The 144,179-nt window shown below is 35.8% G+C and overlaps 1 protein-coding gene across 4 annotated transcripts; it reads right to left on the reverse strand.

The window, feature by feature from the left end:
* Nucleotides 1-7,008: 7,008 nt before the first annotated feature.
* Nucleotides 7,009-98,654, reverse strand: LOC309626243 (uncharacterized protein; the record flags this gene model as incomplete). 4 transcript variants are annotated; one of them, XR_014243065.1, is made up of 6 exons in its annotated part: nucleotides 7,009-13,930; nucleotides 17,038-17,123; nucleotides 18,021-18,103; nucleotides 18,994-19,068; nucleotides 48,711-48,796; nucleotides 51,795-51,906. XR_014243065.1 is itself a non-coding variant. In XM_082386766.1 (6 exons), 5 exons carry the CDS (start codon nucleotides 51,904-51,906, stop codon nucleotides 12,334-12,336), a joined length of 462 nt encoding a protein of 153 aa, XP_082242892.1. In that variant the 3' UTR covers nucleotides 7,009-11,477; nucleotides 12,319-12,333. The 4 variants fall into 4 exon arrangements, 1 of the variants encoding a protein (XP_082242892.1); XM_082386766.1 differs by lacking the exons at nucleotides 17,038-17,123; nucleotides 18,021-18,103 and having other exon boundaries at nucleotides 7,009-11,477; nucleotides 12,319-12,403; nucleotides 12,896-12,978; nucleotides 18,958-19,068; XR_014243066.1 differs by lacking the exons at nucleotides 7,009-13,930; nucleotides 17,038-17,123; nucleotides 18,021-18,103; nucleotides 18,994-19,068 and adding exons at nucleotides 46,970-47,328; nucleotides 48,101-48,178; nucleotides 67,712-78,408; nucleotides 79,502-89,496; nucleotides 91,777-98,654 and having other exon boundaries at nucleotides 48,711-59,470.
* Between the last annotated feature and the right edge of the window lie 45,525 nt (nucleotides 98,655-144,179).

The following is a 144,179-nucleotide window of genomic DNA, read 5'->3' on the forward strand; positions in this document are numbered from 1 at the left end:
TTGTTTCAAAACACATTTCCATCACTGACCCTCTTCTAATTTACTTTTTCATAGATCGATTTACTAAACAATAATAATAATGATAATAGTAACACCCAAGAACCCACTAAAATACAACAACAAAAACAACAAATATTTTAATATCTATGTCCCCGTTATAAACAGAGGTAACAGATTAAATCTTTTTGGTTAAATGGATCTCAGAGAAGCAAAATTGGGCCACTCAAAATTCTTGTTTCATAAAATTTTATCATTGAAATACTCTTGGTCATTTTAATTTTCTTTATATATGGATTTTCTCTTATTTATTAATTTAGTCAGGTACTCATTTTCAAAAGTAAAGTCAACAGCAAAGAATCCACTTCCAAACAAGAAGGTAAACTTTGACTATTACGTCTCCCTATATACTCCTTAAACAGAGTGGTAAAATAGCTGACTTGAGTTAAACAAATCCTTGTTTCATGAATAATCACATCATTGGTCATGAGTGGCCATTGTGATTTTACTAGCATATTTATCTTTAATTTGTTTAATTATTTATTACCCAAGGAAAACACAACCAACCCAAGAACAAGATCTTTGACTAAGCCTAGAATTCATCTATGCTCGTCTTACTCTAAGAGGCAGCAGTCTAAATCTATTTTTTAACAGAAATCTTTTTTTTTTTTTTTTGGTTTTGCAAAATGAATTAACCACGATCTTTGTCAGACAAAGTCTTATCATTGGTCCCTGCATAATCTTCTTTGATTTGTTCTATAATTACATGAAGCCATCTATTCTTTTTTTTTTTATTCTTTTTAAAGAATATAGTCATTATCCATAAACAAAATGACCAAACCAAGAATAAAAACTTAATCTCTTACTTACCCTGATCTATACTCTCCTTGGCCACATAGGTAACAGTCAAGATCTTCATCATTAAATAATGACTAAAACAACCAAGGTGTGGCCATTCTGGGGCACAAAGCAGATGGAAAAAAGAATAACATACACTGATCCATTGGTTCATATTTTGCACTCTTTCATTTAGTTAACCATTTGTTTAATCCTAATTTTGTTTCCTTCATTAATCAAACATCTAGTAACCCACTTCTGACTAAAAGCAGAACATTGATTATTAAATACCTCTTTCTAGCTGCTTCCTACACAAAGTGGTAACAACTTTATGTAAATGTTTTCTTATTGGGCCAACATATTTCAGAACTGAAGTAATTATATTCCTTATTTTATAACACATCCTAAAAATTGGTCCGTGTTTTGACCTCTCTTTCTTTTCTTTTCAGTGTATTTGTTTATTGATCCATTCATTTATTCACTAATAGTATAAAACCAATATCTATGAACCCTCTCAACTAGATTCTCAAACTTTCCTGAGATCATTCCCAAAAAAGTCATACACTAGTTCTCTTTTTGCCATGGACCTCAGTGGTTCAAAAAATGATTGATCATAATTTTTATTCAGATGCATTCCAGTCACATCATTGGTCCAGGTGTGGCCCTTCTGCATTTAATTTGAACAATCTTTAGATGTTACAATGAACAACCATGAAACTGCTGTCCTACTCAACAACTAGAGTACTGACTTCCTAAATGAGTAACAGCCTAGATCTTTATCAAGAGAGGGATGTTTAAATAATCAGTGGGACAAACATAAAATGGGACATTTGAGTTTTGAAATGAGTGGGAAAAGTTAAGTTTTTTTTCTTGTACTTCATTTGTGCTAAATTGCATTAATCATAAACTGGCTTATAACACATTCTCATCGTAGGTCTATGCATGGCATTTAATTTTAATTACATTTATTCTTTTTTAACGATACAACGGAAACCCATGAGCTAACCACCCAAACCAAGAACTTTATTACTTACATGGCATGATATGCTCCTCCCCCGGCGGGATTAGGCAAAGATCTTCATGATTGGAGAATAATTTAATTAGCTATAGTCCATCCATCCTGTGGAATGTAAGATGCTGACAAACGAAAAGGCCTGGATTTGGGTTTTAATTTAGTGAACATGTGGTAACCATGACAACAATTAATTGTAAACAATGATTTATGCCACATTCTTATCTCTGGTTCATGAATGGACCTCCATTTTATTAGTTAATATATTCAGTTATTCATTTTAATAACATAATAAGCACCTGTAAATGAACCACCCAATAGAAGAAGAACTCTGAGTGTTGCAGACAAGAGACTCTAGGTCTCTTACCCACAGAGCTAAGAAGTCAGAACTTCATTTTTTTTTTAAATTGGGGTATAGTTCTTTTACAATATTGTGTTAGTTTCTACCATACAGCGAAGTGAGGTAGAATTCCCTGTGCTATACAGCAGGTTCTCATGAGTTATCTATTTTATACATATTAGTGTATATATGTCAATCCCAATCTCCCAATTCATCCCACACACCCCCTTACCCTCCTTGGTGTCCATACGTTTGTAGAACTTCATTTTTTAAAAGGTGTCTGTTGTGCTGAATCAGATTCTTCACGAACCTTGGTTTATGACACAATCTTATCATTGGTCCTTATGTGGCCTTCTTTGATTATATTCCATACTTTCTTTTTTTCAATTGTTCGATCTGCAAAAATCAGGAGTCACTATTGGACAGACAATCCATCCGTATGGTGCTCTGAGTGAAAACAGATCAGCTTGCTATATGATGGACTAAAATCCCACTATCCAAGATGTAAAGTAGTGAGAGGAACAGCCATCAAATGTATTCCATACTTTTAAATCGTACACTGAATATCCTAAATAAGTTATCCCAACAAAGACAAGAACTTGACCATTACTCACATTGAACCATGAAGGTCTTGATCATTACAAAACGATTATCAGCTCATGCCCATTCTGTGAAGCACAAAGCAAATAGCACAAAAAAGGGGGGGGGAGGAGGAAATGAATATGGATTCTTTTATAACTTTAAAAATGTTAAATAAAATATGACAGAATATCTTTTGCCCCAAAAAGGCAAATAGGCAAAATTCTCTCCACTGATTCATGTTTTCTGCTTGATTGACTTGCTATTTAGGTATTAATTCATTTCATTATTTATTTCTGTTTCTCTTAATTAAATAAACTAGAACTCACCACTGATCTAGACCAAGAACATTGACTCTGACTATTCTCTGTCTAAATGACCTTCATCCCAAACAGGTAACACCTCTGATTTGTTTGTTTATTAATGAACCTCAGTGTTCTAGGATGATATTTAAAAATATATAGTTCAACAGTTGTACTGACTTGTTACATCCTAATCCTTGATGTGTAATTCATTCTCATCTCTGGTCTTTTAAAATTTTGTGTACATATGTAGGCATTTATTCATTTTTTGTAATACAGCGAACACCCATGAGCAAACTACCCACCCAAGGATGAGAACTTTGTGTACCATGTATACAGGCCTATAGGCTTCTTACCCAGAAACTCCCCAGCCATGACGTTTAACCATGAGAAGCCATTCTGGGGAGTAGAAAGCAAATGTGAAAGAGAACAAAACAGCCTAGATTTTGACTTTGCTCTAACACGCTAATGGATGCAGGGTGAGCAGGTTGAGATTAACCTTAAAACTTTGGGCCATGTTACTTGCTACAAGTGGCAAAAAAGTAACCCCTCTTTTAATTTAATTAATTCAATGATAAAGTTTACATAAAAAAGGGATACCTTTGAATCCAGTACCTGAATCAAGGACAAGAGCATCTGTGAGGTATCCGTCTCAATGCTCCACACATACATACAACCACCTGAATCTCTGAGCCTTACTTGTGCAGAATTAGCTTCATCTCAGCCCTTGTTCCAAGGCAATTTCATACCAATGAACAATACTCAATCCTACTTTATTTATTTATTTATTCATAAATTAATTCAGACACTATTCATTCTTTTTAAAGAAATGGAACGTTTAAAACCTCCAAAACCCTGAACAGAAATGCTACTGTATATATCAATGTTCTTTTTAGTCAAACTAGCAAGAGCCAGAATTTCTGCCCTAAGAGGGACATCAACTGAATGGAACTGGTTAAATCGTAATTATTTCAAGACACGCTCATTACTGGCCCACACTTTGTCCCTTTGAGCTAGTGATTGCTATTAACTTATTCATTTGTTCACTGTAATGATAAAATTGCACACGCTCAATGCAATAGCATGAATAATAGTAATACATGCACAGTTTGCTGCTCATTACCAAGCTGAAAACAGACTGTGTAACTCTGCAATGGAATTCAGTGAGCAAAATAGCTCATGCTGCCTAACAAACTTTTATCACTGGCCTTCTTTAATTTAAACAGCACTTAATCTTTTATTTAATTTTATAAACATGTTTCCGAATTAGTAATAAAACAAACAACCAGTAGACCAAAGACATCCCAGAATGAGAACATTGACAATTCATGCATCTGTCTGTATGTGCTGCATTCTGAGAGAGAAGGAACATGAATCCCAACTCCTCAAAAATAGATTAGTACTGATACTTGTTTCATCACGTCTGCGATAGTTGGTCCAGGACTGGCCATGTTTTTATTCACTTATTCCTATTTGTTAAACCTCCATGCATTAATTCACTTATACTAATATAATCATTATCCTTGACCCACAAAAGCGCAAAAACAGGATAACTGAATATTGGAAACAACTGTCTATAAGATCATTTCCAATACAGACATAGATTAGATTTCTTCTTGTGGTGGACCTCAGATGTCCTGACACGTATTATTCAACATCCTTGACTCAGACACCACCAGTCGTTAGCAAAGGTCCAAGCACGGAATCTTTTCATTTATACTTTGCCTATTGATTTTATTTATTAAGTTACGACTTACACATAAAGAAATACACATGAATCAGAAAAAACCCAAAATAAGAACCTTGATATCCCTAATGTAGATCTATAAAATCATTTCCTAGACACTAGATCTGTTACTTGAATTGACCTCAGTGTTTCATACATGGATACCTCAACATGTTTCCATGTTCATTATTGGACTATGGTTGCCCTTCTTTGATTATATTTCCTATTTCTTAATAATGCATTGACCACCATAAACCACCCAAACCAAGACAAGAACTTTGACTATTACTCACACTGGTCTCCATGTTCCTAAGACAACTGAGTTTGAGGCCACAGCAGAATGCTAAAATCAGTGCAGGAGTGACCATTCTGAGGAGTACAAAAAAGAACAAAAAGTAAAGTTTGAGACCATCTATGCATTGACTGTTTGCATTCCACCTTTCATGGACTCAGTCATTTAATATTTATTAGTTTATGGTAATTCTTTCCGGTTGGACCTCAGAGTTCCAGACACGTATTCATCATGCACGACTCATACGCCACCAGTGGTCATCATCGATCCAGTACTGCCCCTCTTTTTCTTCGTTCATTTCTATGTGTTTATTGATCAAATCACTAATGCACTAATAATAATTTTAACTCACTATGATTCACAAAAACCCAAGAAGAGTTTTTACATACATAATCTGTACACAGAATAATTCTCACATCAATATATATCTTTCACTATATCCTCAGTTTTACAAACATTCAATAAACAATACAATGCATCATATCAATCTCATATTTATTGCTAGTCTAGAGTTGACCATCTTTGATTATTTTTCACACTTTTTAATAATATTTTGAATACTCTTAAACAAACCAACCAAACCAAGACAAGAACTTTGACTATTACTCACATGGTCTTCATGTTCCTAACACAGATGTAACCAGAAAGCTCCTGACAATGGAAGGTGCTTAAATCAGCTCAAGTGCATTCATTCTGAAGAGTACAAAGCAGGACAAAGAAATCAAAAAAACTCAGACCTTATCTCCATTGATCCTTGATTTCTGCATTTCAGTTACTCATTGAGGTATTTATTAATTTTGCATAAATATACATTTTTCCTTAACAAAAAAGGACTAACCTTAAACTTGGAACTGATCCAGATCAAAAAATTGATTCTTACAAAACAGTGCCCAGATGATCCTAAACCTAAGAGGTAACATTCTTGAATCATTTATTTCTTAAGGAACAACTTTTTAATATTAACATGAAAACTTTTATGAGCAATATTTTTTGTCTCACCACATATGTTCATGTTGAAAAATGCTTCACTCTCCTCCTCTTTACTTATATTTGTTTAATGGTTCTATCATTGATTCATTAGTAATAGCAAATCTAAATCTACGAATCTAAATAAGATCATGATATTTGTATATTGCTGACATCTGTCTATAGGATCATCTCAAACAGAGGGAATAGACTATATCTCAGGTTGACCCCGAGTTCCACACACATATTACTCATCATCCGTGACTCACATGCCCCAGACATCATTAATGGTCCACATTAGACCCTCGTTTTCTTCATTTGTTTTACATTGTTATCAATTAAATAATTCATTCATGGATTTTAACAAAAATCAAATTATTTAAGAAAACAAACGAACAAGATCCTTAAATATTCCTGAAGTCTGTCTACAGAATCTTTTCCCATATACACTATATTTTTTCATTAAGTGACTTCAACATTGATTAGTCAACACGATGGTTCCTATGACATCTCTTATTATCTATTATGGATAATTTTTCATTATATTTAGTACTTTTTAATAATGCCAGGAATACTCAAACAAATAACTGAAACCAAAATAAGATCTCTGACTACTACTACTCATCTGTTCTCTTTCTTGACACAGAGGCAACATAATTTGATCACGACAGAACCTAAGATCAGCTCGGTGCATCCGTTCTGAAGAGTACCAACCCTAATGATAAAAAAATGTTGAGACATTCTCTTCTCTTCATTTATCCACAATTTCCATCCTCCATGTACATAGTCATTTAAGTGCTTATTAATTCATGGTAATTTTTATTTTTCTTTCAATACAATAAATATCAAACATGCAACTGACTCAGTGCAATAACTGACTACTACTTATCACTGTCAATATCATGCTTATTTAGTTCAAGACATAATATATTTGGTCCATTTTATTATCTATTCCAGTATATATTAATATTCATTTTGCTGACTAAATATTTTATTAATTAACAGTGCTTCACCCCTCTTCATCTTTATTCATTTATACATTTGTTAATTTATTCTGCCATTGATTCTTTTATATTTTTAAAATTCATGAGCACAAAGACCAAGAAAAAGATCACTGTATAATCCTGAAATCTATCTATAGTCACTTAAAATATGATGAATAGATAGAGTCTCTTTGTGTTGGTCCTCAGACTTCTGGACACGTAGAATTCATCTCATGAATTCATGACTCATACACTAGTCGTCATCATTAGACCATGATTGGCCAACTTTCTCTTTATGTCACCAATATTTGTTTACTAATTCACTAATAAGGAAATACATGTAAATCACCAAAAAAAGACAAGAATAAGATTCTTGAATATCTCATAACATCCACCTATAGACTCATTCATGTCAATCATCTCTTTCAATTAACTGAACTCAATGTTCCATTTATGGATTAATCAATGTAATGCTTCATATGAATCTGATATTAAGCATCAGTATGGTTGGCTTTCTTTGATTATATTCAATACTTTTTAATAATACAGTGAACAGTTGTTTTAAAAAAACCACTCAAACCAAGTCAAGAACTTTGACTATTATGCTGCTCTCCACGCTCCTAATACAAAGATGCAACCATACAGCTTGTGACTTTGGAAGAATCTTTAAATAAGCTCGAGTGGGTCCCTTCTGAGGAGCAAAAAGAGGAGCAGATGATAAAAAAATAAGACATTCTATCCATTGATCTATAGATTACACCATTCATTTACATAGCTGTTGAGGTATTTATTAAAATAGGTTAATATATTTCTTCTTAATAAATCAAATTGTCAAACTGGAAACTGACTCAACAATGACTGACTGTTACTTACAAGGTTCTGTTATCATCCTTTCATCAAAGACAAAACACACTTGGCAAAATACACACGGTACGTTTATTGTCCATTCCAAATTATAATATTATTTTTCCTCATACATTCCTGCCATTAGTTTAAAGGGTCGATTCAAACAGAGATAATGAACTAGATTTTTTTCAGGTTGGACCACGTTCCAGACACACACTCATCATATATGACTCATACACCATCAGTGGTCATCACTGATCCAATATCGCCCCTCCTTTTTTTCATTAATTTCTATAGGTTTGTCGATTAAATCATTACCTCATTAATAATCATTTTTAAATGTGATGATTCACAAAAACTCAAGAATACTTTTTGTGTCCCTAATCTATATATGGAATTAGTCTCACAACAGTATATCTCTCATTAATTATCCTCAGTTTTTCATATATACATTGATATGATGATAACTTTATCCCATATTTATCACTGAGATAGTGTTGCATTCTCTAAATCTATTTTGCACTTTTAAATGAATAACTTTAAAAAAAAACAACACTGAAACCAAGAGAGTAACTTCACTATTACTCACATTAATCTCTGTCTTCCTAGTATATACAGGCAACCGTAGAGCTCATGAGGGTGGAAGATGCTGAAAGCAGCTCGAGTGCATCTGTACTGAGAAGTACAACACGGAGCAGACAATAAAAAAAATGAGACTTAATCACCATTTCTGAATAGGTATCAATGTTTTCAATTTTATTAATAATATCTTTTGCCGCGCAACATACATTCATAATTGGACAATGCTTCACCCTATTGTTTTTTAATGTATGTATTTATATTTGTCTAATGATTCTATAGTAATTCCATAATAGTAACAAATCTAAGTTATGAAATGAATACAAGAATATGATCTTTGTATATGTCTCACATCTCTTTATAGAAACAATTTCAACAGAGGAACAGGTTAATTTTGTTCTGTGTTGGACCTCAGAGTTTCAGACACAAATTTTTTCATCGTCCGTGACTCCTATGCCATCAGACATCATCACTGGTCCATGATTTGGTCTGTTCCTCTTCATTTGTATGTTTGTACTGATTAAATTATGAATTCATTGATAAGAATAAGAATAATACATGGTTCATAAAAACTCTAAGACAAGATTCCTAACACTGGTTTACAGAATCATTTTCCACACAGACTATACCTTTTTTATCAACAGACCTCAATCCTGCACATTATTGATTAATCAATATAATGTTTCATATCCTATTTATCATTAGGAATTTTTTAATGAATCTAATACTTTTGAATAATACTGTAAATACCCATAAACAGATGACCCAATCCAAGACAACAGTGTGGACCATTACTCACCTTGGTCTCTTTCCACACAAGGAAGCAGCAGACAATCTTGATGACAACAGGAGCTGAAGTCATCTCCAGCATCTGTTCTGAAAGCAGACAAGATGATAAAAATGTTGAGACTTTCTCTCCACTGATTTAATGTTTCGACAACTCATCTGCATAGTCATTTAGGCATTTACTAATTTATGATAAGATTTAATTATTGTGCTCTTAAGAAATCAAATGTCAAAGTTGTAACTGAATCAGTAAATGACAATTATCACTATTATTCTCACTCGAAGACATATACACTTGATCATTTTATTTTCCATCCCAATTTACATCATCAGATTTCTTCATAATACTTTTTAACAATGAACAGTGTTTCCGCTCTTCATATTTATTTACTTACCTATTTATTTACTTATCCTGTCATTGATTTCTTAATAATAATACTTTTAAGTATTTCTGTACACTAAGACTAAGAACATGATCCTCATATATGCCTGGCATTTCCCTACAGAATCACTTCAAAAGAGGGGAGAATATTAGATTTCTTTTGTGTTGGGCCTCAGAACTCCAGACCCGTAGTGTTTCTCATCAAAGACTCATACCACAAGTCATCATTGTTTATTCAGATTTGGTCCTCATTACCTTCATTCAGGTCAACACTTTTTATTGATTAATACATCAATTCACTAATAATAATAAAATAAATGCTTCACGGTCACAAAAACTTAAAACAAACAAGGTCTTTGGCTCTTTCATCTGTCTACAGAATTACTTCCCACAGAAACTGTCATTAATTGACCTCAAAGTTTCCTATATAGATTCATTAATATGAATCCTATATAGATTCATTAATGCTTCATATTAACCCTACTTTTACTGTTTAGCCATGGTCGACAATCATCAATTATATTTCACATTTTTTTTTAAAGATTTTTTGATGTGGACCATTTTTAAAGTCCTTATTGAATTTGTTACAATATTGTTTCTGTTTTATGTTTTTGTTTTTTGGCCCCACGGCATGTGGGATCTCAGCTCCCTGACCAGGGATCGAACCCACACCCTGTGCAACAGAAGGTGAAGTCTTAACCACTGGACCACCAGGGAATTCCCTCACAGGTTTTAAGAATGCAGTGAAAATCTTATAAAAAACAAAACCACAAAACCAAGAAAATAATTTTGACTATTACTCACTTTGCTCTCCAAGCTCTTAACACATAGATGCAACCACAGGATTCGTGACATCGGTGGAAAACTTAAGTCAGCCCATTGCAACGATTCTAAGGAGTACAAGACAAAGTAGAAGATAGAAAAAGAGGTTAAGATATTATTTTCATTAGTCCTTGAATTCCACCTTTCATGTAGTCAGTCATTTAGGTAGGTAGTGAATTGGGATAATTTGTATTTTATTTTCTCCTAAGTAAATGAACAATATCGATCTTCACAATGACAGAGAACATGAAATTTGACTTATCAATAACTATATCATCCTTAGTCAAAGAATACCCCCCTTGTACCATATGTTTCCTAACATACATTTGTTTTTAATATATGTTGATAGTATTTCTTGCCTAACCACATATTTCTATAATTGGAGAAAGTTTCACCACCTTCATCTTTATTTATCTATTTATTATTTGATTGATCCAATTATAAAAATTAAAAGAAAATGAATGAACATAAAACAAGATCCTTGTATAATCCTGACATGTGTCTATAGGATCACCTGAAATAGGGGCAATGGGCCAGAATCCATTTGCATTGGACCTCAGAGTTCCAGACACGTATTCATCGTAAACGACTCATAACGCACCGAACAGTCATCATGGATCCAATGTTGTACCTATTTTCTTCATTCATTTCTACAGTGTTTATTGACTAATTCATTAATTCACTAATAATAATTTTAAAACCCAATTATTTGCAAAAAGCCAGAAAAGCCCTGAAATCCCTATTCTGTATATATAATAGAATTATTTTCACATCAGTATATCTCTTTGTTTATATCCTTTGTTTTTATGTTACATATTAATTCAGTATTTATCACTGGGCTACAGTTGGCCATTCTTCTTATATATGGTACTTTTCAATAATACACTAAATACCCTGAAAGGAATCACTGAAATCCATACAAGACTTTGACTATTACTCACATTGGTGTCTGTTCTCCTAACACAGAGATGCAATCACAGAGGTCACCATCACGGTACACTGCTTAAATCAGCTCAAGTGTTTCCATTCTGCAAAGTACAAAGCAGTCGATGATAAAAAACGTTTAAGTATAATCCCCATTGATTCTTGATATCCACATTTCATTTACTCATGCATTTAGGTATTTATAAATTATTCAGAGTGGAGATATTTTTATCTTAACAAAATGAACAACAGCAAACTTGAGACACACCCACAACAATATAATTGACTCTTAATTATCTGTATTGATATGATCCTTAGTCAAAGAGATGCTCTTGATCCATTTATTCCTGACTGAGTTTCAGTGTTTTCAATTTTATTAATAGTATTTCTTGTCTCGCCACATGTTTATAGTTAGACAAAGTTCACCCTTTTTTTCTTTACCTGTTATTTATATTTATTTAATGGTTCTATAATTAATCCATTAATAATAATAAATCTAAATCTATGAACCAAATACGTATACTGGGTATATCTTAACATGAAATACAAGAAATACACTAGGTATTTTGTTGGACCTCAGTATCTAGACATATATTATTCATTACCCAGACTCATCTGCTACCATTTACCATCACTGGTCCATGAAAGCCCTCTTTCTTTTCATTCTCATAAACATCTGTTTATTGATAAATTCATTGTTAAATACACATAAATAAAAAATAAACTAAAATATTGTCAATATCTATCTCTAAAATCTTTTCCAGAGACTAACTCTGTTTCAAAAACTGACCTCAAGGATACATTTATAGATTAATCAACATAACAGTTCATGTCAATCTGATACAAACATGGCATTTTTCCTTCTTTGATTACATTTCATATTTTGAATAATACGTGAATAACCTTAAACAAACCACTCAAACTAAAACATTGACTATTACTCACATGGTCTTCATACTCCTACAGCACAGGTGAAACCAGAGAGCTTGTGACCATGCAAGATGCTTCAATCAGCTCCCGTGCGTCCGTTCTGAGGAATATAAAGCAGAGGAGATGATAACAAAATGAGATGCTCTTCCTGACATCTGTCTATAGGATGCCTTCTTGAGTTGAGAATGGACTAGCTTAATTCAATATTGGACCTCAGAGTTCCAGACACGTATTCATCGTATATGACTCATATTGATGATGACCAGAAATCATCATCGATCCAATATTGGTCCTATTTTTCTACATCCGTTTCTATATCTTTATTGCTTAAATCAAAAATCCACTAATAATTTCAGCAGTACAATTCAAAAAATAAAACAAGAAGAGCCTTGGTGTACACAGAAGTATTGTTACTGTAACATATCTTCCTCGATAATACATTGTTTTCCATATATACATTAATCAATATAATGGTTCGTATATCCATACTCAGCACTGAGATGTGGCTGCCTTCTTTACTTATATTCCACATTTCTTAATAATACAGTAAATTACTTTAATAAAAAAACAGAGAATTTCAACTGTTACTCACATTAATCTCCATCCTCCTATTATACAGAGGCAACCAGAGCTCCTGTCCTTGGAAGATGCTAAATCAGCTCTACTGCCTTCATTCTGAGGAGTACACAACACAGAAGATGTTAAAAATATTGAGACCTAATAACCACTGATCCTTGTTTTCTGCATTTCGTTTACTCAGTATTTAGGTATTTATTACTTTTTCTTTCTCTCTATACTTTTTATCTTGTTAAAAGAGAAGGCTCAATCTTTAGTCTGAGGCAGAACAATTAAACTGTCTTTACTGATGCATTTCTATCTAAGCTTGGTCAAAGAGGTGACCTTCAGCCATTTATTTAACGGGCATCAGTGTTTTCAGTGTTTATTAACAGTATCTTTTGCCAAAACAAATATGTTCATATTTGGACAGTGCTTCACCCTATTTTTCCTTATGTTTATTTATATTTGTTTAATGGTTCTATCAGAGCTCCATTAATAATAACAAATCTAAGTCCGTGAAATCCATACAAAGATATGATCTATTTATATTCCTGTCATCTCTCTATAGAGACAATTTCACCAGAAGGAAGAGACTACTTATGGTCTGGGTTGGACCTCAGAGTATCAGACGTGTTTTCATCATTCAGGACTCTTCCCATCACGATCATCATTATTGGTCCATCACTGAGTCTCTTTTCTTCCATCATTTCTATATTTGTATTGATTAAATCATTAATTGGTAATAACCCCAAGAATAAGACCCGTCAATACCCCTAACCTCAATTTACAGAATCATTTCCCATTGAGGGTCTATCTCTTCCAATATTCGACCTCAATCCTATCCATTATCAATTATTCAAAAGAATATTTCTATTTATCATTGAACTATGAGTAAATTTTTGATTAATTTAATACTTTTTAATAACACCGTGAATACCCTCAAACGCATCACCTAATCCAAGACAACAACCTTGCCCATTGTTCACCTTAGTTTCCTAGTTTCCTTCCTGACACAGGGGTGGTGTGACAAGTGAGCACAGCAGAAGTTGAAATAGCAGGAACATCCATCCTGAAGAATAACAAGCAGACAAGGTGATAAAAATACTGAGATACGCTCTCCATTGATCCAAATATCACACTATTCATTTGCACAGTAATTGAGGCTTTGACTAAATTATGGTAATATTTGTTTCTTTTTCCCTTAATAAATCAAATGTCAAAGTTGTAACTGACTCAGTCAGTAACCAATACCTGTCACTTTCTATATCACCCAAAGAGGTAACACCCTTATACCACATCTTTCTCAATGGTTATCAGTCTTTTCAATAATTATTAATGTATTACTATATGATAGTAACTTTTGCCTAACCACATATTTTTATAATTGAAAAAGGCTTCACTTTCATCATTTTTTTATTTTACATATTTGTATATTGACTATTTCATTGATTCAATTATAAAAATAGAAAAAATGCACGGTAATAATAACCAAAACAAAGATCTTTGTATATTCCTAACCATTGCCTATAAGGTCACTTCAAACAGGACAATGGACTAGATTCCATTTGCATCAGACCTCAGAGTTCCAGACACGTATTCATCGTACACAACTCATATGCCACGGATAGTCATCATCAGACCAATATTGTCCATCTTTTTCTACATACATTTCTATTTCTTTATTGTGTAAATCACAAATTCACTAATAATTTTAATCAGTACAATTAAAAAAAAAACAGAACATTGATGTATAAAGAATTATTCTTACTTTAACACATTAATATAAGAATATAATCTATTTATATTCCTGAAACCTCTCAACAGAAAAAGTTTCATCAGAGGAAATATACTACTTATGTCTGCATTGGACCTCAGAGTTCCAGACATGTTTTCATCGTTTAGGACTCTTCCCGAAACGATCATCATCATTGGTCCATGGTTGAGTCTCTTTTCTTTGTTCAATTCTGTTCATTGACTAATTCAGTAATGCACTCATAATAACTAAAAAAACCCTATTATTCACAAAACCTTAGAAGAGTCATGATAACCCTATTGTGTACATAGATCATTCTCACATCAACGTATCTCTTTTTTTAAATTAGATGCTGTTTTTCACTGACGCAGTAATCAATTAATGTGTCATAAAATTCAATAGTTATCACTGAGCTACACTTGGCCTTCTGTTATTCTATATGGAACATTCAAACAATACAATGAATACACACACAAACAAAAACAAACAAACAAACAGAAATTAACAAAACTGTGACAAGAAATTTGACTACTACTCACATTGGTCTCTGTGCTTCTAACCCAGAGATGCAATCATAAGGTACATCACCACGGAATAATGCTTCATCAGCGCAAATGTGTCCATTTTGAACAATATGAAGTACAGTCGATGAGAAAAATAAAGGAAAGAAAATTTATCGTCATTGACTCTTGCATTCTATGTCTCGTTTACCCAGACCTTTAGGAATGTATAGCTTTTTCTAATGTACACATTGTTTTCTCTTGAAAGAAAGAAAAACCTCATACTTGACACTGACTCAGAAAAACAAAATCGACTTCCAATACTTCAAGTCTACCTGAATCTTAGCCACAGAGGTAACATCTTTCATCCACTGATTTCATAATGGGCACCAGTGTTGGGAATTTCTCTTACTATTTCTTTCCTCACCATTTATGTTCACAATTAGACAATAATATATCTGTTCTTCTTCATCTATTATCTATATCTTTAAAGGTACTCTCACTGATGTATTAATAATTTTAAAACTCAATCTTAGAACTTGAACTTTAAACATTCATAACGTCTGCCCATAGGATGAAATAAACAAAGAAATAGAGTATGAAATGGCTTGGGCCTCAAGGTTCCAGACCTTCTTCATTTGTCATCCATGACTCATCTGCTAATCATCACTGGTTCATTTGAGACCTAGTTTTAGTTCATTCATTTATATATTTGTATCAATTAAATCCTTATTCATTGATAATAATAAAATAAATACATGATTAACAAAAACCAAAGAACAAGACACTCGAATACCCCGACTTGTCTCTAATTAATACCAAAATAGATTATACCTTTCATTAATAAATATCAATGTTATATATTATCAATAAATCAACATAAGGTTTCATATCATATTTATCATTGGGCCATAGTTAACCTTTTGATGATATCTATTACGTTTGAGAATACAATGAAAACACTTGAACCAATTCACTAAACCAAGACAGGACCCCACCCAGGTCTCTGTCCCACAGCAACCTGAAAAGGAGAACCTTGATCACAGTGGAGGCTGAAATCACCTTGAGCTTCTATTCTGAAAAGTACCAGAGAAGGTGATGACTGAGATTGAGACTTTCACACCATGGATCGGCAGATTTGTTGATTGATGCTTTCATTGAATCAATTAGCATAACCAATGAAAACGCATGAAGAGAAAGATCACATTTCTTTTGTATTGGACCTCAGAGTTCCAGACACGTATTATTCGTCATCGATGACCCATACGCTGGCATTTATCATCATCGATCCAGAAAAGATGACCTTCTCTTCATTCTATATGGTTCACTGATTCATGCGTTAATTCACTAATGCCGATTTTGACACTCTTGGGTTTGCAAAACCCAGCGAGGCCTCGATATCACTCACCTGTGTCTAGAACCATTCTCACGTCATCATATCTCTCTCATATTTATTATCAGGTTTTTGCTTCATAACAGTTCTTTGTTTATCAGTGGGATAAAGATGCCCTCCTTGGGCTTCCCTGGTGGCGCAGTGGTTGAGAATCTGCCTGCCAATGCAGGGCACACGGGTTCGAGCCCTGGTCTGGGAAGATCCCACATGCCGCAGAGCAACTAGGCCCGTGAGCCACAACTACTGAGCCTGCGTGTCTGGAGCCTGTGCTCCGCAACAAGAGAGGCCACGATAGTGAGAGGCCCACGCACCGCGATGAAGAGTGGCCCCCGCTTGCCGCAACTAGAGAAAGCCCGTGCACAGAAACGAAGACCCAACACAGCCAAAAATAAAATATAAATAAATAAATAAATTTATAAAAAAAAAAAAAAAGATGCCCTCCTTTAATTTCCTTTCACCCATTTTGTTAGCACAGTCATTACTTTTAGAGAATCCACCCACCCCCAGACTAGGAACTAGATGATGCTCACATGGGTGTCCTGGCTCTTACAACCAAGATGCCATCCTAGGCTGGCACTCGAGGAAGAATCCTCATTTCTGGTCCAGTGCATTCACTCTGAGGAGTATAAAACAAAGCAGAAGATAAAAATGGTGGAGACAATCCACTCATCCCTGCTTCCACATTGACATCGTTATGTAAGCTATCCCTAATGTAGCAGATACGTGAAATCTTATGAAAACGAACCATTTTGATCTTGACACTGCGCTACACGATGAAGACTGTCCATCACTTCTCTTGGCCCCCTCATCCTTACCGTAAGTGGTAACAGTCAGGTACCATTCATTTTTAATTGAAATTCAGGGTGTCCGTGGTACATTAATAGTATTTCTTGGCTCAGCACATATTTCAGTAATTGGAAATTGTTTTACTCCATTCATCTTTATTTTTAATTATATATTTATTTACAGATTCTCACATTTTCCAATTACAATAATAGAATGAATATCCATGAACACAAAGACCACAAATAAGCCCCTCCTTTATTCTTGACATCTGTTTATAGGATGCCTTCTCGAGTTGAGAATGGACTCGATTAATTTAATATTGGACCTCAGAGTTCCTCAGAGTTCCAGAGTTCCAGAATATATTGGTATAGTCACCATATACCACTCATAATGATGACCGGAAATCATCATTGATCCAATATTGTTCCTATTTTCCTACATATATTTCTATTTTTTATTGATTAAATAAAAAATTCACTAATAATGTTAGCAGTACAACTCAAAAAAGAGAAACAAGAAAAGTCTTGATGTATATAGAATAATTTGTACTTAAATATATATCTCTCTTTAATACATTGTTTTCCATATGTGCATTAATCAATATAATAGTTTGTATATCAATACTCAACACTGAGATGTAGCTGCCTTCTTTACTTATATTCCACGTTTCTTAATAATACAGTAAATTACTTTAATAAAAAAACAGAGAATTTCAACTGTTACTCACATTAATCTCCATCCTCCTATTATACAGAGGCAACCAGAGCTCCTGTCCTTGGAAGATGCTAAATCATCTCTACTGCCTTCATTCTGAGGAGTACACAACACAGAAGATGATAAAAATATTGAGACCTAATCGCCACTGATCCTTGTTTTCTGCATTTCATTTACTCAGTAGTTAGGTATCATTAGTTTTTCTTTCTCTCTTATCTTAAAAGAAAAAAACTCAATCTTTAGTCTGAGGCAGAACAATTAAACTGTATTTACTGATGCATTTCTATCTAACTTTGGACCAGGAGGTGACCTTCACCCATTTATTTAATGGGCAGCAGTGTTTTCAATGTTTGTTAACAGTATCTTTTGCCAAACAAAACACATTCATATTTGGACAATGTTTCACCTTATTTTTCCTTATGTTTATTTATATTTGCTTAAAGGTTCTAACACAGATCCATTAATAATAACAAATCTAAGTCTGTGAAATCCATACATAGATATGATCTATTTATATTCTTGTCATCTCTCTATAGAAACAGTTTCACCAGAAGGAAGAGACTACTATGGTCTGGGTTGGACCTCAGAGTTTCAGACATGTTTTCATCGTTCAGGACTCTTCCCGTCACGATCATCATCATTGGTCCATCACTGAGTCTCTTTTCTTCCATCATGTCTATATTTGTATTGATTAAATCATTAATTAATTGGTAATAATAAAAATAATATATGGTTCACTAAATATTCCAAGAATAAGACTCTTCAATACCTCTAACCTCAGTTTACAGAATCGTTTCCCACTAACGGTCCATCTCTTCCAATTTTCAACCTCAATCCTATCCATTATCAATTATTCAAAAGAACATTTCTTATATTTATCATTGAACTATGAGTAAGTTTTTGATTAACTTAATACTTTTTAATAACACCGTGAGTACCCTCAAACGCACCACCAGTCCAAGACAACAACCTTGCCCATTGTTCACCTTAGTTTCCTTCCTGACACAGGGGCGGTGTGACAAGTGAGCACAGCAGAAGCTGAAATAGCAGGAACACCCATCCTGAAGAATAACAAGCAGACAAGGTGATAAAAATACTGAGATACGCTCTCCATTGATCCAAATATCACACTATTCATTTGCACAGTAATTGAGGCAGTGACTAAATTATGGTAATATTTGTTTCTTTTTCCCCTAATAAATCAAATGTCAAAGTTGTAACTGACTCAGTCAGTAACCAATACCTGTCACTTTCTATATCACCCCTAGCCAAAGAGGTGATATACCACTTCTTTCCCAATGGTTACAAGTCTTTTCAATAAATTTTTTTTTAAAGAATTATGGGGTTTTTTTGATGTGGACCATTTTTAAAGTCTTTATTGAATTTGTTCCAATATCGCTTCTGTTTTATGTTTTGTTTTTTTGGCCACGAGGCATGTGGGATCTTAGCTCCCCGACCAGGGATCGAAACCACACCCACTGCATTGGAAGATGAATTCTTAACCACTGGACCACCAGGGAAGTCCCTCAATAAATATTAATGTATTAATATACGATAGTAATTTTTGCCTAACCACATATTTTTATAATTGGAAAAGGCTTCACATTCATCATTTTTTTATTTTACACATCTGTATATTCACTATTTCATTGATTCAGTTATAAAAATAGAAAAAATGCCTGGTCATAATAACCAAAACAAACATCTTTGTATATTCCTAACCACTGCCTATAAGGTCACTGCAAACAGGAAAATGGACTAGAATCCCTTTGCATCGGACCTCAGAGCTCCAGACACGTATTCATCGCACACAACTCATACGCCACTGGTAGTCATCATCGATCCAATATTGTCCCTTTTTTTCTAAATATATTTCTATTTCTTTATTGTGTAAATCACAAATTCACTAATAATTTTATCAGTACAATTAGAAAAACAAGAAGAGCTTTTTTTTTTTTTTACGTGATGATCCATTTATTTATTTATTTATTTATGGCTGTGTTGGGTCTTCGTTTCTGTGTGAAGGCTTTCTCTAGTTGTGGCAAGTGGGGGCCACTCTTCATCGCGGTGCACGGGTCTCTCACTATCGTGGCCTCTCTTGTTGCGGAGCACAAGCTCCAGACACGCAGGCTCAGTAATTGTGGCTCACGGGCCTAGTTGCTCCGCGGCATGTGGGATCTTCCCAGACCAGGGCTCAAACCCGTGTCCCCTGCATTGGCAGGCAGACTCTCAACCACTGCGCCACCAGGGAAGCCCAAGAAGAGCTTTGATGTATATAGAATTATTCTTACTTTAATACATCTCTCATTAACACCCTCAGTTTTCCGTATATTCATTAATCAATACAATGATTCTTATACCAATTCTCAACACTGAGATGCAGCTGCCTTCTTTACTTATAGTCCACATTTCTTAATCATACATTGAATTACTTTAATAAAAAAACAAACTGAGGAAAAGAACTTCGACTATTACTCACATTAATCTCCATCCTCCTACTATTCAGAGGCAAGCACAGAGCTCATGCCCATGAAAGATGCTAAATCATCTCTATTGCCTTCATTCTGAGGAGTACAGAACACAGGAGATGATACAAATATTCAGACCTAATTGCCATTGATCCTTATTTTCCAAATTTCATTTACTCAGTATTTAGGTAGTTATTATTTTTTCTTTCAATACTTTCTATTTTGTTAAAAGAGAAAGCTCAATCTTTAGTCTGAGGCAGAACAATTAAACTGACTCTTACATATGCATTTCTATCCAAACTGGGTCAAATAGGTGACCCTCAGCCATTTATTTAATGGGCATCAGTGTTTTCAATGTTTGTTAACAGTAACTTTTGTCACAAAGTTCCAATTTGGACAGTTTCACCCTACTTTTCCTTATATGTTTATTTATACTTGCTTAATGGTTCCATCACAGATCCATTAATAACAACAAATCTAAGTCTATGAAATCAATATAAGAATATGATTTCTTTATATTCCTGACATCTCTCTATAGAAATAATTTCAAACAGGGAATAGACTACTTATGATCTGGGTTGGACCTCAGTTTCAGCCATGTTTTCATCGTTCAGGACTCTTCCCATCACGATCATCATCATTGGCCCATGATTGAGTCTCTTTTCTTTGTTCATTTCTATTTGTTTATTGACTAATTCAGTAAGTCACTCATAATAATTTTAAAACCCTATTATTCACAAATCCCAAGAAGAGTCATGATATTGCTATCTATAAATAGATCATTCTCACAGCAATGTACCTCTTTTTAAATTATATGTTGTTACTCATCTATGCATTAATCAATTAATGTTTCATAAACTTCTGTATCACTGAGCTGCATTGTCCCTCTGTTATCCTATATGGAACTTTCAAATAGTACACTGTATACACACACAGAGGAAAAAAAATCACTGAAACCAAGACAAGAAATGTGACTATTACTCACATTGGTCTCTGTGCTTCTAACACAGAGATGCAATCATTAAGGTGCATCACCATGGAATAACGCTTCATCAGCGCGAATGTGTCCATTTTGAACAATACGAAGTACAGTCAATGAGAAAAAACAACAAATTTATTGCCATTGACTCTTGCATTCTACATTTCATTTACCCAGTCATTTAGGAATTTATAACTTTTTTATAATGCAGACATTGTTTTCTCTTAACAGGAAGAACAACTTCAGACTTGAGATTGACTCAGAACAATAAAATCAACTCTGAATAGTTCAAGTCTATCTGATACTTGGCCAGAGAGGTGATACCCTTGAGCCATCCATTTCATAATGGACATCAATGTTGGCAATTTTTATTAATATTTCTTGCCTCATTATATATGTTCCTAATTAGACAATAATTTACTGTTCTTCTTCATCTATTATCTACATATCTTTAATGGTGCTCTCATTGCTGTATTACTAATTTTTAAACTCGGTCTAAGCACTTGAACTTCTTAACATCTGTGCATAGGATGAAATAAACAAAGAAAAAGAGTACGGATTGTGTTGGGCCTCAGCGTTCCAGACCCTTATTTTGCATCATCCATGGTCATGTGTTAATCATCATTGATTCATCTGGGCCCAGGTTTAGTTCATTTATTTATATATTTGTATCAATTAAATCATCACTTCACTTATAATAATAAAATAAATACTTGAATAACAAAAACCAAAGAACCAGCCATTGGATATCCCTGACTTGTCTCTAATACCAACATAGATTATACCATTCATTAATAAATATGAATGTTATATATTATCAATCAACATAAGGTCTCATATGATATTTATCATTGGGCCATAGTTAACTTTTTGATTATATTTACTACTTTCAAAGAATACAATGAAAACACTTAAACCAACTCCCCAAACCAAGACAGGAACCTTGGCTATAGCTCACCTGGGTCTCTGTCCCATAGCAACCTGAAAAGGAGAACCTTGATCAAAATGGAGGCTGAACTCACCTTGAGCTTCTATTCTGAAAAGTACCAAACAGAGAAGGTGATGACTGAGATTGAGACTTTCACACCATGGATCGGCGGATTTGTTGACTGATGCTTTCATTGGCTCAATTAGCATAACCAATGAAAACGCATGAAGAGAAAGACCACATTTCTTTTGTATTGGACCTCAGCGTTTCAGACACATATTATTCGTCACCGATGACCCATACGCTGGCATTTATCATCATCGATCCAGAAGAGATGACTTTCTCTTCATTCATTCTATATCATTTATTGGTTAATTCATTAATTCACTAATTACAACTTTAAAACAATATGATTCACGAAACACCAAGAAGTCCTTGTTATTCCTGATATGTATCTTGAGTCATTCTCAAATCAATGTATCTTTGTTATTAATTATACAACTTTTCATAAATGCTTTAATCATTGTGATTCTATTAATCACATATTTGTTACAAGGACACATTGGACTTTCTGGAATATTTTTAATTCTTTTGGTTAATACAATGAAGACCCTTAACAAAACATCCAAACCAAGGAAAGAATTTGCTTATTACTCACATAGATCTCTGGGATCCTAAAACACAGATCCTATCCTAAGGCTGTCGATCAAGGAAAGGTCCTTAAATCAGGTCCACTGTGTCGCTTCTGAGGAGAAGAGGGAAGAACAGATGATAAAGACGGTTGAGACATTCTCTCCACTGATCATTGATTGCTTTTACCTTTCATTTAATCAGTCCTTAGGCAATCATTAATTTGGTGTGAATATTCATTTCTCTTAAGAAAATGAACAAGTTTGACCCTTGACCAGATTATGAACATTATGTAAGACTTTTATTCCCTTAGAAAACAGTTAAGAGTCATATACCATTCATATATTTATATAATGGCCAATGCTTCATGCATTCATCTTTACTGATTTATATAATTATTTATAGATTCTCTCATTTATCCAATTATAATAATAGATGAAAATGCATGCACATAAGGATCAAATCAAGATCTCAGTATATTCCTGACATCTGTCTATAGAATACCTTCAAATAATGAAAATGTACTAGATTAATTTTATTGGGTCTCAGAGTTCCAGACCCACACTCATCGTATATGACTCATACGCTGCCAGTAGTCATCATTAATCCAGTACTGTATCTCTTTTTCCTCATTCCTTTCCACACCATTTATTGATCAATTCATAATTCAGTAATTATAATTTTAAAAATGGTTATTCATCGGAACCACCAAAGAGCTTAGAAATCTCTAATATATATTTAGAATCATTCTCATGTAAACATCTTTCATTAATAACTCTCATTTTTCATTTTATGAATGAATCAATATAATACTTCATATTAATCCCATATTTCACACTGGGCTATTTGGATTTCATTGATTATATTTCACAACTTACAATAATACAGTCAATAGACTTAAATAAAATATTGAAACTAAGATCAAAATTTGTCTATTACTCACATGGTCTCCACAGTCCTAACACGTGAATGCAACCAGAGCTCTCAGGACCATAGAAGAATCCTTCAACCAGCTTAAGTGCTCCCATTCTAAGGAGTACAGAGCAGAAAGGATGATAAAAAATTTCAGACCTTATCTCCATTGAGCCTTGTTATCCACATTTCATTTACTCATTTAAGCATTCATTAATTTTTCATAGTGTAGTATTTTTTTCTCTTAGCAAGAGAAAACCTTAAACTTGAGACTGACCCAGAACAATAATGTTGACTCTTACTTATCAGTGTCTGTATGATCCTTTCAGCAAAAGGGCAAGACACTTATTCATTTATTGCTTAAAGGGCATGAATGTTTTCTATTTTATTAATAATATTTCTTGCCTGACCACATATGATCCTGGTGGACAATGCTTCACCTTCTCCTTTTCATCTTTTTTTTACATTTTTTCATGGCTCAATTACTGATTTATTATTATTAATACATTTAACCCCAAAAATGGTATATGATGTTTATATTTTCCTAACATCGACCCATGGGGTCATTTATAACAGAACATTGGCTAGATTTTGCATTGTGTGGAATCAGGGTTACAGACACATGGTACTCACCATATATGACTCCTATGCCTCCAGTCATCATCAGTGGTCCAGGAGGGGCTCTTGTCTCCAGTATCATCTACATCTGTTTATTGATTAATTCACTATTATTTAAATGACTTCCCTGGTGGTCCAGGGGTTAAAACTCCATGCTGCCAATGCAGGGGGCCCGGGTTTGATCCCTGGTCAGGGAACTAGATACCACATGCTACAACTAAGAGCTCACATGCCGCAACTAAAGACCCTGCATGCCACAACTAAAGATCCTGAATGCTGCAACTAAGACCCGGCATAGCCAAATAAATAAATAAATATTTAAAAATAAATAAATAAACATAAGTCACACAAATAAATCATGAGTAAGACCCTTAAATATCCCTAACATCCATCTAAACCATCATCTCCCCTGACACTCAACTCTTTCATTAACTGAACTCAGTTTTTCATATATGGATTAATCATCATATTCCTTTATATCAATGATATTTGACTTTGGCAAGTTTGGACTTCTATTATATTTAATACTTTTTAACAATACAATAAGTGTCTTTTTAAAAATACTGCTCAATCCAAGACAAGAACACTGACTACTACTCACATTGTTCCCCTTCCTCCTAACACACAGATGCAACCACAGGGCTCCTGACCATGGAAGATGCTTAGATCAGCTCAAGGGCATCCATTCTGTGGAGTACAGGGCAGAGCAAATGATAAAAAACTGAGAACTAATCTCCACTGATCCTTGCTTCTGCACTTCATTTTTCAGTGGTTTAGACAATCATTAATTTGGAGTACATTTATTTCAATTTCTCTTAAGAAAATGAACTTAAAACTTGACGCTGACCGAGAAAATGAGCAGTGATTATTACTACAATTGTCCATATTTCTCCTAGTCAAAGATTTTTCATGTACCATTTATTTCTCTTTGGACTTCACTGTTTTCAAGTTTACTAATATTGTTTCTTCTATCACCACATATGTTTATAATTGGACAATATTTCACTGCCTTCATTTTTATTTATTTATATGCTTGTTTATTGTTTATTTGATTAACCCAATTATAAAATATAAAGAAAATGCATAAACATAAAGACCAAAAACAAGTCCCTTGTATATATCAGACAAGTGTCTCTAGAATCAACTCAAATAGGACAATGGACTAGATTCTATTTGCATCGGACATCAGACTTCCAGTCATCGTACACAACTCATACGCCACCAGTAGTCATCATCGATCCAATATTGTCCCTCTTTTTATTCACTCATTTCTACATGCTTTATTGACTAATTCAGAAAATCAATCATAATAATTTAAAACAGTTTATTCACAAAACCCAAGAAGAGTCATGATATCCTTATTCTGTAAGTAATTCATTCTCACAGCAGAGTATCTTTCTTAAAAATAATGATGCCATTTTTCAACTATGCAGTAATCAATTAATGTTTCATAAAATTCAATATATATCACTGAGCTACAGTTGGCCTTCTTTTATTCTGTATGGAACTTTCAAATAAAACAGTGAATAAATGCACAGGAAAAAAAAATCACTGAAACTGAGACAAGAAATTTGACTATTATTCACATTGGTTCCTGTGAATCTAACACAGCGATGCAATCATAAGGTGCATGACCATGGAATAATGCTTAATCAGCTCAAATGTGTCCATTTTCAGAAGTACAATGCACAGTGGCTGTTTAAAAAGAAAAGGAAAATTTATTGCGATTGATTCTTGCTTTCTAGATTTATAGTACTCAAATCATTAGGAATTTATAACTTTTTCATAATTTAGAGAATTTTTCTATGAACAAAAAGAACCTCAAACTCGAGAATGACACAGATCAATAAAACTGACACTTAATCATCACATCTGTATGATGCTTGGCCAAAGAGGTGACACCATGGACCCATTCATTTCCTAATGGGCATCAGTGTTGGCAATTTTCATTACTATTTCTTGGCTGACAATATATTTTCATAGGTACATAATAATTTACCTTTTCTTCTTAAGCTATTATTTATATATCTTTAATGGTTAATTATTTATCCATTAATAATACTAAATCAAAATCTATTAACCCAAACTAAGAGCATGACTTTATATATTTCAATCATCTGTCCATAGGACAAAATCAATGTAGAAAATAGAGTGTGTACACTTCCTGGCCCTCAGGCTTCCAGATACTTATGGTTCCTTGCCCATGCCTCATCCTCTACCCAACTTCATCTTTGGTCCCTTGGGTCCAATTTTAGTTCATTCATTGGTACATCTCTATCAATTAAATCATTATATCATTAATACTAATGAAAGAAAAACATGAATACCCAAAACCCAAGAACCAGACCAGCGAATATCCCTAACTTCTCTCCAATCATTATCACCATACATGAGATCTCCTTGGTTAATGAATTTCCAGGTTCTAGATTATCACTTCATCAGCATAAGCTCTCATGGTTATTTTTCAACAGGCCATCATCAACCCTTTGATATATGTCGATTATGCTTGAAAATACAATGAAAACACTTAAACCAATTCCCCAAACCAAGAGAGGAACACTGGCCATGACTCACCTTGGTCTCTGTCCCATAGCAACCAGAAAAGGAGAGCCTTGATCACAATGGAGGCTGAAATCACCTTGAGCTGCTATTCTGAAAAGTACCAAACAGAGAAGGTGATGACCGAGATTGAGACTTTCTCTGCTTTGATCCGCAGATTTGTTGATTGATGCTTTCATTGGCTTAATTAGCATAACCAATGAACATGCATGGAGAGAAAGACCACATTTCTTTTGCATTGGACCTCAGAGTTCGAGACACGTATTATTCATCATCGATGACTCATACGCCGGCATTTATCATCACTGATCCAGAAAATATGAATGTCTCTTCATTCTATATTGTTAATTGATTAGTTCATTGATTCACTAATTATAATCTATAACTCCATGAGTCACAAAACCCAATAAGGCCTTGATACCACTAACATGTCTCTAGAAAGATACTCACATCATTATATCTCTTTCATATTTATGATCAGTTTTTCAAATCTGCATTAATCAATATAATGCTTCATATTAATCTCTTTATTATCAATAGGATAAAAATGGCCTTCTTTAATTATACTTCAAATATTTTATTAATACAGTAAATATGTTAGACAAACCACCCAACCCAAGACTACAAACTTGATTCTGCTCACACTGTTCTCTTGGCTCCTAAAACAAAGATGCCATCCTAGGCTGGTGCTCAAGGAAGAATCTTTCTTTCAGGTCCAGTGTGTCCACTCTGAGGAGTATAAAGCAAAGCAGATGATAAAAATGGTGCAGACACTCTCCACTTTCCCTTACTTCAACATTCACACAGATATTTAGGCAATCATTAATTTAGTGTATGTATTAAGTCTGTTTAAAACGAACCACTTCAATCTTGCCACTGAGCCAGAATATGAAGGTTGTCTACAAATTATCCTGTCTACCTCATTCTTACCCTAAGTGGTAATGGTCATGTACCATTCATTACTAATTGAACTTCAGGGTTTCCATGATATATTAATAATATTTCTTGTCTCACCACATATTTTGGTAATTGGAAAGTGTTTTACTCCATTCATTGTTAGTTTTAATTATATATTTATTTATAGATTCTCATATTATCCAATTATAATAATAGAATGAAATGCATGAACACAAAGACGAAAAACAAGCCCCTCATTTATTCCTAACATTTGTCTATAGGACACCTTCTCAAGTTGAGAATGGACAAGCTTAATTTAATATTGGACCTCAGAGTTCCAGACATGTATTCATCGTATACAACTCATATTGATGATGACCAGAAATCATAATCGATCCAGTACTGTTCTTCTTTCTACATACATTTCTATTTCTTTATTGATTAAATTAAAAACTCACTAATAATTTTAGCAGTACAATTCAAAAAACCCAGGAAGACCCCTGATGTACATAGAATTATTCTCAGTTTAATACATCTCACACTAACAGTCTCAGTTTTCCATATATGCATTAATCAATATGATGGTTTGTATATACATACTCAACACCGAGATACAGCTGCCTTCTTTATTTATATTCCACATTCCAAACAATACAGTGAATTACTTTAATAAAAAAACAAACTGAAAAACGAACTTCAACTATTACTCACATTAATCTTCATCCTCCTATTATACAGAAGCAACCACAGAGCTCATGCCCATGGAAGATGCTAAATGATGCATTCATTCTGGGGAGTACAGAACATGAAAGATAATAAAAATATTGAGACCTAATCACCACTGATCCTTGTTTTCTACATTTCATTTAGTCAGTATTTAGATATTTATTATTTTTTCTTATTCTCTCTATTTTTTGTCTTGTTAAAAGAAAAAACACAACCATTTGGCTAAAGCAGAACAATTAAACTGATGCCTACTTATGCATTTCTATCTAATCTTGGTCAAATAAGTGATCCTCACCCATTTATTTAATGGGCATCAGTGTTTTCAATGTTTATTAACTGTATCTTTTGCCTCACAAAATATGTTCAATTTGGACCATGCTTCACCCTATTTTTTCCTTATATGTTAATATATATTTGCTTAATGGTTCCATCACAGATCCATTAATACTAGCAAATCTAAATCCATGAAATCAATATAAGAATATGCTCTTTAAATATTCCTGACCTCTTTCTACAAAAGTAATTTCAAAGAGGGAGAGACTATTTATGTTCTGGGTTGGACCTCAGAGTTTCAGACATGTTTTCATCGTTCAGGACTCTTCCCGAAACGATCATCATCATTGGTCCATGACTGAGTCTCTTCTCTTCGTTCATTTGCAAATTTGCATTGATTAAATCATTAATTAATTGGTAATAATCCCAAGAATAAGACCCTTCAATATCCCTAATTCTCAGTTTACAGAATCATTTCCCATTAAGGGTCCATCTCCTGCATTATTCAACCTCAATCCTGCCCACTATCAATTATTCAAAATAACATTTCTTCTCAGATTTATCATTGAACTATGAGTAATTTTTGATTAATTTAATACTTTTTAATAACACCATGACTACCCTCAAACACATCACCTAATGCAAGAACACCAACCTTGCCTGTTATTTACCTTAGTTACTTTCTGACACAGAAGCAGCAGGACAACTGAGCACAGCAGAAGCTGAAGTAGTGGGAACATCTGTCCTGAAGAGTAACAAGCAGACAAGGTGATAAAAATATTCAGATTTATCCATTTATTTATTTATTTATTTATTTATTTAGTTATTTATTTTCCATTTATCCAATATTCCGCTATTCATTTGCACAGTAATTTAGTCATTTAATAAATTATGGTAATTATTTGTTTGTTTTTTCCTTAATGAATCAAATGTCAAAGTGGTTACTGACTCAGTCAGTAACTAATACCTATCATTTTCTGTATCACTCTTAACCAAAGAGATAACATCTTTATATCACTTTTTACCTAAAAACGTCTTTTCAATATATATTAATGTATTTATATATAATAGTAATTTTTGGCTAACCACATATTTTTATTATTGAAAAGCCTTCATATTCATCATTATTTAATTTACAAATTTGTATATTGACTATTTCATTGATCCAATCATAAAAATTTTTTAAATGCATGGTCATAATAACCAAAATAAATATCTTTGTATATTCCTAACCTCTGCCTATAGGATCACTTCAAACAAGACAATGAAATAGATTCCATTTGCATTGGACCTCAGAGTTCCAGACACGTATTCATCGTACACAACTCTTACGCCACGGGTAGTCATCATTGATCCAATACTGACCCTCTTTTCTACATACATTTTTATTTCTTTATTGTATAAATCCCAAATTCACTGATAATTTTAGCATTACAATAAAAAAACCAAGAGTATTGATGTATATGGAATTATTCTTAGTTTAATATATGTCTCATATTAATGCTCAGTTTTCCATATATGCATTAATCAATATAATGGTTTGTAATAACATACTCAACACTGAAATGCAGCTACCTTCTTTACTCATATTCCACATTTCTTAACGATAGAGTGAATGTCTTTAATAAAAAAACAAACTGAAAAAAGAACTTCAACTATTACTCACATTAATCTCCATCCTCCTATTATACAGAGGCAACCACAGATCTGGTGACCATGGATGATTCTAAACCATCTCTAGTGCATTCATTCTGAGTACAAAACACAGAAGATGATGAAAATACTGAGACCAGAAGCCACAGATCTTTGTTTTTGGAATTTCATATACTCACTATTTAATTATTTATTAGTTACTGTTTTTCTATTTATTTTTTACCTTGTTAAAAGAAAAACCTCAATCTTTAGTCTGAAAAAGAATAATTTAATGACTCTTACGTAGGCATGTCTATAGAAACTTGGTCAAGGAGGTGACCCTCACCCATTTATTTAATGGGATTCAGAATTTTCAGTTTTTATTCACAATATCTTTTGCTTCAACAAAGGTGTTCATATGAGAAAAATACTTCACCCTATTTTTCCTTATACATTTATATTTGCTTAATGATTCCATCACAGATCAATTACTAATAACAACTATAACTCTATGAAATCAACAAGAATATGATCTTTTGGTATTCCTGACATCTCCCTATACAAACAATTTTAACAAAGGAAGTAGACTACTTATGCGCTGCATTGGACCTCAGAGTTTCAGACATGTTTTCATCACTCAGGACTATTCTTGGAACGATCATCATACTTGGTCCATGAATATGTCTCTGTTCTTTGTTCATTTCTATTTGTTTATTGACTGATCAAGTAATTCATTCACAAACATTTTTAGACTCTATTTTCTGCAAAACCCCAAAAGAGCATGATATCCCTACTGTGTAAATAGTTCAATTTCATATCAATGAAACTTTTTTGAATTAGATGCTGTTTTCATTTATTTATTAATCATTTAATGTTTCATCAAATTCTCTATTTCTTGTTGAGCTTGGCCATCTACTATTCTGTATGGAAATTGTGAACTTTACCCTTAATACACACAGACACACACACACACACACACACACACGCAAACACAGAAATCAACAAAACCATGAGAAAAAATATGATTAAATATTTCTTAATAGATCTTTATTGGCGTATAATTGCTTCACAATACTGTGTTAGTTTCTGTTGCACAACAAAGCAAATCAGCCATATGCATACACATGTCCCTATATCCCCTCCCTCTTGAGCCTCCCTCCCATCCTCCCTACCCCACTCCTCTAGGTCATAGCAAAGCACCGACCTGATCTCCCTGTGCTATGCTGTTGCTTCCCACCAGCCAAATATTTTACATTCAGTAGTGTATATATGTCAATGCTACTCTCACTTCGCCCTCCCACCCCATGTCCACAAGTCCATTTTCTATGTCTACCTCTTTATTCCTGCTCTGCATCTAGGTTCATCAGTACCTTTTCTTTTTTTAGGTTCCATATATATGCATTAGCATACGGTATTTGTTTTTCTTTCTGACTTACTTCACTCTGTATGACAGACTCTAGGTCCATCCACTTCACTACAAACAACTCAATTTCGTTTCTTTTTATGGCTGAGTAATATTCCATTGTTTACATGTGTCACATCTTCTTTATCCATTCATCTGTCGATGGACATTTAGGTTGCTTCCATATCCTGGCTATTATAAATAGTGCTGCAATGAACATTGTGGTATATGTCTCATTTTGAATTATGTTTTTCTCAAGGTATATGCCCAGTAGTGGGATTGCTGGGTGGTATGGTAGTTCTATTTTTAGTTTTTTAAGGAACCTCCATACTGTTTTCCATAGTGGTTGTATCAATTTACATTCCCACCAACAGTGCAGGAGGGTTCCCTTTTCACCCTACCCTTACCAGCATTTATTGTTTCCAGATTTTTTGATAATGGCCATTCTGACTGGTATGAGGTGATACCTCATTGTAGTTTTGATGTGCATTTCTCTAATAATTAGTGATGCTGAGCACCTTTTAATGTGCCTGTTGGCCATCTGTATGTCTTCCTTGGTGAAATATCTATTTAGGTCTTCGGCCCATTTTTTAACTGGATTGTTTTGTTTTGTTTTGATATTGAGCTCCATGACCTGTTGTATATTTTGGAGATTAATCCTTTGTCTGTTGTTTCATTTGCAAATATTTTCTCCCATTCTGAGGGTTGTCTTTTTGTCTTGTTTATGGTTTCCTTTGCTGTGCAAAAGCTTTTAAGTTTCATTAAGTCCCACTGTTTATTTTTGTTTTTATTTCTGTTACTCTAGGAGGCAGGTAAAAAAGATCTTGCTGTGGTTTATGTCAAAGAGTGTTTTTCCTATGTTTTCCTCTAAGAGTTTTATAGTGTCTGGTCTTACGTTTAAGTCTTTAATCCATTTGGAGTTAATTTTTGTGTATGGTGTTAGGTAGTGTTCTAATTTCATTCTTTTACATGTAGCTGTCCAGTTTTCCAGCACCACTTATTGAAGAGGCTGTCTTTTCTCCATTGTATGTTCTTGCCTCCTTTGTTGTAAATTAGGTGCCCATAGGTGCGTGGGTTTATCTCTGGGCATTCTATCCTATACCATTGATCTATATTTCTGTTTTTGTGCCAGTACCATACTGTCCTGATTACTGTAGCTTTGTGGTATAGTTTGAAGTCGGGGAGCCTCATTCCTCCAACTCCAGTTTTCTTTCTCAAGATTGCTTTGGTTATTCAGGGTCTTTTGTGTCTCCATACAAATTGTAAAATTTTTTGTTCTAATTCTGTGAAGAATGCCATTGGTAGTTTGATAAGGATTACATTGAATCTGTAGATTGCTTTGGGTAGTATAGTCATTTTCACAATATTGATTCTTCCAACCAGTTGATCGGAAGATCAATTGATCACCTCCTTAGGCACATTTATTCCTAGGTATATTATTCTTGTTCTTGCAATGGTAAATGGGAGTGTTTTCTTAATTTCTCTTTCTGACTTTTTGTTGGTGGTGTATAGGAATGCAGAGATTTCTGTGCATTAATTTTGTATCCTGCAACCTTACCAAATTCATTGATTAGTTCTAGTAGTTTTCTGGTGGCATCTTTAGTATTTTCTGTGTATAGTATCATGTCATCAGCAAGCAGTGACAGTTTTCCTTCTTCTTTTCCAATTTGTATTACTTTTATTTCTTTTTCTTCTCTGACTGCTGTAGTTAGGACTTCCAAAACTATGTTGAATAAGAGAGGTGAGAGTGGACATCCTTGTCTTGTTCCTGATCTTAGTGGAAATGCTTTCAGTTTTTCACCACTGAGTATGATGCTTGCTGTGGGTTTGTCATGTTGAGGTAGGTTCCCTCTATGCCCATTTTCTGGAGAGTTTTTATCATAAATGGGTGTTGACTTTTGTCAAAAGCTTTTTCTGCATCTATTGAGATGATCATATGGGTTTTATTCCTTATTTTGTTAATGTGGTGTATCACATTGATTGATTTGCATATATTGAAGAATCCTTGCATCCCTGGGATAAATCCCACTTGATTATGGTGTATGATCCTTTTAATATGTTGTTGGATTCTGTTTGATAGTATTTTGTTCAGGATTTTTGCATCTATGTTCATCAGTGATGTTGGTCTATACTTTTCTTTTTTTGTGATATCTTTTTCTGGTTTTGGTAACAGGGTGATGGTGGCTTCGTAGATTGAATTTGGGAGTGTTTCTGCCTCTGCAATTTTTTGGAAGAGTTTGAGAAGGATGGGTGTTAGCTCTTCTCTAAATGTTTGATAGAATTTGCCTGTGAAGCCATCTCGTCCTGGACTTTTGTTTGTTGGAAGATTTTTAATTATGGTTTCAATTTCACTACTTTTGATAGGTCTGTTTATATTTTCTAATTCTTTCTGGTTCAGTCTTGGAAAATTGTACCTTTCCAAGAATTTCCATTTCTTCATGGTTGTCCATTTTATTGGCATATAGTTGTTTGTAGTAGTCTCTTATAATCCTTTGTATTTCTGCACTGTCGGTTGTGATTTCTCCTTTTTCATTTCTAATTTTATTGATTTGCATCCTCTCCCTTTTTTTCTTGATGAGTCTGGCTAAGGGTTTATCAATTTTGATAAAGAACCAGCTTTTAGTTTTATTGATCTCTGCTATTGTTTTATTCATTTCTATTTCATTTATTCCTGCTCTGATCTTTATGATTTCTTTCCTTCTACTGACTTTGGATTTTCTTTGTTCTTCTTTCTCTAGTTGTTTTAAATGTAGAGTTAGATTGTTTATTTGAAATTTTTCTTGTTTCTTGAGGTGAGATTGTATTGCTCTAAACTTCCCTCTTAGAACTGCTTTTGCTGCGACCCATAGGTTTTGGGTCGTTGTGTTTTCATTGTCATTTGTTTCTATGTATTTTTTTATTTCTTCTTTGATTTCTTCAGTGATCTTTTGGTTATTAAGTAGCACACTGTTTAGCCTCCATGTATTTGTGTTTTTTACAGTTTTTTTCCTGTAATTGATTTCCAGTCTTATAGCTTTGTGGTCAGAAAAGATGCTTGATATGATTTCAATTTTCTTAAATTTTCCAAGGCTTCATTTGTGACCCAAGATGTGATCTATCCTGGAGAATGTTCCATGTGCACTTGAGAAGAAAGTGTATTCTGCCACTTTTGGGTGGAATGTTCTATAAATATCAATTAGATCTATCTGGTCTGGGTGTCATTTAAAGCTTGTGTTTCCTTATTTATTTTCTGTTTGGATGATCTGTCCATTGATGTAAGTGGGGTGCTAAAGTCCTCTACTGTTATTGTGTTACTGTCGATTTCTCTTTCATGGTTGTTAGCATTTGCCTTACGTATTGAGGTGCTCCTATGTTGGGTGCATAAATATTTATAATTGTTATATCTTCTTCTTGGATTGATCCTTTGATCATTATGTAGTGTCCCTCCATATGTCTTGTAAGAGTCTTTATTTTAAAGTCTATTTTATCTGATACGAGTATTGCTACTCCAGCTTTCTTTTGATTTCCATTTGTATGAAATATCTTTTTTCCATCCCTTCACTTTCTGTATGTGTATGTGTCTTTCTGTGTCTATATGTGTCACTAGGTCTAAAGTGGGTCTCTTGTAGACAGCATATATAAGGATCTTGTTTTTGTATCCATTCAGCCAGCCTGTGTCTTTTGGTTGGAGCTTTTAATCCATTTACATTCAAGGTGATTATTGATATGTATATTCTTATTACCATTTTCTTAATTAATTTGGGCTTGTTTTTGTGGGTCTTTTTCTTCCTTTGTGTTTCCCACTTAGAGAAGTTCCTTTACATTTGCTGTAAAGATGGTTTGCTCGTGCTGAATTCTCATAGCTTTTGCTTGTCTGTAAAGCTTTTGATTTCTCCATTGAATCTGAATGAGATCCTTGCGGGGTAGATTAATCTTGGTTGTACGTTTCCCCTTTCATCATTTTAAATATGTCCTGCCACTCCCTTCTGGCTTGCAGAGTTTCTGCTGAAAGATCACCTGTTAACCTTATGGGGATTCCTTTGTATGTTATTTTTTGTTTTTCCCTTGCTGCTTTTAATATTTTTTCTTTGAATTTAATATTTGTTAGTTTGATTAACATGTGTCTTGGTGTGTTTTCCCTAGGGTTTATCCTGTATGGGACTCTCTGTGCTTCCTGGACTTGGGTGACTATTTCCTTTCCCATGTTAGGGAAGTTTTCAAGTATAATCTCTTCAAATATTTTCTCAGACCATTTCTTTTTCTCTTCTTCTTCTGGGACCCCTATAATTCGAATGTTGGTACATTTAGTGTTGTCCCAGAGATCTCTGAGATTGTCTTCAATTCTTTTCATTCTTTTTTCTTTATTCTGCTCCTCGGCAGTTATTTCCACCATTTTGTCTTCCAGCTCACTTATTCGTTCTTCTGCCTCAGTTATTCTGCTATTGATTCCTTCTAGTGTATTTTTCATTTCAGTTATTGTGCTGTTCATCTCTGTTTCTTCTTTAGTTCTTCTAGATCTTTGTTGAACATTTTTTGTATTTTCTCAATCCATGCCTCCATTCTACTTCCGAGATTCTGGATCATCTTTACTGTCATTACTCTGAATTCTTTTTCAGGTACATTGCCTATTTCCTCTTCATTTATTTGGTCTTGTAGGTTTTCACCTTGCTCCTTCATCTGTGACATATTTTTTGCCGTCTCTTTTTTTTTTTTTTTATGAGTGGGATTGTTTCCTGTCTTACTGGTTGTTTGGTCTGAGGCTTCCAACACTGGAGTTTGTAGGCTATTGGGTAGAGCTGGGTCTTGGTGCTGAGATGAGGAACTCCGTGAGACCTCACTCCGATGAATATTCCTTGGGGTCTGAGGTTCTCTGTTAGTCCAGTGGTTTGGACTCAGAGCTCCCACCACAGAAGTTTCAGTCTGACACCTGGCTTGTGAACCAAGATCCTGCAAGCCTCCTGGGGCAGCAAAAATAAATAAATAAATAAATAAATAAATAACAATAACAAAGTAAAAAATAAAATTAGACTAGGAAACTAACAGATGTGTTAGAAAGAACATAAAAATAAAAATATAGATGAGGGGCTTCCCTGGTTGCTCAGTGGTTAAGAACCCACCTGCCAATGCAGGGGACACGGGTTCGAGCCCTGGTCCGGGAAGATCCCACATGCCATGGAGCAACTAAGCCCATGCACCACAACTACTAAGTCTGTGCTCTACAGCCTGCGAGCCACAACTACTAAGCCCACATGCCACAACTACTGAAGCCCACGCACCTAGAGCCCGTGCTCTGAAACAAGAGAAGCCACCACAATGAGAAGCCCATGCACCGCAACAAAGAGTAGCCCCCGCTCGCCACAACTAGAGAAAGCCTGTGCGCAGCAACGAAGACCCAACACAGCCAAAAATAAAAACAAATAAATTTATTTTAAAAATATATATATATAGATGAATCAACAACCAGAAGGTACATCAGTACCACAGTAGTAAAGGAGGAGGAGGGAAAAGAAAAAAAAGGGGCGGGGGGGGAAGGCCTTCGTTTTGGAGGGTGGGACCTAAGCAAGGGTGAGGTTTGGGCAGTGGGTGGGGCCTATGCTCAGGACCCACAGGGCTGGAAAAGGTCCTGGGGGTTGTGGGTGGTGGGGCTTAGGCTCAAGGAACAGAAGGGGCCCAAGCATGCCCCCCCACCCCTAGTCTCAGAAGGCAGGGGACCTCACCTGGGAGCCCAGCAGGCTTCTTGGGCTCGAGTGGGTGGGGCAAATGCCCTCCTCTCCTCTCCTGCTCCTCCCATCTGGGAGGATCCCTCCCTCCTGCCTCTCCTGATCTCCCCATCCTCTCTCCTGTGCCCCCAAGGACCTATGCAGCCTAGAGGGGGCTTTGGAGGGCAGGGGATCGACCTGGGAGCTCAGCAGGCTCCCCAGGCCCCAGCGGGTGGGGCAATTGCTCTCTGCTCCTTTCCTGCTCCTCCCGGAGGGCCTCTCTCACCTGCCTCTCCTGTTTTATGCTCGGCCTCCTTCTTATGTCCCCAAGGACCCACACAACCTGGAGAGGGCTTTGGAGTGTAGGGGACTGGCCTGGGAGCTCAGCAGGCTCTCCAGGCCAAGCGGGCAGGTCAATGGCCCTCCGCTCCTCTCCCGCTCCTCCTGGATGGCTCCTCCTGCCTGCCTCTCCTGATCTCCCCAGCCTCCCTCTTATGCCCCCAGGACCCACGCGGCCTGGATGGGGCGTTGGAGCTGGGGTACCGGCTTGGGAGCTCAGCAGCCTCCCCGGCCGAGTGGGCCAAGCGATTGCCCTCCGCTCCTCTCCTGCTCTTCCTGAAGAGTCCCTCCCGCCTGCCTCTCCTGATGTCCCTGGCCTCGGGGACGCTGATCCTGTCTGGACTCCACTTCTCCTCCCCCTTCAGTCCCCCTACATCCTACTGGTTCACTTTGGGGTTCCTCCCGTCTCCTTGGGCATCAGAGTCCCCACCAGCGGCCGGCAGGCACCCTAGTTGTGGGGAGACGCTAACTCTGTGTCTTCCCACACTGCCATCTTGACTCTGCCTCCCATGATTAAATATTTTTTAATGAAAAACAATCACCTGAACCAAGACAAGAAATTTGACTATTACTGACATTGGTCTTTCTACTTCTAACACAGAGATTCAGTCATGAGGCACATCACCATGGAATAAGGCTTAATTACAATTTTAACACTCTATAGATTGAAAATACAACAAACACATGAAATAGATAATGTCTCTAGAAAATTCTCATATCATTATATCTCTCTCATATTTATTATCAGGTTTCATACATGCATTAATCAATAGAAACCTTCATATCAATTACTTGTTTATCAATAGGATAAAGACAGCCATCTTTAATTATATTCCAAACACACTATTAGCATAGTAATTACTCTTAGAAAACAGAGCAAAAGAAAGCCTAAGAATTAACTGATGCTAACACTGGTCTCCTGGCTCCTAAAAAAAGATGCCACCCAAGGCAGATGCCCAAAGAAAAATCCTTAGATTAGCTTTGAATAGGACATCAAAGTTACAGACACAAATTCAACTTTCATGACCCATAAGCCACCAGGAGTAATCAGCCATACAGTGTTAACTTCTGTGACCTCAAGTATTTGGACATTGTTTATTGAATAATTCAATACATCACAAAATAATTGAAAGTGCTATTAAACACAAAACCTAAGGAGAGTCATGATATCCCTATTCTGTAAATAGTTCATTCTCACAGCAATGAATCTCTTCTGTGAATTACGATGCTGCTTTTGTATTTTTTTTTTTCAGCTACGTAGTAATCAACTAATGCTTGAAAAATGCAACATTTAAAACTGAGCTGCGTTGGCTTTATGTTATCCTATATGGATCTTTCTAAAAATAAACTGAGTGTACACTCAGAGGAAGGAAAAATACTGAAGAAAGACAAGAAATTGGATTATTGATCACATGGGTTCCTGCAGTTATATGATGCATCTCCATGGAATCGATCTATTATGGCCATTCCTTCTCTTTGCTTATTACTACATTGTTTACTGATTGAAGAAATAAATCTCTCATAAATGTTGAAAAACCTATTAATCACAAAACTTAAGGGCAGTCATGATATCCCTCTTATCAAAACAGTTCATTCGCACAGCAGTGCGTCTCTCCCATAAATCATGATGCTGGTTTTCTGTTGATTTGTTTTGTATTGTTTTGATTTGTTTGTTTTTTCCATCAGGGCAGTAATCAATTAATGTTTCATAAAATGTAACATTTATCACTGAGCTGCATTGCCCTTGCTTTTCCTGTATGTATCTCTCCAGTAATACACTCAATGCACACACAGAGGGACAAAAAAATAACGGAAACCATGACATGAAATTTATTACCCACATGGGTTCCAGCAATCATAAGGTGCATCACCATGGAATATTGATAGCTTAATCAGCTTGAATGTGTCCATTTTAATCAGTAGAAAGCACAGTCAATGAAACAAAACAGAGAAAGAAAAAGGAAACTTTATGGACATTGATGCTTTCTTTCCAAATTTAGAGTTCCCAATATTCACGAATTGATCACTCTTTCATAATGCAGAGATTTTTCTTCTTCTACAATCAAAAATACCCTCAAACTTGAGAGTGCCCCAGAACAATAAAATTGACTCTTAATTATTCACATCTAAATGATGCTTGGCCAAACAGTTGACCCCTAGGTCCACTTGTTATTAACGGTCATAACTGATGGAAATATTTAGGATTGCTTCTTGCCAAACCCCATGTGTCCACAGTAGGCAATAATGGACCTTTTCTTCTTAATCTACTATTTATATATTTTGAAGTGTTCTATCACTGATCGATTAATAGTATGAAATATAAATTGAGTAACACAAAATAGGAGCATGATTTTATATAGTCCGAACATCTGTCCAAGGGAAAAAATCAATGTAGAAAACAAAGTATGTATCCTTTCTTGGACCTCAGGATTCCAGATACTTATAGTTCCTTGGCCATGCCTCATCCTCTACCCAACGTCATCGTTGGTCCCCTTGGGTCCAATTTTAGTTCATTCATTGATACATCACTATCAATTAAATCATTACATCATTGATATTAATGAAAGAAAGACACGAAAAACCAAAACCCAAGAACAGTATACCCATGAATATCCCTAATTTCTCTCCAGTCTCTATCACCATACATGAGATCTCTTTCCTTAATGCATTTCCAGGATCTAGATGATCACTTCATCAGCATAAGCTCTCATGGCTTATTTTTCAACAGGCATCATCAACCCTTTGATATATATCAATGACTTTTGAGAATACAATGAAAACACTTAAACCAGTTCCCAAACCAAGGCAGAAACCCTGGCCATAACTCACCTGGGTCTCTGTCCCATAGCAACCTGAGAAGGAGAACCTTGATCACAATGGAGGCCAAAATCACCTTGAGCTTCTATTCTGAAAAGTACCAAACAGAGAAGGTGTCGACTGAGATTGAGACTTTCTCTCCATAGATAGGCAGATTTGTTGATTGATGCTTTCTTTGGCTCAATTAGCATAACCAATGAAAAAGCATGAAGAGAAAGACCACATTTCTTTTGTATTGGACCTCAGAGTTCCAGACACGTATTATTCATAATCAGTGACTCATACGCTGGCATTTATCATCATCAATCCAGAAAAGATGACCTTCTCTTCATTCTGTATGTTTCACTGATGCATGCGTTAATTCACTAATGCCAGTTATGACCCTCTAGGGTTCGCAAAACTCAGCGAAGCCTTAATATCGCTCACCTGTCTCTAGAACCATTCTCACATCATCATATCTCCCTCATATTTATTATCTGGTTTTTGCTTCACAAGAGTTCCTGTTTATCAATGGGATAAAGAGTCCCTCCTTTAATTTTCTTTAACCCATTTTGTTAGCATAGCCATTACTATTAGTGAAAACACCCACCCCCGGATTAGGAACTAGATGATGCCTACATGGGTCTCCCGGCTCCTATGACCAAGATGCCATCCTACGCTGGCGCTCAAAGAATAATCCTCCTGAGGTCCAGTGCGTCCAGCCTGAGGAGTATAAAGCAAAGCAGAAGATAAAAATGGTGGAGACACTCTCCACTCATCACTGCTTCCAAATTCACATCGTTATTTAGGCAATACCTAATGTAGCAGATGTGTGAAATCTGTTAAAAAGAAACCACTTCAATCTTGCTGCTGTGCCAGAATATGAGGGCTGTCTACCGATTCTCCTGGCCCCCTCCTCCTTACCCTAAGTGGTAACAGTTATGTGCCATGGCTTTCCAATTGAAACTCAGGCTTCCCTTGACATATTAATGGTAGAGCTCATCTCCACCCATATTTCCATGATTGGAAATTGTTTTCCGCCATTCATCTTTATTTTTATTCATATATTTATGAAGAGAGCCTCAGTTTTTCAATTGTACGAACAGAATGAAAAGGCATGAACACAAAGACTGCAAAGAAGCCCCTCATTCATTCCTGACCTCGGCCCCTAGGGTCACTTCCAATAGCACAACGGACTAGATTCCATTTGCATCGGACCTCAGAGTTCCAGACACATATTCATCATACACGACTCAGACGCCACCAATAGTCATCCTCGATCCAATACTGTCCCTCCTTCTCTTCGTGTATTTCTACATCGTGTACTGATTGAGGCAATAAATCTCTCATAAATATTGAAACCCCATTAATCACAAAACCTAAGGGCAGTCAGGATATCCCTCTTCTCTCCATAGTTCATTCTCACAGTAGTATTCTCTCCTATAAATCACGATGCTGGTTTTGGGTTGTTGTGGTTTGGTTTGTTCTGTTTTGCTTTGCTTTGTTTTTTTCATGGGGCAGTAATCAATTAATGTTTCATAAAATGTAACATTTATCACCAAGTTGCATTGGCCTTCTGTTTTCCTATAGGGATCTCTCCAATAATACACTGAATGCAACACAGAGGGACAAAAATATAATGGAAACCATGACATGAAATTTGATTATTACTCACATGGGTTCTGGCAATGATAAGGCACCATCACCGTGAAATACTGATAGCTTGCTCAGCTCGAATGTGTCCACTTTAATCAGTAGAAAGAACAGTCGATGATAGAAAAGAGACAGAGAGAAAACAAATTTTATGGACATTGATGCTTTCTTTGCAGATTTAATGTTCTCAGTCATGGAGAATTGATCACTCTTTCATAATGCAGAGATTCTTCTTTTTCTACACAGCAAAATACCCTCAAGCTTCACAGTGACCCAGAACAATAAAACTGACTCTTAATTATTCACATCTACATGATGCTTGGCCAAAAAGTTGACCTCCTAGGTCCATTTGTTATTAGCAGGCATCAGTGGTGGTAATCTTTAGGATTACTTATTGCTGGAACACTTGTCCAATGTAGGCAATGATTGACCTTTTCTTCTTAATATACTATTTACATATCTTGAACCATTCTATCACTTATCGATTAATAGTATGAAATCAGAATTGTGTAACCCAAACAAAGGGCATGACTTTATATATGCCGGACATCTGTCCATAGCAAGAAACCAATGTAGAAAACAGAGTATGAATCCTTCTTGGCCATCAGGCTTCCAGATACTTATGGTTCCCTACCCAGGCCTCATCTTATACCCAACTTGATCGTTGGCCCCCCTTGGTCCAATTTTATTTCATTCATTGATATATATCAATTAAATCATTACATCAGTGATACTGATGAACGAAAGACACGAATACCCAAAACCCAGGAACAAGACCCGCGAATATCCCTAACTTCTCTCCAATCACTATCACCATACATGAGATCGCTTTCCTTAATGAATTTCCAGGATCTAGATGATCACTTCTTCAGCATAAGCTCTCATGGCTTGTTTATCAACAGGCCTTCGTCAACCCTTTTATATATATCTATGACTTTTACGAATACAATAAAAACACTTAAACCAATTCCCCAAACCAAGACAGGAAACCTGGCCATAGCTCACCTGGGTGTCTGTCCCATAGCAACCTGAAAAGGAGAACCTTGATCACAATGGAGGCTGAAATCTCCTTGAGCTTCTATTCTGAAAAGTACCAAACAGAGAAGGTGATGACGAGATGGAGACTTTCTCTCCATGGATCTGCCTATCTGTTGATTGATGCTTTCATTGGCTCAATTCACATAACCAATGAAAACTAATGAGGAGAAAGACCACATTTCTTTTGTATTGGACCTCAAAGTTCCAGACACATATTATTCATCACCAATGACTCATACGCTGGCATTTATCATCATTGATCTAGAAAAGATGACTTTCTCTTCATTCAATATGTTTCACTGATTCATGCGTTACTTCCCTAATGCCAATTTTGACACTCTAGGGTTTGCAAAACCCAGAAAGGCCTCTATATCGCTCACCTGTCTCTAGAACCATTCTCACATCATCGTATCTCTCTCATATTTATTATCGGGTCTCTGCCTCACAGCAGTTCCTTGTTTATCAGTGGGATAAAGATGCCCTCCTTCAATTTTCTTTCACCCATTTTGTTAGCATAGTCATTAGTTTTAGTGAAAACACCCACCCCCAGACTAGGAACTAGATGATGCTCACACAGGCTCCTACGACCAAGATGCCATCCTAGGCTGGCACTCGAGGGCAAAGCCTCTTTTCTCGTACAGTGCATCCACTCTGAGGAGTATAAAGCAAAGCAGAAGATAAAAATGGTGGAGACACTCACCACTCATCTCGGCTTCCACATTCCCATTGTTATTTAGGCAATCCCTAATACAGCGGATATGTGAAATCTGTTGAAAAGAAACCAGTTCAATCTTGCCGGTGTGCCATATTATGAAGTTTGTCTACCCATTATCCTGGCCTGCTCCTCCTTACCCTAGTGGTATCCATCATGTGCCATGGCTTTCTAATTGAAATTCAGGCTTTCCTTAATATATTAATGGTATATCTCACCTCCACCCATATTTCCGTGATTGGTAATTGCCGTCGTTAATTTTTATATTTATTCATGTATTTATGAAGAGAGCCTCAGTTTTTCAATTGTTGAACAGAATGAAAAGGCATGCATACAAAGAACACAAAGAAGCCCCTCATCATTCCTGACCTCTGCCTCTAGGGTCACTTCCAATAGGACAACGGACTAGATTCCATGTGCACTGGAACTCCTAGGTCCGCTTGTTATTAACGGGCATCACTGGCAGCAGTCCTTAGGATTACTTCTTGCCAAAGCACATGTGTCCACAGTAGGCAATAATTGACCTTTTCTTCTTAATCTACTATTTACTTATTTTGAAGGGTTCTATCACTGATCGATTAATAGTATGAAAACTATATTGAGTAACCAAAATAAGAGCATGACATTATATATTCTGAACATCTGTCCATAGGAAGAAATCAATGTAGAAAACAGAGTATGTATCCTTCTTTGCCGTCCGGCCTCCAAATGCTTGTGGTTCCTTGCCGATGCCTCATCCTCTACCCATCTTTATTGTTGGTCCCCTTGGGTCCAATTATACTTCATTTATTTATACATCTCTATCAATTAAATCATTATATTATTGATACTAATGAAAGAAAGACACGAATACCCAAAACCCAAGAACAAGACCTGTGAATATCCCTAACTTCTCTCCAATCACTACGACCATACATGAGATCTCTTTTCTTAAGGAATTTCCAGGATCTAGATGACCATTTCATCAGCATAAGCTCTCATGGCTTGTTTTACAACGGGTCATCATCAACCCTTTGAAATATGTCAATGAGTTTTGAGAATACAATGAAAGCACTTAAATCAATTCCCCAAACCAAGACAGGAACGCTGGACAAAACTCACCTGGGTCTCTGCCCCATAGCAACCTGAAATGGAGAACCTTGATCAAAATGGAGGCTGAAATTACCTTGAGTTTCTAGTCTAAAAAGTACCGAACAGAGAAGGTGATGATGAGATGGAGACTTTCTCTCCATGGATCAGCAGATTTGTTTACTGATGCGTTCATTGGCTCAATTAGCATAACCAGTGAAAACGCATGAAGAGAAAGATCACATTTCTTTTGTATTGGACCTCAGAGTTCCAGACACATATTATTCGTCATCGATGACTCATACGCTGGCATTTATCAACATCGATCCAGAAAAGATGACTTTCTCTTCATTCTGTACGGTTCACTGATTCATGCATTAATTCACTAATGTGAATTTTGACACTCTGGGGTTCGCAAAACCCAATGAGGCCTTGTTATCGCTCACCTGTCTTGAACTATCCTCACACCATTATATCTCTCTCATATTTATTATCAGGGTTTTGCTTCACAACAGTTCCTTATTTATCAATGGGATAAAGATGCCCTTCTTTAATTTTCTTTCACCCATTTTGTTAACATACTCATTACTTTTAGTGAAAACACCCATCCCCAAACTAGGAACTAGATGATGCTCACAAGGGTCTCCTGGCTCCTATGACCAAGATGCCATCCTAGGCTGGCACTCAAGGAAGAATCTTCATTTCTGGTCCAGTGCATCCACTCTGAGGTGTATAAAGCAAAGCAGAAGATAAAAATGGTGGAGACACGCTCCACTCATCCCTGCTTCCACATTCACATCGTTATATAGGAAATCCCTAATGTAGTGGATATAGGAAAGCTGTTGAAAAGGAACCACTTCAATATTGTCTCTGTGCCAGAATATGAATGTTGTCTACCACTTCTCCTGGCCCCCACCTCATTACCGTAAGTGGTAACAGTCATGTGCCATGGCTTTCTAATTGAAATTCAGGCTTTCCTTGATATATTAATCGCATGTCTCGTCTCCACCCATATTTCTGTGATTGGAAATTGTTTTCCATCGTTCATCTTTAGTTTTATTCATATATTTATGAAGAGAGCCTCAGTTTTTCAATTGTACAAACAGAATGAAAAGGCATAAACACAAAGACTGCAAAGAAGACCCTCATTCATTCCTGACTTCAGCCTCTAGGGTCACTACCGATAGGACAATGGACTAGATTCCATTTGCATCAGACCTCAGAGTTCCAGACACGTATTCATCGTACACGACTCATACGCCACCAGTAGTCATCCTCGATCCAATACTGTCCCTCCTTCTCTTCGTGTATTTCTACATCGTGTACTGATTGAGGCAATAAATCTCTCATAGGTATTGAAAACCCTATTAATCACAAAACCTAAGGGCAGTCATGATATCCCTCTTCTCTCCATAATTTATTCTCACAGCAGTGTGTCTCACCTGTAAATCACAATGCTGATTTTGTGTTGTTGTGGTTTGATTTGTTTTGTTTTGCCTTGTTTTTTTCATTGGGGCAGTAAGCAATTAATATTTCATAAAATGTAACATTTATCACTGAGCTGACTGGCCTTCTGTTTTCCTATAGGGATCTCTCTAGTAATACGCTGAATGCATACACAGAGGGACAAAATAATAACAGAAACCATGTAATCAATTTATGTTTCATAAAATGTAACATTTATCAGCGAGCTTCATTGGCCTTGGTTTTCCTATAGAGATCTCTACAATACTACACTGAATGCACACACAGAGGGACACCATAATAACAGAAACCATGACATGAAATTTGATTATTACTCACAGGCTTCCTGCAATCATAAGGTGCATCACCATGAAATACTGATAGCTTGATCAGTTCGAATGTGTCCACTTTAATCAATAGAAAGCACAGTCGATGAAACAAAAGAGAGAGAAAGGAAACTTTATGGACTTTGATGCATTCTTTCCAGATTTAATGTTCTCAATCATGAGGAATTGGTCACTCTTTCATAATGCAGAGATTTTTCTTTTTCTACAAACAAAAATACCGTCAAACTTGAGAGCACCCCAGAACGATTAAATTGACTCTTAATTATTCACATCTACTTGAAGCTTGGCCAAACAGCTGACCTCCTAGATCCATTTGTTATTAACGGTCATTACCAGTGGAAATATTTAGGATTGCTTCTTGCCAGACCACATGTGTCCACTGTGGGAATTAACTGACTTTTTCTTCTCAATCTAATATTTACATATTTTGAACGGTTCTATCACTTATTGATTAATAATATGAAATCTAAATTGAGTAACCCAAACTAAGAGCATGATGTTATATATTCTGAACATCTGTACATAGGAAGAAATCAATGTAGAAAACACAGTATGTATCCTTCTTGGCCCTCAAATTCCAGATACTTATAGTTCCTTGCCCATGCTTTATCCTCTACCCAACTTCATCTTTGGTCCCCTTGGGTCCAATTTTACTTCATTCATTGATATATCTCTATCAAATAAATCATTACACCATTGATACTAATGAAAGAAAGACACGAATACCCCAAACCCAAGAACAAGACCTGCGAATATCCCTAACTTCTGTCCAATCACTATCATCATACATGAGATCTCTTTCCTTAATGCATTTCCAGGATCTAGATGATCACTTCATCAGCATAAGCTCTCATGGCTTATTTTTCAACGGGCCTTCGTCAACCCTTTGATATATATCGATGACTTTTGAGAATACAATGAAAACACTTAAACAAATTCCCCAAACCAAGACAGGAACCCTGGCCATGACTCACCTGGGTCTCTGTCCCATAGCAACCTGAAAAGGAGAAGCTTGATCAGAATGGAGGCTGAAATCGCCTTGAGCTTCTATTCTGAAAAGTACCGAACAGAGAAGGTAATGACCGAGATTGAGACTTTCTCTCCATGGATCAGCAGATTTGTTTACTGATGCTTTCATTGGCTCAATTAGCATAACCAGTGAAAACGCATGAAGAGATAGACCACATTTCCTGTGTATTGGACCTCAGAGTTCCAGACACATATTATTCGTCACCGATGACTCATGCACTGGCATTTATGATCATCGATCCAGAAAAGATGACTTTCTCTTCATTCTATATGTTTCACTGATTCATGCGTTACTTCATTAATGCCAATTTTGACACTCTATGGTTTGCAAAACCCAGCGAGACCTCGATATCGTTCACCTGTCTCTATAACCATTCTCACATCATTATATCTCTGTCATATTTATTATCAGGTTTTTGCTTCACAACAGTTCCTTGTTTATTAATGGGATAAAGATGTCCTCCTTTAATTTTCTTTCACCCATTTTTTTTTTAGCATACTCATTACTTTTAGAGAAACCACCCATCCCCAGACTAGGAACTAGATGATGCTCACATGGGTGTCCGGGCTCCTGTGACCAAGATGCCCTCCTAGGCTGGCATTCAAGGAAGAATCCTCATTTCTGGTCCAGTGCATCCACTCTGAGGAGTATAAAACAAAGCAGAAGATAAAAATGGTGGAGGCACTCTCCACTCATCCCTGCTTCCACATTCATATCATTATTTAGGCAATCCCTAATGTTGAGGATATGTGAAATCTGTTGAAAAGGAATCTTCAATCTTGCCGCTGTGCCAGAATATGAAGATTGTCAACCACTTCTCCTGACCCCTCCTCCTTACCCTAAGTGGTAACAGTCATGTCCCGTGGCTTTATAATTGAAATTCAGTCTTTGTTTGACATATTACTGGTATATCTTTTTTTTTTTTTAACACCTTTATCGGAGTATAATTGCTTTACAATGGTGTGTTAGTTTCTGCTTTATAACAAAGTGAATCAGTTATACATATACATATATCCCCATATCTCTTCCCTCTTGCATCTCCCTCCCTCCTACCCTCCCTATCCCACCCCTCTAGGTGGTCACAAAGCACCGAGCTGATCTCCCTGTGCTATGCGGCTGCTTCCCACTAGCTATCTATTGTCTCCACCCATATTTCCCATAATTGGAAATTGTTCTTTTTTTCGTTCACCTAATATTTTAAAATTTTTATTTGGGTATAATTCAGCATAGTTTTGGAAGCCCTAACCACTGGTTTCAGAGAAGAAAAGAATTAAAAGTGATCCAAGTTGGAAAAGAAAATGTAAAACTGTCACTATTTGCCGATGATATTATACTATACATATAAAATCATATATATGATACCAGAAAACTAGTAGAGCTCTTCAATGAATTTGGAAAAGTTGCAGGATTCACAGTTAATACACAGAAATCTCTTGCATTACTATACTCTAACAATGGAAGTTCATAAATAGGGATTATGGAAACAATCACATTTACCACTGCATCAAAAAGAATAAAATAGCTAGGAATAAACCTTCGTAAGGAAGCCAAAGACCTGTAATTAGAAAACGATAAGATGCTGATGAAAGAAATAAAAGATGACACAAACAGATGATGAGATATACCATATTCTTGGATGAAAGAATCAATATTCTGAAAATGGCTACGTATCCAAAGATATCTACAGATTCAAAGCAATCCTTATCAAATTACCAATTTTTTTTTTTACAGAATTAGAACAAAAAACTTTACAATTTGTATGGAAATACAAAAGACCATGAATAGCCAAAGCAATCTTGAGAAAGAAAAACAGATCTGGAGAAATCAGGCTCCCTGACTTCAGATTCTTCTAGAAAGCTATAGTCATCAAACAGTATGGTACTGGCACAAAAACAGAAATATAGATCAATGGTACAGGATAGAAAGTCCAGAGATAAACCCACGCATTTATGGTCACCTAATCTATGACAAAAGTGGCAAGTATACATATACAATGGAGAAAAGACAGTCTCTTCAATAAGTGGTGCTGGAAAAACTGGACAGCTACATGTTGAAGAATGAAATTAGAACACACCCTAGCCCCATACACAAAAATAAACTCAAAATGGATTAAAGACCTAAATGTAAGGCCGGATAGTGTAAAACTTTTAAAGGAAAACATAGGGAGAACCCTCTGTGACACAAATCGCAGCAAGATCTTTTTTGATCCATCTCCTAATGAACATAAAAACAGTAATAAACAAATGGGACCTAATTAAACTTAAAGGCTTTTGCACAGCAAAGGAAACCATTAACAAAACGAAAAGAAAACCCACAGAATGGGGGAAAATATTTGCAAACCAAGCAACTAACAAGGGATTAATCTCCAAAATATACAAACAGCTCATGCAGCTCTGATTCATTTTGTTGTGCAGCGGAAGCTAACACAACATTGTTAAGCAACCATGCTCCAATACATACTAATTTTAAAAATAATAAATAAATAAATAACAACAACCCAATCAAAAAATGGGCAGAAGATCTAAATAGGCATTTCTCCCAAGAAGATATACAGATCATTCACCTTTATTTTTAATTACATATATATTTATAGATTCTCCCATTTTCCTATTTTAATAATAGAATGAAAAATATGAACACAAGAGCAAAGTAAGCTCCTCATTTATTCCTGTCTATAGGATGCCTTCTCGAGTTGAGAATGGAATAGATTAATGTAATATCAGACCTCAGAATTCCAGACAAGTATTCACTGTAAATCACTCATATTGATGACCAGAAATCATCATCGATCCAATATTGGTCCTTTTTCTATGTACACATCTCTTTTTTGATTAAATAAAAAAATCACTAATTATTTTTAGCAGTACAATTCAAGAAAAAATAAGAAAAGCCTTCATATATACAGAATAATTATTACTTAAATATATATCTCTCTTTAATACATTGTTTTCTACATATGTATTAATCCATATAGTGGTTTTTATATCCATACTCAACACTGAGATGCAGTCTCCTTCTTTACTTATATTCCTCATTTCTTATTAAATACACTGAATTACTTTAATAAAACCATAGAGGAAAGAACTTCTACTATGACTCACAGTAATCTCCATCTCCTATTTCGCAGAGGCAAACCCATAGCTCATATCCATGGACGATTCTAAATCGCGTCTAGTGACTTCATTCTGAGGTGTACACAACACAGAAGATGATAAAAATATTCAGACCTAATCACCACTATCTTTGTTTTCTGCATTTCTGTTACTCAGTATTTATGTTTCTGTTACTTTTTTTCTCTAAATTTTTACCTTGTTAAAAGAAAATCTCAGTCTTTCGTCTGAAGCAGAACAATTAAACTGACCCTTACTTATGCGTGTCTTTCTATCTAACCTTGGCCAAACAGGTGACCTTCACCCATTTATTTAATGCGCATCAGTGTTTTCAATATTTATTAACAGTATCTTTTGTCTCACTTCACCCTGTTTTTCCTTATGTTCATCTATATTTGCTTAATGGTTCATTATAGATCTATTAATAATAACAAATCTGTCTATGAAACCCATACAAAAATGTGATCTATTTATATTCCTGTCATCTCTCTATAGAAACAGTTTCACCAGAAGGAAGAGACTACTTACGGTCTGGGTTGGACCTCAGAGTTTCAGACATGTTTTCATCATTCAGAACTCTTCCCATCACAATCATCATCACTGGTCCATCACTGAGTCTCTTTTCTTCCATCATTTCCATATGGAATAATAAAATAATATATGGTTCACTAAATATTCCAAGAATAACACACTTCAATACCCCTAACCTCAGTTTACAGAATCATTTCCCATTAAGGGTCCATCTCTTCCAATTTTCGACCTCAATCCTGCCCATTATCAATTATTCAAAAGAATATTTCTTATATTTATCATTGAACTATGAGTAAGTTTTTGATTAATTTAATACTTTTTAATACTTTTTACTCCTTTCTTTGTTCATTTCTATTTGTTTATTGACTAATTCAGTAAGTCACTCATAATAATTTTAAAATTATTAGTCACAAAACCCAGGAAAAGGGCTTCTCTGGTGGTGCAGTGGTTGAGAATCCGCCTGCCAATGCAGGGGACACGGGTTCGAGCCCTGGTCTGGGAAGATCCCACATGCCGCGGAGCAACTGGGCCCGTGAGCCACAACTACTGAGCCTGCGCGTCTGGAGCCTGTGCTCTGCAACAAGAAAGGCCGTGATAGTGAGAGGCCCGCGCACCGCGATGAAGAGTGGCCCCCGCTTGCCGCAACTAGAGAAAGCCCTCGCACAGAAACGAAGACCCAACACAGCCAAAAATAAATTAATTAATTTATAAAAAAAAAAAAAAAACCAAGAAGGGTCATGATATCGCTAACTGTAAATAGATCATTCTCACAGCAACGTATCTCTTTTTAAATTTTATGCTATTATACATCTATGCATTAATCAATTAGTGTTTAATGAAGGTCTATATTTATCACTGAGCTATACTGGCCTTCTGTTACTCTATATGGAAGTTTCAAGTAATACACTGAATGCACAGGGGGAAAAAAATCACTGAAACTAAGACGAGAAATTTGACTATTACTCACATTTGTCTCTGTGCTTCTAATACAGAGATGCAATCTTAAGGTGCATCACCGTGGAATAATGCTTCAACAGCACGAATGTGTCCATTTTGAACAATATGAGGCACAGTCAATGAGAAAAAAAGAAAAGAAAATTTATCTCCATTGACTCTTGCATTCTACATTTCTCTTACCCAGTCATTTAGGAATTTATAACTTTTTCATAATGTAGAAATTGTTTTCTCTTAACGGAAAGAACAACCTCATACTTAAGATTGACTCAGAACAATAAAATTGACTCCTAATTGTTCGAGTCTATCTGATACCTGGCAAAAGTGATGATACCCTTGATCCATCTATTTCATAGTGGTCATCAGGGCTGGAAATTTTTATTAATATTTCTTGTCTCATCATAGATGTTCATAATGAGAACATAATTTATCTTTTCTTTGTAATCTATTATTTATGTATCTTTAATGGTGCTCTCATTGATCGAGTAATAATTTTAAAACTTAATCAAAGAACTTGAAAATTATACGTTCCTAACATCTGTCCATAGGATCAAATAAACATGAAAAGAGAGTATGTATTGTCTTGGACCTCAGGGTTCCAGATACTTATTATTCATCAGCTGTGCCTCAACCTCTACCAATTCTCATCATTGGTTCATTTAAGCCCAATTTTAGTTCATTCATTTATATATTTGTATCAATTAAATCATTACTGCATTGATAGTAATAAAATAAATACATGATTAACAAAAGCCAAAGAACAAGACACTCAAATATCCATAACTTCTCTCTAATCATTACCAAAATAGATTACAACTCTTTCATTAATGAATATCAATGTTATACAATATCAATTTTTTAAAATAAATTTATTTATTTATTTATTTATTTGTTTGTTTATTTATTTTTGGCTGCATTGGGTCTTTGTTGCTGCACTCAGGCTTTCTCTAGTTGTGACAAGTAGGGGCTACTCTTCGTTGTAGTGTGCGGGCTTCTCATTGCGGTGGCTTCTCTCGTTGCGGAGCACAGGCTCTAGGCACACGGGCTCAGTACTTGTGGCTCATGGACTCTTGAGCGCAGCTCAGTAGTTGTGGCGCACAGGCTTAGTTGCTCTGCAGCATGTAGGATCTTCCCGGACCAGGGCTGGAACCCGTGTCCCCTGCATTGGCAGGCAGATTCTAACCACTGCACCACCAGGGAAGTACCTACAATATCAATTAATCAGTATAAAGTTTCAGGTCATATTTATCAATGGGCCATTATTAACCTGTTGATTGCATTTATTACTTTTTAGAATACAATGAAAACACTTAAGTAAATTACCCAAACCAAGAGAGGAACGTTGGTCATTACTCACCTGGGTCTCTGTCTTATACCAACCTGAAAATGATAACCTTGATCACAATAGAGACTGAAATCACTTTGAGCTTCTATTCTGAAAAGTACCAAACAGAAGGCGATAAAAAGATTGAGACTTTCTCTCCATTTGTCCACATGTTTGTTTATTGATTCTTTCATTGCTTCAATTATAATAAAGAATGAAAATGCATGAAGAGAAAAAAGACATTTCTTTTGCATTGGACCTCAGAGTTCCAGAACATATTCACTGTACACGACTCATACGCCACCAGTAGTCATCATTGATCCAATACCATACCTCTTTTTACTCATTCATTTCTATATTACTTATTGCTCAATTCATAATTCAGTAATTATAATTTTAAAAATGGTTATTCATCGGAACCACCAAAGAGCTTAGAAATCTCTAATATATATTTAGAATCATTCTTGTGTCAACATCTTTCATTAATTACTCTCATTTTTCATTTTATGAGTGAATCAATATAGTACTTCATATTAATCCCATATTTCACACTGGGCTATTTGGATTTCATTGATTATATTTCACAACTTGCAATAATACAGTCAATAGCCTTAAATAAAATATTGAAACTAAGGCCAAAATTTGTCTATTACTCACATGGTCTCCACAGTCCTAACACATGAATGCAACCAGAGCTCTCAGGACCATAGAAGAATCCTTCAACCAGCTTGAGTGCTCCCATTCTAAGAGGTACAGAGCAGAAAAGATGATAAAAAATTTCAGACCTTATCTCCATTGATCTTTGTTATCCACATTTCACTTACTCATTGAGGCATTCATTAATTTTTCATAACATAGTATTTTTTCTCTTAAGAAAAGAAAACCTTACACTTGAGACTGACCCAGAACAACAATGTTGACTCTTACTTATCAGTGTCTGTATGATCCTTTCAGCAAAAGGGCAAAACACTTATTCATTTATTGCTTAAAGGGCATGAATGTTTTCTATTTTATTAATAATATTTCTTGCCTGACCACATATGTTCCTAGTGAACAATGCTTCGCCTTCTTCTTTTTATGTGTTTTTTTACATTTTTTAATGGCTAGATTGCTGATTTATTATTAATAATATGTCTAAATCTATTAACCCAAAATAGGAATATAATGTTTGTATATTCCTAACATCAATCCATGGGGTCATTTATAACAGGACATAGGCTAGATTTTGCGTTGTGTGGAATCAGGGTTACAGACACATGGTATTCACCATATATGACTCCTATGCCTCCAGTCATGACCAATGGTCCAGGAGAGGCACTTTTCTCTGCTGTCATCTATACTTGTTTATTAATTAATTCACCATTATTTAAATAAACATAAATCAGGGACTTCCCTGGTGGCCCAGTGGTTGAGAGACCACCTGCCAATGCAGGGGACATGGGTTCAATCCCTGGTCTGGGGAGATCCCACATGCTGCAGAGCAACAAAGCCCATGTGCCACAACTACTGAGCCTGCACTCTAGAGCCCGCGAGTCACAACTACTGAGCCCGCACACCCTAGAGACCTCATGCCGCTACTACTGAGCCCATGTGCCGCAACTACTGAAGCCTGTGAGCTCTAGGGCCCGCGTGCCACAACTACTGAAGCCGCATGTCTAGAGCCCGTGCTCCACAACAAGAGAAGCCACTGCAACGAGAAGCCCACGCACTGCAATGAAAAGTAGCTCCCACTCGCCGCAACCAGAGAAAGCCCGTGCGCAGGAACAAAGACCCAACAAAGCCAAAAAAAAAAAAAAAAAACATAAATCACGCAAAAAATTATGTGTTAGAGTCTTGAATATCCCTAACATTTATCTATACAATCATTTCCCCTGACACCCAACTCTTTCATTAACTGAACTCAGTGTTTCATATATGGATTAATCATATTGTTTTGTATCAATGGTATTTGACATTAGCATGCTTGGACTTTTTTATTAATATTTAATTTTTTTAATAATATCTTTTAAAGTAACAATTAAACAAAAATACGGCTCAATCCAAGACAAGAACATTGACTACTACTCACATTGTTCTCCATCCTCCTAACACAGATGCAACCATAGGGCTTCTGTCCATGGAAGATGCTTAAATCAGCTCAAGGGCATCCATTCTGAGAAGTACAGGTCAGAGCAGATAATAAAATATTGAGAACTCATCTCCATTGATCCTTGCTTCTGCATTTCATTTTTAGTGACTTAGACAATCGTTAATTTGGAGTATGTTTATTTCATTTTCTCTTAAAAAAATGAACTTAAAACTTGTCCCTGACACAGAAAATGAGCAGTGACTTACAGTAAGTAATCTTACTGATTACAGTAAGTAATCTTAATATTGTCTGTATTATTCTTAGCCAAAGATTTAACAGTCATGCACCATTTGTTTCTCTTTGGATTTCACTGTTTTCAAATTTATTAACAGTATTTCTTGCATGACCACATATTTTTATAATTGGATAAGGATTCACCCATTCAGCTTTATTTATTTACATATTTGGTTTTTGATTATTTCATTTCTCCAATTATAACAGTAAAGTGAAAATGCATGAATGAACACAAAGAGTAAACAAGATCCTTGTATATTCCTGACTTTTATCTATAGGATCTTTACAAACAGAGTTAATGCATTAGACTTCTTTTTGCTGGACCTCAGAGTTTCAGACACATATTATTTATCATCCTTGATTCAAACCATCAGTCATCATCATTGGTCCAGGATTGGCTCAATTTCTCTTTGTTCATTTCTAAATTGTTTATTAATTCATTAATTCACACTAATCATACAGTAACTATTTTTAAGCAAACCACCCAAACCAACACGAGAACTTTGACTATGACTTACAGTGGTCTCCATGCTTCTAATGTATAGATGCAACCAAAGAGCTTGTGATCGTGGAAGATGGTTAAATCCCTCAAGAGTGTTCACTCTGACGAGTACAGAGCAGAACAGTTTATAAAAAAAAAAGTTAGGACCTTATCTACATTGGTCCTTCCTTTCCACATCACTTACTACAATTTTTTAGGTATTTATTAATTTTTCATTATATATACACATTTTTTCTATTAACAAAGAGAACAACCTCAACCTTGCAACTGATCCAGAATAATAAAACTGACTGTTAATTATCTATGTCTACATGATCCTTAGCCAAAGAAGTAACACCCTTGATCCATTTGTTTCTTAAAGGGCTTCACTGTTTTCAATATATATTAATAATATATCTTGCCTCACTACATATGTTCATGATTGAATAATGCTTCATTTTCCCCTTTATCTTTCTCTAATGGTTCTATCTATGATCCATTAATAATGATGAATCTAAATCTATGAATCTAATATAAGAACATGACCTTTGTATATTTCTGACAGTTGTCTATATGATCATTTCCAAAAGAAGGATCAAACACATTATGTTGTGTATTGGATCTCAGCATTTCAGACACTTATTTTCATCATCCACAACTCATATGTCACCAGTAGTCATCAATGTCATGTTATTCCATATTAGGGTGTCATTTTTTCCACTGGTGTTTATATTTGTATTGATTAAACTATTAATAATTATTAATTCTTTGATAATAATAAAATAAGTATATAATTCACAAAAAAAAAAACCCAAGAGCAAGATTCTACAGTCTGTCTATACAATCATTTCCCACATGGATCATACCTCTTCTGTTATTCAATCTCAGTGTTACACATTATTGATTAATCAACATATTTCATACATATTTATCATTGACAATAGTTAACTTTTTGATTTAAGAATTTTTAATAATACCATGACACCCTTAAACGAAGACCCAAACCAAGACAAGATCTTTGACCATTACCTACCTTTGTCTCTTTCCTGACAGAGGCAGTACAGTAACCTTGATCATGGTGGAAGCTGAAATCAGCTCCAGTATCTGTTCTGAAGAGTACCAAGCAGAGAAGGTAATAAAAAGATTGAGACATTCACGCCATTAATCCATACTTTCTACCATTCATATACACAGTAATTTAGGTATTTATTAATTTATAGTAATATTTATTTATTTTTCTCTTAATCAATCAAACATCAGCCTTACTCTGCTATTGATTCTTTTATAACAATATTTTTTAAATCTATGGCCACAAGTCCAAGAAAAAGATCCTTGCATATATGTGACAAATGTCTAATGGAACATGTCAAACAGGGTGAACGTACTAGATTCTTTTTATGTTGGACCTCAGAGCTCCCGACACGTAATATTCACTGTATATGACTCATATGCGCCAGTCATCATCATTGGCCCAGAATTTACCCTTATTCTTCATCTTTTGTTTAATTCAATCATTCACAAATAATAACAAAATAAATTCATGTAAATCACAAAAACCTAAGAAGTCTCTTGAAAATTCCTAAGATCTGTCTATAGAATTATTTCCCACAGAGACTAGATCTCTTTGTCTATTTGACCTCAATGTTTAATATATCAATTAATCAACATAATGCTTCATGTCAACACCAGCTTCATTATCAGGCTATGGTTGGCCTTCTGTCATTATATTTCAGTTTTTTTTTTTTCTGGCTGCGCAACATGTGGGATCTTAGTTCCCCAACCTGGGATTGAACCCTCGCCCCCTGCAGTGGAAGCATGGAGTCTTAACCACTGGACCACCAGGGAAGTCCCAGATAGTGAATGCCATTAGTCGCCTCGACAAGAAATTTAATTATTACTCACGCTGGTCCACACACGTAGATGCAAACGTAAATTTTTTGACCACAGGGATCATGGCAGAACCTTGAACAGCATTGAGTACCCACCTTGAGGAGTACAAAGCATAGCAGATGATAAAAAGATTGAAGCATTATTTCCATTGATCATTGCTGTCCATATTTCATTTTCTTAGGCATTTAAATATTTACTAATTGATGTTAATAATTCTTTGTCTCATCTCCTAAAAAAAGAGAACAACATTGAACTGACTACTGATCCAGAATAGTAACATTGACTATATATTACCCCGGCTATGTGATAGTTAGCCAAAGAGGTAATACCCTTGATCCAATTATTTCTTTTATTTTTTTAATACAACTCAAGTAAATTTATTACATAAAACAAAAATATGACAAGGCCAAGTAAAATGAAGGCTCAGTGTTTGGTATAAGTGAAAAAAATATTCATGAAAATTCAAGATAGGTCAGTTGTTACTAAAATACTTGCCAGAGAGAGGAGCTTCGAGATGGCGGAAGAGTAAGACGTGGAGATCACCTTCCTCCCCACAAATACATCAAAAATACATCTACATGTGGAACAACTGCTACAGAACACCTACTGAACGCTGGCAGAAGACCTCAGACCTCCCAAAAGGCAAGAAACTCCCCACGTACCTGGGTAGGGCAAAAGAAAAAAGAAATAACAGAGATAAAAGAATAGGGATGGGACCTGCACCACTGGGAGGGAGCCATGAAGGAGGAAAGGTGTCCACACACTAGGAGCCCCTTCGTGGGCGGAGACTGCGGGTGGCAGAAGGGGAAGCTTCGGAGCCATGGAGGAGAGCGCAGCAACAGGGGTGCGGAGGGCAAAGCGGAGAGATTCCCGCACGGAGGCTCGGTGCCGAGCAGCACTCACCAGCCCGAGAGGCTTGTCTGCTCCCCCGCCGAGGCGGGCGGGGCTGGGAGCTGAGGCTTCGGCTTCGGTGTTAGCCGGGAGGGAGTCCGGGAAAAAGTCTGCAGCTGCCGAAGAGGCAAGAGACTTTTTCTTGCCTCTTTGTTTCGCAGCGCGCAAGGAGAGGGGATTCAGAGCACCACCTAAACGAGCTCCAGAGAAGGGCACGAGCCGCGGCTATCAGTGCGGATCCCACAGCAACAGGGGCACAGAGGGAAAAATGGAGAGATTCCCGCACAGAGGCTCAGCGCCGAGCAGCGCTCACCAGCCCGAGAGGCTTCTCTGCTCAGCCGCCGGGGCGGGCGGGGCTGGGAGCTGAGGCTCGGGCCTCGGAGGTCGGATCGCAGGGAGAGGACTGGGGTTGGCGGCGTGAACATAGCCTAAAGGGGGCTAGTGCCCACAGCTAGCCGGGAGGGAGTCCGGGAAAAAGTCTGCAGCTGCCGAAGAGGCAAGAGACTTTTTCTTGCCTATCTGTTTCCTGGTGCGCGAGGAGAGGTGATTCAGAGCGCCGCCTAAACGAGCTCCAGAGACGGGCGCGAGCCGCGGCTATCAGCGTGGACCCCAGAGACGGGCATGAGACGCTAAGGCTGCTGCCGCCACCAAGAAGCCTGTGTGCGAGCCCTGGTCACTCTCCATACCGCCCCTCCCCGGAGCCTGTGCGGCCCGCCACAGCCAGGGTCCCGTGATCCGGGGACAACTTCCCCGGGAGAACGCAAGGCGCGCCTCGGGCTGCTGCAACGTCACGATGCCTCTGACGCCGCAGGCTCGCCCCGCCTCCTCTGTACCCCTCCCTCCCCGTGGCCTGAGTGAGCCAGAGCCCCCGAAGCAGCTGCTCCTTTAACCCCGTCCTGTCTGAGCGAAGAACAGATGCCCTCAGGCGACCTACATGCAGAGGCGGGTCCAAATCCAAAGCTGAACCCCGGGAGCTGTGTGAACAGAAATGGAAATCTCTCCCAGCAGCCTCAGGAGCAGCGGATTAAATCTCCACAATCAACTTGATGTACCTGCATCTGTGGAATACCTGAATAGATAACGAATCATCCCAAATTGAGGAGATGGACTTTGGAAGCAAGGATATATTTTTTGTTTCCGCTTTTTCTCTTTTCGTGAGTGTCTATGTGTATGCTTCTGTGTGTGATTTGGTCTCCACAGCTTTGCTTTTACCATTTGTCCTAGGGTTCTGTCTATCCGTTTCTTTCCTTTTTTTTTTTTTTAGTATAGTTTTTAGCACTTGTTATCATTGGTGGATTTGTTTTTTGGTTTGGTTGCTCTCTTCTTTCTTTCTTTCCTTTTTTATTACTTTAAAAAAAATTTTTTTAATAATTATTTTTATTTTAATAACTTTTTTACTTTATTTTATTTTATCTTCTTCTTCCTTTCTTTCTTTTTTTTCTCCCCTTTATTCTGAGTCATGTGTATGACAGGCTCTTGGTGCTCCAGCCAGGCGTCAGGGCTGTGCCTCTGAGATGGGAGAGCCAAGTTCAGGACATTGGTCCACAAAAGACCTTCCAGCTCCACATAATATCAAATGGTGAAAATCTCCCAGAGATCTCCATCTCAATGCCAAGACCCAGCTCCACTCAAAAGACCAGCAAGCTACAGTGCTGGACACCCCAAGCCAAACAACTAGCAAGACAGGAACACAGCCCCACACATTATCAGAGATGCTGCCTAAAATCATAATAAGGCCACAGACACCCCAAAACACACCACCAGATGTGGACGTGCCCACCAGAAAGACAAGATCCAGCCTCATCCACCAGAACACAGGCACTAGTCCCTTCCACCAGGAAGCCAACACAACCCACTGAACCAACCTTAGCCACTGGGGACAGACACCAAAAACAACGGGAACTACGAACCTGCAGCCTGCAAAAAGGAGACCCCAAACACAGTAAGTTAAGCAAAATGAGAAGACAGAGAAACACACAGCAGATGAAGGAGCAAGGTAAAAACCCACCAGACCTAACAAATGAAGAGGAAATAGGTAGTCTACCTTAAAAAGAATTCAGAATAATGATAGTAAAGATGATCCAAAATCTTGGAAATAGAATGGAGAAAATACAAGAAACATTTAACAAGGACCTAGAAGAACTAAAGAGCAAAGAAACAGTGATGAACAACACAATAAATGAAATTAAAAATTCTCTAGAAGGGATCAATAGCAGAATAACTGAGGCAGAAGAACGGATAAGTGACTTAGAAGATAAAATAGTGGAAATAACTACCACAGAGTAGAATAAAGAAAAAATAATGAAAAGAAATGAGGACAGTCTCAGAGACCTCTGGGACAACATTAAACGTACCAACATTCGGATTATAGGGGTCCCAGAAGAAGAAGAGAAAAAGAAAGGGATTGAGAAAATATTTGAAGAGATTATAGTTGAAAACTTCCCTAATAAGGGAAAGGAAATAGTTAATCAAGTCCAGGAAGCACAGAGAGTTCCATACAGGATAAATCCAAGGAGAAACACGCCAAGACACATATTCATCAAACTATCAAAAATTAAATACAAAGAAAAAATATTAAAAGCATCAAGGGAAAAACAACAAATAACACACAAGGGAATCCCCATAAGGTTAACAGCTGATCTTTCAGCAGAAACTCTGCAAGCCAGAAGGGAGTGGCAGGACATATTTAAAGTGATGAAGGGGAAAAACCTACAACCAAGATTACCCTACCCAGCAAGAATCTCATTCAGATTTGACAGAGAAATTAAAACCTTTACAGTCAAACAAAAGATAAGAGAATTCAGCACCACCAAACCAGCTTTACAACAAATGCTAAAGGAACTTCTCTAGGCAAGAAACTCAAGAGAAGGAAAACACCTACAATAACAAAACCAAAACAATTAAGAAAATGGTAATAGGAACATACATATTGATAATTACCTTAAATGTAAATGCATTAAATGCTCCAACCAAAAGACATAGACTGGCTGAATGCATACAAAAACAAGACCCATATATAGGCTGTCTACAAGAGACCCACTTCAGACCTAGGGACACATACAGACTGAAAGTGAGGGGATGGAAAAAGATATTCCATGCAAATGGAAATCAAAAGAAAGCTGGAGTAGCAATTCTCATATCAGACAAAATAGACTTTAAAACAAAGACTATTACAAGAGACAAAGAAGGACACTACATAATGATCAAGGGATCAATCCAAAAAGAAGATATAACAATTGTAAATATTTATGCACCCAACATAGGAGCACCTCAATACATAAGGCACATACTGACAGCCATAAAAGGGGAAATTGACAGTAACACAATCATAGCAGGGGACTTTAATGCCCCACTTTCACCAATGGACAGATCATCCAAAATGAAAATAAATAAGGAAACACAAGCTTTAAATGATACTTTAAACAAGATGGACTTAATTGATATTTATAGGACATTCCATCCAGAAACAACAGAATACACTTTCTTCTCAAGTGCTCACAGAACATTCTCCAGGATAGATCATATCTTGGGTCACAAATCAAGCCTCAGTAAATTTAAGAAAATTGAAATTGTATCAAGTATCTTTTCCGACCACAACACTATGAGACTAGATATCAATTACTGGGGAAAAAATCTATAAAAAATACAAACATATGGAGGCTAAACAACACAATACTCAATAACCAAGAGATCACTGAAGAAATCAAAGAGGAAATCAGAAAATACCTAGAAACAAATGACAATGAAAACACGACAACCCAAAACCTATTGGATGCAGCAAAAGCAGTTCTAAGAAGGAAGTTTATAGCAATAAAATCCTACGTTAAGAAACAAGAAACATCTCAAAGAAACAACCTAACCTTCCACCTAAAAAAATTAGAGAAAGAAAAACAAAAAAACCCCAAAGTTAGCAGAAGGAAAGAAATCATAAATATCAGAGCAGAAATAAATGAAAAAGAAATGAAGGAGACGATAGCAAAGATCAATAAAACTAAAAGCTGGTTCTTTGAGAAGATAAACAAAATTGATAAACCATTAGCCAGACTCATCAAGAAAAAAAGGGAGAAGACTCAAATCAATAGAATTAGAAATGAAAAAGGAGAAGTAACAACTGACACTGCAGAAACAAAAGGATCATGAGAGATTACTACAAGCAACTACATGCCAATAAAATGGACAACCTGAAAGAAATGGACAAATTCTTAGAAATGCACAACCTTCCGAGACTGACCCAGGAAGAAATGGAAAATATAAACAGACCAATCACAAGCACTGAAATTGAAACTGCGATTAAAAATCTTCCAACAAACAAAAGCCCAGGAACAGTTGGCTTCACAGGTGAATTCTATCAAACATTTAGAGAAGAGCTAACACCTATCCTTCTCAAACTCCTCCAAAATATAGCAGAGGGAGGAACACTCCCAAACTCATTCTATGAGGCCACCATCACCCTGATACCAAAACCAGACAAAAATGTAACAAAGAAAGAAAAATACAGGCCAATATCACTGATGAACATAGATGCAAAAATCCTCAACAAAATACTAGCAAACAGAAACCAACAGCACATTAAAAGGATCATACACCATTATCAAGTGGGGTTCATCCCAGGAATGCAAGGATTCTTCAATATATGCAAATCAATCAATGTGATACACCATACTAACAAATTGAAGAATAAAAACCATATGATCATCTCAATAGATGCAGAGAAAGCTTTCGACAAAATTCAACACCCATTTATGATAAAAACCCTCCAGAAAGTAGGCACAGAGGGAACTTACCTCAACATAATAAAGGCCATATATGATAAACCCACAGCCAACATCATCCTCAATGGTGAAAAACTGAAACCATTTCCACTAAGATCAGGAACAAGACAAGGTTGCCCACTCTCACCACTATCATTCAACATAGTTTTGGAAGTTTTAGCCACAGCATTCAGAGAAGAAATAGAAGGAATCCAAATCAGAAAAGAAGAAGTAAAACTGTCACTGTTTGCAGATGACATGATACTATACATAGAGAATCCTAAAGATGCTAAAACTACTAGAGCTAATCAATGAATTTGGTAAAGTAGCAGGATACAAAATTAATGCTCTGAAATCTCTTGCATTCCTATACACTAATGATGAAAAATCTGAAAGTGAAATTAGGAAAACACTCCCATTTACCATTGCAACAAAAAGAATAAAATACCTAGGAATAAACCTACCTAAAGAGACAAAAGACCTGTATGCAGAAAATTTTAAGACACTGATGAAAGAAATTAAAGATGGTACAAACAGATGGAGAGATATACCATGTTTTTGGGTTGGAAGAATCAACATTGTGAAAATGACTCTACTACCCAAAGCAATCTACAGATTCAATGCAATCCCTATCAAACTACCACTGGCATTTTTCACAGAACTAGAACAAAATATTTCACAATTTGTATGGAAACACAGAAGACCCCCAATAGCCAAAGCAGTCTTGAGAAAGAAAAACGGAGCTAGAGGAATCAGGCTCCCTGACTTCAGACTATACTACAAAGCTACAGTAATCAAGACAGTATGGTACTGGCACAAAAACAGAAATATAGATCAATGGAACAGGATAGAAAGCCCAGAGAAAAACCCAGGCACACATGGTCACCTTATCTTTGATAAAGGAGGCAAGAATATACAATGGAGAAAAGACAGCCTCTTCAATAAGTGGTGCTGGGAAAACTGGACAACTACATGTAAAAGTATGAAATTAGAACACTCCCTAACACCACCCACAAAAATAAACTCAAAATGGATTAAAGACCTAAATGTAAGGCCAGACACTATCAAACTCTTAGAGGAAAGCATAGGCAGAACACTCTATGACATAAATCACAGCAAGATCCTTTTTGACACATCTCCTAGAGAAATGGAAATAAAAACAAAATAAACAAATGGGATGTAATGAAACTTCAAAGCTTTGGCACAGCAAAGGAAACCATAAACAAGACGAAAAGACAACCCTCAGAAAGGGAGAAAATATTTGCAAATGAAGCAACTGACAAAGGATTAATCTCCAAAATTTACAAGCAGCTCATGCAGCTCAATATCAAAAAAAACAAACAACCCAATCCAAAAATGGGCATAAGACCTAAATAGACATTTCTCCAAAGAAGATATACAGATTGCCAACAGACACATGAAAGAATGCTCAACATCATTAATCATTAGAGAAATGTAAATCAAAACTACCATGAGATATCATCTCACACCAGTCAGAATGGCTATCATCAAAAAATCTACAAACAATAAATGCTGGAGAGGGTGTGGAGAAAAGGGAACCCTCTTGCACTGTTGGTGGGAATGTAAATTGATACAGCCATTATGGAACAGTATGGAGGTTCCTTAAAAAACTAAAAATAGAACTACCACACGACCCAGCAATCCCACTACTGGGCATATACCCTGAGAAAACCATAATTCAAAAAGAGTCATGTATCACAATGTTCATTGCAGCTCTATTTACAATAGCCAGGACATGGAAGCAACCTAAGTATCCATCAACAGATGAATGGATAAAGACGATGTGGCACATATATACAATGGAATATTACTCAGCCATAAAAAGAAACAAAATTGAGTTATTTGGGGTTTTTTTAACATCTTTATTGGAGTCTAATTGCTTTACCATGGTGTGTTAGTTTCTGCTTTATAACAAAGTGAATCAGTTATACATATATATATGTTCCCATATCTCTTCCCTCTTGCGTCTCCCTCCCTCCCACCCTCCCTATCCCACCCCTCTAGGTGGTCACAAACCACCAAGCAAATTGAGGTATTTGTAGTGTGGTGAATGGACCTAGAGTCTGTCATACAGAGTGAAGTAAGTCAGAAAGAGAAAACAAATACCATATGCTAACACATATATATGGAATCTAAAAACAAACAAAAAAATGGTCATGAAGAACCTAGGGGCAAGACGGGAATGAAGATGCAGGTCTACTAGAGAATGGACTTGAGGATACGGGGAGGGGGAAGGGTAAGCTGGTACAAAAGGAGAGTGGCATGGACATATATACAGTACCAAATGTAAAATAGATAGCTAGTGGGAAGCAGCCGCATAGCACAGGGAGATCAGCTCGGTGGTTTGTGACCACCTAGAGGGGTGGGATAGGGAGGGTGGGAGGGAGGGAGACGCAAGAGGGAAGTGATATGGGGATATATGTATATGTATAACTGATTCACTTTGTTATAAAGCAGAAACTAACACACCATTGTAAAGCAATTATACTCCAATAAAGATGTCAATTAATTAATTAATTAATTAAATTAAATACTTTCCAGAATTTAATAACTAACTTTTATATAGTGTTGATCCAATTATATCTTAATGGATACTCATATTTCCAAATTAAATTAATAGTATTTCTTGTCTCATATAACAGGACAGTACTTCACCCTTTCATCTTTATTTACGTAATTGTATAGATTTTGTTATTGATTTTTTGTCGCAATAATACCATCAAAATTCATGAACCACAAAAGTCCAAGAACAGACTTTAGTTTATTCCTAGTCTGTCTTGAGGATCACTTCCAACAGAGACCATAGAGTAGATCTCTTTCTGTACAGTACCTCAGAGCCAGATACATATCATCCATCACCCGTGATTCATACCCCACCAGCGGTCCCTTATCGGTCCAGGATTTGCCCTCTTTCTCCTCATTCATTTGCACACTCATTGATTTCTAATTTTTAATTGCCTAATAATAATAAAATAAATTTACATGAATCACAAAAACTCAAGAACAAGAGTTTCAAGTATCCCTAACATCTGTACATAGAATAATTTCCCTCAGCAAGTATATCTTTCATTAATCAATCTTAGTTTGCACCTATTCATTAAGGGACGTATGTGACATATGAAACCCATAGTGGGCCATGGCTAACTTCTTAGATTATACTTAATACATGTTTTTAACAAAACAGTGAATATTCTTAAACAAGCCACCCACACCAAGATAAGAGCTTTGACTATTACTCACATTGGTCTCTTTGCTCCTAATACAGAATTCACAGCCATGGCAAAAGGCTTACATCAGTTCAGTTCATTCATTCTGAGTATAAGCAATGCAGATAATAAAATATTGAGACATTCTTCCCATTAGTACATGGTTTTCTCATTTCATTTTCTTAATATTTAAGTACTTATTATTTTATTGTGTGATATACTTCTTTTTCTCCAGAGTAAACAAACTACTCAAACTCATGACTGACTCAAAGCAAGAAGACAGCCTAATACATATAACTATCTATATCATCCTTACCCCAAAGTGTAACCTGCTTGATCCATTTATCACTTAATGAACTCTCATGGTTCTAAGTTATATTAATAGTAATTCATACCTCACCACATATTTTCATAGTTTGATATGCTTCACCCTTTTCATCTTTATACACTGACATATCTGTTTATTCTTTCATTTATTCACTTAATAAAATCAAAATCCATAAAGCACCGAAGACTGAGAATACGATCCTTGAATATTACTGAAATCTATCCATGGGCTCATTCCCACAAATGTAAACATTTAATATTTTTTTGTAATGGACCTCAGTAGTTCGTAGATGTTTTGATCATAAAATATAGTCCAGAATCGGTCCATGGTTGGCCTTTTCTTCATATAATTTGTATATTGCTTCTATATATAGCATGAACCCACCATCAGCACTACAATACTGACTAGTACTTACGTCTCCTATGTGCTCCGTCCTCATAATGAAAATAGCTTACATCGTTATCAATTAAGGAATGTGCAGGGAAAACCTAAAACAAATTTAAAGAGCTATAAAATGAATGACATGGACTCAACCTGTTTTTAAAATCATCCCAAGTGATCAAATTAATCATCATCAAATTACGCATATACTTTGGTTCCTCATCCTTAGTACAGGCCTATCCTTGTTTGATTTTGTTCATGTATGTAACCACACACTCATTTTAAATACACATTCCTAAACATACTGGCAGCCTACAGATCTTGGTCTTTTCAGAATGCTTAAATCAGTTCAGGTGCACCCATTTTGTAGAGTACAAAGATGATGTTAAAAGAATGAGACATTTTCTCCATTGGACCATGCTCTTCCCCTTTCGTTTACTTAGACTTTTAGATATTTATTAATTAATGTATTTGTTATTTCTTTAAAAGTAAGCAACCTGGAACTCACCACTGACACACAGCAACAGCACTAACTATTATGACATATATTTGACTTTATCGATGATTCTCGAAACGTTGTTTCCTGATAGGCAGCATTAGCAGAACTTGGGAACGTGTTAGGAATGCAGATTAGCAGACCCTACACTAATTTTACTGAATCAGAAATGCTGAGAGTGGGACCAGCAATCCGTAGTTTAACAAGCCCTCCGGGTGATTCTGATTCTCACTCAAGAACACTGCTCTATTATTAACCTATCCCAGAGAGGTAAAACCCTTGATCTACTGGTTTCTTAATGCACTGCCGTGCTTCAGAATTATATGAACAAAAATTTCTATCTCACAACATTTTTTCTTAATTAACCCAGCTTTACTCTCTTTATCTATCTATCTATCATCTATCTATCTATCCGTCTATTGATTCTTTAATTTATTCCCTTAGAATAATGTAAGAAGTCCCCATGATCCATTTAAACCCCAGAATTAGATGCTTGAAAATTACTGAAATCTAGCTATACACTTATTCCCACAGATATATCAAATCTCCTTTTGAAATGAACTTCAGTGATGCAGAAACGAATTAATCACAAGACACATTCAGACTGCATTCCATTCACATCATGGATCCGTGCTTGACTTGTTTTCATTTAACTTCTGCATTCTTTAAAGATGTAAGAAAGAACCACCATGGGCCCACCAACCACTCCACATCCAGACACCGTAAATATCTTACATTTTCCTGTGGGTTGCTTCACTCAATTCACAGCTTAGATATTTTCCACAGAGGAATGTTTATAAACTGTGGTGCAAACCTAATATGGAATAATAAGTAGCTGTGAAAGTGAATGTAAAACCCTCAAACTTTTAAAAAATTGTACTGAATTCGATGACTTCATAAAACTTGCCACATTGCATATCTTCAGCATATATCCATATTTGGTCTTCTTTGAATTTATTTGTCGGTAGCTATTTATTAATAGCTCTAATTTTCATTCATCCATTCTTTAATGCGTGAAAGAATCTGACAAACTATTCGTGTCGTAAACAAAATGCAAAATGTTTAACTTCCCAGAAACCAAGAGACAAATGCCTATTGTGTATATCTGTCTAATCCCCCTTATTCAAACTGGCCAGAGCTAAGATTCTTTTTTCTCAAGAGGGACACAACAGGAGTAAAACTGATGAATCACGTTTCACCATATGAACATATTCATGAACATATTCATCACTGGCCAGGTGCTTTGTCCCCTTTGATCTTATTAAGGTATTGACTTATTTATTAATTTATAATACTAAGATCAGTATCCTTGTATACAAACTCAGTTCAATAACACTCATTAATAGTAACTGCATCCAGCCCCTCACTATCATTAAGTGTCAAGGGACTATATACTTTTTATTCCCAACTTTATTGAGGAGTAATTGACAAACATAGTTTGCATATATTTAAAATGTACAACATGAAGATTTGATTTATATATACACTGTGGAGTGATTACCAATAGAACATTGAAGCCAAGGGCTTGATCATAACTTGTCATATGACACATTTTTGTCACTGGTTCATGTTAAGCCCTCTTTAATGTAGTAAGGGGGTTCAATTATATAAACTATTTTTTCCCATTTCTTAATTTAAAAAAAAAAATGCCTGCAACCCAAAGATAACCCAGAACATAAACATCAACAATTACAAACATCTCTCTCTGGGTCTCATGATATAAAAGCCTCTACATATTTTTAATAGACTTCGGTTCCTTAGAAATAGATTGGTAATAATGTTTATCACATACTCTATAGTTATTCCAGATTTGGCCCTATTTTTCCTTCATTTATTCATACATTTGTTTAGTTATTATTGTATTGATTAACTTTTAATAAGCAATCAATATCTATGAAACTCAAAAGCCCAAAAATAAGATCCTTGGATATCCTTAACAAGTCTTTATAGGCTCATTTATATCAGAAGAATGGACTAGATTTCTTTTTGCTTTGGAGTTCGGAGTTCTAGGTAAGCATTGCTCTTCCTTGACTCACATGCCACCAGTCCTCAGTATTACTTCAGACTTCATCCTCTTTTTTTCATTAAATTATAATTTTGTTTAGAGATAAATCGTTAATTCATAATAAGAAACATATACTCATAAATTTTTCAAGTAGTTTTAATATCCCTAACATCTGTATGTAGAATCATTTTCTACAGAGAGAAAAGTCCAGATCTCTTTTGTTAATCGGCCTTGTGTTGAATGTACGGATTAGTCATCATAATTGCTTCATTTTCACGTCTAACTTTACTTATTGTTAGTCCAAGGTTAGCATGGACTAATCCCTACATCTGTCTGTAGAATTATTTCCCTCAGCAAACCATCTCTTCCATTAATTGACCTCAATGTTTTGATTTGGATTAATAAACATAATGTTTCATATTAATTGCATTTGGGGGCCATGGTTGGCATTCACTGATTATATTTCACATTTTTAAATAATACAATGAATACCCTTAAACAAACAACCCAAACTGAGGCAATAACTTTGACTATTACTCACATTGGTCACCATGCTCTAAACCATAGAACTTTTGATCATGGAAGAATCGTTAAGCCAGCTTGAGGGGGTCCATTCTGAGGAGTACAGAGCAGAGGAGATGATTTTAAAAGGCTGAGACCTAATCAACATTGGTCCTTGTATTTCACCTTTCATTTAGTGAGTTATTTAGGAAATTGGCAACTTTCGAAAATGTTTACTTAATGTCTCCTAAGTAAACAAACAATAACGATCTTGCCACTGACACAGAATATGGACATTGCCTATTAACTACTTCACACTGCCTATAAAATCTTTAGCCAGAGGTAACACCTTGTATGATTTGTTTCCTAATAAACAGAAGTATTTTCAAAATACATTAATAGTATTTCTTGTCTTGCTACATATTTTTATAATTGGACAATGCTTAATGAACTTCATCTTTATTTATGTACGTATTTATCGATTATTTCATTGATCTGACTATAAAAATAGAGAATACATGAACGTAAACCAAAAACGAGATTCTTGTATATTCATGGCATCTGTCTATAGGATCACTTCACACAGGGCAATGGACTAGTTTCCATTTGCATCGGACCTCAGAGTTCCAGACACATATTCATCATACACGACATACATGACTACACCAATAGTCATCATCGATCCAGTATTGTCCCTCCTTTTCTTCAATCGTTTGTACATTGTCCATTGATTAATTCATTAATTCACTAATAATAATTTTTAAACCCTATTATTCACAGAAACCCAAGAAGAGCCTTGATAGCCCTAAACTGTATATAGGATCATTCTCACATCAATATATCTCTCTCATTTATTATTCTGATTTTCCTATATGCATTAATCAATATAATCAACCCCATATTTATATAATTAATTCCATATTTGTCACTGGGCTATAGTTAGCCTTACGCAATTATACTTCACATCAATACTTCATAATGATACAGTGAATATTCTTTTTTTAAAAACACTAAAATCAGACAAGAATTTTGACTATTACTCACATTGGTCTGCATGCTCCTAACACACAGGTGCAACCATAGACCTGGTACCCATGGAAGATGCTTAAATCAGCTCAGGTGTGTCCATTCTGAGGCCTACAGAGCAGAGCAGATGATAAAGATAATTGAGACCTTATTTCCATTGATCCCTGCTTTCCACCGTTCATTTACTCAGTCATTTAGGTATTTATATATTTTTCATGATATAGATTTTTTTTTCTCTTAACAAAGGAAACTCTCAAACTTGAAACTGATCCAGTAAATAAAACTGACTCTTATTTATCAGCCTACATGATTCTTAGCCACAGAGGTAACATCCTTGATTCATTTATTTCTTAGGAGGCATCAGTGTCTTCTTCAATTTTTATTAGTAATATTTCTTGCCTCACCACGTATGTTCATAGTTGGACAATGCTTAACATTCTTCTTTATCTATTTACTTCTATTTTATTCTACCGTCAATCCATTAGTAATAATAAATCTAAATCTATGGACTCAAAATAAGAACACAATATTTATATATTTCTGACATCTGTCTACAGCAGGGGTCTCCAACCCCCGGACTGCGGACCGGTACTGGTCCAAGGCCTGTTAGGAACCGGCCTAACAGCAGGAAGTGAGCAGCGGGCGAGCGAGCGAAGCTTCGTCTGCCGCTCCCCATCCCTCTCATTGCCGCGTGAACCATCTCCCACCACGCCATCCGTGGAAAAATTGTCTTCCACGAAACCGGTCCCTGGTGCCAAAAATGCTGGGGACTGCTGGTCTACTGGATCATTTCCAAAAGAGAGATTCAACTAATTATGTTTTGTGTTGGACCCCGGAGTTCCAGACACATAGTATTCATTGTTTATAACTCATATGCCACCAGTTGTTATCACTGGTATATGTTTCTCTTTTTCTTCATTCATTTCTGCATCAGTATTAAATAAATCAAATTAATTCACTGATAATAATATAATGAATACATGATTCCAAAACCCAAGAGCAAGATATTTGCGTATCCCAAGCATAGTATATAGAGCCATATCCCATGTAGACTTTATCTCTTTGATCAGTGAATTTCAATGTTGATTAAATAACATAATATTTCATATGATTTTTAAATTTGGACATAGTTTATTTTTATTTTATTTATTATTTTTTAAAATAATACAGTGAAACCTTTAAACAAATAACCCAAACCAAGACAAGAACTTTGACCGTTACTCACCTTTGTCTCTTTCCTGACACGGAGGCAACATGACAATCTTAATCAGCTTGGAGGAGCCAATCTGAACAGTACCAAGCAGAGAAGAAAATAAAAAGATGGAGACATTCTCTCCATTGATTCATTGTCTCCACCATCCATATACATAGTCATTTAGGTATTTATTGATTAATGGTAATATTTATTTATTTTCCTCTTAACAAATTCAGCATCAAAGTTGTAACTAACTCAGATCAGAAACTGTACATGTCACTGTCTATACCATCCTTAGTCAAAGATGTAATACACTTGATCCATTTAATATTGATTTCAATTTATATTAGTATTATTTTCTTTATTATACATTTTAAAGATGAACAATACTTCAGCCTCTTCATTTTTACTTACACATTTGTTTATTTATCCTGCCATTTATTCTTTTAGAATAAGATTTTGTAAAATTCACAGACACAAAGATCAAGAACAATATCTTTGTATATTCCTGACATCTGTCTATAGAATCACTTTAAACAGAAGGAATGGGCTGGATTTCTTTGTGCTGGACCTCAGAGTTTCAGACACACAAGTACTCATCATATACAACTCATACGTCACTAGCTGTCATCATCGGTCCACGATTGGACTCTTTCTTCATTCTCATCTATATTTATTGATCAATTCATCAATAATAATAAAATAAATATCTGTGAATCACAAATACTCAAGGACTAGATACTTAATATCCTTAATATCTATCTATAGAATCATTTGCCTCATTGAATACTCTTCTTTCATTAATCATCTTCATTGAGGGAAATACCTATTAAGCAACATAACATCTCATGTCAATTCTATATTTATCCATAGACCATGACTAGCCTTCTTTGAATACATTTAATGCTATTTTTTATTATCACAGCGAATAAACAAACACCCAAACCAGGAGAGGAATTTGACAATTACTTACATGGACCACATGTACTTATACACAGGACAACCAGCAGAGCTCCTGATCATGGTCAATGCTTAACCAATTCAGGTGCATCCATTCTGAGGAATACAAAGCAGAGAAGATGATAAGAGGATTGAGAGACACTCCACTGACATGTACATTTCAACTTTCACATGGTCACTTACTTAGGAAAACAGTACATTGGGGTCATGTTTATTAATTTATTCTTAAACAAAACAGCATCAAGCTTGACACAGACCAAGAATAAGAACTTTGATGGTTATTTACTGTCTGTATCATTCTCAACCAAAGAGGTCAGACATTTGAGCCACTTACATTTCCTAATGAACTTCAGTATTTTCAATCAATGTTAATAGTTTTTATTGACTCACCACATATATTAAGAGTGAATATGCTTCAGCCTCTTCATCTTAACTTATTTACACTTGTACATTGATTATTTCTTTGGGCTAATTTTTATAGTATCAATAAAATCAAAGACTCATAAACACAAACCAAGAAAACTGTTCTTTTATTTTCCTAATACTTGTCAGTAATAGCATGTCAAATAGAGGTGACAAATTATACTTCTTTTTTTACTGGACCTCAGAGTTTCAGACACATAGTATTCACCATCCATGACTCGTACGATATCAGTCATCATCACTGGTCCATATATGGGCCTCTATTTCTTTATTCTCATCGGCATAGTTCATTGATTAATTCATTAAGTGACTGATATTATGTTTCACACTTTTACAATATAGTGAAGAGTTGAGAAAAAAAAAGCTCTCAAAGACATGAATTTAATTACTGTATTACTCACATTGGTCTATAGAGCACAGGGTCGTGCAAGATGCTTAAACCCTCCAGCATGCGTCCATTCTGAGGAGTACAGAGCAGAGCAGAAAAAAAAAAATTTGAGACGTTCTCTGAATTGGTCCTGGTTTTCTTCATTTTGTTTACTCAGACATGAAAGTATTTATTCTTTTCCATAATTTATACACATATATAAGCATAAATATAAATATAATATGATCCTCAGAAAAACGATCCTAACATCTTTCCATAAGATCACTTCAAACAGAGGCAACAGACTATATTTCGTTTCTGATTGGACCTCAGAGTTTCAGACACTAAGTAGTCATCGTCCATGGCTCATACTCCACCAACAGTCATCATTGGTCCACACCTGAGCCTCTGTTTCTTCATTCTCATGGACATTTTCTATGACTGGTGTTTTGGATTATATTTCACACTTTTAACAGTGCAGTGAATACCCTTAAAAAAAAACTTCTTAAACACAAGAACTTAACCTTTACTCACATTCATCTCTAGGCTCTTAACACACAGAGGAAACCACAGAAAATGCTTGAATCAGCTTGAGTGTGTCGATTCTGGGGAGTACAAGATGAGGCGGATGATTAAAAATTTAGATCTTTCAAAAGAAGATCCATCAGTCTTTGTTTACATCATTTCACTTTTTCATTTACAAAGGTATTTATTAATTTTTCTGAATATATGTACATATGAGATATATACATAGGAAACAAGATTGACATCCTCTACTGAGATAGACCCAGGCCTATAAAACTAGGTATTACTTATCAAGGTCAGTGTCTGTTTGATCCTTAGGAAAAGAGGTAACACCGTTGGTCCATTTATTTCTTAACATGCATCAGTTTCCTCAGTTTATATTAAATAGTATTTCTTGCCTCTCGCGTATATTCATAGGTGGACAAAGCAAAATCCTCATTTTTATTTATTTGTATTTTGTTTATTGGTTCTATCATTGATCGATTTATATTAATAATATATAAATCCATGAGTCCAAAATTACAAGAACAGTACCCTTGTAAACTCTTAACATCGATCCACAGGATCATCTGCGAGAGAGGAAACAGATTAGATTTTGTTTTGTGTTGGACCTCAGACTTCCAGACATGTGGCATTCATCGTATAAGACTCCTAGGTCATCAGACATCATCACTGATCTGGGGTTGGGCCACTTTTTCTTCATTCTCCTCTACAGTTGTTTATACATTAATTCATCAGTCTACTAATAAAAATTAAGTAAATATATGTGAATTACAAAAATGCAAGGAAAGGAGCCTTCAGTATTCCTATCATTTTTCTTTAGAATCATTGCCTAATTGAATATACCTCTTCCATTAATCATCATTGTTGTAAAAACAGATTAATCAACATAATGTTTCAGACACTTCCGATTTAATCGCTGGACCATAGTTGGTCTTTTTTCTTATATTTAATACATTTTGAATTATTACAGGGATACCCTGGACAAATCACCCAAACCAGGACAAGAACTTTGATTATTACTCACACTGGACTTAATGCTCCTACACAGAGATGCTCTCATGAGCTCCTGAGTTCAGGGTCCTCTTTCTGAGAAGTACAAAGCAAAACAGATATAACAAGATCAAGACATTATCTGCATTGTTCTGTGCACTCCACCTTACATTTAGTCAATCATTTAGTAATATGTTAATCTGGGATAATCCTTAACAAATTTCCTCTTTAAAAAATGAATAATATCAGACTTGCTATGGACTCAGAATAAGAACGTCTCTATTAGCATGAGCCAAAGAGGTAAGGCACTCGAACCACTTATTTTTCTTAATGGTATTCAGTATTCTCAACACATTTTAACAGTTTCTATTGCCTTACCCCATATCTTAAGAGTGTATATGCTTCATGTTCGGCATCCTCACTTTTTTATATTTGTACACTGATTCTTTAAGTGATCCATTTATAATAAAAGAATCAAAATTCACAAAAATAGTCTAAGAAAACAGTCCCTTTAGATTCCTCAAATCAGTCTATAGGATCTCAAAGAGAGGAAACAGACTGTATTTCTTTCTGATTGGACCTCAGATTCCAGAATGAAGTAGTCATCATCCATGACTCATACTCCACCAGCGGTCATCATCGATCCACATATCAGCCTCTTTTTGCTCATCTTCCTGTATGTTAGCTCATTAATTAATTTCTTATTCATTGATATTAATTTAAAAAACCCTATGATTCATATAAAAACAAAGAATAAGAACCTTGACTATTTTACATCTGTCCATAGAATCATTTATCACATTGATATCTCTCTTTCATTAATTATTCTTACAATACCATAAATTGATTAATAAATACTATTGGGAATAATCCCATATTTATCATTGGCCATGGATGGCCAATAAGTACACTTTTTTAAAAAACCTTCGAATGAAGGCATGAACGTTATTACTCACATTGGTCTCTATACACCAAAGACGTGGAGACAACCAGAGAACGTGACCATGAAAGAATTTTCCAATCAGCTCGACTGGTCCATTCTGAGGAATATAAAGCAGAGTAGATGATGTTTTAAAAATGAGACTGGGCTTCCCTGGTGGCACAGTGGTTAAGAATCCTCCTGCCAATGCAGGGGACACGGGTTCGAGCCCTAGTCTGGGAAGATCCCACATGCCACGGAGCAACTAAGCCCGTGTGCCACAACTACTGAGCCCATGTGCCACAACTACTAAAGCCCATGCACCTAGAGCCCGTGCTCCACAACAAGAGAAGCCATCGCAATGAGAAGCCTGCACACCGCAATGAAGAGTAGCCCCCACTCGCCGCAACTAGAGAAAGCCCGCGCACAGCAACGAAGACCCAACGCAGCCAAAAATAAATAAATAAAATAAATTTATAAAAATGAGACCTTGTCTGAATGGATTTTTCCTTTCCACATTATATTCGTTCAGTCCTTTAGGTAGTTATTAATTTTTCATAATTTAGATTTTTTTCTCTTAACAAAAGGAACAACCTCAAATTTGAGACTGACCTAGAAAATAAAATTGACTCTAATTATTATTATTATTATTTTTTAAATTTTATTTATTTATTTATTTATTTTTGGCTGTGTTGGGTCTTTGTTTCTATGCGTGGGCTTTCTCTAGTTGCGGCAAGTGGGGGCCACTCTTCATCGCGGTGCGCAGGCCTCTCACTGTCGTGGCCTCTCTTGTTGCGGAGCACAGGCTCCAGACGCGCAGGCTCAGTAATTGTGGCTCACGGGCCCAGTTGCTCTGCGGCATGTGGGATCTTCCCAGACCAGGGCTCGAACCCGTGTCCCCTGCTTTGGCAGGCAGATTCTCAACCACTGTGCCACCAGGGAAGCCCTGACTCTAATTATGAATCTATATGATCCTTAGCCAAAGAGGTGACACTCTTGATACATTTATTTCTAAAGAGGCATCAATATTTTCAATTTTTATTAATAGTAATTCTTGCCTCACCACATATGCTCACAGTTGAACAATGCTTCACTCTCTTTTTATCTGTTTATTTATTATTTCTTTAATGGTCCTTTATCTATTTATTGATACTTCTTTAATAGTAATATCATTCATCCATTCATTAACAATAATAAATTTAATCAATGAATCCAGGGTAAGAACATGATCTCTGTATATTTCTAATATCTGTCTACAAGATCATTTCCAACACAGGTATTTGATGAATTATGTTTTGTGTTGGACCTCAAAGTTCCAGACACATATTATTCACCATCCACAACACATACACCACCAGTTATCTTCATTGGTTCAGGTTTGGCTGTCTTTTTCCTCATTCATTTATCAAGTAAATCATTAATTTATTAATAACAATAAAATAAACACATAATTCACAAAATCCAAGAATAGGATCCTTGAATATTCCCAACATCTGTCTATAGAACTATTTCACACATGGACTGATTCTCTTTATTAACCAACCTCAATGGTGCACAATACTGATGACTCAACATAATGTTTCATATCATATTTATCATTGGGCCATAGTTAACTTTTTTTATTATATTTAATACTTTTAAAAATTCAATGAATACCTTTAAACAAATGACCCAATCTGAGATGACAAACTTGACCATTACTCACCTTTGTCTCTTTCTAATACAGAGGCAATAGGACAATCCTGATCACGGCAGAAGCTGAAATTAGCTGGGGCATCAATTCTGAATAGTACCAAGCAGAGCAGGTGATAAAAAGTTTGATATTTTCTCCATTGATCCATACTTTCCACCATTCATATACGTAGTCATTTAGGTATTTATTAATTTATGGTAATATTTATTTGTTGTTTCCTTAATAAAACAAACATCAAGCTTGCAACAGACTCAGATCAATAATTGACTATTACATATCACTATCTATATCATCCTTACTCAAAAATGCATAATACACTTGACCCGTTAATTATCCGTTCTAACTTATATTAATATTATTTCTCTTTACTATGTATTTAAGTAATGAACAGTACTTAACGCTCTTCATCTTTAGTCACTTATATACTTGTTTATTAGGCCAGTAACATTTTTATAATAATATTTTTAAAAACTCGTGAACCACAAAGAATAAAACAAGGTCCCTATATATTCCTGACATCTGTCTATAGGAACACTTCCAACAGAGGAAATGGACTAGATTTCTTTTGCTGGACCTCAGAGTTTCAGACACACAGTATTCATCGTATACGACTCATATGCCATCAGTCATCGTCAATGGTCCAAGCTTAGACTCTTTTTCTTTATTCTCATCTACATTTGTTTAGTGATCACTTTATTAATTCATTAATAATAATAAAATAAATATCTGTGAATCAAAAAACTCAAGGACAAGATCTTAAATACTAACTTCTGCCTATAGAATATTTTGCCTCATGGAATATACTTATTTCAATAATCATCCTCATTGTGGCAAATATCGATTAATCAACACAAAGTTTCATGTCAATTCCATGATAATCATTAAGCCATGTTTGGCCACCTTTGAATATATTTAATAATTTTTAGTATTACACTGAATATCCTACACAAACCACCTAAACCATGAGAGAAATCTGTTGGTCACATTGGTCTTCATGCTCTTACACACAGGGGCATCCATGGAGGTCCTGATCATGGCCAAATACGTAAATCGGTTCCGGTGTATCCACTCTGAGGCGTACAAAGCAGGAGCAATAATAACAACATTGAGATACTCATTATTGATCCACACATTCCACCTTCATCTGGTCAGTCATTTAGGAATATAATAAATTCAGGTCATATTTCTTATTTTTCTCTTAGAAAAAAGAACACTATCAAACCTGGTACTACCATAGAATAAGAACTTTGCCTGTTATTCATTGTCTACATCATTCTTAGCCAAAGAAGTATGACATTTGCACCATTTACATTTCCTAATGAACTTCAGTATTTTCAATCAATATTAATAGTTTTTATTGCCTTACCACATATATTAAGAGTGAATATGCTTCAACCTCTTCATCTTAACTTATTTATACTTATACTTATTTCTTTGGGCTATTTTTTTTAAAGTAAAATCAAAATTCATGAACACAAACCAACAAAATTGCTCTTTTATTTTCCTAATATTTGTCTATGGTGTAATACCAAGTAGAGGCAACAGATTATATTTCTTTTTTGACTGAACCTGAGTTTCAGACACGTAGTATTCATCATCCATGACTCATACGATATCAGTCATCATCATTGGTCCACACATGGGCCTCTATTTCTTCATTCTCATCTGCATAAGTTCATTGATTAACTCATTATTACTAATATTAATTCTATTCCACACTTCTAACAATACAGTGAATATTTGAGGAAAAAAAGAAGCTCTCAAAGACATGAATTTGCTTACTGCATTACTCACATTGGTCTATAGAGCACGTGACCATGAAAGATGCTTAAATCCACTAGCATGCGTCCATTCTGAGGAGTACAGAGCAGAGTAGATGATAGAAAAACATTGAGACTTTCTCTAAATTGGACCTTGTTTTCCTCATTTCATTTACTCAGTCACAAAGGTATTTATTATTTTCCATGATTTATACACATATATAAGCATAAATATGAATATAATGATATGATCCTTAGAAAAAGAGCAAGCACCCTTGGTCCATCCATTTATTAATATGCATCAGTTTCTTCAATTTATATTAATAATACTTCTTGCCTCACCACATATACTCATGGTTGATAAGGCTTCATGCTTGTTTTTATTTAGTTATACTTTGTTTATTGGTTCTATCATTGATCTATTTATATTAATAACATAGAAATTCATGGATCCAAAATTAGAAGAACAATATCCTTGTTTATAGGGATGATTTGCAAGAGAGGAAACAGACTAGATTTTGTTTTGTGTTGGACCTCAGACTTCCAGACACGTGGTATTCATCGTATATGACTCCTACGCCACCAGATGTCATCATTAGTCCAGGTTTGCGACTCTTTTTCTTACTCCCATCTACTTCTGTTTACTGATTAATTTATCAATTTACTAATGGTAATTAAATAAATATCTATGAGTCACAAAAACTCAAGGACAAGAGCCTTCAGTATCTTTATAATTTTCTTTAGAACCACTGCCTAATTGAGTACACTTCTTTCATTAATCACCCTCATTATTCTAAAGGTAGATTAATCAACAATGATTCATACATTTCCAATTTAATCACTGGACCATGGTTAGTATTTTTTCTTATAGTGAATATTATTTTTAATATTTCAGAGAATACCCTAAACAAACTACCCACAGTAAGATGAGACCACTGACTATTACTCACATTGGTTTCCATGTACAGGCAAATTCAGAGATTGTTGACCAAGACATATGTTTAAATCAGCTAAAGCGTGTCCATTCTAAAGCATAGAAAGCAGAGTAGATGATAACATGATTGAGATGTTTCCTCTACTGATCTTTGTATCTACATTTAATTTTCAGTGATTATGTTATATATGAATTGGGTAATATATAACTTTTTCCTAAGAAAACAAACCACATTGAACTTTCTACTAACCCAGAATAAATACTGGCCATTATTTATATTATCTATAACATCCTTAGCTAGAGGAAACACCCTTGAACCATTTATTTCTTAACTGACTTAGTGTTTCCATATTTATTAATATTATCTCTAGCCTTAAATTTCTTCATAATTGGACAATGCTTCACCCTCTTCATCTTATTCATTTACATCTGCACATTGATTCTTTATTGATTCATTTATTATAATAGAATCAAAATCCATAAACACAAAGATCCCTGAGCATGAGCTTTATAAAATAAATCCTAAATCTGTCTATAGGATCATTTCCAACAGAGGCAATAAACTAGATTTCTTTTTTATGTTGGACCTCAGAGTTCCAGACACATATTCATCATGCACGATGCATACACCACCAGTGGTCATCATTGGCCCAGGCCTGGCCTTTTTTTTTCCCCACTCTCGTCTACCTTTGTTTAGTAATTAATTCAACAAATTCTCTAATAGGAATAAAATGAATACCTATGAAGCACAAAAAACCTAGAACATAGGCCTTGAATAGTTTTACTTCTGTCTATAGAATCGTTTACTACACTGATATATCTCTTTCATTAATCACCCTCAAAGTTTCATATAGGAATTAATCAATATAATGCTGCATTATTAATCAATGGACCATGTCTGGTATTCTTTGTTTATATTTCATACTTTTCAAATACAGAGTGTTTACCCATAAAAACTCACATTTGTTTCTATGTGCCAAACACAGAGACAACCAGACATCTTGTGACCTTAGATGAATCCTTAAATCAGCTCCAACGCATCCATGCTGAGAAGTACAAAGCACAGAAGGTGATTTTAAAAAATTGAGACCTTATCTGCATTGACTTTGTTCTCCACATTTCAGCTATTCAGCCTCTTAGGAATTTATTAATTTTCATAATTTACAGTGCTTCACTTATTCATATTTATTTGTTTTTATTGACTGATTCTTTCATTTATCTGTTTATACTAATAAAATCAAAGTTCTTGAACACAAAAACCAAGAACACAATCCTTGTATATTACTAACATCTGTGAATATGGCAATTTCCAACAGAGGAAATAGACTAGATCTCTTATTGTGATGGACCTCAGAGGTCTTGACACATAGTATTCACCATCCATGACTCATACGCTACCAGTGGTCATCATTGGTCCAGGCTCAGCCCACTTTTTCTTCATTCACTTCTACACTTCTTTACCGATTAACTTATCGATAAAGCAACAATTGTAAAATAAATATCTATGAGTCAAAAAAAACTTGAAAATAAGACCTTCAAGAATCTCTACAAACATATGGACACCAAGGAGGGAAAGCGCGGTGTGGGGGGGGGGGGAGGGGATGAATTGGGAGATTGGCATTGACATGTATACACTAATATGTATAAAATAGATAACTAATAAGAACCTGCTGTATAAAAAATTAATTAATTAAATAAAAATTTTTTAAAAAAGAATCTCTAATATCTCTCTATAGAATCATTTGCCTCCTTGAATTTACATTTCGCTAATCACCTACGTGGTTGCAAATATTGATTCATCAATATAATGTTTCATATCAGTTCCGTATTTATAAGGGGGCCATGGTTGGCCTTTTTTATTATATTTAATTATTTTTTAATATTACAGTTAACATCCTAAACAAACCACCAAAAACAAGACAAGAACTTTGACTATTTCTTACACTTAGAGCTCAAGATCATGCAAGGTGTTTAAGTTGGCTTGGTGTGCCCACTCTAAGAAGTACAAAGCAGAGAAGATGAAAAAAACACTGAGATATTATCTTCATTAATCCTTGTATTTCACCTTTCATTACATCAGTAATTTAGGTATTCATTAATTGGGGGTAATATTTATTGATATTTCCCTCAAGAAAATATCAAACTTGCCACTGAGCCAGAATAGGAATAATAATTATTACTTGTGCTTTCTATAGAACCATTAGCCAAAGAAATAACATAAAACCATGTCCTTCTTAATTGAATCAGTGTTTTTAACATATATTAACAGATTCTCTTACTTCATGACATATTATCATAATTGGACAATGCTTCACCCTATTTACTTATTTGTATACAGTTGACCGTTGAACAACATGGGGTTTGAACTGCATGGGTCCATTTGTACATGGATTTTTTTCAATAAATATAGTACCTGTATTTTCATTTTAGGGATCTTTAAATCAACTAAGTGTGGGAAAAATTTGTGTTTGATTAGAGATTACAACATGTGGTATCAAAAGAACCAGGGTTTGAGTCCTGATTCCATCCAAACTATTTAAAATTCTTAGCCTTGGGTGAGTCATTTATCAATCCCTTTGCTTCTGAAGCAGAGATAGCCTTACAAGAACTTTCGACTGCATGGGGTTACACCACGTGTTGTTCAAGGGTCAACTGTATTTACTGATTGATTCTTTCGTTGATCCACCTATAATAACAGAATCAAATTCCATAACAAAAACTAAGAACAAGATCCTTGAATATTCCTAACATATGTCCACAGGATAATTTCTAACGGATGTATGGTATAGACTAGATTTCTTACTGGGTTGGACCTCAGAGTTCCAGACAAGTACTCATCATCCATGACTCATACCCCACCAGCATCACCATTGGTCCAGGATTGGCCCTCATTATCTTCAATCATGTCTGCATGTTTTTATTGATTAAGTCATCAATTCACTAATAATAATAAAATAAATGCCTGGAGGTCATAAAAACTTGAAACAAGATCCTTGAATATCTCTAACATTTCTCTATAGAATTACTTCCCACTGACAATATATATATATTTCATTAATTGGCCACAATGTTTTCTATATAGATTAATTAATACAATACTTTATATTGACCCCATTTTACTGTTTGAATGTGACAAAACCATGTCTTTATAGAGGGAGGTTTAAATCAACTGTGACTCAAATTAAAATTGATAATACATTGTACATTAATTAATTAATTGAATAATTAACTGTGAAAATAAATAAAATGGTCTTTCTTTTTTCTCCTTAATTGACCACAGATGTACTGAATTGGCCCACACATGATCTCCATTCATTTAATTTGTACATGTAGCCATTTATTCCCTTCCAATAACAGAGTTAACACCCATGACAAACCACCAAACCAGAAGCAATTACTTTGACTGTTACTTACGTAAGTTTCTATAGTCCTTAATTGAATCATTGCACATCCATTCTGTAGAGTACAAAGCAAATATGAAAATAGACAGATTAGATTAGGTAGATAGATAGATAAGATAGATAGGTGAGGCTAGATTCAGATTTTTCTAGCTGACTTCAAGTCAACAACTGATGAGGAATAAACCTTAGTGCTTGTTGTATATTAAAACTCTCCATGGCATATTGCTTGATTGATTGAATCAAGTATTACATGTAACGAATATAATGAACACCTCTGAAAGCAACACCAGACAAAAGAATAAGAACTATGAGTATTACACATGTCTGCTTGTGTGTCGCCTACCCAGTCAGTAAGAGCTATAACAACTTTCTAAATGAACCTTTCTTGGAGAGAATTCGGTTAATCTGAGTCTTAGATTCGAGCACATTCTCAGCAACTGTCCATGCTTGTCCCACCTTTATATATGTATGTATGTATATAGCTATACATGGAGTCATTTTATCTTCCATTTTTTAAAAGTAATTGTACCAACAAGCCAGGAAGAGAAATCCTCTCTAAATATATTGACCATTTCAAAAATTAAGAGCCTAGGTCTAGTTTTTTTATCTAGAGAGCAATTGTTAGAACTGGATTAATCACTCTCCTTGTTTCATAACACGTGGTCCTCACTGGGCCATGCGTTACCTTCTTTCAAGGAACTGATTAAAATATTAACTTATTCCTTGATACATTTATAATAATAACATTAATACTTGTGACTCCACAGAAACAGAACAATATTAATGCCCGTCCATATGCTCATTAGGCACAGAAAAAAGATCAGATAATTTTTTCTTGTTCTTTTTTTTAATTAAAAAGTAGAAGATCATTGAATTAATCATAACTGGTCATGTGACATTCTCAACATAGGTCCAAGTATAAGCCCACTCTCAATTACGTAGTTATTTAATCAATAATTAATTTAAGTAAATGTTTTGCCCTTCTCTTAATAAAACAAAAACCAACAACCCAACCCAGAAAAACAGCATGAGCTCTTACACCCATTTATCGAAATGCTCTTTACTCAAAATGGTCAGCTTTAATCAATTTATTTTACTGGAACTCAGTGCTTCAGAAATGTATTAATAATGATTTTTTATATTACATATATTACATTACATTCTCCCATATTTGGACCAGGAATAAACCATTTTGTCCTTATTCATTTATACTTTCTTGATTTATTCATGCAGTGATTTACTGAAAATACAATACTCAGAAACCCAAGCACAAGAACAAACTCTTGAATATTTTTAACTCCTTGAACAAGTTCATTTCCTGTAGAGATAACAAAGAGGAATTAATCTTTTTGTAATGGACCTCAGAGTTATAGGGTTTAATCAAAGTCCTTGACTTCAGACACCCCAGGGTACTCATCATAGATCCAGGCTAAGCAATCTTTTTCTTCATTTATACCTTTGTTCATTGATCCATTCATTGATCCACCAACAGTAATAACATCAATATCCATGAATTTAAAAAAAGCCAAGAACAAGACCCTTGAATATGACCAACATCTGTGTATAGGCTCTTTTCCCATAAACTAGATCTTTCTCAATAGATGAGATCTCTTTTTGTAGTGGCCCTCATTGAGGTATGTATGGATCAATTATCATCCTTGCTTTGTATGCTTCCTCTTCCAGCTCTCTTGTATCTTCCTAATCTAAATAATTCAACAAACACTAATGAAAAATTCACTCCAAGATCTTTTGACAAGATCTTTTGACTATTATTATTTTATTTTAGTCATTAGAATCCTTACCCACAAAGGTAACAGTCAAGATCTTCCTCAAAACAGACTGATTAAAGCAGCCATGGTCTTCATTCTGTGGAGTTAAATGCCAATGTTCAAAAGAATGAACAGTTGAGAATTAGATTGATTTAAAAGGACATTAGTTGCGTGGTACTACGTTAATCATTAAGTTGATTCAAGTGTCATTTTCATCACTGACCTGAGAACAGCACTCCTTTTTATTACTTGATTTAACTATTACTTTTAAATAATATAATGAACACTGTTGAATTTATCACTCAAAAATAAGAACTATGACTATTGCTCATATCTGTCTATAGACCCCTACCCACATAGGTAAGAGCCTAGATAATCTTTTTTTAATGGTCTCAATTTGTGTAGAAATGGTTGAATTTAAAATCTGTGATTCATGGCATAGTCTGACCGAGGTCTATGCTTGACCCTACTCATATTTTAATTCAATTGTTCATTGTTTTATTTATTCATTTATGGACTTATTCATGGAATACTCGATCATATATTCAAATATACAAACACACGCACACACAAAGTGATAAACCCATGAACAACCCAGAATAGAAATGATCTTCATGTACATGTCTATATGTTCATACCTAAACTAGGAAGAGAGGATTAGTAGTATACAAAAAGATTAGTCATTATTCTTGCTTCTTACTGAGTCATGTTTGCCTCCTTTTAGACTATTGACTGTGATTAGGACTTCATCTATTTACATGTAAGAATACATCAATATCTAGGAATTAACTAGCATTAGATAGGAAACTTGAATAATATTTATTGTTGCCATATGTCTATTTCACTACACAGAGATTTAAAAACTAGATGTTTTTATTGTTTTTAATAAAACTCAGTGAACAGAGTTGGACTAATAGTAACTCTTTTCATAAGGCACATTCCGAAGATGAGCTTTGCTCATTCTTTTTTCAATTAAATAATTATTTAATAAGCATTTATTTATGTAATTTTTCCCTTCTCTAAGTAAAAACAACCAACCAGCAAACAACCACCTACATCAAACAATAATTCTGAATCTTACATACATCTGTATACATATTCCTTCCAAAAGAGGGCAAACAGCCTTTATGTATATATTTCACTGGAATTTAGTGCTACAGAAACTTGTAACAATAATCCATGTTTCATTACATACTCTCATAACTGGTCCAGGCCCAGCTTCCTTTATATTTACCCATCTTTACATTTCTTCATTTATTCATGCATTGATTTACTTATGAAAATCAATCTATACCCAGAAGGTGTGGACGCCTGTGATCAAGACACCTGAATATTCTGAACTTCTGCTATACACTCATTTCCATAAAGGAAAAAAAAGAGAAGGCCACTTTTAAATGATGGACCTCAGAGTTACAGATGGCTTTAATCAAAAGTTTTGATTCAGACACCCTCCAATCTCATCATTGGTCCAGGCTTGGCACTCTTTTTCTTTGTTATTTATACCTTCACTTTCCCATGAGTCACAGACTCCCAAAAACAGGATCCTTGATATAACTATGATAATTGTCTCTAGACTGATTTCTGACAGAGCTTTCAGACTAGATCTAAGGGTAGCCTTGCTTCATCTCAGTACCATCACAAAAAATGACCCATCATTGGGCCATGTTGATTTAATTCACCCAATTTTAAACATGCTGTAGTGAACATCCAAAAACCACAATGGTACCCTACATCTAGAACACACACAATAAGTTCCACCTTCTAAGAGCGTCCTCTAAACAATTAATAGGCTGGATCTCTAACAATATGGAAATGCTTAAACCAACTGCAGTGCAGAAATAATATGAAATAGCAAATGGTTCTGAAAATTAATTAAATGCCTTTCATTTCTTTTTAAAATGAATCTCAGAGGTGCTGAAATGTGTTAATTCTACTCCTTGGCCCATAACACATTCTTCACTATTGGTCCATACTTGGCGTTCTTGGATTTGGTTTTTATGTATACAACCTTTTGTTCTCTTGAACCACCTCAGTGACCACACATGAACAAACCATACAAACAAAAAACAGAAACTTTGATTGTTACTTACATTGCTCCTTACCTACAGAAGTAACAGCTAAGATCTTCATCATTGGACAATGACTGAATCCAACGTGGAGTGTTCATTCAGAAGGAAAAGGCAGATTTTTAAAAGAATGAAAAGAGTAAACTTAGATTTTTAAAATAGAAGTTAGTTCTGCATTACTAGATTAACCAGAAACATTGGTTTGTGTCACATTTTCATCAATCCATCCAACAGTGGTATCCTTTTCATCTATTGACTTAATTTTTAGTGTGAAATAAAATAATGAAGACTTTTTAAATGTTTTTATGAAGATGTTTTAATCTATCACCCAATATAAGAACTATAACTATTATTAATATTTGTCTATACCCCTACCTAATCGCAAAAAGGCCACATAATTTTTTTAATGGGGAAAACTTTTGCAAAATGTGATGAATTTAAATTCTTATTTCAAAAAACAATCTGACCCCTTGGTGCCATATACTTTAACTCATGTACTTATTGATTAATTTATTCACTCATTTATTTAATAATTCTAAGCATAATTTAATTATCTAGACTTTCTTTTTTGAAAGGAAATACAAACTGATAGAGCCATCTGCTATTCAAAACTAAATACTATTACATGCAACTTTCTCTATCAGCAATGACCAAAATGGTAACCACTGGCCACTTATAGCTTGAAATGTGCCTAGTGTTACTAAGGAACTAAATTTTTATTTTTGGCTGTTTGAATTTAAATGTTAACAGCAAGATGTGTTTAGAGAGTGGGGTCTATATGATCCTTCTTAAAGATGGAGGGGCTCAGATCTTTTTTATTTAAGTGGATTTCTAGGCAATAAAACAGGATTAATCATGCTCCTTCACATATTACATATGCTCCTAACTGGCCCACAGTTTGTACTCTTCTAAATAATAGATTGAGATATGAAATTATGCTTTTACTCACTTATAATAATAGCACCAATATTGGTGAAGCCTAAGAACACTTGACAAAAATGCTGAGAGACACTAAATCTATCCATTTGATGATTAGTCACAAAAATCATCAACATGCATTTACTTTTTTAAAAATAAAAATCAATGAACACAAGAGGATTCATAATTAGCATATTCTCAAATCTCATGCTTAGACCTTTTGTATGTTTCAATAACTATCTAATCATTTGTATTTTATTTTTCATTATTGATTATATTAAACTACTACTTATTAAATGTTATATTAATATGTTTATCATGATTTGTTATATTACTATTGAATATATTTATTAAGTATTATTATTGTACAGTTATATAAATATTCTTAAAGTAAGACATACAACCAGAAACTCACCACCAGCCAAGAACAACATTGATGTTCACATATATCTATGCTCCCAAAGGAGGAGTAGCCTTGGTCTATTTTATTGAACTCAAATTTTCAGAAATGTATTAACAATAATTTTTGGTTCATAAGCTCCTTTCATAATTGGACAAGGTGTAGCCCTCCTCTTTATACTTTTATTTATTCATACATTTATTTACTTACAATAATACAATCCACATTCATAAACAACAAAAGGTCAAGAACACAATCCTTGAATATTTCTGACTTCCTCTGTAAGCACATTTCCCAAAGATGCAACGGACCTCAGAGTTACAGACTGGGTTTAATCAAAATGTTATTCAGATGCCCCACGCATACTCATCATCGATCCAGACTTGGTATTCTGTGCCTTTGTTTGATATATTGTTCTTGACTTATTCATTGATTCATTAATAATAATACAGTCAATGTCCATTAAGATATTCATTAAGATATGAATATGTCTGTGAACATTCACTTCCTACAGAGCTAGAGAAGTAGCTCTCTTTGTGCAATGCAGCCCAGCATTGAAAATATGAGTAAATCCATTTCCTTGCATCATATCAGTTCCATATTAGCCATTCGTCCATGCTTGGACCTCTTTCACTTAACATCCATATTTTAAAGATGAACAATGAACTTCCATTTTATACCACAACTAAGAAAAATGCAAAATTTTCCATTTTTGTATATTCTCCTCCTCAGTGGGTTCACAGTCTATAACAATACCAATGGAGAAGTTTATATCCACTGTGGTAAAAAAATTAAACGGAATATTAAAATTTTCTGAAAATGAGTGAAATGCCTTTCATCTTGTTGTCCTAATAAATTCAGTCATGCTGAAATGCTGAAATGGAGTAATCATAATTCTGAATTCCTAACACATTTTAATCATTGGTCAATGCATGACCATCTTGAATTGTTTGTGTATGTAGCCATTTATTCCTTCAAAACATCTCAGTGGATACCCATGACCAAGCCCCCCAAGTAGAACATGAACTTTATCACTTACATAGATCTCTTCTCTCTTTATCCAAAGAGGTAAAACTCAAGATCTTTGCCATGGGCTAATAATCAAATATGGTAGAGTTGTTCATTCTGAGCAGTAAAAAGCAAATTTTAAAAAGAATCAATCTACAATTACCCATTTTTAAAAATCAATAATCAGGTAACAATAATCCTTGGTTTGCTTTCTATTCTCAACATTTGGAAAGAGAGAGCTCTACTTTATATTTATTAACTTGTGCAATTTTTTAATTTTAAATAATACAATGAACACCACTGGATCTAGCAGTAAACAGAAGAAAAATAACTATAATTATTAAGAATATGTCTCCCTACTTACTACCCACGAAGAGCCAAGATCATCTTTTTTATTGAACTTTATTTGTGTGGCATTGGATACATGGGAGATTCAACTCATGGCACAATCTCACCAATGGTCCAAGCTTTACCCTACTTAATATATTTATTAATTAACTCACTAATTCCTTTATTTAATTACTCATGGAATAATAAGGCCATCCCTTTATTTTTCTAAAAGAATTCCAAAAAGCTTAAACAATCATCAAACCAGAACTGAAACACTATTATTTACAAATGTCTATGTACACCATTGGAAAGGCCTATGACTCTTTATCTTCCTGTGGACATCAGTTGTGTAAAACATGATGAATCACAATCTTTACATCCCATTGCATGCTTTCCATTGAGGCAATACTGGCTGACAGTTTTGAAAAATTGATTGAGATACAAATGTATACATTTGTTCACTTATAATTAAACTTCAATATCTGTGACCCACCCACACTGGATAAGCACCTTGAATAATATTTACATTTGTCCTAATGTCATTACCCAAAAGAATAGCAAACTGGTTACTTTAATTTAAGTTTGTTTGTTGCAACATAAAATTGCATAAAAAGATTGAATTAATCACAAATGTGGTTGAATAAAAGAGTCTCATCATCATTCCATGCTTTCCCTCCCAATTACACAGTTTATTCAATCAACTATTTATGTAAATGTATTTCTCTTTCCTTAATAAAATGATCGATTGGCAACTCGCCTCCACACAAAACAAAAACATTGAGTTTTGTGTGCAAATGACCATATGCTCCTTACAAAAATGATAAGAGCCTTGACTATTAATTTACTGGGACTAAAAATCTCAAAATTGTTTTCGTAATTATCAATGTTTCATTACATGCTTTAAAAAGTAGTACACATATATCTCTCTTATTCCTCATTCACTGATATATTTCTTTATTCATAGGCTAAATTTATTCTAATAACGCTATTCATACCCCAAGCCAAAAAGCCTGAGAATAAGGTGTTGTACATGCATTTCCTACAAAGAGAATAATGAGATGTCTCTTCGCTTTGGACCTCAGAGTTGCAGACGGGCTTAATCAAAATTCTTGTTTCAGAAACCCCATGAGATTCATCACTGGTCCTTGCTAGAAAATTTTTTTTCATTTATTGATTAACTTTCTGATGCACAAATAATAATACAATCACAAAATTCCAAAAACAAGATCCTTGAGTTTTAGGTTCTCACCCTATAGAGCTAATAAACGACATTTCTTCTATAATGGAACTCAAACCTGCACATGTGGATGGGTCAACATCCCGGCTTTGTATCAAACCCACATTCAGCATTGCTTCCTGTGTGGCCCTCTTTTATTTAATTCATCTGTATGTCAAAGATAGTTCCATGAAAAATAATGAAACCACCATCTGAATCACCTCTGGGCTGCCCACAAAGAGTCATCAGCCCCTCTACCCATATGCAAATGGTGAAATCAACCATGGTAGAAAATAGAAAATAATATTAAACAGTTCGGAGAATAAATTAAATAACTTCTATCTCCTTTTAAAATGACCTCAGTTGTGCTGATTTAGATTAAACATAATTTGGGGTTTGTAACATATTCCCATCATTGGTCCATACTTGAAGTGTTTTATATATTTCATGTACGTAGTACATAATTATTACTTTGGAATTCTTCAGCTAACGTTCATGAATAAACCATTCAAACAAAGAATGTGAACCAAGGGACTTACTTATATTAGACTTTATGCTCCTTGCTTACGATAACAATTCTTTATTAAGTGATTAAATCAGCTGTCCTGTGTTCACTCTGGGGAGGAAAAAGCAGATTTAGACTAGATTTCAATTTTTTAATGATTGTTAGTCAGGCAGAACTAGATAACAATAAACTTTGGCTCAAAAATGTAATTTTTAACTAATCCAGTATTGAATTCTTAGTTATGAATAATATAATAAACATTATTAACTCCACCACCTAGCCCAAGATTAAGATCTGTAACAATTACAAATTTCCACTAATATAAACATCTGTTAAGTACATGGTTATTTAATAGATTATTGACTGATGCAAACACTTTTCCTTTTCCTAATTAAAAAATAGCAAACTACCAAAACTCAAAACATTGCCTCCTGACCACAGATACTCATATGTTCCATGTGAAAAGAGGATTACAGACTAAACCTGTTCATTTTACTTCAGAATTGTATTAATATTAATACTTATTTTATTGCACTCTACTGATTGTTCCATGAGCAGATCTCTTCGTTTTTCAGATGTACATTTCTTTCTTTATTCGTGCACTGATTCACTTGCAATAATACAATCCATATCCATGAACCACAAAAGCCCAGGAACAAGTTTATTGTCTTTTCCTAACTTCTACTACTAGTTAATGTCTACAGAGAATATTTACTAGTTCTCTTTCCATAGTGGACCTCAAAGTTACACAGAGCGCTTAATCAAAGTTATTGACTCAGATACCTCCACCAATACCCATCATCGACCCAGGCATGTCTTTCTATTTCTTCATCCACTTATGCCTTCTTGAACTGATTCACTCGTTCATGAATTCACGGATAATTATACAATCAATAACCTTCGGTGACGCAAAACTAAGAACAAAAGCCTTAAATACAACCAAGATCTGTTCATTGCCCCTGTTCATGCAGAGCGAATAGACTCAGTCACTTTTCACTGTGAGGCTCTGTTTTACATGTAGGGGTTAATCAGCATGCTTGCTTCATATCAATCCCTTTCTTAAGATTAGTGCCCACCTGCTACTCTTTCACTTGATTTGGCCTTACATTAAAGCTAGTGTAATCAACAACCACAGACCTATCATCTTAGCCCACAACTGACAAAAATGACATCTGCCATCTTCCAAAGTACTCCAGCCTCAAAGAGTTAACAACTGAGGCCTTAATCAATGAAGAAATGGATTCAGCAAATGTGGCAAGAATATTAAGTAGGAAGTTAAACTGCTCTGAAAATATGTGAAATGCCCTCCATCACTTTAGTAATGGTCCTTAGTCGGGCCGAGTCAAATTAATCATAAATGTTAGTTTATGACACATCCCAATCATGGGCTGGTAACTGGCATTCCTTAATTTCATGTACTATTTAACTATTTATTTTATTGAAATAATTTAGTGGGATCCCATTAATAACCCCCATCGGAGCTTAGAACACCAACATTGATGTTTCCTTAGTTCGGTCTTTAAGCTCCTTAGTCTCAGAAGTAAGGGTCTTCACCTTTAGAGAATGATTAAATCAGATGTGTGGTGTTCATTCTATAAAGAAAAAAAAGAGCCTATTATTAAAAACTATAGAGTTAGCTTTTTTCAAATTGTTATAACACATTCTCATCATTTTCCTAAGAATGGCACTCCTTTATTTACTTACTTAAATTTTACTATTAAATAATATGAATACCACTGAATTCATTATTCAACACAAAATTAAAACTACAATTAGAGATATCTGACTTTACCTGCTACTTACATAGGAAGAGCCAAGATCATCTTATTGGACTTACTTCTGCAGAATTGGACATATTTAATATGTTTCATGGTACAATCTCACCAATCCTCCACTATATGGACTTACGGATTCATTCACCTACTGATTTATTTTATTTTTCAGGGAATAATATTATCATGTCTTTATTTTTCTAAAGAAAACTCAAAATGGTTAGACACTAACCCAGAATCAAATTACTGGAACTTGGAAAGGTTCAGGTGTACCATTCAAAAAATAGAAGAGCTTAGAATTTTTCCTAGAATATCTGACTCAGAAAACAAGATGAATCAGTATCCTGATATCAAAACATGTGTTCTGAATTGGTCTGTGGTTTGCTGACTTCTTAAAAATAGATTGAGATATAAAAGTATACCTTCTTTCTCTTATACAAACATATCAGTATCTGTGATCTTATCCACTAGACAAGAACACTGAACAAAATTTATGTCTATCTATGGTCATTGCCATTGAGAATAACAGACTTGCTTCTTTTTTTATTGTTTTAACAAAAATCAATGAAAAAAAGGATTGGATTAATTAGAAGTGTTGTCTTACCAAACATTCTCATCAGTGGTCTCTGGCTCTCAATTACGTGGTTATTTAAACAAGTATTTATACAAGTAAATGCATTTGCATTTCCTTAATACCACAACCAGTGAGCAACCCACCACCAACACAGAACAAAAACTGTTATATACAAATGACCATACATATACCACCTTCCAGAGCAGTAACAGTCTCTACTATTAATGTATAGTAAAGAGTCAGAGTCTCAGCTAGATTTTAATAACAATCCATGTTTCATTACATTCCTTAATAATAGGTACATGACTTATTATATTTTTTAATTTATTGATACATTTTACCTATTTACGGGTCAACTTTATAATAAAAATACAATCCATCCCCAAGAACCACAAAAGTACAAACACAAGGTACCATGTGCTCATTTCCCACAGAGGGAATAATTTAGCCATGTGTCTCTTTGCCATGGACCTCAGAAGTGCATATGGGTTTAATCAAAACTCCTGTTTCAGATACCCCATGGAACTCATCATCGATCCAGACACGTTGTTCTTTCTGTATTTACTTATTAATTGATCCATGAATAACAATACAATCATAAAACTCCAGGAACAAAATCTCCTTTTATAATGGACCTCAGAGAACATGTGTGATCAATCAACATCCATGCTTCATACCAAATCCACATTCACCATTGGTCCTTCTGGGTGTTTCTTTTATTTAGTTTGCCCATGTTTTAACGATGGTTCAATGAAAAGTGATGAAACCACCATCTTTAATCACTTCTCAAACACAGAGTCTTCCACGGGCTTGTGGGTTGCCACAGAGTTATCAGTCAGTGCTATATCAGTACGAGAATGTTTAAGTCATTTGTGGAGGATCATATAATGTAATATTAAGTAGTTCTAAAAATGAACGAAACAACTACTGAATTCGACTGCTGAATTAGACTAAACATAATTTTTGATTCATAACATATTCCCATCATTGGTCCATATTGGGGATTTTTATTTCCTTTATACACATTGACTCTTTTGAAATACCACTAAATATTTGTGAACAAATCATCCTACCCAAGGATAGGAACTTCAAGTCTTACTTACTTATTTTTCTCTAGGTTCTTAACTCACAGAGCTAACTGTCAAGATTTTGCTTCTTAGAAAATGAATAAGTGTGCTGTCCTGTGATCATTCTGTGGAGGAAGAAGGAGAATTAAACTAGAATTTAAGCATATTTTAGTTACTTGGAGCTAGGTAGTTATAAACTTTGGTCCTTTTTAATTAATCCAGTATTCAACTTTTACTTTTAGATACTTTTAGTTATAGCCACTGTTGAATTCACACATAAGAATAAGAAAGATATTTATCAAAAATATCTTTATAGTTTAACAGTTTTAACAGAATAAAAGACAAGTTTAATGGATGCTACTTTTGCAGAATTAGGTACATTTAAATCTTTATTTGGGTACATTTAAATCCAATAAAGGGTTAATAGCCAACATATACAAACAGCTCATACAACTCAACATTAAAAAAAAAAAACGATTAAAAATGAGCAGAAGAACTGAATAAGCATTCTCCCAAAGAGGAAAAGCAGGCAGCCAAGAGGCACATGAGAAGATGCTCAACATCGCTAATCATCAGGGAAATACAAATCAAAACCACAATGAGATACCACCTCACACCTGTCAGAATGGCCATCATGAAACATAACACAAATAACAAATGTTGGCAAGGATGTGGAGAAAAGGAAATGCTCATATACTGTTGGTAGGAATGTAAAATGTGGAAAACAGTATGGAGGTTTCTCAAAAACCTAAAAATAGAACTATCCTATAATCCAGCAATTCCACTCCTGGGTATATATTCAGAAAAACCCCCCACAAATTTGAAAAGATACATGCACCCCAATGTTCATAGCAGCATTATTTACAATTGCCAAGATATGGAAGCAACCTAAGTGTCCATGAACAGATGAATGGATAAAGAAGATGTGGGGTGTGTGTGTGTGTGTGTGTGTGTGTAATGGAATACTACTCGGCCATAAAAAAAGAATGAAATAATGTCATTTGCAGCAACATGGATGGACCTAGAGTTTATCATATGGACATTAAGTGAAGTCAGACAGAGAAAGAAAGTATGAATCTAACAAATACAACAAACTAGTGAACATAACAAAAAAGAAACAGACTAGCAGATACAGAGAACAAACTAGTGGTTATCAGTGGGGAGAGAAAAGGGGGAGGGGAAATATAGGGGTAAGGAATTACGAGGTACAAACTATTAGGTATAAAATAAGCTATAAGGATGTGTTGTATAACACAGGGAATATAGTCAATAGTTTATAGTAACTATAAATGGAGTATATAACCTTTAAAAATTGTGAACCACTATATTGTACCCCTGTAATTTTATGTATTATATATCAACTATACTTCAGTTCAAAAAAAACAGAAAAAGAAAGCACCCATAATCTCATTTTAAAAAATTCTTAGGGGCTTCGGTCGGATCGCAGGGAGAGGACTGGGGTTGGCGGCGTGAACACAGCCTGAAGGGGCTAGTGCGCCACAGTTAGCCAGGAGGGAGTCCGGGAAAAGGTCTGGAGCTGCCGAAGAGGCAAGAGACTTTTTCTTCCCTCTTTGTTTCCTGGTGCGCGAGGAGAGGGGATTCAGAGCGCCGCCTAAACGAGCTCCAGAGACGGGCGCGAGCTGTGGCTATCAGCGCGGACCCCAGAGACGGGCAGGAGACGCTAAGGCTGCTGCCGCCCCCGCCAAGAAGCCTGTGTGCGAGCACAGGTCACTCTCCACACCGCCCCTCCCGGGAGCCGGTGCAGCCCGCCACCGCCAGGCTCCTGTGATCTGGGGACAACTTCCCCGGGAGAACGCACGGCACGCCTCGGGCTGCTGCAACGTCAGGACGCCTCTGACACGGCAGGCTCGCCCTGCCTCCTCCGTACCCCTCCCTCCCCCCGGCCTGAGTGAGCCAGAGCCCCTGAAGCAGCTGCTCCTTTAACCCCGTCCTGTCTGAGCGAAGAAGAGATGCCCTCAGGCGACATAACGCAGAGGCGGGTCCAAATCCAAAGTTGAACCCTGGGAGCTGTGCAAACAAAGAAGAGAAAGGGAAATCTCTCCCAGCAGCCTCAGGAGCAGTGGATTAAATCTCCAATCAACTTGATGTACCTGCATCTGTGGTATACCTGAATAGACAACGAATCATCCCAAATTGAGGAGGTGGACTTTGGGAGCAAGATATATTATTTTTTCCTCTTTTTGTGAGTGTGTATGTGTATGCTTCTGTGTGAGATTTTGTCTGTATAGCTTTGCTTTCACCATTTGTCCTAGGGTTCTGTCCGTCCATTTTTTTTGTTTTTGTTTTTGGTTTTTTTTACTTAAAAAATTTTTTTTCTTAATAATTATTTTTTATTTTAATAACTTTATTTTATTTTATCTTACTTTATTTTATTTTATTTTATTCTCTTTCTTTCTTTCTTTCTATTTTTTCTCCCTTTTATTCTGAGCCATGTGGATGAAACGCTCTTGGTGCTCCAGCCAGGAATCAGGGCTGTGCCTCTGAGGTGGGAGAGCCACCTTCAGGACACTGGTCCACAAGAGACCTCCCAGCTCCATGGAATACCAAATGGTGAAAATCTCCCAGAGATCTCCATCTCAACGCCAAGACCCAGCTTCACTCAACGACCAGCAAGCTACAGTGCTGGACACCCCATGCCAAACAAATAGCAAGACAGGAACACAGCCCCACCCATTAGCAGAGAGGCTGCCTAAAATCATAATAAGGTCACAGACACCCCAAAACACACCACCAGACGTGGACCTGCCCAGCAGAAAGACAAGATCCAGCCTCATCCACCAGAACACAGGCACTAGTCCCCTCCACCAGGAAGCTTACACAACCCACTGAACCAACCTTAGCCACTGGGGACAGATACCAAAAACAACGGGAACTACGAACCTGCAGCCTGTGAAAAGGAGACCCCAAACACAGTAAGTTAAGCAAAATGAGAAGACAGAAAAACACACAGCAGATGAAGGAGCAAGGTAAAAACCCACCAGACCGAACAAATGAAGAGGAAATAGTCAGTCTACCTGAAAAAGAATTCATAATAATGATAGTAAAGATGATCCAAAATCTTGGAAATAGAACAGACAAAATGCAAGAAACATTTAACAAGGACCTAGGAGAACTAAAGAGTAAACAAGCAATGATGAACAACACAATAAATGAAATTAAAAACACTCTAGAAGGGATCAATAGCAGAATAACGGAGGCAGAAGAACGGATAAGTGACCTGTAAGATAAAATAGTGGAAATAACTACTGCAGAGCAGAATAAAGAAAACAGAATGAAACGAACTGAGGACAGTCTCAGAGACCTCTGGGACAACATTAAACGCACCAACATTCGAGTTATAGGGGTCCCAGAAGAAGAAGAGAAAAAGAAAGGGATTGAGAAAATATTTGAAGAGATTATAGTTGAAAACTTCCCTAATATGGGAAAGGAAATAGTTAATCAAGTCCTGGAAGCACAGAGAGTCCCATATAAGATAAATCCAAGAAGAAACACGCCAAGACACATATTAATCAAACTATCAAAAATTAAATATAAAGAAAACATATTAAAAGCAGCAAGGGAAAAACAACAAATAACACACAAGGGAATCCCCATAAGGTTAACAGCTGAACTTTCAGCAGAAACTCTGCAAGCCAGAAGGGAGTGGCAGGACATATTTAAACTGATGAAGGAGAAAAACCTACAACCAAGATTACTCTACCCAGCAAGGATCTCATTCAGATTTGATGGACAAATTAAAACATTTACAGACAAGCAAAAGCTGAGAGAGTTCAGCACCACCAAACCAGCTTTACAACAAATGCTAAAGGAACTTCTCTAGGCAAGAAACACAAGAGAAGGAAAACACCTACAGTAACAAACCCAAACATTTAAGAAAATGGGAATAGGAACATACATAACGATAATTACCTTAAATGTAAATGCATTAAATGCTCCCACCAAAAGACACAGACTGGCTGAATGGATACAAAAACAAGACCCATATATATGCTGTCTACAAGAGACCCACTTCAGACCTAGGGACACATACAGACTGAAAGTGAGGGGATGGAAAAAGATAGTCCATGCAAATGGAAATCAAAAGAAAGCTAAAGTAGCAATTCTCATATCAGACAAAATAGACTTTAAAATAAAGACTATTACAAGAGACAAAGAAGGACACTACATAATGATCAAGAGATCGATCCAAGAAGAAGATATAACAATTGTAAATATTTATGCACCCAACATAGGAGCACCTCAATACATAAGGCAAATACTAACAGCCTTAAAAGGGGAAAGCGACAGTAACACAATCATAGAAGGGGACTTTAACACCACACTTTCACTAATGGACAGATCATCCAAAATGAAAATAAATAAGGAAACACAAGCTTTAAGTGATGCATTAAACAATATGGACTTAATTGATATTTATAGGACATTCCACCCAAAAACAACATAATACATATTTTTCTCAAGTGCTCATGGAACATTCTCCAGGATAGATCATATCTTGGGTCACAAATCAAGCCTTGGTAAATTTAAGAAAATTGAAATCGTATCAAGTATCTTTTCCGACCACAAAGCTATGAGACTAGATATCAATTACAGGAAAAGATCTGTAAAAAATACAAACACATGGAGGCTAAACAATACACTACTTAATAACAAAGTGATTACTGAAGAAATCAAAGGGGAAATCAAAAAATACCTAGAAACAAATGACAATGGAGACACGATGACCCAAAACCTATGGGATGCAGCAAAAGCAGTTCTAAGAGGGAAGTTTATAGCAATACAATCCTACCTTAAGAAACAGGAAACATCTCAAATAAACAACCTAACCTTCCACCTAAAGCAATTAGAGAAAGAAGAACAAAAAAACCCCAAAGTTAGCAGAAGGAAAGAAATCATAAAGATCAGATCAGAAACAAATGAAAAGGAAATGAAGGAAACAATAGCAAAGATCAATAAAACTAAAAGCTGGTTCTTTGAGAAGATAAACAAAATTGATAAACCATTAGCCAGACTCATCAAGAAAAAAAGGGAGAAGACTCAAATCAATAGAATTAGAAATGAAAAACGAGAAGTAACAACTGACACTGTAGAAATACAACCGATCATGAGAGATTACTACAAGCAACTCTACACCAATAAAATGGACAACCTGTAAGAAATGGACAAATTCTTAGAAATGCACAACCTGCCGAGACTGACCCAGGAAGAAATGGAAAATATGAACAGACCAATCACAAGCACTGAAATTGAAACTGCGATTAAAAATCTTCCAACAAACAAAAGCCCAGGAACAGTTGGCTTCACAGGCGAATTCTATCAAACATTTAGAGAAGAGCTAAAACCTATCCTTCTCAAACTCCTCCAAAATATAGCAGAGGGAGGAACACTCCCAAACTCATTCTATGAGGCCACCATCACCCTGATACCAAAACCAGACAAAGATGTCACAAAGAAAGAAAAATACAGGCCAATATCACTGATGAACATAGATGCAAAAATCCTCACCAAATACTAGCAAACAGAATCCAACAGCACATTAAAAGAATCATACACCATTATCAAGTGGGGTTTATCCCAGGAATGCAAGTATTCTTCAATATACGCAAATCAATCAACGTGATACACCATATTAACAAATTGAAGGAGAAAAACCATATGATCATCTCAATTGATGCAGAGAAAGCTTTCAACAAAATTCAACACCCATTAATGATAAAAGCCCTGCAGAAAGAAGGCATAGAGGGAACTTTCCTCAACATAATAAAGGCCATATATGACAAACCCACAGCCAACATCGTCCTCAATGGTGAAAAACTGAAACCATTTCCACTAACATGAGGAACAAGACAAGGTTGCCCACTCTCGCCACTATTATTCAACATAGTTTTGGAAGTTTTAGCCACAGCATTCAGAGAAGAAAAAGAAATAAAAGGAATCCAAATCGGAAAAGAAGTAAAGCTGTCACTGTTTGCAGATGACATGATACTATACATAGAGAATCCTAAAGATGCTACCAGAAAACTACTAGAGCTAACCAATGAATTTGGTAAAGTAGCAGGATACAAAATTAATGCACAGAAATCTCTTGCATTCCTATACACTAATGATGAAAAATCTGAAAGTGAAATTAAGAAAACACTCCCATTTACCATTGCAACAAAAAGAATAAAATATCTAGGAATAAACCTACCTAAGGAGACAAAAGACCTGTATGCAGAAAATTTTAAGACACTGATGAAAGAAATTAAAGATGGTACAAAGAGATGGAGAGATATACCATGTTCTTGGATTGGAAGAATCAACATTGTGAAAATGACTCTACTACCCAAAGCAATCTACAGATTCAATGCAATCCCTATCAAACTACCACTGGCATTTTTCACAGAACTAGAACAAAATATTTCACAATTTGTATGGAAACACAGAAGACCCCCAATAGCCAAAGCAATCTTGAGAACGAAAAATGGAGCTGGAGGAATCAGGCTCCCTGACTTCAGACTATACCACAAAGGTACAAAAATCAAGACAGTATGGTACTGGCACAAAAACAGAAATATAGATCAATGGAACAGGATAGAAAGCCCAGAGATAAACCCATGCACATATGCTCACCTTATCTTTGATAAAGGAGGCAAGCATATACAGTGGAGAAAAGACAGCCTCTTCAATAAGTGGTGCTGGGAAAACTGGACAACTACATGTAAAAGTATGAAATTAGAACACTCCCTAACACCACCCACAAAAATAAACTCAAAATGGATTAAAGACCTAAATGTAAGGCCAGACACTATCAAACTCTTAGAGGAAAACATAGGCAGAACACTCTATGACATAAATCACAGCAAGATCCTTTTTGACTCACCTCCTAGAGAAATGGAAATAAAAACAAAAATAAACAAATGGGACCTAATGAAACTTAAAAGCTTTTGCACAGCAAAGGAAACCATAAACAAGACGAAAAGACAGCCCTCAGAAAGGGAGAAAATATTTGCAAATGAAGCAACTGACAAAGGATTAATCTCCAAAATTTACATGCAGCTCAATATCAAAAAAATGAATAACCCAATCCAAAAATGGGCATAAGACCTAAATATACATTTCTCCAAAGAAGATATACAGATGGCCAACAGACACATGAAAGAATGCTCAACATCATTAATCATTAGAGAAATGCAAATCAAAACTACAACAAGATATCATCTCACACCAGTCAGAATGACCATCATCAAAAAATCTAGAAACAATAAATGCTGGAGAGGGTGTGGAGAAAAGGGAACCCTCTTGCACTCTTGGTGGGAATGTAAATTGATACAGCCACTATGGAGAACAGTATGGAAGTTCCTTAAAAAACTAAAAATAGAACTACCATACGACCCAGCAATCCCACAACTGGGCCTATACCCTGAGAAAACCATAATTCAAAAAGAGTCATGTACCAAAATGTTCATTGCAGCTCTATTTACAATAGCCAGGACATGGAAGCAACCTAAGTGTCCATCATCAGATGAATGGGTAAAGAAGATGTGGCACATATATACAATGGAATATTACTCAGCCATAAAAAAGAACAAAACTGAGTTATTTGTAGTGAGGTGGATGGACCTAGAGACTGTCATACAGAGTGAAGTAAGTCAGAAAGAGAAAAACAAATACTGTATGCTAACACATATATATGGAATCTAAAAAAAAAAGGTCATGAAGAACCTAGGGACAAGATGGGAATAAAGATGCAGACCTACTAGAGAATGGACTTGAGGATACGGGGAGGGGGAAGGGTAAGCTGTGACAAAGTGAGAGAGTGGCATGGACATATATACACTACTAAATGTAAAATAGATAGCTAGTGGGAAGCAACCGCATAGCACAGGGAGATCAGCTCGGTGGTTTGTGACCACCTAGAGGGGTGGGATAGGGAGGGTGGGAGGGAGGGAGATGCAAGAGGGAAGAGATACGGGAACATATGTATATGTATAACTGATTCACTTTGTTATAAAGCAGAAACTAACACACCATTGTAAAGCAATTATACTCCAACCAAAAATAAAAAAATTCTTATTTCACATCCTCAGTGATGACTCTGCTTGATTCAATTTTATATGTTCATTTATTTATTTACTTAACTACTCATGGAATGATTAAATCATATGCTCATTATATAAAGAAAGTCAAAATGGTAAACCAGCCAGTAATCCAGAACAGAAATATTATTATATGCAATGAATTATATGTCCCTTATCAAAAATGGGAGTAGGCTAGGAATTTTTTCTTTCTATAAACATCAGTAGCAAAAACCCAAACTTACAGTTATCATTGTCTCATAAAACATGGTCTTCCAATGATCTGTGCTTTCTCTTATTTTAAAGAATTAAGATAGGATTTTATTTATTCATTCAGTTATAACAATACATCAATATCTCTGAATGCAAAGACACTAGAAATAAATCCTTAATGATACAAACATCTGTCTATCCACTTGTTAGTCACAGACATAACTGACTAGATCATGTTTGGGCTGTTAATAAAATTTAGAGAACACAATCTGTTCAATCCTAATGTTTCTTATATGACCTGTCATCAACATATGTCTATAACTGCTTCTCATTCAATGAGCTTCTCATTCATGTTAATGTTTCCTGTTTCAAAAACACCAAGAAAACAAAAAACAAAAAAATGGATGCAGCAAAAACAGTGCTTGGAGGGCAATTTATAGCATTGAATGCATACATTAGAAAAGAAGACCTAAGTGTTTGCTGACAGATGAATGGATAAAGAAATTGTGGTATATATATACATTGTAATATTTTTCAGCCTTAAAGGAGGACATCCTGTCTTTTGCAACAACATGGATGAACATGGAGGACATTATGCTAAGTGAAATAAGCCAGATACAGAAAGAAAAATGCAGAATGATCTCACACATGGAATCTAAAAAAGGTGAATTCATAGAAGCAGAGACTAGACTAGTGGTTACCAGGAGCAGGGAGGTGGAGGAAATAGAAAGATGTTGGTCAAAGGTACAAAGCTGCTATTATGTAAGGTAGGTAAGTTCCAGAAATCTAATGTACAGCATGGTGACCATAGTTAATAAATATATTGTATACTGGAAATTTGCTAAGAGAGTAGTTTCAGATGCTCTTATCACAAAAACAAAAAAGCAAAAAACAAAAAGTTAAGTGTGTGAGATGAATATGTTAATTAGCTTGTCTGTGGTAATTATTTCTCTCTCTATATATATATATATATACATCAAAACATCATGTTGTACATCTTAAATATATACAATTTTTATTTACAGAAAAAAAGAAATATGTAAAATCAGTAATCTAAGTTTCTGCCTTAGAAAACTAGGAAAAGAAAAACAAACTAAATCCAGAGTAAGCAGAAAAAAAGACATAATAAAAATTAAAGCAGAATCAATGAAATTGAAAACAGAGAATCAACAGAGAAAAATCAATGAAACCAAAAGCTATTTATTTTAAAAGATCAATAAAAGCAGTAAGCTACTAGCCATGCTAAGAAAAAAAAATAAGAGGACACAAATTACTATTATCAGAAGTCTGAGGAGAAAGCACTACAGATCCCTGGGACATTAGAAGAATAGTCACAGAATACTGTGAACAACTCTATGCCCACAAATTTGATAACCTAGATGAAATAGAGTAGTTCCTCAAAAGACACAATTTGCTAAAATCCAAACAAAAAGAAATAGACAATATGAATAGGCCTATATCCATTAAAGAAATACATCTATGATTAATAACCTTCCAAAACAGAAAGCACCACGCCCAGGTGGGTTCTCTGGTGAATTTTACCAAATATTTAAGGAAAAAATTATAACAGTTCTCTTAAAGCCTTTTTTATTTATTTATTTATTTAACATCTTTATTGGAGTATAATTGCTTTACAATGGTGTGTTAGTTTCTGCTTTATAACAAAGTGAATCAGTTATACATATACATATGTCCCCATATCTCTTCCCTCTTGCATCTCCCTCCCTCCCATCCTCCTTATCCCACCCCTCTAGGTGGTCACAAAGCACCGAGCTGATCTCCTTGTGCTATGCGGCTGCTTCCCACTAGCTATCTATTTTACGTTTGGTAGTGTATATATGTCCATGCCACTCTCTCACTTTGTCACAGCTTACCCTTCCCCCTCCCTGTATCCTCAAGTCCATTCTCTAGTAGGTCTGCATCTTTATTCCCATCTTGTCCCTAGGTTCTTCATGACTTTTTTTTCTTTTTTCTTTTTTTTAGATTCCATATATATGTGTTAGCATACAGTATTTGTTTTTCTCTTTCTGACTTACTTCACTCTGTATGACAGTCTCTAGGTCCATCCACCTCACTACAAATAACTCAGTTTTGTTCTTTTTTATGGCTGAGTAATATTCCATTGTATATATGTGCCACATCTTCTTTACCCATTCATCTGATGATGGACACTTAGGTTGCTTCCATGTCCTGGCTATTGTAAATAGAGCTGCAATGAACATTTTGGTACATGACTCTTTTTGAATTATGGTTTTCTCAGGGTATAGGCCCAGTTGTGGGATTGCTGGGTCGTATGGTAGTTCTATTTTTAGTTTTTTAAGGAACCTCTATACTGTTCTCCATAGTGGCTGTATCAATTTACATTCCCACCAAGAGTGCAAGAGGGTTCCCTTTTCTCCACACCCTCTCCAGCATTTATTGTTTCTAGATTTTTTGATGATGGTCATTCTGACTGGTGTGAGATGATATCTTGCTGTAGTTTTGATTTGCATTTCTCTAATGATTAATGATGTTGAGCATTCTTTCATGTGTCTGTTGGCCATCTGTATATCTTCTTTGGAGAAATGTATATTTAGGTCTTATGCCCATTTTTGGATTGGGTTATTCGTTTTTTTTGATATTGAGCTGCATGTAAATTTTGGAGATTAATCCTTTGTCAGTTGCTTCATTTGCAAATATTTTCTCCCTTTCTGAGGGTTGTCTTTTCGTCTTGTTTATGGTTTCCTTTGCTGTGCAAAAGCTTTTAAGTTTCATTAGGTCCCATTTGTTTATTTTTGTTTTTATTTCCATTTCTCTAGGAGGTGAGTCAAAAAGGATCTTGCTGTGATTTATGTCATAGAGTGTTCTGCCTATGTTTTCCTCTAAGAGTTTGATAGTGTCTGGCCTTACATTTAGGTCTTTAATCCATTTTGAGTTTATTTTTGTGGGTGGTGTTAGGGAGTGTTCTAATTTCATACTTTTACATGTAGTTGTCCAGTTTTCCCAGCACCACTTATTGAAGAGGCTGTCTTTCCTCCACTGTATAATCTTGCCTCCTTTGTCATAGATTAGTTGACCATATGTGCATGGGTTTATCTCTGGGCTTTCTATCCTGTTCCATTGATCTACATTTCTGTTTCTGTGCCAGTACCATACTGTCTTGATTATTGTACCTTTGTAGTATAGTCTGAAGTCAGGGAGCCTGATTCCTCCAGCCCCATTTTTCTTTCTCAAGATTGCTTTGGCAATTGGGGGTCTTTTGTGTTTCCATACAAATTGTGAAATTTTTTGTTCTATTTCTGTGAAAAATGCCAGTGGTAGTTTGATAGGGATTGCACTGAATCTGTAGATTGTTAAAGCCTTTTTTAGAAGATACAAGCTGAGAAGACACTTCCTAACCCATTCTATGAAGCCAGCATTACCCTAATAAAATAAAAATTACAAAAAAACTACAGAACAATATCTCTCATGAACATAGGTTCAAAAATCCTCAACAAAATATTAGCAAATTGAATACAACAATGTATAAAAAGAAATACAATATGATCAACTGGAATTTATCCCACTATGCAAGGCTGGTTCAATATTCAAAAGTCAATTAGTGTAATCTAGCACATCAAAAGGCTAAAGGAGAATACTCACATGATCATATCAATAGATGCAGAAAAAGCATCTGATAAAATACAACAGCAATTCATGGGGAAAAAAACTCTCAGTAAACTAGGAATAGAGAGGAATTTCCTCAACTTGACAAAGAATATTTACAAAAAACCTATAGATAATATCATAACTAATGATGTAACATTTGAAGCTTTCCCACTAATATCAGTATCAATGCAAGGATGTTCCCTCCCAACACTTCTTTTCAACATTGTACTGGAAGTTATAGCTAACATAACAAGAGAATAAAAGGAAATAAAAAGTATACTATTAGTGAAAGAAGAAATAAAACTGTCTTTATTAACAGATGACAGGGTCATCTATGTAGAAAATACAAAAGAACTAACCAAAAAACTCCTGGAACTCATAAGCAAATACAGCAAGGCTGCAGGATACAAGGTAAATAAATAAAAGTCAATCACTTTCCTATATAATAGTAATGAACACGTGGAATTTGAAATTAAAAACATAATATTTTGTACATTGGCACCCAAATAATGAAATACTTAGGTATAAAACTGACAAAATATGTATAAACTATAAAACTCAGATGAAAATAATCAAAGAAGAACTAAATAAATGGAAAGATATTCCATGTTCATGGATAGGAAGAGTCAATATTGTTTAAATGTCAATTCTTTCCAACCTGATCTATAGATTCAAGGCAATTCCAATCAAAATCCCAGCAAGTTGTTTTGTGGCTATAGACACAGTGATCTTAAAGTTTATATGAATAGGCAAAGAAAAAAAAAAACAGAATAGCCAACGCAATATTGAGAAACAAAGTTGGAGGTATGGCAGTATCTGACTTCAAGACTTACTATAAAGCTACAATAATCAAGACTGTGGTATTGGTGAAAGAATTCACAAACTGATCAATGGAACAGAATAGAGCCCAGAAATAAGGCCCACATAAATATGGGCAACTGATTTTTGACAAAGGAGCACTTTTCAATAAGTGGTGCTGGAACAACTGGTCATCCACATTAAAAAAAAGAAAGAAAGAAATCTAGACACAGACCTTACACTCTTCCCAAAAATTAACTCAAAATGGATCATAGACCTAAATGAAAAATGTAAAACAATAAAACCCCTAGAAGATAACATGAGAAAATCTAGCTAATGTTGTGTTTAGTGATGACTTTTTAAATACAACACCAAAGACATATGTGAAATAATTGATAAGTTGGACTTCATTAAAATTAAAACTCTCTGCTCTGCAAAGAAAGTTTCAAAAGAACAAAATACAAGCCACAGACTGGGGAAAAAATAATATTTTCAAGACATCTCTGATAAATGACTGTTATCCAAAACACACAAAGAATCCTTAAAATAAACAATAAGAAAACAAACAACTTGGGACTTCTCTGGTGGTGCAGTGGTTAAGAATCTGCCTGCCAATGCAGGGGACACAGGTTCGAGCCCTGGCCGAGGAAGAATCCACATGCCACGGAGTAACTAAGCCCACATGCCTAGAGCCCATGCTCTGCAACAAGAGAAGCCACCACAATGGGAAGCCCACGCACTGCAACGAAGAGTAGCCCCTGTTTGCTGCAACTAGAGAAAGCCCACACGCAGCAACAAAGACCAACACATCCAGAAATAAATAAATAAAATTAAGGGAAAAAAAAGAAAAGAAAACACTTGATTAAAAAATGACTCAAGGAAGCCTCTTAGATAGCCTCATCCACCAAAGGGCAGACAGCAGAAGCAAGAAGAACTACAATCCTGCAGCCTGTGGAACAAAAACCACATTCACAGAAAGATAGACAAGATGAAAAGGCAAAGGACTATGTACTAGATGAAGGAACAAGATAAAACCTCAGAAAAACAACTAAATGAAGTGGAGATAGGCAACCTTCCAGAAAAAGAATTCAGAATAATGATAGTGAAGATGATCCAGGACCTCGGAAAAAGAATGGAGGCAAAGATTGAGAAGATGGAAGAAATGTTTAACAAAGACCTAGAAGAATTAAAGAACAAACAAACAGAGATGAACAATACAATAACTGAAATGAAAAATACACTAGAAGGAATCAACAGCAGAATAACTGAGGCAGAAGAACGGATAAGTCACCTGGAAGACAGAATGGTGGAATTCACTGCTGTGGAACAGAATAAAGAAAAAATAATGAAAAGAAATGGAGACAGCCTAAGAGACGTCTGGGACAACATTAAATGCAACAACATTCGCATTATAGGGGTCCCAGAAGGAGAAGAGAGAGAGAAAGGACCAGAGAAAATATTTGAAGAGATTATAGTCGAAAACTTCCCTAACATGGGAAAGGAAATAGCTACCCAAGTCCAGGAAGCACAGTGAGTCCCATACAGGATAAACCCAAGGAGAAACATGCTGAGACATGTAGTAATCAAATTGGCAAAAATTAAAGACAAAGAAAAATTATTGAAAGCAGCAAGGGAAAAATGACAAATAACATACAAGGGAACTCCCATAAGGTTAACAGCTGATTTCTCAGCAGAAACTCTACAAGCCAAAAGGGAGTGCCATGATATACTCAAAGTGATGAAAGGGAAGAACCTACAACCAAGATTACTCTACCCGGCAAGGATCTCATTCAGATTCGATGGAGAAATCAACAGCTTTACAGACAAGCAAAAGCTAAGAGAATTCAGCACCACCAAACCAGCTCTACAACAAATGCTAAAGGAACTTCTCTAAGAGGGAAACACAAGAGAACAAAAGGACCTACTAAAACAAACCCAAAACAATTAAGAAAATGGTCATAGGAACATACATATCGATAATTACCTTAAACGTGAATGGATTAAATGCTCCAACCAAAAGACACAGGCTCACTGAGTGGATACAAAAACAAGACCCATATATATGCTGTCTAAAAGAGACCCACTTCAGACCTAGGGACACATACAGACTGAAAGTGAGGGTATGGGAAAAGATATTCCATGCAAATGTAAATCAAAAAAAAGCTGGAGTAGCAATACTCATATCAGATAAAATAGACTTTAAAATAAAGAATGTTACAAGAGACAAGGAAGGACACTACATAATGATCAAGGGATCAATCCAAGAAGAAGATATAACAATTATAAATATATATGCACCCAACATAGGAGCACCTCAATACATAAGGCAACTGCTAACAGCTATAAAAGAGGAAATCGACAGTAACACAATAATAGTGGGGGAATTTAACACCTCACTTACACCAATGGACAGATCATCCAAAATGAAAATAAATAAGGAAACAGAAACTTTAAATGACACAGTAGACCAGATAGATTTAATTGATATTTATAGGACATTCCAGCCAAAAACAGCAGATCACACTTTCTTCTCAAGTGCGCACAGAACATTCTCTAGGATAGATCACATCTTGGGTCACAAATCAAGCCTCAGAAAATTTAAGAAAATTGAAATCATATCAAGCATCTTTTCTGACCACAATGCTATGAGATTAGAAATGAATTACAGGGGAAAAAAAACCTTAAAAACACAAACACATGGAGGCTAAACAATACGTTACTAAATAACCAAGAGATCACTAAAGAAATCAAAGAGGAAATCAAAAAATACCTAGAGACAAATAACAATGAAAACACGATGATCCAAAACCTATGGGATGCAGCAAAAGCTGTTCTAAGAGGGAAGTTTATAGCTATACAAGCCTACCTCAAGAAACAAGAAAAATCTCAAGTAAACAATCTAACCTTACACCTAAAGGAACTAGAGAAAGAAGAACAAACAAAACCCAAAGTTAGCAGAAGGAAAGAAATCATAAAGATCAGAGCAGAAATAAATGAAATAGAAACAAAGAAAACAATAGCAAAGATCAATAAAACTAAAAGCTGGTTCTTTGAGAAGATAAACAAAATTGATAAACCATTAGCCAGATTCATCAAGAAAAAGAGGGAGAGGACTCAAATCAATAAAATTAGAAATGAAAAAGGACAAGTTACAACAGACACCGCAGAAATACAAAGCATCCTAAGAGACTACTACAAGCAACTCTATGCCAATAAAATGGACAACCTGGAAGAAATGGACAAATTCTTAGAAAGGTATAACCTTCCAAGACTGAACCAGGAAGAAATAGAAAATATGAACAGACCAATCACAAGTAATGAAATTGAAACTGTGATTAAAAATCTTCCAACAAACAAAAGACCAGGACCAGATGGCTTCACAGGTGAATTCTATCAAACATTTAGAGAAGAGCTAACACCCATCCTTCTCAAACTCTTCCAAAAAATTGCAGAGAAGGAACACTCCCAAACTCATTCTATGAGGCCACCATCACCCTGATACCAAAACCAGACAAAGATACTACAAAAAAAGAAAATTACAGACCAATATCATTGATGAATATAGATGCAAATATCCTCAACAAAATACTAGCAAACAGAATCCAACAACACATTAAAAGGATCATACACCAAGAACAAGTGGGATTTATCCCAGGGATGCAAGGATTCTTCAATATATGTAAATCAATCAATGTGATACACCATATTAACAAAGTGAAGAATAAAAACCATATGATCATCTCAATAGATGCAGAAAAAGCTTTTGACAAAATTCAACACCGATTTATGATTAAAACTCTCCAGAAAGTGGGCATAGAGGGAACCTACCTCAACATAATAAAGGCCATATATGACAAACCCACAGCAAACATCATTCTCAATGGTGAAAAACTGAAAGCATTTCCTCTAAGATCAGGAACAAGACAAGGATGTCCACTCTCACCACTCTTATTCAACATAGTTGTGGAAGTCCTCACCACAGCAATCAGAGAAGAAAAAAGAAATAAAAGGAAAACAAATTGGAAAAGAAGAAGTAAAACTGTCACTGGTTGTGGATGACATGATACTATACATAGAGAATCCTAAAAATGCCACCAGAAAACTACTAGAGCTAATCAATGAATTTGGTAAAGTAGCAGGATACAAAATTAATGCACAGAAATCTCTTGCATTCCTATACACTAATGATGAAAAATCTGAAAGAGAAATTAAGGAAACACTCCCATTTACCATTGCAACAAAAAGAATAAAAGACCTAGGAATAAACCTACCTAGGGAGACAAAAGACCTGTACGCAGAAAACTATAAGACACTGATGAAAGAAATTAAAGATGATACCAACAGATGGAGAGATATAACATGTTCTTGGATTGGAAGAATCAATATTGTGAAAATGACTATACCACCCAAAGCAATCTACAGATTCAATGCAATCCCTATCAAATTACCAATGGCATTTTTTACAGAACTAGAACAAAATATCTTAAAATTTGTATGGAGACACAAAAGACCCCGAATAGACAAAGCAATCTTGAGGGGAAAAAAACGGTGCAGGAGGAATCAGACTCCCTGACTTCAGACTATACTACAAAGCTACACTAATCAAGACAATATGGTACTGGCACAAAAACAGAAACATAGATCAATGGAACAAGATAGAAAGCCCAGAGATAAACCCATGCACCTATGGTCAACTGATCTATGACAAAGGAGGCAAGGATATACAATGGAGAAAAGACAGTCTCTTCAATAATGGTGCTGGGAAAACTGGACAGCTACATGTAAAAGAATGAAATTAGAACACTCCCTAACACCATACACAAAAATAAACTCAAAATGGATTTGAGACCTAAATTTAAGACCGGACACCAAAAAACTCTTAGAGGAAAACATAGGAAGAACACTCTTTGACATAAATCACAGCAAGATCTTTTTTGATCCACCTCCTAGAGTAATGGAAATAAAAACAAAAGTAAACAAATGGGACCTAATGAAACTTAAAAGCTTTTGCACAGCAAAGGAAACCATAAACAAGAAGAAAAGACAACCCTCAGAATGGGAGAAAATATTCGCAAATGAATCAATGGACAAAGGATTAATCTCCAAAATATATAAACAGCTCATGCAGCTCAATATTAAAGAAACAAACAACCCAATCCAAAAATGGGCTGAAGACCTAAATAGACATTTCTCCAAAGAAGACATACAGATGGCCAAGAAGCACATGAAAAGCTGCTCAACATCACTAATTAGAGAAATGCAAATCAAAACTACAATGATGTATCACCTCACACCAGTTAGAATGGGCGTCATCAGAAAATCTACAAACAACAAATGCTGGAGAGGATGTGGAGAAAAGGGGACCCTCTTGCACTGTTGGTGGGAATGTAAATTGATACAGCCAATATGGAGAACAGTATGGAGGTTCCTTAAAAAAATAAAAATAGAATTACCATATGATCCAGCAATCCCACTACTGGGCCTATACCCAGAGAAAACCATAATTCAAAAAGACACATGCACCCCAATGTTCATTGCAGCACTATTTACAATAGCCAGGTCATGGAAGCAACCTAAATGCCCATCGACAGATGAATGGATAAAGAAGTTGTGGTACATATATACAATGGAATATTACTCAGCCATAAAAAGGAACGAAATTGGGTCATTTGTTGAGACGTGGATGGATCTAGAGACTGTCATACAGAGTGAAGTAAGTCAGAAAGAGAAAAACAAATATTGTATATTAACACATGTATGTGGAACCTAGAAAAATGGTACAGATGAACCGGTTTGCAGGGCAGAAGTTGAAACACAGATGTAGAGAACAAACGTATGGACACCAAGGGGGGAAAGCCACGGGGGGGTGGAGATGGTGGTGTGCTGAATTGGGCGATTGGGATTGACATGTATACACTGATGTGTATAAAATTGATGACTAATAAGAACCTGCTGTATAAAAAATAAATAAAATTCAAAAATTCAAAACAAAAAAGAAACGAAATTGAGTTATTTGTAGTGAGGTGGATGGACCCAGAGTCTGTCATACAGAGTGAAGTAAGTCAGAAAGAGAAAAACAAATACCGCATGCTAACACATATATATGGAATCAAAAAAAAAAAAAATGGTACTGCTGAACCTAGTTGCAGGGCAGGAATAAAGAGGTAAGCATAGAGAATGGACTTGAAGACATGGGTGGGAGGGTGAAGCTGGGGCGAAGTGAGAGTAGCATCGACATATATACACTACTGAATGTAAAATAGTTGGCTGGTGGGAAGCAGCAGCATAGCACAGGGAGATCAGCTCGGTGCTTTGGGATGACCTATAGGGGTGGAACAGGGAGGACGGGAGCGAAGCTTATGAGGGAGGGGATATGGGGACATGTGTATGCATATGGCTGATTCACTTTGTTGTGCAACAGAAACTAACATAGTATTGTGAAGCAATTATACTCCAATAAAGATCTATTAAAAAAAAAAATGAGTCAAAGACCTCAACAGATACCTCACCAAAGAAGATATACAGACAGCAAATAAGCATATGAAAAGATTCTCCACATCATATGTCATGAGGGAAATACAAATTAAAACAATGAAATACCACTACACATCTATTAGAATAGATATTTGGCAGTTCCTTACGAAACTAAACATCTTCTTACCATACGATCCAGAAATCACACTCCTTGGTATTTACCCAAAGGAGCTGAAAACTTATGTCCAGACAGAAACCTCCACATGGATATTTATAGCAGCTTTATTCATAATTGCCAAAACTTGGAAGCAGCCAAGATATCCTTCAGTAGGTGAATGGATAAACTGTGTTACATCAAAATGATGGAAGATTATTCTTCACTAAAAAGAAATGAGCTATCAAAGCCATAAAATGGTGTGAAGGAACCTTAAACACATATTACTAAATTTAAAAAGACAATATGAAATGGCTATGTACTGTATAATTCCAACATTATTACATTCTGAAAAAGGCAAAACTAGGGGGACAGTAAATGGAGAGGTTGCCAGAGGTTAAGGGGAGAGAAGGATGAATGGAGCACAGAGGATTTTTAGGGCAGCGAAATATTCTGTATGATACTATAATGGTGGATACATGTCATTATACATTTGTCCAAAACCACTGAATTTACAACCAAGAGTGAACCCTGAGGTCAACTATGGACTTTGGGTGAAAATGATGTGTCAGTGAAGGTTCATCAATTATAACAAATGTACCCCTCTGGTGCAGGATGTTGATAATGGGGGAGGCTATATACATGCAGAGCCAGGGGGATTATGGGAAATCTATGTACATTCCTCTCAATTATGCCATGAACCTAAAACTGCTCTAAAAAAATAAAGTCTTTTAGAAAAGTAAGCAACATCTATAAAAAACAAAAAACAAAACAAAAAAAAATTTGCTTTTCATCAATTGCAACATTGACTCATATAAAATTATCTTTTATGTTTCTTACTCAAAAGTGTAAGAGCTTTGATCTATTTAATTTTATTGGAACTCAGCATTTCTAAATCATATTAGTCTTGTTCCTTATTTAATTGCATACTCTCATAATTGATCCATTCAGGGCCTTCCTTGTCTTCATTCATTTACGTATTTTATTCACACACTGATTTACTTAAAATATAATCTATACTCAAGAACCTCAACAGACCAAGAATAAAAACTGACACTTCCTCACTTCTGCTATACGATCATTTCCCACAGAGATAACAGGGTAATTTTCTTTTTCTAATAGATCTCAGAGCTATAAGCCTTAATCAAAATTTCAGATTCAGACACCCCAGGATACTCATCATTGGTTTAGGCTTGGCACTCTTTCTTCATTCATTTGCACATTTATTGATTGACTCATTCAGTGATTCACTAACAATAAAAAGTCAACACACAAAAATCCCAAAATTAAGAACTCTGATATTGCTAAGATCAATGTATGAACCTCAAAGTCACACACAGGGATTAATTAACTTCTTTGCTTCTTAGAAATTCTGTACTCATGGCAGATCCATGCTTACTCCTTTTCATTTAATTTGTCCCTGTTTTAAACATGATACAATGACCATGAACCCACAATCTTTACCCCACAATAGGAGTCCTGACAACATCAACCATCTTCTTATGTGCGCTCATCAAAGAGTCAATAGCCTAGGTCACTTGAGGAAATTTAAATTAGCTGTGGTACAAAAATACAGTGGAATAATCATCCACTCTGAAATGGATGAAAATGTCCTCCATCTTATTTTCTTTCACAGCTCAACTTAGGTTGAGTAGATGTCACTTGTGCAAGATTGGATTCACTTAAATACTTCTTTCATGGCACATTTCACCAATAGTCCATGCTAGACCCGACTTTGTGTATTTATTTATCCATTCATTGTTTTATTTATTCATTTACTTTTGTACTCATGAATAATGTGAACATCAATTTATTTTTCCAGAGAAAACACAATATGATCAATCCATCAACAACTCAAATTGCAACACAATTAGATACACATGAACCTGAGATAATGTGGGAAGAGCCTAGTTTGATTTTTCTTTGTCTTAATATCAGTAAGGAACAATAGGACAAATGAGTCACATTGTTTTTTAACACATGTTCCTCTTTGGTCCATGCTTTACCTAGTGGTCCTCAATGGGGGCGATATTGCCCCCAGAGGACATTTGTCAACGTTGAGATATTTTTGGTTGTCACACTGGGAGAGGGGGTCAATACTGGCATCTAGTTAGTAGAAGTCAGTGAAGTTACCAAACATTCTACAGTGCACAGGACAGCGCTACAACAGCAATGAATTACCCAGCTCAAAATGCCAATAGTGCGAGGTTGAGAAATCCCGCTTTACCTTCTTCACAATAACTGGTTGAAAGATGACTGTATTTATACATTCACTCATAATATCACCAGTACCATTGAACATAGAAACTGGATCAGAAATTTCAAAGGTATTTATAGCTGCTCATGTGCTCATTACTCCCAGACATAACCAATTAGATCATATCTTTTTATTTTCAAAAAGCAACCAGCACTGCCCAAATAATGCAGAACAACATTGATTTCCAGGTATTTATCTCTATATGCTACTTACCCAAATAGATTCATATTGGAACTGAGTATTTCAGAAAAATATTAATAATAAAAAATATATTAAACACTCATAATTGGGCCACATATGGCTTTCCTTGTCTTCATTTATATATATATATATTAAATATATATATATATTTCTTTGTTCATTAATTCACTTACAGTAATACAATCCAGACCTACGAACCTTAATAGCCTAACAAAATCCTGAATATTATTAACTTCTGCTGTAAGTTCATTTACCATATAGGCATTAACTAGGTCTCTGGCCTCAGAGTTATAGGGTTTAATCAAAATCATTGATTCAGGCACCCCAGATATTCACTGGTCCAAACTTTGCACCTTTTCCATTCAGGCATACTTTTGTTTACTGATTTCCTCATTAAGTCACTAATAATACTAAAGTCAATGTGTAAAAATAAAATTAAAAAAACTAAAAACAATATCCTAGAATGTTACGAAGCTCAATCTATAGGCTTGTTTTCCATAAAACTAAGAGGCTACATCTTTTTTGCAGCAGATCTCAGCATTATACATAGAGATTATCAGCTTACTTGCTTCATGCCAATCCCATATTTATACCTTGTCCATGTTTGTCCTTCTTTTATTTAATTTTTCCACGTTTTAAAGATGGTAGCTGTGGTAGCCAGCCTCCAAGATGGCACCCAATGATCCATGATGCCTGGTATTCGTAGTCTTGTGCAATCTCCTCCCATATTAAATCTTGCCTGGCCTCTATAACCAACAGAATACTTGAGAGAGTGATGGTGTATGACTTCTGAATCTAGGTTATAAATACATTGCGTTTTCCACCTTCCTTTCTCTTGTAGTTATTACTCTTGGGGAAGTCAGCTGTCATGTTGTAAGGATACTCAAGCAGTCCTGAGGAGAGGCCCATGTAGGAAGAAATTGTGGCCTCCCGCCAACAACCAGCACCAACTTTCTAGCCATGTAAGTGAGCCATGGAGGCAGATCCTCCAGCCCAAGCTTTCATATATCTACAATTCTACCTGACATCTTGACTACAACCTCACAAAAGACCCTAAGCCAAAACTGCCCACTAATCCTCTCCTGGACTCCTGCCCCACAGAAACTGTGATAGGTAACAAATATTTACTGTTGTTTTCAGCCACTAATTTGTAGGGTAGTTTGTTACACAGCAATAAATAACTAATACAATACAATGATCAACCAACCACTGTCATAGCTCACCATGAGGACATTAATACTATTTTCTCTTCTCCTATCTACTCCCCCTTCAAGGAGTTATGGCCTAGTTCTTTATCACTGAGGAAAGGTTTAAACTAAATTAACCATGGTATAAAATAAAATAAAATATTAAAAACTCTGAAGATGAATAAAAGCCCTCCATCATTTTTAATGAATCTCAGTTGCCCTTAATTGGATTACTCGTAAAATTTGGTTAATTACCGTTATTGGTCCCTGCATGGCATACTTTGATTTTATTTATGCATTTAGTATTTTTTCCTTTAACATAATGTCAGGATGAACAAATCACCTTCACCAAGGACATGAATTTTGACTGTCGTCTACCAGAGTCTCTAGACTCCTTACCCAGAGGTAAAAACTAAAATCTTATGACTATTGAATAATTATCAGCTATAGTGCTTTCATTCTGTGACGTAAGATGCACATTTTTATAGAGAATGGAACAAGATAAATTTAACTTTATTTTAACGAACTGGAGTCATGAGGTACTAGATTAATCATAAACCTTGGTTCCTATCACATTCTTATTATTGACTTTTCACATATTGACTTGTTTACTGTTTAGTTTTTAATTAATGCAGTGAATGCTGTTAAATCTACCACCTAACATGAGAATAATTAATGTAACTGGTACTTCTATTGATCTATATACTCCCTAGCCACACAGTTCACAGCCTCATTCATCTTTTTTAAAGGACCACATTCAGGCATTGCTTAGAGTGTGCCATGAAATATTGGTCCAAGATTTACCCTAATTTTTCATCCACTGACTTACTCATGTTTTTCTCTTATTTAAATACTCAAAGAATAATGTGATCATTTATTCATCTTTTTAAAGAAAAAGAGTAAAACCCACCGGTATTCAGAATTGAAATACCATTTCATGCAACTGCTGACATGCTCTCTGTCCAAAGTGAGATAAGACTAGATTTCTTTTTTTTCATCTAAAATGGTTTAGTCATTATCTTTGTTTCATGAAGCCTGTTCCTCACTGACCCGTGTACTACCTTCTTTGAAATCATTGACCAAACGTGAACTCATTCATTTATTCACTTTTAACAACACATCCAAAATGAATGCAAGCCAAGACCCTGAACGAGAATACTGACTAATACTAGTTTCTGCCCATACGCTCACTGTCCACAGATATAACTTGTTAGATCCTTTCTTGTTTTTTAAAATAATAGTCAGTGAACAGAATTGATTTGATCACATATACTATCATATTCCCAGGATTAGTCCATGCTTGGCCTTCTTTCAATTAGGCACTTATTTAAACAATTATTTTTAATGTAAATGACTTGTTCCTTTTCTAAATAAACTAACAACCAACTACCCAACACCAACCCAAAAACAACATGGACTCCTGGAATAGAATATATCCTATATGTAAAACAGTTAAGAGAGACTTGATCTATTTAGGTTATGAAACTCAGTGCTTCAGGAAATAATATATTTAAATAATAATCCTTGTTTCATTGCAGACTTGAATCATTGGTCATCATTCATTTACACTTTTTCATTTATTCTTGCATTGCTTCACTTATAATACATTTCACAGGCATGAAGAACTAAAGCTCAAGAACCACATCTTTGACTACTCCTGACTTTCGCTGTAAGCCCCTCTTCCACAAAGGAAATAAACAAGATTTCTTTTTTCTAATAAATCTCTAAGTTACAGAGCTTAATCAAAATCTTTGATTGATACACCTCAGAATACTCATCATTGGTCTATATTGGGCATCTTAATCTTCCTTTTTTATGCATTGTTTATTCCTTTATTCATTGATTCACTAATAATAATATAATCAATTCTCATGAATCAAAAAGCCCAAGAACAACATCCTTGAATATCATTAATAACGGGCTATATGCCTATTTCCCACAGTGTTAACAGACATTTTTTGCAATATATATATGTGCTTTTTGCACATATAAGTTAATCAGCATCCTTGCTTCGTATCAGTCCCATTGGTCCATGCTTGGCCCTTTTCATTTAAAGATGATGCAGTGAATAACTAAGGGACCCATAATCTCACTCCACAACTAGAACAATTTTTTCCATCTTCTTATGTGCTCCTCCCTCAAAAAATTAATAGCTTAAATCTTTATCAATGGAGCAGTACTTAAATGAATTGCACTACAAAAATAAAACACAATGTGAAGCAGCCCTGAAAGTGAAGGAAATACCTGCATCTTTTTTATTGGACTTGAAGAGTACTAAGTCAGGGCTTCCCTGTGGCACAGTGCTTAAGAATCCACCTGCCAATGCAGGGGACACGGGTTTGAGCCCTGGTCCGGGAAGATCCCACATGCCGCGGAGCAACTAAGCCTGTGCGCCACACCTACTGAGCCTGTGCTCTAGACGTCGCAAGCCACAACTTCTGAGCCCGCGTGCCTAGAGTCCGTGCTCTGCAACGAGCCCGTGCTCCACAACAAGAGAAGCCACCACAATGAGAAGCCTGCACACCTCAACGAAGAGTAGCCCCCGCTCGCCGCAGCTAGAGAAAGCCCGTGCACAGCAACGAAGACCCAACGCAGCCAAAAATAAATAAATAAATAAATAAATTTATTTTTAAAAAAGAGTACTAAATCAGATTAATCAATCATAAATCCCAATTCTGGTCCATGTTGGTGCTATTTGGTTTTATTTATTAATATACCCAATTATTACTTTGAAAACTTTAAGTAACACCCATAAACCAACCGCCCAATCCAAGAACATAAACTCTGTTACTTACATCACTCTCTTCTGTCCTTACCCACCAAATTTGTAAAAGCCAAGATCTTTAGCATTAGATAATGATTAAATCATCTGTAGTACGTTCACTTGGTGAAAACACAGACTTTCCAAAAAAAGAAAGAGCTTATAGTTAGATTTTCTTTAATGGAAGTTAGTTTTTCAGTATTTGATTAATTATAAATTTGGGTCATTTAATAATTTCATCATTGCCCAAGAATGGCGCTCTTTATTTGTTGATTCATTTAATTTTTATTTTTAAATAATACAATGAACACCAATATGAGAATAAGAACCTTTATCTATCATAAATTGTGTCTCCATACTCCCTATTCATAAATTTAACAGCTTGGTGATTGCTTTTAATGGATCTCACTTGTGTAAAATTGGATAAATGTAAATCTTTGTTTTGTGGTATATTCTCACCAATTCACACAATTTTTTCTGATTTATATATCTAGTGATTCATTTATTGATTCGCATATTAATCAGGCATGAAATAAATTATTTACCCATTTTTCTAAAGAACTTCTCCATGTGAATTTCTATATCAGTCCCATTGGTCCGTGCTTGACCACTTTTAGCCAAAGTGGGGAGAAACCCAGAATTCTCGTTCTTTATCTGGACAACATTTGGGTATAACTGGAGTAATCATTACCTCTGGTTCATAACACATGTTCCTCACTGGCCCTTCCTTGGCCTTCTTTTGAATAACTAATCTATATATAAAATACATTCCTTCATTCTTTTATAACAACATATCAATATCAATGAAAACCAAGGCACTGCATAAGAGCATTGAATATCCTGCTTAGCGCTCATGGTGCATGGACATAACTGACTAAATCCTCTTGATTTTTTTAAAAATAAGACTCAGCAAATAGAGTTAGATTAATCCTAACTCTGCTCATATGACACAGTCTCAGTATTGGTTCATGCTTGGTCCTCTCTCAATAAGACAATTATTTAAGCAACTCTTTATGTAAACTTTTTTTTTTCTCCTTTTCTAATTAAAACAACCAAACCAGCAATTAAAGCAGCAACCTGGACTCTTAGGTATCTCTGTCTATACTGTCCCTATGGAAGGGTTCAGAGCTTTAATCTCTTCATCTATGGAACCCTGTGTTTCAAACAGGCACTAATAATAATCTTTATTACATAATTTCATAATTGGTCTCTGTGTGGCCCTCCTTATCTTCACTCATTTACATATTTCTTTATCCACTCATGAGTTCATTTCCCAAGGAGTTTACCTTATGCCTTTTACTCAATAGACCACAGATTTTGAGATAGGAATTAATTACAATTTTGGATTCAGACCTAACCTCCACTCTAGGAGTCATCATTGGTCCAGGCTCAGCACTCTTTCTCTTCAATCCTTTATCCCTTTGTTTATTGATTCATTCACTAGTCCAATAATAACACAATCACTACATATAAATTACAGAATCTTGAAAATAAGATCCTTGAATGTTACTATGATCTATCTATATGCTCATTTCCTATAGAGCCAATAACACTAGATCTCTTTGCAATGACCCTCAGTGTAGGACATACATGCTCCCTCTCACTGAGATCTTTTGAAGGGAAAAATGTTGATATCAACTGGCATGTAAATATAAAAGAGAGTAGCAAACATCTCTGAAAATGTGTGAAACACTTCCATCGTTTTGTAGGAGTCATCAGTTGTGCAGAAGTGAATTAAACATCATTACCTATGGTTCATAAGCTATTCTTGTCATTGGTAATGTACAGCCTTCTTTAATTTTATACTTTTATCTAGCTATGTATTTTTTTTAATATTTCATTGAGCACAAATGAACAAATTCCCCTAACCAAGAACATAAACTTTGAATGTTACCCACCTTGGTATGTATGCTTCTTAAATAGAGAGGTATCAGCCAAATGCTTCTTCATTAGATATGATTAAATCAGTTATGGTGTGTTAATTCTGAGGTGAAAAGCAGGCTTTAAAAATAATGAAAAATCATGAATTTAGGTATGTTTAGAGGATACTAATTGTAGAGTTCTAGATTAGACCTAAAACTTGTTTCATTTCTTTGACCCAAGACTATCACTATTTTTTATTTACTCAATTATTTACTTTTCATTTTAAGCAATATAATGAACACCACTGAATCCACAATCTAACCCACAAGTCAGAACTTTAACTCAGATTTCCTTTTTAATGAATCTTTCTTGTGCAAATTGGACAAATTTTAATCCTTGTTTTTCATGGCCCAAGCTTGACTCTTCTTTATGTATTCATTCACTCACTCACTCATTCATTCATTCATTTAATTACTCATGGAGTAAGTTCACCAGCTGCTCATTATATAAAGAAAACAGAAAATGCTAAAATGGGCAGCAACCCAGAAACAAAATACTATTATGTGCATCTGTCTATGTGCACATTATGCAAAATAGGAAAAGCCTAGATTTTTTTTAAAGTATGGAAATCAACTGTGTAAAACAGGATAATCACTATGCTTATTTCATAATAGAGCTCCTCATTGGTGTGCGATTTGCATCTTTTAAGTAAAATATGAATCCATTCATTCACTAACAGCAATATATAATTATAATACGTCACTATTATAATTATAACCCACTGGAGAAAAACTTTCCAATAATATTAACATGTGATCATATACTCACAGTCAACCATCTTAAATTAATCATAACTCTCGTTATAGGACTTATTCTCATCACTGGTCCATGATTTTTTTCCCATTAGATATTTAATTATTTGTGCAAACATTTTGCCCTTTTCTTAACAAAATAAACGATCAGTAACCCACCATCAATCCATAATAACAACATTCAATCTTGGGCATACTTGTCTATTTGCTCCCTGCTGAAAGAGGTAAAACCTTGATATATTTATTTTCCTAGACCTCAGTGCTTCAGAAATATTTGAAAACATACTCTCATAATTGAACAGTGTATGGCTTTCCTTGTCTTTATTCATTCCTTCATGTCTTTCTTTACTCATGCATTGTTTCATTTATAATAAAAAATATCCATAGGGAAGGTGGGAGGGAGATGCAAGAGGGAGGAGAAATGGGGATATATGTGTATGTATAGCTGATTCACTTTGTTATACAGCAGAAACTAACACACCATTGTAAAGCAATTATACTCCAAAAGAGATGTTTAAAAACAAAAATCCATACCCATGGAACACGTAGCCCAAGAACAGGATCCTGGATATTCCTTTCTTATGCCACAAGCACACTTACCATAGAGTGGATAACTAGATCTCTTCTTATAACGACCTCAGAGCTATAGAGTTTAATCAGAATCCTTAATTCCGACACCCCAAGACACTCATCATGGATCCAGACTTTGCATTTTTTGTCTTCTTCATTCATATCTTCCTTTCTGGATCATTTTTACATGCATAAATTATAATACAATCAATATCCATGAATTATAAATGCCAAGAACAGGATGAGTGATTGTTACTAAGGAAGGTCTGTTCACACTTGTCCCACAGAACTAATACATTTAATGTCTTCTTTCAATGCACCTCTGTGTTGCATGTACGGATTAATCAACAGTTGTGCTTCATAGCAATGCCATATTGATAAAAGATTTTTGCTTGTCTCTTTACCTAATTTGTCCATATTGTAAAGATGGCAGAATAAAAACTATGAACCACCATCTTCCCTCACAACTAAAACAATGTAATTTTCTTCCTATGTTCTCCATCCTCAACAGGTAAATGATCTTGATCTTCATCAAGGAATGAATTTCTAAATATATTTGGGGGTCAAACTAAAATGGGATATTATGTGGCCCTAAAAATGATTAATCATGAACCTTGGTTCATAACATTCCCATTCTTGGTCGATGTTTGGTGTTCTTTAATTTTATTTATATATGTAAAACCAGTTTTTAAAAAATAACTCCTTAAAAATCCATGAACAAACTCCCCAAATTAAGAACATTAACTTTAACAGTTATTTATATTGGTCTCTGTGCTCTTTACTGACAAAGGCAACAGCTACAATATTCGCCATTAGAAAATGATTGAGTTGGCTGTGGTATGTTCATTCAGTAAAGGAAAAAGCCAATTCTAAATAGTCTATATTAGATGTTTTTAAATGGATGTGAGCTCTGCACTGCCAGATTAATCATAAACTTGGATCATATCACATTCTCATTATTGGTGCAAAAGCTGCAATCCTTTTTAATTTATCAACTTATTCTATTTTTAATTTTAAGCTATGTAGTAACAAGCATCATTGAATCCAACACCTAACTCAAGAATAAGGCTTTTAAACATTACGGTGCACGGCTGTATACTCCCTGCTCTTAGTTAATAACCTACTAATTATTTTCACAAACTTTGTGAAGAATTGGATAAATTTTAAATCTAGCATCGTGGCACATTCTCACAAATAATCCTAGCTTTATCTTACTTTATGACTTTACAAATCCTTTCATTTATTTATTTAATTTTCAATGGAATAATCTGACCAGGATCAGTCATTAACCTTACTTCACATCACATGCTCTATATTTGTTCATAGTCTGCCCTTTTTAAATAATCATTTGAGATACAGTCATATTAATTCAATAACTTATAACCATAAATAATTACCTGAGAATCTATACTTGAACACCAAAAATGCTAACAATTGCCCACAGGCTGATTACCCACAGAAATACATGACTAGATCATCCTCCCACCAACCCAGAATGCCAACATGGACACTCACGTGTAACCTGTTTTGTCTTCATTCACTTACACATTTATTCATTTATTCATTCATGCATTCATTGATTCATTTACATCAATACACACCATAACCAGGAACCACTAAGACCTAAGAACAGATCCCCAATTGGCTCTGAACTCTATTCCCTTAGAGGGAAAAACTAAGTCTTTTTCTAATGGACCTCAGAGTTAGGGTTTAATCAAAATTCTTGATTCATATACCCCAGAACTCTCATCATTGATCCAAGCTCTTGTTTATGGATTGTTTATACATTCATTATTTACTGATTATTTCATTCATGGTTTCATTGATTTAAAAAAAAAATAATTCCCATGAATCACAAAAACCCGAGAGCAAGATCTTTGAATATTGCAGAGAGCTGTTTACAGCTATTTATTCCCCACAGAGCTAGCAAATGAGATCTATTTTTAATTGGCTCTCAGTGTTTCACATATAGATTAATCAATAACCTTGCTTCATGCCCATCCCATGTGTTTTACTACTCTCTGCTTGCTCATCTTTCATTTAATTTCTTCATATTTTAAAAGTACTACAATGAACCTACTACCCTACCCCACAACTAGAGCACTGACAATACTTTCTATCTTCCTAGGTGCCCCCTCCTCCATGATTTAACAACCTAGACTGTTATCAACTGAGAAATATTCTTAAAATGTTGTGCAAAAATAAAATGGAATATTAAGCAACTGTGAAAATGAATGCAAAACCCTCCAACTTTGTTTTTAACGGATCTCAGTTTCACTAAAATGGATCAGTCTTAACCCATGGTTCATTACACCTTCTCAGCAGTGGTCCATATGTGACATCTTTTGATTTTATGTCTGCAGTAGCCACTCATTCCTTTGAAACAGTTCCATGGACCACATGAATTACCTTCAAACCAAGAACACAAACTTTTTTACTTACATGAGTCCCTTTGCTTTTTATCCACAGAAGTGACAGCCGAGATCTTCATCACTGGTAATGAATAAATCAGATTGGGGTATATTGAATCTGTGCAGTAAAAAACAGATTTTAGAAAATTGAAGAGGCAGTGTAGATTTTTTTTTAAGAGACCTTAGTCTTGCTGTAACAGATTTATCATAAAACCCTGTTTTCATCACACTCAATTAACCCAAGAATTGCCCTCTTTTTATTTTTTTTTAATTATTAATGTACATAATATGATGACAACTGCTAAATTTACATCCTAGTGGAATAATTAAGAACTATGCCTGTTCCAAATTATTTCTATTAAACCTTACTCACATAGGTAAGAGCCCATATTACCTTCTTTATAGGTCTTCCTTGATTAGAATGAGGTACATTTACATCACTGTTTCCTGATACATTCTCACCATGCTTGACCCTACTTTATGACTTTATTCATATATTTGTTTATTATTTATTTATTTATTCATGGAATAACTTGTTCATTTTTTCAAAGCAAATGCAAAATGGTCTAAAATACTTTTATAGGTAACTATCTCTATGGCTCTTTACCCAAAGTGGGCATAGCCCAGTCTCCTTTTATTTATATGCACGGCAAAAGAGTACAGTGAGATTAATAAACCATTTTTAATGACACAATATCCTCATTGGTCCATGTTTGCCCTCTTTTAAATAACCTCAAAATAAATAAATAAATAAATAAATAAATAAATAAATAACCTCTTCCTTCATTCACTAACAATAATATCACTTACATACCCCAGGTAAGAGTCCTAAATAACACTAACATCTGCCCATAAACTCAATACCCATAGACTTCCCCAGTGGCGCAGTGGTTAAGAATCCGCCTGCCAATGCAGGGGGACACAGGTTCGAGCCCTGGCCTGGGAAGATCCCACATGCTGCAGAGCAACTAAGCCCATGCACCACAAATACCGAGCTCACGTGCCACAACTACTGAAGCTCGCGCACCTAGAGTCCACGCTCCACAACAAGAGAAGCCAACGCAATGAGAAGCCCGCGCACCGCAACGAAGAGTAGCCCCACTCACCACAACTAGAGAAAGCCGGCGTGCAGCAATGAAGACCCAACACAGTCATAAATAAATAAATTTATAAAAAATCAATATCCACAGAATAACAACTAGATGTGTTTTTCAAAAATGATACTGGTTGAGACAAACTGATTTAATCATAACTCCTCTCATGTCATGAATTCTTAATACTGGCCCATGCTTGATCTTCTTTAATTAGGTAGTTCTGTAATCGATTATTACGTTTCCCTTTTTCCCCTTTCTTAATAAAATTAACAACCACCAACCCAGAAACAACACTGACTCTTACATAGAGTTGCCCATAGGTTCCTGATCAACATGTTAAATGCCTTGGACCCTTCATTTATTAGAACTCAACTACTCAGAAATGTTTTAAGAATAATCTGTATTTCATTAGATACTCTCACTGTTGGTGGTTATCTTGCCCTCTTTGTCTTCATTAAATAATACATTTATTTATTTACTCATTACCGATTCACTAATAAAAGGATCTATACCTAAGATCTATCAAAGCTAAGAGCAAGATGCCTGTATTACTAACTTCAGCTACAAGTTCATGTCCCACCAAGGCAGGAAATTAGGTTTGTTTTTATAATGGACCTCAGAGTTATGGGGTTTAATCAAAATCCTTGGTTTGGACAACTCAGAGTACTCATTAATGATCTAGGCTTGGGACTTTTTTCTTTATTCATTTATACATTTGTTTATTAATTCATTCACTAATTGACTAATAATTAATCAATATCCATTAATCACCACAAAGCAAGAATAAGATCTAAGAACATTACTACCTTCTGGTTTTTGCTCATTTCTCTCAGAACTAATACACTCTTTCTACAATGGACCCCACTGTAGTACATATGGCTCAATCAACAGTCTTCATGCAAACCCAAACTCATCATAGCCATTCTTGGTCTTTTAATCTTTCTTTAATTTGTTCAAATTTTAAATGTGCAACAAAACAATCCAGGAACATCTCATTTTACTTCACTAACAATTTTCCATCTTTCCTTGTGTTTTGCTTCTCGATAGATTAGAAACCTAAATCTTTACCCTGACGGAATGTGTAAATCAACAGTGGTAAGTAAATAAATAAAGCAAAATAGTAAACAACTGTAAAATGAATGAAGCACCCTCTTTTATCTTTTTTTTTTTTTTTAATGGACCTCACTTGTTCAATCTTAGGTTAATCTGGGACTTCCCTGGCAGACCAGTGGTTAAGGCTCCGAGCTTCCCATGCGGGGGGCATGGGTTCGATTCCCGGTCAGATAACTAAGATGCCACATGCCACAGGGCATGGCCAATTTTAATTAATTTTAAAAATTGAAGAAGAAACAAAGTTGGGTTAATCTAAAATTTTGTTTCATGGCACATTTTGCCAGTGCTCATTCTTGACCCTTTTTATGTATTTATCTATTTGCTTATCTATCATTTAATTTGATTAGTCATGGATTAATTTAATCATATGTCTATCGTTAATTAACAAGAGTAAATCCAAGCTCATATAACTCAATATCATAAAAACAAACAACCCAATCAAAAAATGGGCAGAAGACATCAATAGACATGTTTCCAATGAAGACATACAGATGGCCAACAGGCATATGAAAAAATGCTCATAACGCTATTAGAGAAATGCAAATCAAAACCACAATGAGGTATCACCTGTCAGAATAGCTACTATCAAAAAGTCTACAAAAACAAATGTTAGAGAGGAGGTGATGGGATTGCAAACTGGTGCAGCCACTATGGAAAACAGTATGAAGATTCCTTAAAAAACTAAAAATAGAACTACCATATCATCCAACAATTCCACTCCTGAGATATATCTGGAAAAAATGAAAACACTAACTGAAAAAGATATATGCACCCCAGTGTTCATAGCGGCCCTATTTACAATGGCCAAGACACGGAAGCAACCCAAGTGCCCATTAAGAGACACATGGATAAACAAAATTATACACACACACACACACATATACACACAATGGAATATTATTCAGCAATAAAAAAGAATGAATTTCTGCCATTTGCAGCAACGTGGATGGACCTAGAGAATATTATGCTTAGTGAAATATGTCAGACATAGAAAGACAAATACTATATAACTTATGTGTGGAACCTAAAAAATAATACAAATGAATGCATATGCAAAACAGAAACAGATAACAGAAAACAAACTTGTGGATATATTGTATAGCACAGGGAATTATACCCATTATCTTGTAATAATTTATAATGGAGCATAATCTGCAAAAATACTGAATCACTATGCTGTACAGCTGAAAATAATATGGTAAATCAACTATACTTAATTTAAAAAATAGTAAGCCCACAAGCAGCCCAAACTGAAACATTATAACATGAATTTATCTGTGAACCTTAAACAAACAGGTTGGAGCCTAGACTTCATATTCTTTACATGGACACCAGCAATGAAGGATGTACTTGCTTTATAACTTAAGACTGTTCATCACTGGTCCATGATTTGCCCCCTTTTAAATAACTGACTGTGACATAAATTTATTCATTCATTCCCTTACAATCCATAGCTTGGAATCCAAAGAAACTGATCACAAACTCTGAATAAAACTAATATCTGTCAACCTGTTCATTTCCTACAGAGATAACAAACTAGATCTTCGTTGTTGTTTAATGAACTCAATGAATAAACTGGATTAATCATAATTCTTATCATCTGACACAATCTCAACACTGGCCCTCTTTAATTTTCTTATTTATGTAAATATCTTCTCTTTTCAAAAAAATGAATGTCAGTGCCTTTTTTAATGGACTTTAGTGCTTCACAAACATATTAGTAATATTTCTTGCATCATTGGTCCATGCTTTGCCCTCTTTTTTCATTCATTTATACACTTGTTTAATTTATGCATTGATTCACTTAAACAGTAATAACATAATCAATACTTGGGAGACTCAAAGTCTAAGATTAAGACCTAGCAAACTTCCTAATCACTGACTAGAGGCTCATTTCCCACAGAGCTGAGACTGGATTTTTTTTGCTGTGGATATCACTGGTGCCAAAAGGATTGACCAACACCATTATCACTATGCTGCCTTTATTTGACACTTGTCATGCTCGACCCTCTTCTATTTAGTTGGTTATTTAATCAGCTATTTGTCCATGTAGGTCATTTTCTTTAAAAAAAATAATAAATTAATTAAAAAATTTAAGACTAGCAACACACCACCAATCCAATACAACAGCATTGATTACTACACACATCTGTTCATATGTTCATTAGCCAGACGGATTAACCACTTTACATTGTTTTTATGGGCTTTAGTGCTTTATTTAAAATAATCCTTGTGTCAATATACACTTTAATATTTAGTGTGTGCTTTTTCCCATTTTTCTCATTCATTTATCCATTTTTCATTAATTGGTCCATTAGTTGACTAATAATAACACAATCAATACCCATGGATCAGAAAAACATAAAGGAAAAGATCCTTGAGTATCCCTATCATTAGTCTATAGCAGTGCTGGCCAATAAAAATATAATGCAAGCCTCCCATATATTTTAAGTTTTCTAGAATCTATATTTTTAAAAATAAACAGGTGAAATCAATTATAACTGTATATTTTATTTAACCCAATAGATCTAAAATACTATCATTTCAACAAGTAATCAGTATAAATAAGTTATTAAAGAAATATTTTACGGGCTTCCCTGGTGGCGCAGTGGTTAAGAATCCACCTGCCAATGTAGGGGACACGGGTTCATGCCCTGGTCCAGGAAGATCCCCCATGCCACGGAGCAGCTAAGCCCGTGCGCCACAACTACTGAGCTTGAGCTCTAGAGCCCGCGAGCCACAACCACTGAAGCCTGCACGCCTAGACAACTAGAGAAAGCCCATGCACAGCAACAAAGACCCAACACAGCCAAAAATAATAAATAATTTTTTAAAAAATATTAAAATATATATATTTTTTACACTTTTTGGTACTGACTTTTCTGAATTTGGTGTGTATTTTCCACATAGGTCACATCTCAATTCAGTCTAGCCAGGTGCTCAGTACCCACCTGTGGCTAGTGGTCATTGTATTGAACGGCACTTGTCCATAGGCTAATTTCCCACAGAAATAGTACACTAGATGTCTTTCTATAATGATCAATAACGTATGAATCAATCAACATTCTTGCTACATAGCAATCCCCCACTCATCATTGGCCTGTTCTTAGCCCTCTTACTTTTAATTTGTCTATATTTCAAAGATGACACGGCGAACCCTTCTGAGCCTACCATCTTCTTCCACAATAGAACACTGATAATATCTCTCCACCTTCCTATGTGCTACCCTCTCAACCAGTTATCAGCATAGATCTTTGTCAGTGGGGAATGTCTAAGTCAAAGTCACAGTGGGTATAACATGAGTATGGAATAGTAAAATGCCAATAACATAAATTAAATGGCCTTGGTGTATTTTTTTTCTTTTTTTAATTACTTATTTATTTATTTATGGCTGCGGTGGGTCTTCGTTTCTGTGCGAGGGCTTTCTCTAGTTGCGGCAAGCGGGGGCCACTCCTCATTGCGGCGCGCGGGCCTCTCACTATCGCGGCCTCTCTTGTTGCGGAGCACAGGCTCCAGACGCGCAGGCTCAGTAGTTGTGGCTCACGGGCCTAGTTGCTCCGCGGCATGTGGGATCTTCCCAGACCAGAGCTCGAACCCGTGTCCGCCGCATTGGCAGGCAGATTCTCAACCACTGCGCCACCAGGGAAGCCCCGGCCTTGGTGTATTTTTAATGGAATTAAGTTGTGTTGGATTAGATTCATCACGATTCTTGGTTCATATCACACTCTAAACGCTGGTTCATGCGTGGTCTGCTGTTATATTAACAAGTGATGAATGAAGCCATTTGTTTCTTTTAAGTAATACAGTCAACATCCATGAGCAAACCATCCAAACCAAGAACAAGGGCTCTGACTGTCACTTACATGGGCCTCCATGCTCCTTACCCACAGAGGTAAGCCCTTCATCAGTTAAGGATGGCTGATCAGCTCTAGTGCGTTCATTCTGTAGAACAGAAATCAGGCATAAAAAAGAGTGAACAGTATTCGATGTAAACTTTTTAAATAAATGTTAGTTGTGAAATACTGAATTAACCATAATCCTTGCCCTGTGCTTGGCCCTCCTTCTCCCCTTTGACCACAAACAACACTCCATTTTTTAACTTAATTAATGACTCTCAGCATTTATGTCAATGAACATCATTGAACGGATCACCTACAAGAAGGATACGAATGGCGGCCATTACCAACATCCACCTTTGTTCTCCCTCCTATACAGGTGACAGCTGCAGGTAGGAGAGCTCACATCTTTTGCCCAGCAGAGTTGGAATGAACTGCTTTGTGCCTCCCATTTTCTCCCTTTGCAAGTGGGGGTGTTTCCAACACAGTATGTTTACCATGTGGAGACAGATAACCCACCTCTGATTTATAAGTCTCTGAATAAAGAAGAGTCACATCCAAACCAGAAGTGAATCAAGATGCTCTGGACTACGAAATAAGCACTGGTTTCATGGACTTCTGGGACGCTTTGAAGAGAGAATGATTGTATTTCATGTAGGAACATGAAGTAAATATTTCTCACCAGTTGGGAGAAATGGGGTAAGTTATGTCATTTTTCAGCAAATATTCCCTCTCCCTTCCCTATCCTCTATAGGAAGACTATCCTTCCCCACACCACTGATGCTGTGTCGTATGACTTGCATTGCCCAATGGAGTATGAGTGGATATGACTTAAACCATGTCAAAGCAAAGTCTTTAAATGTGCAGGGGTGGTTTTGCTTGCCCTCTGGAGCTTCAAGCTTTCACTGTGAGAAGAGCATGGCCCAGACACTACAACTCCTTTATCTAAGAATGTTGAAAAAGAAGGCAAGTTGGGCAGATGTGAACCCAACCCACAGCCTGGAGCACAACTGCTGTGAGATACCCACAGACCCATATGTGAGAAATAAATATTGTTATTGTTGTAATAATTGCTGTTTTGTAAGTCAGTGAAATTGTGGGTTACTTATTATGCAGCACTGCCACAACAATGACTAACTCATATGTTTCCTTTGTCTTATTTTAAAGAATTTATCCATGTATTGGTTTTTTTTATAATATAGTCAATGAAATCACCATGAATGTACCATCAAACCTAAGAAAAACTATAATTTTTATCCATATCTATAATATATGTATATATAATATGTATGGATATAAAGGATAGGTAGATAAATCTTTGTAATTCTTACCCATAAATGGAGAGAAACAAAGACCTTTATAAAATGAGTTTCAGTTGTTCAGAAATGTATTAATATAAATATTTGGTTCATGATATACTTTCTTCATTGGTCCTTGCTCAGTCCTATATGTATATTGACAATTAGGTACATCTGTATGTATGTTCCTCACCAAAAAATGTAAGAGATGTTTTATTTATGGACCACAGTTATTATTTATGTATTAATCACAAACGTTGGTACATGTCATACTGTCTTCCTTGCACCACACATGGACTCTCTATTATTTATTATTCATTTTTTGAAATAAATAATAATATAATGCATATCTGCAAAACCACTATTCAACTCACCAGCTACAACTTTGACAATAAATTTTTGATCTTCTCTCACCAAAATACATAGATCTTCAATATTAGAGAAATGTTCACATAAACTATGGGGCACACATTCAAAGTAATACTTCATAGTTGATAAAATAAATAAATAAGCCTGTCTATTTTTCATGAACCAAAGACTTTTTGCCAGTGAATCTCAGTTGTGCAGAACTGGATTAATTATAATCTTTTTCTCATGGTATATTCTCATCTCTGGCCCATAATCAACCCTCTTTATTAATTCATATATTTAATTATTCATACCTAGTATTCAAGAAACTCTCATTAACCAACCATCCAATGCAACTAATAGAGTAGCCATTATCCACATATGACTATTTAAATTCAAATTAATAAAAATAAAGTAAAATTAAAAATTCAGTCCCCCATGCACACCGGCCACATTTTAAGTGCTCAGTAGTCACATGTAACTAATGGCTACCATATTGAACAGAACAAATTACAGACCATGTCCATCAGTGCAGAAATTTCTATTGGACAGCACTACATACATTCTTTACCCTTAGGTAATAGTCTAGAACTCTTTCTAATGAAGCTAGAGGGGATTAATCATAATTCTTAATCATTGGCCTATGCTGATTCTCTCAGGTTTGAGTCGATCATTTCTAAAGGAGTTTTAATTAGCAACCATAAACCCAGTCTCATACTCCACAGGTAGAACACTGACGTTATCTTTCATCTCCTTTTGTGCTCCTTGCTCAGTGAGTTAATAACCTAGATCTTTCTCCATGGAAGGATGTTTAAATAAACTAGGTACATATACACTGTGAAATACAAAATATCTGGTAAAAGGAATGAAACATACTATTTTTATGGCAGTCAAGAGCACAGAACTAAATTAACTGTAACCCTCTAATCTTTGGGTCATTCTCATCACCAGTCTCCGTTTTGGCTTCTTTGTACTTTATACATTTACTAATTTTTTTAAGCACTGAAATTAACATGCAACACACCACCATGCAAAAACAGGAATAATGAATATCTGCTCCTTAACCAACACATACTTTAAATGGACCTGGAATGTACAGAATTAGAATAATTTTAATTCTGGAATAATGAAACATTATGGCTATCGGCCTCTCGTTTTATTCATTAATTTGTTCATTCATTCATTTACTTACTTATCAACACCCTTAAACCTCTTTCCAGCTGAAGATTTAAGAACGTCAACTATTACTTACATTTTCTTTACCTTATCCACCCAAATAAGAGTCAAAATTCTCATAAATGTTGCATGATTATATAAACTATGGTGTGTCCATTTCATGCAACAGAAAGCAACCGTTTAAAAGAATGAACAGCCTGGATCATTTTTAATGAGTCTCACTTGTGTAGAATTGAATTAATCAGCCTTAGTGTATGAAACGTTATCCTCATTGGTCTGTGCTTTGCTCTTTTTAATTTTATTTATCCCTTTTAAAAGAATCCTAAAAGAACACCCATGAATCTTACCCAAAATATAATAAACTACCAATTCTTTTCATTTCTATGTGCATCGCTCACTGAGTTAACAGTCTAAACTTCACCCACAGGAAAGTGTTTACATAAACCGTAGTGTATAAATTAATAGTAGAATGCTATTAAAGTACATGAAATAGTATAGAATTTTTTTGTTGTTTTAACGTCCCTCAAATTTACAGAATTGTGTAATCATAAGTCTTGGGTCTTGATACATTGTCTTCATTAGTCCATGCTTGACCTCTTTGATTTTATTTATGCATGCATCCTTTTCTTTTTAATAAATCAGTAAACATACATGAGCACACCATTCACCCCAAGAATAAGAAAAAGTAACAATTATATTTATATAAACATATATTATTAATGTATAATGTAATTATACATATACATATATAAAATTAACATAATGATTCATATATAATCATTTGTTTTTATCTGCTCATTTACTACACAGAGAAGAGCCCAGTTATATTATTTTTTAATTTGCTGACAGTTATGCCAAATGAGATTCATCACCCGGCTTCATGACAGAGTCTCATCATTGGTCTATGCTTGGCCATCTTTGATTTTATTTGTGTCCATTCATGTTTAATAGCGCATACACACCCATCAACCAACCACCCAACCGTAAAACAACACTAACCATCACTCACGTTGGTTGGTCCATGGCTCATTTCCCACAGAAGTCACAGCCAAGATCTTCATCAAGAGAGTGTCATTAGACCCACTCTGGGGCCTCCATTCTGTGGAACACAAGGCAGATATTCAGAAGGATGAAACAACCTAGATATTTTCTAACGGCCGTCGGGGGGGCAGCATAGTATTAATCACGTGACACAGTCTCATCTTTGGCCCAAGCCTAGCTCTCATTGTACATATTTCTCCATTCAATAACTGTATTTATTACAATAAACATGTATGAATTCACCACCTTAATCGAAAACAAGAATAATGGCTATTACAAGCATCTGTCTCTATGCTTCTAACTCAGAAGAACCAGCCCAGATCTTCTTCCTAATGGACTCGGCTATGCAGAATTAAAGTAATAATCATCTTTGATTCCAGATATAATCTCATCCTTGTTTCCTACTTGTCCTTTTTATTGTTTTTACTTATTTTTTGAAACACAATAACCACACAGGAGCTCAGCACTAACCCACAACAAAAACATCGATTAGTCCTTATAGACCAATACCTCTTATCCAGAGAGGTAAGAGCTTTGGTTTTGTTGTTTTAAGTAGTCCACCATTGTCCATAAATGGATTAACCTTAAGCCATAAGCCATAAAACATGATCTTTGGTGGTCTGCTCTTGGTTCTCTTTCATTTTGTCATGTATTTTATTCTCATCTAATTCATTCCTAACAATATATCAAGAACACCTGAAGCCACCATTCAGCCCAAGACCAATGACTGTTCTATCTACCTGTTAATATGCTTCCTACCCACAGTCCCAACAGCCTAGAACCTACTGGGTGTTTGTACTATTATTTTTAATAACTACTGTTGGGTAGAACTAGATTACTCATAACACTTGTCTGAAAACACATTCTCATCCGTGGTGTAAGCTTGGCTCTCTTTAACTGGATCTGTGCATTCATTCATTTGTAACTATGCGGCGAACACCCATTAATCCCTGCTTATACCTGTCTACAGTGTCTTTCCCCAGAGCCAAGATCCTGTCCAGCGGAGAAACCCCAGTGTGCCCATTCTATGGAACACAAATCCCCATGAAAAGGAAGAAAATTGCCCAGACCTTTTTTGCTCGTTAATGTCAGGTTCGCAGACCTGGATTCATCATCACCTTTTATGCAGAACACATTTTCACCATTGCGCTACTCAAGGCCGTTATGACAGTATTTCTTTATTCCTTTATTATTTTTAATAATAAAATGAAGGACCACAAACCACTCTGATCTCTTTTTTCATGTCCCTCGGTTGTGGAGAATTAATCTCAATCCTTGGTTCGCAACTCGCTCTCATTCCTGCTCCTGACATGCCTCTCTTATTTTACAGATTATTAAAAGCAGTACAATAACCACGCACTGCCCCCACCTCCTGTGCTCCGCCCCCTTAGTCCCCTGCTGCCCTCTACCTTAAATAATCACTCTCAAATCTCCTGTGTACCCTCCCCTTCCCCTTTTATATATGTACAATTTTATCACATATGTATTCTTAAAAAATATTTTCCATGGTTCAGTGGCTGGCTGGGCCTCTGCAGCGCCTTGTCAAGAGGGAGAATTAAATACATATGATTGACTTACAAGCACACCCAACAGGGGGGTGGTAGGAGGACTCGAACCCAGATCCTTGAACTCCACGTGCCCTCTTAATCTGTGCTCACAGCCGTGAGGCACTGTGGGCCAATGGTTAAAGCACATATGTTGGCATCACACCGCCTGCCTCAAATCCAGCCTCAAATCCTGACTAGCTGAGCCACATCAGGAAAGTTAACCAACCTCTCTGTGCCTGTTTTCCCACCTGCAGTCACAGCCCTAGTCCCTAAGCAGAATCAGCTATTATTTTCATGCCAAAGTCAGCCAAGTGACCCCCCCCCCCACTCCCAGCCCAGGCTCTGAGCCCATCCCCCAAATCTTTCTTCCCTCTGCAGCAGCTGTGGTGCTAGACAGACAGACAGACCAGGTTCCACCCCAGCAGGCACTCGTGAGCTGTGTAACTGCAGAGACGTGACCTGGCTTCTCTGCCTTGTGCCCCGACTTGTGCGACTGGTCGACTGAGGACAGCGACACCCTCGAGGGTCCAACGTGACGGTGCATTTGACTACCGACCGTTCCTCAAGCAGCTCCCACCCTGCGCTCACCCTGCCCTTCCCCCGCCCCACGCCGCCCACCCTGCGGGTCCAACGGCCCCCGATCTGATTAGAGAAACGAATGATCTCGATGCTCAGGCCAAGCTGAGTGTTTCGGAAAGGATGGGCCTCGGGCAGGAAATTGTTGGGATCTGTTCTTTTTGGACCCGGCATCAAAGCTTAAACAAGTGCCCTGGAAAACAGAAATCCAACTAAGGGATGCGCTTTGGAAAACTACAATTCATTTCATGAAATGGGGCTGCCTTCGGGGGAGTCCATGCCATGGGATTCTTGATGTTCACATTGTTTCCCAGAAACCAAAAAAACTGTGACCCTTACTGACAAGACACAGCCAGCTTCCTTCCTACCCTCCCAGGCTGTCCTGGTAGGTGCCCAGCATGCTGGCCTCAGAGCAACTCTGAGGCATGAAAAATAAAAAATAAATGACAAGTTAAAACCTACTTCCATTATGTAGATGTATATATAATGTAATATGTACATAAATACACCCACGTGGGGACTTACATAAGGGAGACGTAGAAAGACCCCTAGAGGCTGGGGAGCCCAACGCAGACTCCTGTCTCTGCCTTGAGCCCACTGTGAGCCTCCAGCAAGGCCCTTCCCCGTGCTGAGCCTCAGGGGGCAGTGATCTCTCGGGCTTCCCTCCCTCCCAGGTGGTGTGAAAATGAAAAGCATAAAGTTGCGTAAGTCCCCTCAAAGTAGCAGAGGATCATTAATGCTGTACCTCCTGCCCTGGGCACGCAGAATTCACAGCATGCCTTCGCATACATTATCTCGTTTGATCCTCACAACAGTCCTGTGAAGAAGACATAATAATCAAAATTAGCCAATATTCACCGAATGAACACTCCACCAGGCACCATGCTGCCTGCTTTGCAGGCACTGACAATACTCTGGAACAATTCAACAGCATCTCTTTTTTTTTTTTTTTTTCCCCAAAAAAAGTTTTGAGCATGCATTTTGTGCCAGGTACAGGCCAGGGGAGACAGCAATGAATGAAACAGACAAAATCTGAGAGCTAACTTCCTTGTGGGTGGAGACAGGAACAGACAATATTCAAATTAAACAAGTACTATGTACAGGATATAAGATGGTGATGAGAACTATGGAGAAAAAGAAAGCAGAAGAAAGGAGTGATAGAAAGCAACAAGAAGGCGAAAGTCTCACTGAGAAGGTGATATTTGAGCAAAGACATGATTAGCCCCATTTTACACATGAGAAAATGGAGGCTCAGAGAAGTTAAGCGACTTACAAGTGGTCACACAGTTAGGAAGATGCTGAGCAAGGCAGCCAGTGCGGGAAGTCTGGCCCCAGTGTCTCTTCCCCAGTTAGCCCCAATGCCTCATTTTTGTGGCATTTCTTGCTCTCTGATACCTGACTCTCAGCTTACAAGGTAAGCGTGTGAATGCATGTGTGGGCAAATAGGAGGGCTTGTCTCACCTCCCACACAGGCATCTCCAGGAGCACAGGGCGTCTCCAGGATGTACCGATAATCCTGAATGAATAAGTAAACTTTCTTGGAGGAGATGCAGTGGTGTCAGTTCCCACAGGACTTGCACAGATTCTGGGATCAGGTCATGCTGGGATCATCCGCCCAACGTGGCCCAGCAAGTCAGCAGAGATGCTAAACCCATCTCCTGTCACCTGGCTGTTAGGGCATCCAAATGCCCTCACCCCCCACCCCCGGTGCCATCCTCACGTGCAGTCACACGTCACCTAGGCTAAAGTTGCAAATGTTCTGCCCAGGAATGGGCACAGGTCACCCAATCCTCATGCCCCACACGGTGTGAGACTCAACTAGAACTATGCTTTGTTCCAACTGGCCACCCTCAAAAGACCAAACAAGAAACATGTCTAATGTAGCTATTTTCTACCCCCCACCCCACCCCCCAAAAAAATGTAGGGAAAGAAGTTTGGTCAGAGCGTATATGGGAAACTTGCCCACTGCTTCTAGAAGCCATGAAGTTGAACCAAGAGAATTGTAATTCTTCCTCTTGCCCTTCACCTACTCAGCTTCTTCTCAACTCCCATCCAACCTCATTAAAACTCTCAATACCCCCAAGAAAATCCCTTCAGAGGAGTTTCACCTATTCCAGGGCTTAATCTTTTATAAGACGGATCATGTCCAATTGGTGCGTATAGCTCTTGTTTCCATAATGAGAACTGAAATTGTCTAGTCTTCAATTTCTATTTCTATTTCACTGACTCCCCTCTCCAAAGGCAAAGGCTCATACACCTCTACGGGCACCTATTCAGCTGTCTGTAAAAAGTGGGTAATGATTCTTACCAGTCAGAGATATTAAATGCCATCTCAAGGAAAACGGTGATAACAATTATAATTTTAATTATAATGAAATATTTATTGCATCCTCACCAAATGGGAAACATTGTTTCAAGCACTTTAAATGTTTGACTCATTTAATCTTCAAATACCCATTAATAAGGTACTATTGGTATTTTCATATTACAACTGAGGAAACTGAGGCACAGAGGTTAAACACTTTGTCCAAACTCACAAAACTAGTAAATGGCAGAGCTGGGATTGAAATCTGAGCATCTTGGATGTGTGTAACATGGCTTAGCCCATAAGCAGATTATCGAAACATATCTGCTGAATTTAAGTCAGATCTTTGGGGACACTAGCTGAATTGCCCTCCAGCCCTCTGTCTGACTCCCTCTCTCCTTGCCTTGCAGCCTTTCGGGCTCTAGAGTCTACATCTGCTTCTCTGAGCATTCAGTCATAATCTGAGCTACCAGAAATTTAATTTGTAACTTGATAATTGTACTGCAGGAGGTCAGTGATATGTTTGATCCCTGCATGTGTGATAGATACAAGTAGGATAAACTAGAGAAGGTGTTACTTGAGAAATAAATTTAAAGTCTGGGGGGTGGAAGGCCAGCTCCCTGACAGGCCAGGAAGGTGAGTCTGACATGGGTGAACCCCAAGGAGTGCAGACTTTTTCAGGCACAGTCACAGAGAAAAGAAAATGGGAAAAGGGTATGGGTTTGTTAGAAGAGTAGACTAGGGTTCAAATCCTGGTTCTGCACTCGCCCCCTACACGATGTGGGGCAAGGCACTTACCACTTCTAAACCTCAGTTTCCTTTTATTTTGATTGAGGATGGTAACTGCGGCCATGGAGGGTGGTCCTGATGATTTAGAGGACAGAAAACTATGCCGATGAACTAGAAAAAGACTGAGCATGGGGTTGGGCTTAGGGCTTAGTCACCCAGGAGAGTCAGTGGAAAGGAGGCTGTCTTCTGTTTCTCAGTGCATGTGAAAGCAGCTGGGACTGAGAGCTGCAACTGAGCAGCTCTAGCACCAGAACTGGAACTTGGTCCCTATCAGCTGGCAGCTCACCTGTTGTCCCAGAGCCCCCTGAGCCAGTGAGTATGCTCAGAGGCAGCACAGCTTTACCAGCAAGCTCCCCTCAGAGGAAACCTCTCTTCACAAATCAAGTGAGCCTTCGATCTTGGTGAGAAACTGACTATTCTCTCCCATTCATCCATCCGTCC

This window comes from Balaenoptera borealis (genome assembly GCF_965194805.1).
Source record: "Balaenoptera borealis genome assembly, chromosome: 3".
Taxonomy (NCBI): domain Eukaryota; kingdom Metazoa; phylum Chordata; class Mammalia; order Artiodactyla; family Balaenopteridae; genus Balaenoptera; species Balaenoptera borealis.